The 144,179-nt window shown below is 40.5% G+C and overlaps 3 protein-coding genes across 11 annotated transcripts; all 3 read left to right on the top strand.

Moving 5' to 3' along the window:
• Window positions 1-27,658: 27,658 nt before the first annotated feature.
• EXOC1L (exocyst complex component 1 like) lies at window positions 27,659-43,726 on the top strand (the record flags this gene model as incomplete). Its single annotated transcript, XM_081959171.1, has 3 exons — window positions 27,659-27,779; window positions 40,488-40,618; window positions 43,285-43,726. The coding sequence occupies 3 exons, from the start codon at window positions 27,659-27,661 to the stop codon at window positions 43,549-43,551; spliced, it is 519 nt and encodes a 172-aa protein (XP_081815297.1). The 3' UTR covers window positions 43,552-43,726.
• Window positions 43,727-50,400: 6,674 nt separating this feature from the next.
• EXOC1 (exocyst complex component 1) lies at window positions 50,401-95,381 on the top strand. Of its 5 annotated transcripts, XR_014175882.1 has the most exons (21): window positions 50,401-50,537; window positions 52,581-52,714; window positions 53,597-53,727; window positions 54,819-54,978; window positions 60,069-60,256; window positions 60,965-61,192; window positions 64,655-64,787; window positions 67,545-67,654; window positions 70,010-70,063; window positions 71,952-72,101; window positions 74,101-74,206; window positions 78,703-78,747; window positions 82,011-82,174; window positions 83,286-83,396; window positions 83,489-83,565; window positions 85,914-86,142; window positions 86,998-87,181; window positions 88,573-88,772; window positions 92,042-92,236; window positions 93,658-94,058; window positions 94,169-95,381. XR_014175882.1 is itself a non-coding variant. In XM_081959443.1 (20 exons), the coding sequence occupies exons 2-20, from the start codon at window positions 52,591-52,593 to the stop codon at window positions 93,808-93,810; spliced, it is 2,742 nt and encodes a 913-aa protein (XP_081815569.1). In that variant the 5' UTR covers window positions 50,401-50,537; window positions 52,581-52,590; the 3' UTR covers window positions 93,811-95,381. The 5 variants fall into 5 exon arrangements, 4 of the variants coding, with proteins under 4 accessions (XP_081815569.1, XP_081815571.1, XP_081815570.1 ...); XM_081959443.1 differs by having other exon boundaries at window positions 93,658-95,381; XM_081959445.1 differs by lacking the exon at window positions 70,010-70,063 and having other exon boundaries at window positions 93,658-95,381.
• A 3,288-nt stretch (window positions 95,382-98,669) lies between these two features.
• Window positions 98,670-139,479, top strand: CEP135 (centrosomal protein 135). 5 transcript variants are annotated; one of them, XM_081960147.1, is made up of 27 exons: window positions 98,671-98,992; window positions 100,613-100,737; window positions 101,052-101,242; window positions 103,526-103,693; window positions 105,663-105,804; window positions 106,713-106,797; window positions 107,925-108,053; window positions 109,434-109,649; window positions 113,023-113,088; window positions 114,807-114,957; window positions 116,002-116,195; window positions 119,059-119,202; window positions 120,787-120,930; window positions 121,505-121,582; window positions 121,879-122,030; window positions 123,090-123,205; window positions 124,559-124,713; window positions 127,221-127,276; window positions 128,353-128,521; window positions 131,836-131,946; window positions 133,578-133,763; window positions 134,089-134,298; window positions 134,526-134,728; window positions 135,653-135,757; window positions 137,557-137,697; window positions 138,768-138,854; window positions 139,312-139,479. In XM_081960147.1, the coding sequence occupies exons 2-26, from the start codon at window positions 100,625-100,627 to the stop codon at window positions 138,814-138,816; spliced, it is 3,474 nt and encodes a 1,157-aa protein (XP_081816273.1). In that variant the 5' UTR covers window positions 98,671-98,992; window positions 100,613-100,624; the 3' UTR covers window positions 138,817-138,854; window positions 139,312-139,479. The 5 variants fall into 5 exon arrangements, with proteins under 5 accessions (XP_081816276.1, XP_081816273.1, XP_081816272.1 ...); XM_081960146.1 differs by lacking the exon at window positions 139,312-139,479 and having other exon boundaries at window positions 138,768-139,310; XM_081960149.1 differs by lacking the exon at window positions 139,312-139,479 and having other exon boundaries at window positions 138,074-139,310.
• The last annotated feature ends 4,700 nt before the right edge of the window (window positions 139,480-144,179 follow it).

Here is a 144,179-nt window from a genome sequence, read left to right as displayed (position 1 = left end):
ACACTTAAGTGGTTATAAGCACTCATGTCAAGCCAGCCTGAAGCCCTCTGCTCAAGTAAATTTTTTCTAAGCACAAAGTTGTAATAAAAGTGCCACCAGCTTCATGTCTTTGGGGGAAAACAATGGATGTTTGATATCATTAAATTAGATTTATTTATTTTAAAAAAAATATTTATGCTTTTAGGCCAAAAATGAAGGCAAAGTTCTGTATTTATAGTCAGAAAAAGACAATATGGAATTGTTCTTGCTGTGTCCCAAAATTCATTATCCATGACATCCACGTTGCTTCTTGCATGCAATCTGGAGGATTTTCTGCAGATGATTTATTAATTTGCATATAGAACCTTATCAGGTACATTTAGTCTCCTTGATTTTTAGAGGACATTAAGTACACATGCAAAGGACTTTACTTTTCAGCAATACAGTGGACAATGCCTGGAATGCATTACTATTACCTATGGTTTCTTCCTTAAACCCCCAAAACTTTAACCTTAGACTGTCTACTGTTGACCTCACCCCAATCCTAAGAGGTCTGTAAGGGGCGTGCATAAGCGCACTAAAGTGCCTACCATCCCTGTCCTAAAAAAACCATTTATTTGCATCCATTTCATGTATTCATAATCTTGTACATACTTATATCTATTATCTCATACATGCTTGACAAAACAAATAAATAAAATAAAATAAAAAGCCATAAAGAATGCATAGATATGTTAAAGGCATCTCTTTTTGGCATCCTTCTGCAGATATTTTTCTTGCTTTTGACTGGATACAACGCAGGAAATCTTAGCAAAATAATTGCTCTGGTATTTATTTATTTATATTCAGGCATTATTACAATAATATTTAGAAGGGTTTTTCCTTTATTAAGTGGAAAATCATATTTATTGCAATTTTAGAAATGGCATAATCTGACACAAAATATTCATGAACTTCATTGCTTTGCCATAAAGAGCTGTGGTGGCGCAGTGGTTAGAATAGAGTATTGCAGGCTAAGTCTGCTGACTACCGACTGCCAGCAGGTCAGGAGTTCGAGTCTCACTGGCTCAAGGTTGACTCAGCAATCCATCTTTCCGAGGTGAGTAAAATGAGCACCCAGATTGTTGGGGGTAATAGGCTGACTCTGTAAACCGCTTAGTGTTGTGGCCCGCAAGCGCCCAGCAGAGCTGGCAGCAGATTCGGACAATGAGGAGATTGGGGAGGAAGATGGGCCAGTCCTGGAGTCTGGGGAAGATTCTGATGTGGGCTCTGTGTCGGAGACAGAGATGGGGCCAAGGCCATCTGACAGTTATCAGTTGCCTTCAGAGTCAGACATCAGTGAGGCAAGTGAACAGCTGGAGCCTGCTCCCAGTGTACGCATGCGCAGAGCTGCCAGGAGAAGGGAACAGTTAAGGAACAGGGGTCGACTTGGGAGTAAGGCCACAGGTGGACGATGAATGGCCCCTCAGGGAAATAAAAGAGGAGCGAAAGGGGAGTGGAGTTTGCAGGAGACAATGAGTTCATTTAATTGGTTCGTGAGTCTCCGGGACTCCTTGCCTGTCAGCTCTCCAAGCCAGATAAAGTTGGTGACTGTAAATCCTCCCTTGAAAGACTTTGCTGGATGTGAATGAGCAGAATTCACAGTAAATTAAAAAAGGGTTTTTTGTCAGGACAAGGAGTTGCTTCATGGTCTTGGGAAGCCTCGGTCAGAACACTTAAGAGAGGGCTGTACAACACAGTGAAGTGGTATATAAGTGCTATTGCTATTGCCATATATCTGAATTCAGCAAGGTCACTTCCATCTGTTCAAATATATTTCAGCACAGCTTCTTTAAGAACAACACCATGTCCAACAACACCGTGTCCATTTCTAGCATTAATCAAGAGGATCCATCTTTGGAAAGAATATATTTCCGTACATTTATAAATCATTGCTAAAATAATCCTGAAGCATTTTGAAAAAAATCCATTTAAAAACAGTAAAGGCCAAATTCTTTAAAAAAGTGCTTGAATTCATTTATTTTTTAAAGGGTCTACGAAGCACCAGATGACTCGGCCAAGAGATACATCTGTGGATTATGCAAACTGCAAGCAAAACTTGACACCATAGCTAAAGAAATCTCCTCTAATTTTTGTCCTCATCTTGAAAATGTTCCCTCTACTAAATGAAGGTCTGTTGGAAACTTTATAGACAAGCTGTAAAGTGCCAGCTAGGAAAAAACAATACACAATACTTTAATGAGCTGTATACATTATCTTTCAAAGTAACAGCCATCTATACTGTTGTATTTTTCTTAGTCACCAAAGGTCTAGAAGATCTCCATTAGAAGGCGGCTGCTGAATCGTGGAATACCAAAGTAATATTATGGTAGCTTTCATCTGTCAATATTTTATTGTATTGGGGCAGGTCATTTCTAAAGAACGATAAATATTTAATTGCAAAAAATTTCAGCTTTCTTGAAAAACGTTCACCTTCTGACCTAGCTTTCTGATGAGAGCTTATGGAGTGGATCTCATCTGCTGTCCAATAGTATCACCCAGGCTTCTTACTTACTTTTGATAGATGAAAGCTTGGCACAGCTTCTGTTGTGCATTGCTGGGCAAGCTGTGAAAGGCTCTGCTTGTCTTCAAACACAACTGCATCTGCAGGGGGCAGGGGGCGAACGTATTTTACAAGCAATACGGTTATTGAAGGCAAGGCACTATCAATACATCACTGTGCACATTTTCAGAATCTTAATGTTCTAAAGTCATTTTAGCTTTATGAGTTCATTTTAGCTTTATGGTACTAAGCCAGGGGTGTCAAGCTCGATTTCATTGAGGGCCGCATCAGAATTGTGTTGTACCTCAGGGGGCCAGAGTGTGTGGCCAGGGGGTGCCTGGCCAGCTCGATGGCACTCATTTCGGGGGCACCTGTGGTGGCTCAGGGCAGGGCTGGGGGCGGGGGGGAATCCTCCTGCAGTCCTCTGCCAGCAAAAATGGAGCTCAGGACATCCGTGGACAATGTTGAGCCACCTCTTTTCTTCCTCAGTGCATGGCAAATGGAGAGGTGTGTATTTTCACTTTTAAATAATCTATGGTATGCACGCACACGCGCAGCCCTTGCATGAGTGACAGGTCAGTGAGCACATACAAATTGAGCTTTGTACATGCATTCCATCCGCCACTCACGCAGCCCAATTCCGAACAGGCCACTGCCTGATAGCGGGCTGCGGCCTGGGGATTGGGGACCCCGCCATAAAACTTCCCAGATCCCTGGGAAGGACTCGATAGGTGGATAAAAATGCCAAATCCAGTCTGAATATGTGGCTGACTGTGTGATGAACCATAATTAAACTTGCATGCCATCCAACTCTCAGGGAATCTGGGCAGAAACTTAGTATTTACTGTCAGATTTCATCCAATATCAGGGAAAGTACCAGGTTTTTTGTTTTTTGACAAGGAAACAGAATTTATACGGAACAGTAAAGGAAATGAGTTTATGTTTTGTACTGCCAAATTGCTCTTCCAGAATATTTCCACATGAACAATGGGAAAAAGAGGGAACAAGATTAACTTCCAAAAAAGTCACCATCATCATTCAAACTCTTATATTTTTTTCATATCTATCTGCCAAAACTCCTTATTATCTCCACTTTAATTTATAAATTAACTTCTAAAGCTTCATTTCCCATTTCCCATTTTGAAGTTAGCTAATCTTCCATTCCACATATAACATCTGTGGCCTTTCTGGTTCTTGCTTCTCTCAAAAGCAGCATTCCTAGCTGCCAATTGTCTCTTTTGCACCCAGGAGATTGTATCATGAAAAAGTGCAGGTAGTCCTTGACTTACAACCACCATTGAGCCCAAAATTTCGGTTACATGAGACATTTGTTAAGTGAGTTTAGACGTTTTACCAACTTTCTTGCCACATTCGCTTGTTAAGTGAATTACTGCAGTTCATAAGTTAAAGGTAAAGTTTCCCTTCGCACATATGTGCTAGTCGTTCCTGACTCTAGGGGCTGTTCTCATCCCCTTTTCAAAGCCGAAGAGCCAGCGCTGTCCGAAGATGTCTCCATGGTCATGTGGCCGGCATGACTAAACGCCAAAGGCGCACGGAACGCTGTTACCTTCCCACCAAAGGTGGTTCCTATTTTTCTACTTGCATTTTTTACGTGCTTTCAAACTGCTAGGTTGGCAGAAGCTGGGACAAGTAACGGGAGCTCGCTAGGGATTCGAACCGCCGAACTGCCAACCTTTCTGATTGACAAGCTCAGCGTCTTAGCCACTGAGCCATCACGTCCCTTAATGTCTACTTTATGTCCTTTTAAATTGTCATCTCTTTTCTCAGACTGTCTAAGAGGAAGTCTGTTTTAATGGAGTAGCAAGCACTCTGTGACATATCCCAAATGACACATTCAATTCAAGGAACAATGTTTAATAGAATTATTGTTGTAGGATAACAAGCTGACACTGTGTTCTGTTCATAAAACTGCCTCTGCATTGCTCCAATATAACTTGAGTGAGCTTTCTAAGGTAACTGTTCCTAATCTGTCGCCCACTGCCGACCTGTCTGATTGACAAGCTTAGCATCTTAGCCACTGCGTTCCTTATCTATAAATTATAATTAATAATAAAAAACACAAGAGAACTGAACTGGGATAATTCAAAGTCTCCAAAAAGCAGAACTAGCAGAAATCAGACATAATCTCCACCACCAGTCACAATCCAGATGTGTTTTGATTGGAATTCCCAGAATTCCTTGTGTCTAATAAAATATTCTAGTTTGACTGAAGGCAGAGAATTACAGCTTTTGCAAATTATGACACAACTATGACGCGCAATTATGATGCAGCAACTTAGGGAAAGTTTGTCATAATGCAACTAAAGCAATATTTTTTAACAAATTAAAGCCCTAATTCATCTTACAATACAATACAATACAATACAATACAATAGCAGAGTTGGAAGGGACCTTGGAGGTCTTCTAGTCCAACCCCCTGCCTAGGCAGGAAACCCTATACCGTTTCAGACAAATGGCTATCCAACATCTTCTTAAAGACTTCCAATGTTGGGGCATTCACAACTTCTGGAGGCAAGATGTTCCACTGATTAATTGTTCTAACTGTCAGGAAATTTCTCCTCACTTCTAAGTTGCTTCTCTCCTTGATTAGTTTCCACCCATTGCTTCTTGTTCTACCCTCAGGTGCCTTGGAGAACAGGTTGATTCCCTCTTCTTTGTGGCAACCCCTGAGATAATGGAAGACTGCTATCATGTCTCTCCTAGTCCTTCTTTCTATTAAACTAAACATACCCAGTTCCTGCAACCATTCTTGATATGTTTTAGTCTCCAGTCCCCTAATCTTATTATAAATCAGGGAAACATATTTTTTCTTGAGTCCCTAGCACAGGTGTCGGCAACCTTAAACACTCAAAGAGCCACAAAGAACCTAACCGGATACCCTCAGACCAATTCTGGAACCGACCGAAGCCCGGCTCCCCTACCATAGATTCTCCTCCTAGCATGGTATCCTTTTTCCTCTGCCAACTGGAAGTCCGGTTCCCCGCACCATAGAGTCTCCTCCTAGCACGGTGTCCTTTTTCCTCTACCTAGCCTAACTGAAAGCCCAATCAATTGTGGAGCTGACCGGAAAACCCACCCCTTGCCATAGAGTCTCCTCCTGGTGTGCTGTGTCGTTCCCCCCCCCCCAACCAGAAGCTCCTCTCACAATTGTGGCGCCAACCATCAATAGGGAGCTGCAGAAGAGGAATGAAAGAGCCACATGAGGCTCTGGAGCCACTGGTTGCTGACCCCTACCCTAACGCATACAGAATCTCAAGATATGTGAGTTAAGGGAATAGATATGAAAAAAGACTTCAGGTCAGTGATGGCTAACCTTTTTGTAATCACATGCTGAAAGCGCATGTGTGCCCACACCCATAAGGCAATGTGCCATAGGTTCACCATTATGGCTATAGGTTCTTTTTTCAGAAGCTTTTATAGAAAGAGACTTCTAATTTGATATTTGCGGTTTTTATTGTAAAGGAACTCCCAATCGGGAATCTTTCTTTAAAATGATTTCCGTGGACAAATTACCAATGGAAAAATCCAAATAATTACATTAGCAAGGCCGATTATTAGTTGATGGATAGTTTTACTTTGCTAATATTGTCACTGTTTCAAGAAATAATGATTTATAAATCACATTTATCGAGTCAAACAAATCTCTGGCGTAGATTTTTATATAAACAGACCATAGCTTGTCGGTTAATGCCTCAATATGTAAGGTTACATTTCATAATATAATGTTAACAGATAAAACGCTTGTCAATATTTATCAGCTTTACAGAAAAGCTTTTATATTGAAACACTTAAATAAAAAATCTATGAGATCTAAAAGCCTGTCTATTATACAGAGAGTTAACAAAATGTGTCTTTATATAGTAGCACATGAAAGTAATTACACAGCATATTAAAACTACAAAAGCTGGGTTTTGTTGGATAGTATCCCAAATGCCAGAGGATTTCCTAATTTCACCTCCTTCCAAAATCAGAGACGGGGTTCTCTAAAGTCAAATATCCCCTCTTATTTCTCTGTCAAATGGAAAATTATAAGCATTTCTCTTATATAGTATGTGACTTACAAGTTGCAGGTAACACAGCATATACTGTGTATGTATGTATGTATGTATGTATGTATGTATGTATGTATGTGTGTGTGTGTGTATATATATATATATATATATATATATATATATGTACATACATACATACATATATATGTATGTATGTGTGTGTGTGTGTATATATATATATATATATATATATATATATATATATATATATATATATATATATATATTAGCTGGATACCCGTTCTTCGCTATGAAACTATGTGATCGGGCTTGATAAATTTATGATCGGGCTTGATAAATTAACACTTAAAGCTTGAAAATTAATGAGTAGTTAAAAAAGGCACTGTATTATTCCGTTAGAGATGGTAAGATAAGTTTCTGTTACAGATTAAGACATTATTGTAAGTCTAACAACAATAAAATAAATGAGTTTGAGCCCTTTAATCCCACCAGCACCCAGTTGCAACTGGCAGTTGGAACAGAGTTCCTTTCAGGTGGGGAGGGAGAGTAGAATGTCTAACTCCTTAGCATCAGAGTGTGTTAATATAATACTGTATAAGAAATACTAATGATCTGATGGCCATTTCGACAAATCCTTTCTTATCGAGCACCTAGAAGCCAAGTGAAATATATGCGCCAAATGTCAAATTTGTAGGCTTGACAGTTCTGGAGAATTCATGATGAAGTGAGTGGCATTTTCCTTTTATATATATACATAGATTTCTTGGATCTATGCATAGAAATAAAGGTAAAAGAACTAAAAAATACTCTCACATCTATTACCATAATTCTATACCATTATTTATAAAAGTTTGTAACAACAGACTCTCGTTAGTGAAATCAATCCAGAATTATCATTACAAAGGTCAAATTATTTACATGCAGCTTACTGTGAAGAAATAATATTGCTTGGCTATTAAAAAAAAACCTCTCTTTTCCTCTTGGAAGAAGGGATCAATTTGCCACAACTAAAAGATAAAAATATCAGCATAGATGTCATTGGAAGTACATGATGTTTCATTTAATAAATGAGTAGTATGATTCAACAGTTACATACAATAATGGCTACAACCTTTTAGGACTCCTGGGAAATGTATCAAACAGAACATTAAAAGTTAGTTAAATGACTGAATTCAAATATTTGTATAAGCAACAATTGTCCCTGTGAAGGTCCCAAGAGTTGCCCCATACATTTTTTTTTCATATTATTGTGTTCAAAATTATCAATCAAATAATTGTTCTTAGTTAATTCATAGCTATCTCTTACCTGCAAAATGTCCTTCGGTGTTCTTTCATTTGGACATATACGTAACAGATGCATAAGTCTTTCAAAAGGTTTATTTTGCTACATAAAGAAAATGTAAACATTATTCGGGATATTTACAGTAACTAAACAGTTCCCCTAGTGACATAGGAGTACAAACAACACAAAAGTATGCATTGCAGCCACAGCTAGTTTCAGGTGTTTATCTTGGTTTGACTATATTCAAGAAATAAACAATGACATACTATAGGGCCATGATGAGCCCTCGCTGGGGGAACGCAAGTGTCGCCCCAGCGCGAAGCAGCGGCAATGTGGTGAGAGGCTTCCCTTCTCCATTCCCTCTATCTTGAATTTATGGACCTTTCAGCATTTTTTTTAAAAAAAGTTAAACTTTCGGATTTCTGCTAGAGGTGCGGCTAGAGGGAGGGGGATTTCCCCCCTCCCTTGGACAAGCGGCTTGAGAAGATTTTGCTTTCGCCCTCAGGGGAAGGAGGAGGGGGGAGAGCCAACTAATGATGCCTCACCCTCATAAAAGTGACTTTCATTGGACTTAGCTCCAGAACTTATGGGTGAACTGAGGACTTTCTGAACTTTTAAAATTTTATTATGCCTCTGAGCCCAAAGCTGGCAGGGCAAGATGGCACACTTCCGTTGTCTTCATGAACTGTGAAACCTGACTCCACCTTTAAAATTCAGGCTTCCGGTCTTTGTCTCCGAGTCACCCAGAGGAATCTCTTGTGGATTGTTCTTTTCTGAACTCTTTGGGGAAAAAACTTTCATCTATTGCTAGACTGACTAAAGAAGTCCCCATCTGTTTGGATCCTCTGCCTTCTGGATTCGCCTGCCTGCTCTACTTCTCCAGCTGCCCAGTCTCTACTTTGACTGATTTCCTTGCTTTAAAAACCATGTCTCCAAAAAGACCACCTCCTGGAAAGCCTGGATTTGCTACTTCTGCCCCAACGTCTGCAACGTCTAGCCCAGCTACACAGTCAAAGATAACAGAACTGATGCAACCCAAGACTACAGAGATAGACTTTCAACAAATGCTTCAACAAATTCTACAGGGCCAGGAGGAAATTAAGAAACAGTTAAGGGAAATGAAAGATGAAATTAAACAGAACCAAGCCCAAATCTTCAAGAACTCACAGAGACTGGACCTTGTGGAGGGTGGGGTGGCGGAGGCGAGGGGGGGGGGTAGAGGCTTTACAGAAGGGGAACAAAGAACTTGACATCCAACAAATGAAAATAGAGTTTGAGAGAATGTCCTTTTATCTTAGATTTCAAAATGTAATAGAAGCAGATGGGGAAAACATAAGGGACATTATGACTAATATTTTAGCTGAATACATACACAAAGATAAACAGCAGATGGAATGGGAGATAGACCTAGCCTATAGAGTGAATTCAGCATATGCCAGAACACATAATGTACCCAGGGAGGTTCACATTAAATTCCTTAGGAAAACCACAAGAGATGAAATTCTGGGTGTACAAAGGGGGCAAACATTGACATACTGTGACAGGGAGATAACCATTCTAAAGCAGATTCCCAAAAAAATTAGGGAAAAAAGGAAAAGCTATTCGCAATTGGCGAATAAATTATACCAGAAGGGGGTGTGGTTTAGATGGTTGATGCCTGAAGGTATGCTGATATTCTGGGAGGAGACAAGAATCAGAATTAATACACCCAGAGGCACAGGCCTTTATGGAAAAAAATAAAGCCAACCTAGAAAAAACAGAAGACACTACAACGGTCATACAGGACACGGGAGGGGCCGGAGCTCTGCCAGCGGGGGGTGAAGGGTCAACACCAAGAAAGCTCAGATCACAAAAATAAATAAGAAAATCACAATGTTATAAACAGACCGAAAGTAAAAATGAATATATAACTAGACTATATATTATAATCATATAAATTGATTGAAAATTATCCTTTCTAGAATTAATATGCTGACTTTTTATGATCATGTATTAAGATTTGATATTTTGATGTAACCTAGGAGTTTGGAGGGAGGGGGCGTCTGCCACACTTGCAACTGCCAAAATTTGTAATTCCACCTACCCTTTTCCACATAAATGTTTTTAAAAAAACCAATAAAACTTTTCGAAAAAAGAAAAAAGAAAAAAAAAAGTGTCGCCCCAGCTCAGATCCACCCTGCACATTCATGAGCCTCCCGCTGGCCAGCTGGTTTTCGGGTCTCTGCTACGCATGCGTTGGGGCATACAGGAGATGCACGCATGCACATGGGGCGGGCACACATGCATGATGGGCGCACATGTACGGGGCAGGGGGAGCTCAGGGGTTCACATGTGCGTGCACAGGGGAAAGGGCACACACGAGGGGGTTGCATTTGCAGAGGGCGCAAGGGGGAGGGGTCGCGCGCCCATTGCATTATGGGTGCGTGTGCTTTTTCAGCACACAACAACAAAAAGCTTAGCCATCACTGCTATAGGGCCATAGAATCAGAAAGCTGGAAGGATCCTTAAGAGATCTTCTAGTCCAACCCCCTGCTCAAGACTGGGGACCTTACTGCACCCCAGACAAATGGCTGTCTAATATTTGCTTGAAAATCTCCAGTGATGGAGCACCCACAACTCTTAAGAGGCAAGCTTTTCCACTGATTAATCATTCTTAGCATCAGGAAATTCTGTCTTATTTTCAGGTTGAATTGCCCTCTGACAAGTTTCCACCCATTGCTTCTTGCTTTGCTCTCAGTGCTTTGGAAAATAAATCAATACTCTCTTTCCTGTGACAGCCCTTCAATACCAGAAGACAGCTAATGTCACCCCCTAATCCTTCTCTTCGTTAGGCTCAACATACATCGTTCCCTTAGCTGTTCATCCTATGGTTTAGCTCCCAGACCCATTGTCATCTTTGTTACTCTTCCTTACATTCTTCTATCTAGGGCCTCAGCATGTTTTTTATGTCATGATAACCAGAATTGGACACTGTATTCCAAAGGTATGTGTTTGTGTATTTTTTTATATTTGTACTGGGTGTGGGCACACAGTAATTTCAACAGGTTTGTTTTATTTTTAAAGTAAAACATATATCATTGAAACATCCATAGAGTAAAACTTTAGTCTGTTGTCCAGTGGACGTGATTTTCCAAGTAGATGAAAACATTGTTGCAATAAAACAACAACAACAAATGGTTTTGCCTATGTTTTAATGGTTAGGAATCTATATCAACAAGACTTCAAAAAAAATGGTACCAAAAGCATTCTCATAGCAAATCTGATTTTGCTATGACTTTAAGCTTATAGGATTATGTACTACAATTATGAATGCTTATAGTATTTAATTTACATCCTTTAAATGAGCTTCTCAACCCTTACTTTTGTATTTTTTAATTATAGTGTTTATATAAATACATATTTTGATTAACATATGATATTGAGGCGTTAACAAGGTATAGTCAAAAAGATCAAGATAGCCAACACGTTTATCTACTACCTATCACATATTTGAACAGCCATCTCTCTCACAAAGGGACTCTAGGTAGAGTTATGCCATTGTGTATCAGCAGGTTTTCAAGTGCTACACAACTACTTTTTTCCTATGTATAAGATTGAACTTAAATGTAGGTGCATTGCTTTTGTTGACATTATAATTTTGGTCACAATATCAGCATTATTCTGTACAAATCGATTTAAATTGAACATGCTGAATTTCATTTAACAACATGTATATATATATATTTTCTACTTCTACCTTTTTCCATTTCTGACTCTCTCAAGAGACATTCCCAAGAGTCAGAAAATGTTTTGGAACTGTGTATTGTTACTTTATGGGGAGCTATACTTAGAGATCACTTTTACAGGAAAGTGCTCTCCACTATCTGGAAATGGGCCACAATTAGTTTATTAGAAGCACATCCAATTTCAAAGCTTCATTCTGACCACTATGTTGCCAATGAAAGATAGGGTGTGCTTAATGTTTTCCTCTAATGTACTTATCAACTTCTGGATTAGAATCAAAATAATCAAGAAATGTTGAACTATTAGACTGAATAATGAGGTATACATTTAATTGTTTAGGAAAAGCGACATTTATTTATTATTTATATTTCATAACCACCCACCTTCCTCAAATACATTTTATTTTTATTTGTGTACACTGAGAGCATATGCACCAAAAACAAATTCCTTGTGTGTCCAATCACACTTGGCCAATAACAAACTCTATTCTATTCTATTCTATTCTATTCTATTCTATCAATACATTATTTTTAATATATTAAAAACATTATTAAAAATAATGTATTGATAGAATAGAATCACTATCAAGCAATAAGATAAAATTATATATATATGTGTGTGTGTGTGTGTGTGTGTTGTATTTGTGCAAATACAACACAAATATAAATACAAATATATGTGTTGTATTTGTGCAAATACAACACAAATATAAATAAAAATAAAAAAATAAAAAGGCAACATTAAAAATAAAAATATGGTTTTCTGAAGAATAAAGGGAGACTAGTATAGATCTATTTCGAGCTAATTCAAATCCCAGTAAGGGTATGGCTAGCTGATGAGAGCTAATTAGCTCAAAATAGATCTATACTAGTCTCCCTTTATTTATTTATCAGTACAAATACAACACAAATATAAAAAGGCAACATTAAAAATAAAAATATGGTTTTCTGCCTGCATGGTCTTCTGTGATAAGCCGAAGGACAGAAAGAGGGAGTAGTGACCTTCCTCCCATATTTAGTCATACCAGTCTAGTCTCCCTTTATTTATTTATCAGTACAAATACAACACACACACACACACACACACACATATATATATATTGTTTTATCTTATCACTTGATAGTGATTAATATAATCCTTTTTGGATGGTATGTTTTGCTTTTCCAAAAACATGACTGTTCCAAATGTTTGCTTGTTTATTAAATGTGCATCTCCCCATCTCAAACGCATGACTAGGGTCCTAACTATTATAAACAAATTAAAAACAGTAAGTTGAAACTATGCATAACAAAACATCTGGGCAACAACACATAGGAGACATCCACAGGCCAAAGCAGCTGAGAAATGGGCCAGAGGAATATAAGATATGTTCACCACCTTGAAGTATTTATAAAAAATAAGTATGGGTAAAAGCAATTAAAAATATATTAAAAATATGAATGTTCCGCGTAGGCGGCTTTTGTTCTGTTGCCCAAATTGATGTACAATGCATTAAGGTGACAACTGGAATATATTTCAACATTCCTATGCCAATATTTCATACTTCCTATGAAAATCATATTTGTATATCTTCAGATAAAGAGGTTGAATCTATATCCCACAGTCTATTAAAATCTCTATTTTATAGAAAATGATGATTAAAATTTATAAACTCAATTATTGCAAAGTTTAATTTCCATCATAGTGAGAAAATCATTCTTTTCCTTTTAAGGGATTAATTTTTAAACGTTCCAGGGTGGGGGCTAAATTTTTGTCTGTAGCTTTAGCCCATTACAATCAATTGGTACCTTCCCTCACAGCTTTGATGGGCTTTGCTTTTATATACATTACACACGATTGTTTAAATTTGCTGAATGGATTTTAATGTACGTTGGTTTGATCTTGGACTAGAAATTAATAAATAATAAAAGTGGAAAACATTAAAAATACTCACAACTTTTTCTTTAGAATAATCCCTGATATTGAACAAAAGATCACCTCTGATATTCATCTGGATTTGCAGCTCCAATATTGCCCATTGCACAAGTGGACTTTGTTCAATATATCTGTAGAAGAAAAAAGGGAACTTTAGACAATGAAATACAGAATATATAAAATCTTTCTTATATATTTTTTCAACACATCATGGTTGCAAAAGCAAAAGCATATTAATGTCAATGCTCTCTTGCTTGTTTCCTTCAGCTACCTGAAGCGTTCCCAACTTTTTGTAGCTTTGCAGTTGCCAAAAAAGCCAACACAGTTCTAGGCTGCATTAACAGAGGGACAGAATCAAGATCACGTGAAGTGTTAATACCACTTTATAAGGCCTTGGTAAGGCCACACTTGGAATTCTGCATCCAGTTTTGGTTGCCACGATGTAAAAAAGATGTGGAGACTCTAGAAAGAGTGCAGAGAAGGGCAACAAAGATGATTAGGGGACTGGAAGCTAAAATATATAAAGAACGGTTGCTGGAATTGAGTATGTCCAGTTTAATGAAAAGAAGGACTAGGGGTGAAATGATAGCAGTGTTGCAATATTTCAGGGTTGCCGCAAAGAAGAGGGAGTCAAGCTATTCTCCAAAGCATCTGGAGACAGGACAAGAAGCAATGGATGGAAATTAATCAAGGAGAGAAGCAACCTAGAATGAAGAAGAAATGTCCTGACAGCAAGAACAATTAATCTAGACTTGCCTCCAGAAGTTGTGAATGCTCCAACATTCACAGGTTTTAAAGTTTTTAAGAAGAGAGTGGAGAACCATTTGTCTGAAATAGTATATGGTTTCCTGCCTAAACAAGGGGGTGGACTAGAAGACCTCCATTGTCCCTTCCAACTATACTATACTATCCCACTCTACTCTATATTTTACTATTCTATTCTGTTCCATTCCATTCCCATTCTATTCTATTCTCCTCTGTTCTATCCTATCCTATCCTACTCTACTCTATATTTTACTATTCTATTCCATTCCATTCCCATTCCCTATTGTATTCTATTCTATCCTATCCTACTCTATATTTTACTATTCTATTCCATTCCATTTCCATTCCCTATTGTATTCTATTCTATCCTATCCTACTCTATATTTTACTATTCTATTCCATTCCATTTCCATTCAGATTCTATTCTATTCTCTGTTCTATCCTATCCTACTGTACTCTATATTTTACTATTCTATTCCATTCCATTCCTATTCCCTATTGTATTCTATCCTATCCTATCCTACTCTATATTTTACTATTCCATTCCCATTCAGATTCTATTCTATTCTATTCTCCTCTGTTCTATCCTATCCTATCTTACTCTACTCTATATTTTACTATTCTATTCCATTCCCATTCCTCTCTTCTCTTCCCTGCCATACCATGCCATCTGGGAGACCTTGGGCCATTCGTTCTCTGCCAACCATAGTCTGGTCTAGTCCCAAATTGGGCGGCCGAACTCTTTCCGACCTTTACCCACCGGTGATCGCTACAACTCTCCCTCTATGGGGCGTCATGGGGCGTCAAAGCATCCTTCAGCTCCAGGCTCCAGCCCTTTAAAGCAGCCCCGGGATTCTCTCCAGCTCCCGGGGGCTTCCCTCCCGTTTCCCCGCGGCCGCCCTGTTAGATATTAGCATATATCGGGATAAGTCTTCCCTCAGGTCCGCTCCTACAGCGGGAAACAGGTATTCCTCTGATTGGTCAATGGGCGTGCCTCATCCCTATAAAAGGGGAACCCTCCGACCACAGAGTAAGCTGGATCACTACTATCACTAATAAAGAGCTATTAAGTCACTTCGTGTCCGCAGTCTGTCTCTCGTTACCCAGATCTAACATTGGCGACGAGGATGGGATTGAGAGTCAGATAGGACGAAGAACGCTACTCCAGAATCTCCGGATTTGATCCAGCCCAGGAATTCGGCAGCAATTCCGACAGCCATCTCAGATCACCGCAGCGCGGCAAATTCAAACTGAGAAGATGGCGATGCATGCTCCCCCCGCTCCTTTCGACCCAGAAAACGACGAATGGGAAGCTTTCATGATTCGTTTCGAGTGTTTCCTCGAAGCAAACGAATACACGGGGATCACCGATGCGAGGAAGAAAAACATCTTCCTCGGCTACTGCGGAAAGGAAGTCTTCAATACGGCCAGAGACCTCACTGCGCCTACTCCAATACAGGCAGTATCGTGGACGACGTTGCAACAAACTCTGCAAACTCATTACGCGCCAAAACCTTCCCGCCATGTCTGCCGCAAGGAATTCAACATGAGGACTCAGAAGGCGGGAGAATCAATCAATCAATATGTTGCAGCCCTACGAAAAGCAGCAGCTCACTGCGAATACAGAGATTTGGAAGAGCACATCTTAGAGCGGCTCATCTGTGGGGTAAGAGACATTTCGTTGCAAAAGAAGATGTTGGCAAACCCGAATTTAACCCTACAGGCAGCGTTAAACGAAGCAAGAGCGTCAGAATCAGCGGAGAAATCAGCGGTGACCATACAACGAGGGGCCAGCGCATACCAGCCAGCACCGAGACAAACCAGAGTTCACTATGAGGACACAAGCCCCGACTACGAGGATCCCGAGTTCGAGGACAGTCACCTAATGCAGAGCAGTCACTTGAGGCCTGGGGGGAGACCCGGATCCCGTTTGCCGCCCTGCGCAAGCTGCGGAGGGAATCACCCCAGGTCTACTTGCAGGTTCAGGAACGTTGTTTGTTCGCACTGCAACAAACTTGGGCACATCGCACGAGTGTGCCGGAGCGGAGTCCCTGCCTCACGGCAGCCACCCATGTACCGCCAACAGAAGCCCAACCCAGGGGCTTGGCGGAACCAAAAAGGGCGCCCAGAGAGAAATCCACAAGTGTTTACCCAGAGAGAAAATTTCCAAAGAGCTGAACGAGCGTATTCCCAGAGAGATTACTCACAAGAAAGTGAGCGAGCGTATCCCCAGAGAGAACACACACAAAGAGCTGAAAGAGCGTTCTATCAAGACGCTCAACGAGAGTATTTTCAGGATGTTGACGGTGAGATAGAGTTGACCCAGAGAGAGGAGTTGCGAACGTATCTCACCACAATACATCAGGTCCGCCCTAAGCGGCCAAAAAGGCTGAGAGTCACAGTCCTCTTGGAGGGCTCACCCTGCGAGCTAGAAGTTGACACAGGATCAACCCTGACGATCATTTCATGGGCATCCATGAAGCAGGCTATCCCTAGCCTCAGAAAGAGCCAACTACACGCCCCAGACGTCCTGCTACGAGACTACCAGGGGAACCAAGTCCCCATCGTGGGCCAAGGCACATTCCACATCCGTTTCAAGGACATCGAAGCCCAGCTGCCCGTGACCATCGCCAGCGCGCCATTGCAGAACCTTCTGGGGCTTGATTGGTTTGAAGCCCTGGGGTTAGAAGTCACCGGGATCAACGCCGTAAGAAACAGCAGCGCTGAACAGATTTTTAAGGAATTCGAGGATGTGTTCAGCCCCGGTCTTGGTAAGTATGTGGGTAAACCAATATCATTCAATTTAGACCCTAAAGTGGCGCCAATCCGACTTAAACCAAGACGAGTGCCTTTTGCACTCCGCCCTAAAATAGACAAAGAGATAGATAAGTTAGTGGAGCAAGGAATCCTTGAGCCGGTAGATCACGCGCGCTGGGAAACGCCCATCGTGACCCCAGTCAAGCCAGACGGATCAGTCCGTTTGTGCGCAGACTATAAATGCACAATTAATGTCGCGCTACAACAGAGCGCATATCCGGTGCCCGTAGTACAGCACCTATTGCACTCATTGGGGCCAGGAAAAGTTTTCGCTAAATTAGATATGGCACAAGCTTACCAGCAACTGCCAGTAGATAGCGCCACAGCGGAGGCCCAGACTATAGTGACGCACAGAGGAGCGTTTAAATGCAACCGGCTACAATTCGGCGTAAGTATTGCTCCAGGATTGTTCCAGAGCGTCATGGAACGACTGTTGCAAGGGATACCGGGAGTCGTCCCATATTTTGACGATATCTTGGTGTCCGCTGCAAACGAGGAGCAACTAAACAAAAGAGTCAGATCGGTTTTGGCCAGAATCAGAGAGAAGGGTCTCCGCCTGAAAAAAGAAAAATGCCAAATTAACGTGCCTAGCGTAGAATTCCTGGGTTATAGAATTGATGGTCAGGGAATTCACCCCACTGAAAAGAAAATTAAGGCGATCCAGGACGCCCCCACACCACGAAATCAAACCGAGTTGCAGGCCTTCCTCGGATTACTTAATTTCTACAGCGTTTTTCTGAGACAGAAGGCGACCGTTGCTGAGCCACTACACCGTCTACTCCAGAGGAACGCACCATGGAGATGGGGACGAGCAGAAGCTGCAGCATTCGCCGGGGTAAAGCGCCTGCTCACCACTGACTCACTACTTGTACAATACAGTCAGACCCTCCCGCTGGTATTGACCTGCGACGCATCGCCGTTCGGGGTTGGAGCAGTCCTCAGCCACAGGATGCCCGACGGGATAGAAGCACCCATTGCTTTCTACTCCAGAACTCTTTCATCGGCCGAAAGGAACTACAGCCAAATGGACAGAGAAGCATTGGCTGCCGTTGCAGGTGTGAAACGTTTCCATGAATACCTCTACGGCCGCGATTTTGAACTCATTACTGATCACAAACCGCTGTTAGGACTTTTGGCGGGGAATCGCCCCACTCCGGTCTCCCTTTCTCCACGTATGACCAGGTGGACTGTTTTCCTGGCTGCGTACTCTTACAAGTTAATTCATCGACCGGGCTCCACTCTAGGGCACGCAGATGCGCTCAGCCGTTGCCCATTACCAGACATTTTGCCAGACCCCACTCCAGAAGTACCGGTATTGCTCATTGACTGTTTGGATTCGGGACCGGTTTCTTCTTACGACGTTGCAAGGTTCTCCTCGAAGGACAATTTAATAAAACAAGTGCAAACTTGGGTATGGAGGGGGTGGCCAAAGGGAAATGTGGGCCCGGAATTCAAAATGTTTTGGTCTAAACGGGACGAACTCTCCGTGTTACAGGGATGTTTGTTGTGGGGGGATCGAGTTGTTATTCCTTTTGCGCTACGAAAAAAGGTATTGAATGCTTTACATATGGGGCATCCGGGGATCGTGAGAATGAAAGCGTTAGCGAGAAGTTATGTGTGGTGGCCCAATATGGACAAAGAAATAGAGGAGTGGGTGGCCACTTGCGATCCATGCCAGGAGTCGAGACCAGCACCCCCGGAAGCGCCCGCCACAGAATGGGAGAAACCCAAGGCACCCTGGTCACGCATTCATATTGATTTTGCAGGGCCATTCCAGGGTCAAACCTTCCTCATAGTTGTAGATGCTTATTCTAAATGGTTGGATGTAGTCCTAATGACATCAACCACGGCAGAGGCAGTTATAAAGGTTCTTAGGCGGCTTTTCGCCACCCATGGTCTACCAGATCTGTTAGTATCGGACAACGGGCCCCAATTCACGGCCATGCAGTTCGAAACATTTTTAGCAGGGTTGGGAATCAGACACGCCCTCATCGCGCCATTCCATCCAGCGTCCAATGGTCAGGCAGAAAGAATGGTGCGGTTCGCGAAAGAGGCCCTCGCCAGGATGGGCCCGGGGGATTGGCAAACACGCATTGACCATTACCTCCTCATTCAACACATTACCCCGAGCGCAACGACGGGTAGAAGCCCCGCTGAACTACTAATGGGTCGCCGCCTACGATCTCACCTGGACAGGCTCCACCCGAATTATTCTACCTCGGCTCCCCCAGACTCTACAAGTAAGGTCAGATCTTTTAGAGAAGGAGACACTGTTTATGCTCAAAATTACACAGGGGGGACATTGTGGATACCGGCAAGGGTCATTGGCATCATGGGCCCTCGATCGTATTTGTTAGAGCTTGAAGATGGGCGGAATTGGAGAAGGCACATCGATCAGCTTCGAGGTCGCCTAGCACACTCCAACTTAAGGGATGAGGGCGAAAGTTTCCTGTCCACAGAAAGACAACCGCAGGGAAATTTCATCCCAGGAAACGACGACACCGGCGAGCTAAGCGGGGGACAGGACATCACGCACGCAGCGGAGCAACCCCCCGTCATCACAGCCGCTGAGCAAACCCCCGTCATCGCAGCCGAACAAGATACCAGGGAAAAGAGCATCGAAAACGCAAGACCTCCAGAAACAGAAAAAGCACCCGATCCTGCAACTACTTCAAACCAACAGGAAACCAATCCTGCAAGTACTTCAACACAACCTGAACTCCGACGTTCCTCCCGAGCAAGACAAACACCCACCTACCTAAAGGACTATGTCACCTACCGCAACGTCCCATCTAGGAGGGGAGGGGTGTTAGATATTAGCATATATCGGGATAAGTCTTCCCTCAGGTCCGCTCCTACAGCGGGAAACAGGTATTCCTCTGATTGGTCAATGGGCGTGCCTCATCCCTATAAAAGGGGAACCCTCCGACCACAGAGTAAGCTGGATCACTACTATCACTAATAAAGAGCTATTAAGTCACTTCGTGTCCGCAGTCTGTCTCTCGTTACCCAGATCTAACACGCCCCAAGAAATGAGCCGCGGCGTCCTCGTTTTACCTTTTCCCGCGCAAAACCAGGCCGCAGAGATGCGCGACGGCGACGGCCGCTCGGCGGAACCGGCAACGGCCCGGCGACGCGGCTTGAGCCTGGCCCTGCGAGAGGGAAGGGGTCGAGGCCGAGAGAAGAAGCGGGCCGACGACGGTCCCCGAGGCGTCCATACCCGACCTTCGGCTGTGGCTCGGAGCTGCCCCCGGGCAGGTAGCTTCATGCCCGGATGGAAAAAAAGGGAAGGCGAGGGAGTTGCTTCCTTCTTTCACTTCTCGGCGGGAACCGCAAACAAACGCTCAAAGACGGGCATTCAAGCGGGGCTTGTCGCTTTTACTCCCCATGGAAACTTGGTGGCTCGTCTGAAGAAGAGCTGGGTGGAGGTGTTGCATCGGTTGGATTCCTGCTTGTCAAGTTGGCCCTGGCTGGGATAAGGCTGGATGGGTGCAGGGCTGAGCTGGAGGTCAAGATGGACTCGGCTCCTCGATTTGATAGTCACAGGTTGGCTAGAGATTGGAGTTGGTGGTGAGACCAGCACAAGATTCTTCTCCTCCATCTTAGAATAACAGAGTTGGAAGGGACCTTGGAGGTCTTCTAGTCCAACCCCCTGCTTAGGCAGGAAACCCTGCACCATTTCAGACAAATGGTTATCCAACATATTAAAAACAACCAGTGTTGGAGCATTCACAACTTCTGGAGGTAAGTTTGTCCACTGATTAATTGCTCTAATTGTCAGGAAATTTCTCCTTGGTTCTAAGTTGCTTCTCTCCTTGATTAGTTTCCACCCATTGCTTCTTGTCCTACCCTCAGGGGCTTTGGAGAATAGCTTGACTCCCTCTTCTTTGTGGCAACTCCTGAGATATTGGAAGACTGCTATTATGTCTCCCCTAGTCCTTCTTTTTATTAAACTAGACATACCCAGTTCCTGCAACCATTCTTCATATGTTTTAGCCTCCAGTTCCCTAATCATCTTTGTTGCTCTTCTCTGCACTCTTTCTACAGTCTCCACATCTTCCTTACACTGTGGCAACCAAAACTGAATGCAAGTGTGGCCTTACCAAGGCCTTATAAAGTGGTATCAACACTTCACATGATCTTGATTCTATCCCTCTGTTTATGTAGCCTAGAACTGTGTTGTGTTTTTTGCCAGCTGCTTGCTGCACACGGCTATTTAAATGATTGTCCACTAGGACTCCAAGATCCCTCTCACAGTTACTATTATTGAGCAAGGTACCACATCTGTCAACCTTGTCTGGAAAGGTCCTCTGGTATGATCAGAATAAGCACATCTGCAAGAAAACAACCAAACTCAGAGAGCACCAAGGACCCCTCATTAATAGAGGGATTATTAAGCTGCATTAGTAGAGGGATAGAATCAAGATCATGTGAAGTTCTAGTATTGCTTTACAAAGCCTTAAGTTAGGCCACGCTTGGAATACTGCATCCAGTTCTGGTCAGCGCAATATAAAAAAGATGTTGAGACTCTGCAAAGAGTGCAGAGAAGAGCAACAAGAATGATGAAAGGCCTGGAGGCTAAAACATACGAAGAACAGTTACAGGAATTAGGTATGTCTTGTCTAGTGAAGAGAAGGACTTGGGGAGACATGGTAGCAGTGTTCCAGTGTTTGAGGGGCTCCTTCAAAGACGTGGTGGTGGTGGTTGTCAAACTACTTTTCCAAAGCACCAAACGGCAAGATGAGAGGAAATGGATGGAAAGCAACCAAGAAGAAAATCAAATCTCAAACAAAGGAGAACTTTCCTAATGGTGAGAGCAATCAGCCAATGAAACAGCTTGCCTTTAGAAGTAGTGGGTGCTCCATCAGTGGAGGTTTCAAAAAGACTGGACAACAGCATCTCCTGCTCAAGCAGAGGTTTGGACTAGAAGACCTCCAGGGTCCTTTCAACTCTATTGTTTTTTATGTATGATCTTCTTTTCAACCCTGAGCTACAAATATTCTCCTTTATTGATGACCAGAAAGTCAATATGGCAGCCTTGGGGTGCAATTGAAGCTCTACTTAGGGGGTCCCTGTTTTGTGTGTCCTAATGGCAAAGGAAATACATGGTCTGTGTTGTTACTGTGTAACACGTCAGAAAACCCAACGGAGCTTTGATTGCACCATTGTGGCTGCCATCTTGACCTTACCCTACACCAGTGCTTCTCAATTATTTTCTGTCATGCCCCCCCTAGGAAGAAGAAAACATTTCGCCCCCCCCCCCCCCCCGCGCGACTGTAAATAGTATCATTTGTCTATAAAATTGTTATAAGTACACCTCTGCATAACATAGCACACCGGTCTTTCCTCGTCTCCCACCGTAGTCACATGCTTTCTTTCCTCTTTCCCTCTTACTTGTCTATCCTTCCTTCCACCCTCCCTTCCTCCTTCCCTTCCTTCCTGCCTCCCTTCCAGTTCCCTCCTTCCTCTTTCCCCCTGCCTGCCTGCCTTCTTTCCCTCCTGCTTATCTATGCTTCCTTCCTTCCTTGCACCTCCCTCCCTTCTGCCTGCCTGCCTTCTTTCCTCTTTCCCTATCCTCCTATCCTTCCTTTCTCCCTCCCTCCTTCCCTGCCTCCCTTCCAGTTCCCTCCTTCCTCTTTCCTCCTGCCTGCCTGCCTTCTTTCCCTCCTGCTTATCTATGCTTCCTTCCTTGCACCTCCCTCCCTTCTGCCTGCCTGCCTTCTTTCCTCTTTCCCTATCCTCCTATCCTTCCTTTCTCCCTCCCTCCTTCCGCCTCCCTTCCAGTTCCCTCCTTCCTCTTTCCTCCTGCCTGCCTGCCTTCTTTCCCTCCTGCTTATCTATGCTTCCTTCCTTGCACCTCCCTCCCTTCTGCCTGCCTGCCTTCTTTCCTCTTTCCCTATCCTCCTATCCTTCCTTTCTCCCTCCCTCCTTCCCTGCCTCCCTTCCAGTTCCCTCCTTCCTCTTTCCTCCTGCCTGCCTGCCTTCTTTCCCTCCTGCTTATCTATGCTTCCTTCCTTGCACCTCCCTCCCTTCTGCCTGCCTGCCTTCTTTCCTCTTTCCCTATCCTCCTATCCTTCCTTTCTCCCTCCCTCCTTCCCTGCCTCCCTTCCAGTTCCCTCCTTCCTCTTTCCTCCTGCCTGCCTGCCTTCTTTCCCTCCTGCTTATCTATGCATCCTTCCTTGCACCTCCCTCCCTTCTGCCTGCCTGCCTTCTTTCCTCTTTCCCTATCCTCCTATCCTTCCTTTCTCCCTCCCTCCTTCCCTGCCTCCCTTCCAGTTCCCTCCTTCCTCTTTCCTCCTGCCTGCCTGCCTTCTTTCCCTCCTGCTTATCTATGCTTCCTTCCTTCCTTGCACCTCCCTCCCTTCTGCCTGCCTGCCTTCTTTCCTCTTTCCCTATCCTCCTACCCTTCCTTTCTCCCTCCCTCCTTCCCTGCCTCCCTTCCAGTTCCCTCCTTCCTCTTTCCTCCTGCCTGCCTGCCTTCTTTCCCTCCTGCTTATCTATGCTTCCTTCCTTGCACCTCCCTCCCTTCTGCCTGCCTGCCTTCTTTCCTCTTTCCCTATCCTCCTATCCTTCCTTTCTCCCTCCCTCCTTCCCTGCCTCCCTTCCAGTTCCCTCCTTCCTCTTTCCTCCTGCCTGCCTGCCTTCTTTCCCTCCTGCTTATCTATGCTTCCTTCCTTCCTTGCACCTCCCTCCCTTCTGCCTGCCTGCCTTCTTTCCTCTTTCCCTATCCTCCTATCCTTCCTTTCTCCCTCCCTCCTTCCCTGCCTCCCTTCCAGTTCCATTCTTCCCTCCTTCCTTCTGCCTCCTTCCTGCCTGCTTGCCTTCTTTCCTCTTTCCCTCCGGCGTGTCTGCTTTTCTTTCCTTCCTTCCACCTCCCTTCTGCCCTTCTTCCCTCCCTCCCTGCCAGCAGCTCCTCCAGCATCCCAGCTGGAAGCAGCAGCACAACAGTCGCCGTTACCAGGGGCGAAGGGGTGGCGGTGGCAAGATCGGGCGACCGCCGCCCCTTTGTCCCTTCCCCAACAGCGGCTGTTGCGGTGGAGCTTCCAGACGGAATGCTGGCGGGAGAGCTGCTGGCGGGGAGGCGAGCTACGCGGTGGCGAAGACGGGCGGTCCCATGCTTCCCTCCCTCCCACCCCCGCCCGAGCAGGCTTCTTGCACAGCTCCAGCCCGCGGCTCCAATGAAAATCCACAGTCCGAAGTGCTGCCACTTCCAGGCGGGATATATTATGCCTCGCCCACGCCTTCGCCGCCGTTGCACCCAGATGGAAAGGGAGCCTTCGCGCCCCCCTTTACGGAGCCTCGCGCCCCCCCAGGGGGGCGCGCCCCACTATTTGAGAACCGCTGCCCTACACACATATCTGAACTTGCCCAGGAGAAAGAAAAGAGGAAAAACTCTCTTAAGCCTAGATAGCTCTAAAAAGAGTAGTATTTAATTTTTTAAAAAAAAATGTCCAGTGTGCAGCTCGGAGAATGTTCTACTGTACTAGTTTTCCTGCCCTTTGCAGTGGGTTAGATTATGTCATCATTGTGGTCCCTTGAACTCTTTCATTCCATGAATCTTATTTTGGAGGAATCACTGAAAACTGAATGCAGATTTCTACCATTTTGAGGGGAACCGATCTCAAATAGACGTGCCAGAGTTAAAGAACATGAGTTTGAACTCCCACCAAAACCCATCCCTGTCTACATGCATGATATGGCCCGTGCTGTTTTTGTTGTTCTCCTCTCCCAGAACCAGAGGTGGTATTCAGCAGGTTCTGACCCGTTCTGGAGAACCGATAGCGGAAATTTTGAGTAGTTCAGAGAACCAGTAAATACCACCTCTGGCTGGCCCCGCCCCCATCTATTCTCCCAGCTAATCGGGAGGGAGTGGGGATTTTACAATATCCTTCCCCTGCCACACCCACCAAGCCACACCCACCAAGCCATGCCACGTCTACCAAGCTATGCCCACAGAACTAATAGTTAAAAATTTTGAATCCCACCACTGCCCAGAACAATGTTATTTTCCCCACAATATTCATTTTAATAAAATTAGTTGGTTTTCCTCCATTAAGTGGAACATTATGTATAATTTACAAACCTCCTTTGAACGTTGAAGTTTAATTGGTTTAGGGAAGCACCTTCATTGAGGGTGTGATAAAATAAGCATGCAAAAGTGAGACAAAAACAAAAAAAGCACATTCAGGTATTCTTTTTTTTTTAATATTGTTGCTGGAGATGAATTTCCAGTGCTGTGCAAAAGAATCTTGACAGAGTTTGTCTGTTTCAATTTTGCCTAATAGTTGAGGGTTGACAATCAAGCACCGTCAATTATAGGTAGTCCGTGACTTATGACCACAATTGAGCTCAAAATATTTCTGTTGCTAATCGAGACAGTTGTTAAGTGAACTTTGCCTGCATTTTATGACTTTCCTTGCCACAGCTGTTAAGTGAATCACTGCAGCTGTTAAGTTAGTAACACGGTTAAGGGAATCTGGCTTGCCCATTGATTTTGTTTGTCAAAAGGGACCCCACATGACCCCAGGGCAGTTGTGGGTTCCGGCCGGTACGACCTGGTATGGCCGCACAGGTAGTAGCCAGGAACACTGTACTGGTACAGTGGCTTGTTTGGCCCACCTGCCCGCCCGCATTCCATAACTGTTTATAACATGACTGGCCAATTGTGCATGCACGCACAGCATGTGGCGCCTGCACAGCTTCCGCCGAGCAGCTGGGTATCACAGAGGCAGTGGTGTGCACATTCGTACGCCGCGCATGTGCACAACTAGGACTTCCGGCCCCACGCGCAGCATACCGGTAGCAATGGGGACTGGAACCCACCACTACCCCAGGGTACTGCAACCATCATAAATATGAGTCTGTGGTCAAGTATCTGAATTTTGATCACGTGTGCATGGGAATGTTGCAATGGTTGTAAGTGTGAAAAACGGTTATAAGTCACTTTTTAGTGCCGTGGAACTTTGAACGGCCACTAAATGAACTTTTGTAAATTGAGGAGTACCAGTAATCCAATTATCTGGGTTCACCTAACAAGCTGAATTCAAAACGTAACTGTACAGCCTATGCACAGTTCTCGCAACGAAATTGTGATTGATCAATTTTAGATGGTACATGTATGTGTGAATTTGGGATTAGGAATTCAAAGGTAGCCAGAGAATCTTGTTTTTAATCCAAAGGTGTTTTTTTAATTGCCAATTATCTCCTGTAACAATATTTTAATAAGCTAACTAAACTGCATTTAATATGATTATGGTATGTTTATTCTGTACTGGCTATTTGGAATTCCAAGCTTGGCTGTAAAGCTGTGAATTCTTATCAGGAAATAGCATCTATTGAATTGATTGAGAGTTATTCCCATACAGATATAGATAAGACTGCGGTTACACTACGTTTAAATGGAAAATGTAACAGATTTACTTACGGTTTGTATTTTACTGACTTACATCCATATGGCACCAAAAAATACAAAGTTGATTTAAACATCAGTTGTAAAAAGAGGTTTTAATGGCGTTATTCTACTCATTGTCTTTGAAAGATGAGGTGAATATAAAAAAAAAAAACAGTTAACGAGCACCAAAATGAATTAATTATATTAATAATGGATATTCAATGATATTAATGACTTATTAAATATCAACAAGGTATGTGGATTCTTTTTCTAGTTCTTTTTCCCCCAAGCATTGGGTAGCTGTGTAGTTTGCTAGTCTAATACTTTCTGATCCTTTTTTTTTCTTTTCACCCTCCTAAAAAAGGGGGTGAATTGTTTTATATAAGAACAGTTTACAAATAAATCAAGTAGAGAAATAACGAGGGCTGCGTAGAATAAATAAAGACATCATAAACTCTTTGCAGAGGGATGAGCACTGCATTCTAGATAGTTGAAGGAGATGAACGATCAGAATTGGAAAGTATTTATATTACTGACATATTAATTACTGTGATGAAGTACTAGCAAGGAAGGGGTGATTTCCCACGGTACTATAACCTGGTTGACAGAGATTTTTCCTGCGTCCTAAGAGTGGAGACTTAGATATAATATCAAAGCTTTTTTTTCTGAACCGATTGGAAGGTTTGGCTGCCTTTCCTTTCCCTCTGAAACGATGCACGTACACTTGTGGGAAAAGTTAAGTGTTCAGGAAAAGCGGCAGCTCTGCAGATGAGGGCGTGTGAGGAGATGTAACTTCTGCTCCTGTCTCTCGCCAACAATCTTAACTCTAAATGGAAATTCATCTCAATCAATACCTCCAGGCAGCTATGGGATAACGGAAACAAAACGTTGTTAGCGCGAATGGGGCTCTTGTGTTACTTTGGTTAACAATGCTTCTGCTGCCCCATAATAGCCAGGGGGCTGCTAAATCCCATAGGAGCGGATATTTATTCCCATCAACAAACTATGGCAGAGCAGAGGATCTTTGGAGGTACTGGACACTGAATGCTACTGCTGCTTCTCTAGCTAGCAAGCTGGACAACTGGAACCTGGTGGCTTGATGGTTTGGTGGCAGAATTGACTTTCTAAGCTCTGGAGCAATCAATCCACATCATAGAAGAAGCGAAAGGAGTGGAAACAGAACATCCTTAATTGGGACACAAATCCAGGCAATGTCATCCCTGTTGAAGGAGGATCTCAACAAGAAGCTATTCAGAACTCTAGGGCAAAATTTGTACGGGTTCATTGAAATTGAGTGTTCGGGCCAGGATCGGTTTTATCTCTGTGCTTCAGGTAAATGGGGTTGGGACATAAGGAAACTTAACTATCTCTAATTGTTTTTTATCCATTCGTTATAGTATAAGAGTATTTTCCTGATTCAAAATTGATTCTAGCCATTAACTAACTTGGTGTTCTCAGAAAAAAATACTATTCTATTAGCCTCAGTTCTTTTATCTGCTAGAGAGGAAATATACTGCTATATAAATATATATTGTTATTGCATAATTGCTGCAAGTGAGATGCTTTAAATATACTTGATATTTTGAATGTACTAAAGTAGTTAAGTATTATAAGCTGACAGGATCTACATCTGATAGCTGTATTTATAAGGATTTTCAATAAATGTCATAACAGTCTAAAATAAGACAGAAAAACCTTAATGCGTGTACTTAGAATTAAGATGTATTGAAATCAATATAGTTTCCTTCAAAGTAACTGACTGGTATTAGGCTTTTAAGGTGTTCAGGATTAAAAGGCTAATCAACTGCACAAGCATGGATTTTAAATATTAATAATCTAAATTCATCGTACAATCACTTTTATAGTATTAGACAGTACCCTTCTCCCGAAAATTCAATGTGATTCACTTTTTTGATAAATGTTTTAGATGTCTAGTCGGTAAATTCTTACTGCTAAGGTGGTGGATTAAAGATACTTGCTTGAGAAATTGAATTTCCTCAAATGCTAACTGAAATAGTAAACATCCTTGTGTGAAAGTAATTCACATTTAAGTAATTTTAGATCAATATATTTAGGATTGAACTGTCTGTTTTATTAACTTCCTACCTGAAAAGGACCGCATTGATTATTTTTGAATTAGAAGAAATGTTATTTTCCCATAGAAAGCAGCAGACTAAATCTTTCTAAAGAGAAACAGTGAAAATATAAATTATATGTTAGTAAAACACATTTGATATATGGCTTTAAAAGTGGTTAGTTCGGACATTTTTATTTATATTATGTAATAACCCTTTCCTCTTATTTTTGCTTCTTATATAAATAAGACTATAAGTTGTTATTTTGACATTAATATTTTAGAGCCCAATAACTTATGCAAGTCACTTTTTATTTTGCAAATCTAATTATCACTCATTGACCCATTTTTATAATTAAGCGAAGTATTACTGATCAGCAGTATGTCCATCTCTATAAAATATCTGATACTATCGTAGAAAAAATATCTTAGCCAAAAAACCTCTGCATGTTTGTTTAGAGTACTCCATTGTTTTGACTTAATGATTTTTCCTTTTCGTGATATGTTATCACTATTTTAAAATAAGTGCTTTGTAAGTCCTAAGCTGTATGCAATATTGATTTCACTGAATAACATATTAAGTAAAGATTAATAAGAAGAGACACTGATTGTAACTTTTTACGTTGCTAAATATTTCTTAATGCAGGATATGCAAAGAATGTAGATACAGAAGGATGACTTTTTCCCCCTGAACTATTGAAGGAGCTCCTATAATATCACTAAGAGTACTATATCCAAAGCAGCAAGAGAGGATTGGTGCAGAATTTGGGCTTGGAATGTTAGAAAGGATAAGACAAAATGTAACTTCACATCTGTCCGTGTGCGTGTGTGTGTGTGTGTGTGTTCCAGCATAACTCTGGAACTCCTCAAACAATTTCAGTCAAACTTGGTACACAGATGACTTACTCTCTGGAAACAAATACTATGGGGGTTTGACACCCCTAACACCTCTCGGGGGTGGGGTGTTCTGCTAAGATGCAGCCTGTTGTGCCTTAAAATGGCTTCTACTGTACTGCAGTAAAATGGCTTCTACTGTACAGTGCAGTGGAGTTGCCATGGTAACGGCTTCACAGTACTCCACAAGGGGGCTCCTTCTGGTAAGAGGGAAAATCCAACATTAGAAATTACGTTCGGTCCGTACATTTTTCCCTTATAAATAAATACCCGGGTAACACTGGGTTATCGGTTAGTTATATCTAATGAAGTAAAGGACAGAATCAGATAAATGGATACTTTTTTTAAAAAATGGAAAGAAATTATGCCATGCTATCTGTAGTTAAAAACCTGACAGGAAGTTGTTATCAATTCTGAGGAAAGTCATGCATAAAAAATAAGAAACTTCCTCAAGATAACGCACAAACACACACACACACACACAAACTTGTATGCATCTATTTTATTATTTATTTATTTATTTTATTAAATTTATAGACCGCCCCCTCTCCCCGAAGGGACTCGGGGCGGTGTACAGACAGAAGCTAAAATACCGTATACATAATAAAATACCGTATACATCTATGTGTGAATGATTTCTTAAACTGAATATTGCTTCATTTCTTTGGTGTGAACCCCTTTGGGACACACATGCATTGTCAAGATATCCATTGGAAAAAGAATATCTGTCCCATCCTGAGCTCCCTCCTGCAGGCGTCCCTTTTGTTTTGTGCATCCAAGCAGATTTGCCATTGGAAATAAAATCTGAGCAAATATTGGGGAAAAATCATTCTAAAACTCAGAATCTGTTTTGCTCACTGAAATCTATTTTAGCATTCACTCCCTGTGCTTCTCACCTCATTCCCTTTAACTTCAGAAGGAGACCGGTTCCAATCAATCGGATTGATCATTGAATTGCTCAGTAATTTTCTATGTAAATTTCCACAAACTAATTTTGAAAGAAATCTAAGCGATTGCTAAATTACACTAAAATCTAGATTTTCCCTCCCATTCCCTTGTATCTGATTCTCGAAGATTGCTTGGCGAGTCCCCGCAGTTTTCTTGGAAGCGTTTTACACAAATGATTTGCCATTGCCTTCTTTTTAGGACTGAAAAGAAAGTGATTGGCCCAAGGTCACCTAGCTGATTTTGTGCCTAAGGCAGGATTAGAACTCTCAGTCTCACTGTTTCTAACCTGATGCATTAGTCACTACATCAGACTGGTTCTCAATGAGGAGCTGTTCACGTATCAAAAGGATTTATGGTTTTATTTTTTTTAAAGAAAAGTCTTTCGTGCTACTTTTGAAAGTAGGAGACTAAAGTAATTAAAATTGCCCTAGGCATGTTCTGACCTTTGCTTCGGTATAATGATGTTAAATGACAGTTATAGCTTTATTTACTTGAAAGTAGATAAATAGTAAAGAAAAATAAAAACACCCTTAAGTCAAGCTTGACTTTTGCTTTCTGCATCCAAGAATTTTTTTTGGCAATGTCACAGCAAGAGGGTTGTCATTGCCTTAGACGGGAATGGATGTTGTTATTGTTTTGGTTTTGATTCCCCAGTCTATCCTACAGCTTTAGAATTTCTATATGATTTCCCCAAACAAATTCTAGCCACAGTTACCCTTAGTTAGATTCTGAAATAAACCAAGGTTAGCTATGTGCTGTCTATCACTGAGATGAATATTGCTGAGGATCTCTTATTGTTTAAGAAAGTATGTAGGGACTTTTTGTATGCCACCAATCTAAAACCATGAAGAACTGCCAATTAGTTCAGTTGATATTCCGATGCACCAAAGGATCTGAATCAGGATAAGATCATTTTTTATATTCTTACTAGCTGATAACCCGGTGTTGCCCGGGCATTTATTTATCCTAATTATGTATTAGGTTGGAGCCCCCTTGTGGAGTAGTGTGAAGCCATTACCATGGCAACACCACTGTGCTGTACAGTAAACGCCATCTTAAGGCACAACAGGCTGTATCCTAACACTATCACACTTATGCACACTATCACTGTCAAAAGTACTGTGATTTGACACTATAGATATAATTCATTCCTTTTCGTTTCAGTGGACCAGGCATTCCAGGGTTATGCTGGAACACACACACACATACAAACACACACACCTACACACCGAGAGGTGTTGGGGATGTCTTACTCCCACAGAATTTGTTTTCAAAGAGTAAGTCATCTGTGTACCAAGTTTGGTTGAAATTGCTTGAGGCCTTCCAGAGTTATGCTGGAACATACACAAACACACAGTGCCCCATCTAGGATTATTTTGTATAATACAGATGGACATATAATTTTGCTAAATAAATAAACACAGTGTGCTAAAATAGAGAGATTTCTACCTTGGTGGTGGAAATTGTGTAAAACCTTCAGTCTTTACTTTTTACTTTTACTTTTATTCATATTTATAGACTGCCCCCTCTCCCAAAAGGGACTCGGGGCGGTGTACAGTCAATACATAAAAGATACATAGATAGATCAATACTTAGATATTTAAATACATAAATAGTTAGATACTTAGACGGAGGAGGTTAAAAGAACTGTACATTAAAGTAAAGTATTTAAAATACAATCTTTAAAAAACCCCTTAAAAATACCCCAAAGAGTTAAATTTAAAATGGTTCCCCAAAAATACCAATTAAAATACATCTGCCAGGAGGTAAAAGCTATGGGTGTGCCAGGCCAGCTAATCGAAACAGGTGAGTCTTTAGTTTTTGTCGGAAGGAGCGGAAGTCGGTGGTGGTTCTAATGTCGGGGGGAGGTCATTCCAGAGGGTTGGGCCCATCACAGAGAAGGCCCTACTCCTAGGTGTCGCCCGTTGGCATTGCCTGGTGGACGGCACCAGGAGAAGTCCCTCCCTGTGAGAGCGAATTGGTCGCAGGGATGTGTGCGGCAGGATGCGATCCCGCAGATAGCTAGGTCCTGTGCCATGGAGTGCTTTGAAGATGGTAATCAATACCTTGAAACGCACCCGAAAAGCCACAGGCAGCCAGTGCAGCTCGCGCAGGAGAGGTGTTACATGGGAGTACCTAGTACTCCCCATGATGGCCCGCGCGGCTGCGTTCTGGACTAGCTGTAGTCCTCGGGCGCGTCCCAAGGGAAGCCCCATGTAGAGAGCATTGCAGTAGTCCAGGCGAGACGTCACCAGCGCATGAGTGACCGTGCGTAGGGCATCCCGGTCCAGTAGGGGGCGCAATTGGCGCACCAGGCGAACTATCACCAGTGGTTCTCAACCTGTGGGTCGGGACCCCTTTGGGAGTCGAACGACCCTTTTACAGGGGTCGCCTAAGACCATTGGAAAACATATATTTTCAATGGGCTTAGGAACTGAGACACCAATTTTATGGTTGGGGGTCACCACAACATGAGGAACTGTATTAAAGGGTTGCGGCATTGGGAAGGTTGAGAACCACTGCTCTATACAGATCGTGATATATTATATAATATTATCTTTGTTTCTTTACGAGAGTTTAGGGGAAGATATATTGTATATCCCATTTGAATAGACCATATAGATTTGCATGCATGGGTGTTTGTGCTTCTGCACTACTTACACAGAGTCTCAGAAACACTGCACATTCAGATTGTACATTTGTAGGTTATATTCAGATTGTTTGATATGCAAGGATCTCATGCTACTTCAATTGTAATTGACTGGATACCTTACACCCCCCTGTTCTTTAAAGTAAAGTGCAAAATATATGTAAAAATCAGTAAGAAATAAATCACAATTGTTTGTCAGGAACTGTAAGCTAACTTAATTCAAACACCATTCAACATTCTATGTGGAACACTTTATAACATACTGTACATGTCATCAAGATCTGCTGGAAAGGCTAGGTTTTAATTATGTTTTTAAATCCATGTAAAATTGGAATCAGATATCTCAAGAGGAATGCTGCTTCAAAGAAAGACAAGAGTGCAAATTTCTAGTTTCTGAGAAGGCAATGCTGTAGGAATCTTGATGCCAAGCCATAGAGGTTTTATAGATCAGTACCTATCTATTCATAGGTACTACATTGTTCCTATAATGTGGGGTCCAAGGGCTCTGGGTCAGATTTGGGGGATGTTCTTTTAATTGTAATTAGCCAGCCAGAGTCAGATGCTGAGGGAAGTGACATATAAACTGATTGCCTCCTTTTAAGGAAATGTACCTGTGAGAAAAAAAAATCTGCTTTTAATTACCTCCAAATTTGAGGTCATGAGATATGTTGTTCCTTTATTCTTATACAGCATTTTTTATCTGTCATAAGGCAGTCATCAATCAATCAATCAATCAATCAATCAGAATAGAGCTGGAAGGGACCTTGGAGGTCTTCTAGTCCAGCCCTCTGCTCAAGCAGGATATCTTCATTAAGTCTTGACTGGTTCAAGTAAGCTTTGTTGAATAAATAATAGTGGCTGAGTTCAAGTCATTATTTAATATAATATATGCAACTAGATAGTAAAAAATAATGTAGCAAGTACATTGTTAAAATACAATAACACCATTCCCCTAAGAATGCATTCATGTAATCAATGTATAAAAGATGTATTGTTATTAACAGAGTTGCATGAACCAAAAAAAAATCACCCCAATTGAAATTAAGAATAACAAATGCCAACTTTTATGTTTGGAGATCTTTTCTATGAACTGTTCTCTTGAATTTCTTGACTACCTCGGACTTCTGAGAAGTTATAACAAAAATTCGAAGACCTCTCAAAATATTGTTCATATTTTTTTGGTTATAATTCCAATGAATTGGAATAAGTAGCAGAATTTCAGGGATACCTAGCAAAACCTCCTCCAGACAGTTCATCCTTGAAAAGGAACTCAGTGCTAAGTCACTTATAAAATTTGGAAGCAACTTCTTGTCATGGAGTTTCAAGTTGCAAAAGTGACTGCAGTTTGCGGTGTGTGTGTGTGTGTGTGTGTGCAAATCCAGAAAATTACATCCCTGCGACCAATCCACTCTCACAGAGAGGGACTCCTCCGGGTGCCGTCCACTAGGCAGTGCCAGAGGGCGGCGCCCAGGAGTAGGGCCTTCTCTGTGATGGGCCCAGCCCTCTGGAACGACCTCCCCCCAGATATTAGGACAACGACTGATCTCCGCTCCTTCCGCACGAAACTCAAGACCCACCTGTTCCAACTAGCCGGCCTGGCTTAATTAGAACTCTCTAACCTCCCTGGCAATTTTAAACTGTAAATTTAAATCTTTTGGGTATTTTAACTGTTTTAATTGTTGTAGTTTTACTGTTATTTATCTTAACTTTGTGGCTTTTATTTCTATTTGAATTGTTAAATGTTGATGTATTTACCTCCTCCTTGCCACACGCCTATATATTTGATTGTACATCGCCCCGAGTCCCTTCGCGGAGAGGGCGCAACTGATAAATCGAATAAAATAAATAAATAAATAAATAAATTATGATACAAGCATAAACACTTGCATATATCTGGTAAACATTTGAAATCATTAAATTTGATTCCAACTTAAATTAACTGCATTTATAACCTTTAGTGAAATCAGACAAAAAGCCCCCCCTCCCCCACCTTAATATATTTTGTGGTTGAAACAATAATCTGAAAAATACGAAGAAGGGGCTAGGAAAACATTGCCATCTGGATCTAGTAAAGTTCTGTAAATGAGGCAAGGCAGTTACGTATAAAAATCATATTGGAGCTTAATTAAGTCATGTGCTAGCTCAGTATTGATTTTAACAGGAACTAAGTAGAGCTAATGTAATCTGGATCTAATCCAAGGCTATTATTTGTAGGAACACCACCAGTTTTTAAAAGTCATAAAGTCACTTTTAAAATTACTTGGATGAAGGTTTTGTTAGATTGGGTAAAGGAAAGGCACACTCAGGCTTAGGCAACAACAGCTCTTTATTGTAACAGAACAACTATGTCCAATCCAGCGAAGGTTCAGTCTGACAGCAGCCCTTTTATAGGGAGCTGTCAGACCCTTCGACCAATGAGATTGAATCTCTGTTCCCGCCGGAACAGAGGACCTTGATGGCAACCATTATGACAGTTGCTAATATCTAACACCCCTCCCCTCTTAGATGGAATCAACCAACTTGTGACGTAGTCACGCAGGTAGGCGGGCTTTTTGGTGGCTCTGCCAGACCTGCGCAGTTCAGTTGGAGGGTGTTCTTCGGACAGGTCGGATGGACCTGTTGGCTCTGCAGCTTCGCCTGGTGAAAACTCCGGGAACCTTTCACAGGCCGCAGCTGGAGCTTCTAGAGCCGGTTCGCTCGGAGCTCGCTGCGGGCCTGCAACACAAGTAGATGAGTATCCTGGTGTCTTTGGGTTTGAGTTGGCTGTGGAAGGAGTGACTTGGTGCTCCTTTTGGGTAGGGCTTTGGCTAACTCGTGCAGAAGTTACCTCTGGCTGCCTAAGAGTGGAGTTGGGGAGGCGGCCATGGAGTTAGTCAACGTGCCTTCTCCAATTCCGACCGTCCTCGAGCTCTACGAGATAAGAGCGAGGCCCGGTGATGCCTATCACTGTGGCAGGAATCCACAGAGTTCCCCCGGCGTAGTTGTGAGCATAAACTGAACCCCCTAAGCTAAAATTCTGAATTTTTGCTTGTTGAGTCTGGGGGCGATGAGGCAGAATAGTTTGGGTGTAGCCGGTCTAAGTGGGACCTTAGCCGGCGACCCATGAGAAGCTCGGAAGGGCTTCTCCCTGTGGTAGCGCTTGGTGTGATATGTTGAATTGGGAGAAAATGATAATAAATAATAATAATAATAAATTTGAATTTATTAGCCGCTCCCTTTCCAGGCAGGACTCGGGGCGGCGTACACTAGGACATATATAAACATACATATATACAAAGACATACATGCACGGAGGAGGTAATAGATTACAACATTTAGACAATTAAAACCATTAACATACCCCAATAATAAAAACCCAATATACAATAAAAATTTAAAATTTAAAAAAGACAGTCAGGAGGAATATGAAAAATTACGGTTGAGCCAGGCCAGATAATTGAAAGAGGTGGGTCTTCAACTGTACACGGAAGGAGCGGAGATCGGAAATAATCCTGATGTCACGGGGGAGGTCATTCCACAGGGCTGGGCCCATCACAGAGAAGGCTCTGCTCCTGGGTGTCGCCCCCCGACACTGTTTGGCGGACGGCACCCGGAGAAGTCCCTCTCTCTGTGAGCGAATTGGTCGTAGGGATGTGTGGGGCAGGATGCGATCCTGCATGTAACTAGGTCCTGTGCCATGAAGCGCTTTAAAGATCATAATCAAAACCTTGAAACGCACTCGGTAGACCACAGGAAGCCAGTGCAGCTCGCGCAGGAGAGGTGTTACAGGGGAGTATCTAGTCCTCCCCATAATCACCCGCGCGGCCGCGTTCTGGACCAACTGTAGTCTCCGAGTGCATCTCAAGGGAAGCCCCATGTAGAGAGCATTGCAGTAGTCCAGGCGAGACGTCACTAGCGCATGGGTGACTGTGCGTAGGGCATCCCGGTCCAATAAGGGGCGCAATTGGCGCATCAGGCGGACCTGATGGAACGCCCCCCTTGCCACGGCTGTTACATGGTCATCCATGGACAGCCGGGCATCTAGGAGGACGCCCAAATTGCGCACCTGTTCCATGGGGGCTAGTTGCACGCCCCCAATGGCCAGAGATGGAAACACCTGGTTGAACCGGGGGGCCGGAAGCCACAGCCACTCCGTCTTGGAAGGGTTGAGTTTTAGTCGGTTGCCATCCATCCAGACCCGTACGGCCTCCAAACACCGGGACATCATTTCGACGGCCTCATTGGGGTGGTTCGGGGTGGAAATGTATAGCTGAGTATCATCAGCATACAGATGATATCCCACCCCAAAACCACGGATGATCTCGCCCAGCGGTTTCATGTATGTGTTGAACAGGAGAGGCGAGAGCACCGATCCCTGTGGCACTCCACATGTGAGTGACCTCCGGGTCGAACTCTGCTCCCCTGCCAACACACGTTGCGTCCGGTCAGAGAGGTAGGAGCCAAACCACCGTAAGACGGTGCCCCTGACTCCCAGCCCCTCTAGCCGGTGCAACAAGATACCATGGTCGATGGTATCGAACACCGCCGAGAGATCTAATAGGACCAGGATAGAGGAACAACCCCTATCTCTGGCCCTCCAGAGATCATCAACCAATGCGACCAAGGCCGTCTCCGTGCTGTGCCCGGGTCGGAAGCCGGACTGGCGCGGGTCTAGATAATCATTTTCCTCCAGGTGACGTGGGAACTGCTGTACCACCACACTCTCTACAACCTTCGCTAAAAAAGGAATTCCGCTGGCATATGGCGTCGTGGAAACAGCAAAATGATCTGGCATGGTCTCCTCTGCAGCTTGCGCAAAGCGGGAAACGTGGTTTGAATTTGCGTGGTGGCTTGGTGCGGACACTGCGCATTCGGCAGCTGTCATCTTCGCTTTCTGAGCCCTCAGCCTCCATAGCCTCGTGATATACACGTGCGCTCTTTCACGCACCTTGTGGAGTGCTTTGGCGCTGCAGGGTTTCTATAGACTTAACGGCAGATTTGGATGCCCTGGCTTCGTCCAAGGCAATTTGTAGAGTGAGATTAGACTTGGCAAGTAATCTCCTCTGTAAATTAATGTCCCGCACACCGCATATGATGCGGTCAAGTATAAGTTCGTCTAGGTCTCTGAACTCACAGTACCCTGCGACCTTTCTTAGCGCTGCAATGTACTCATTGATTGATTCACCTTCCTTTTGATAGCAAATATTAAATTCATGCCGGCGGACGTGCTTAGACGGCTTGGGAGTGTAGTGTGTCCTCAGCGCCTGTTGGAGCACTGACCAAGCGACCGATTGGTGTGGCGTTGGCTCAGATAGATCTTTGGCTGTTTCAAACACTTCCCGTCCACAGTAAGCCAGGAACATGTTCTTCTTGCGGCCTTCAGAAAGGCCCATGAGGTTGTTGGCTTAGAGGAAGCAGTCAAAGTTCAGCATATACGATTCCCAGTGCTCAGTGACTGGGTCTTATGGAGTCGATGGGGCGTGCATGGCCATTTTGTGTTCTGAGGGCGTTTTGAGTTAGCCACTCAAAAATGGCTGCTCGAAGCCGCACTGAACTCCGGGTTGGATTTACTTGCTGGATTGCTATGCTCTTTTTGGTTTGCCTAGTTGCCTTCCAATCCCACCTTCGTTGCCACTGTTTGATTGGGTAAAGGAAACGCAGACTCAGGCTTAGGCAACAACAGCTCTTTATTGTAACAGAACAACTATGTACAATCCAGCGAAGATTCAGTCTGACAGCAGCCGTTTTATAGGGAGCTGTCAGAACCTTCGACCAATGAGATTGAATCTCTGTTCCCGCCGGAACAGAGGATCTTGGTGGAAATCATTATGACAGTTGCTAATATCTAACAGGTTTATTTGGCAAACAATATGGAGATGGTTTGCTATGACCTCCCTCTGCAAGGCTCTTGCACTTTCAGATCCTAGTGTATCCCAGAGGCTGAGTTGACTTAAGGGCAACGTGTAAAAAACCAAAATAAAGCTTATACTTCCCAGTAAGGCTTTGGTTTATTTTCTTCCAAATATTCAAATGAAAACACTTCGGATCTGAGACATGTATCAGTTCTCCATATAAGTAAAATATGAGTAATTAGAAAGTTTAGGGCTAGTGATTTGGCCTTTTCCTTATATTAGGAGTGTCAAACTCAAGGCCCGGGGCCAGATCCAACCTGCAGGGTACTTAGATCTCACCCACAGGGCTACCCTGGAAAAGAACCGGCCTGTGGTGCCTCTGCCAGCGAAAATGGAGCTCGGGAGGGCCGCAGACGGTCCTCCTGAGCTCCATTTTCGCTGGCAGAGGGTTGCAGGAGTCCATCACAGCTAAAAACGGAGCTTGGGAGCTCATTTTCGCTGGCAGAGCGCTTGGGCCACCACAGGCGCCCCCGCCAGAGTGACATCGAGCTGGCCACACCTACCCTGGCCACGCCCACCTTGACCATTGAGGTCAAACGCAACCTTGATGCTCCCCTCAATGAAATAGAGTTTGACACCCCTGCCTTACATTATATTTTGCCCATTGCTGTCATAGTTTTCATGAATAATACTAAAAATATTTTTAAATGATTTCAGTAATACAATGATTTTATATTTCTTATTAGCTCTTTTTAATATTTTTAATCATCACTAAAAGTTTCAACTAAACTTTACCAATTCTCACTATATTTATTGTGTTTAAATTTTTAAACTTGTAATTTTAGTTGTATTGGTATCATGATTTATAGTTTGCACTAACTATTTAAAAATAGCTAATTTGTATACATATGGGCTACACTTTTATTTCATTGAGATGTTATCCTATATTTCAAAACTTTGTCTTGCTGGTCAGTGAAGATGACTTTAGGTTGCTTATTTCTTTAAAATCATGTCTTCACTGATCTACACTTAAAGTTTTCAGAGTAATTTGTAATTATTTTTTTTTAAAAACCCTTCTATATTCCAATAGATTTCCAACCTAAAAGACACAACACAAAAGTAAAATTGGGCATTAACGTCATAAATTCTTTAACTGTTTAGTTTAGTTTAGCGTAGTTTAGTGGCAATACATTAGTTTAGCGGCAATACATTAGATGCAATGAGGTCTACTTATATTTAAAATAAAAAACAAATTGTACAAACATTGACCCATCAGTAAATTGTTGAAACCAAGAATTTGGTGTTATGATTTCAGTCGTAGATTGGAAATAATTCCAATTTATTTCAAAGTAAATATGCTTCAAATCTAATTTTAAATTGCCCTTTTAAGTTTAAATATGGACAGTTTGTATATTTTATTTAAATATGTACATTTTGATATCGTAGCTATACCTTCATTAATTACGTTTAATTAGTTTAAATGGCATGAGTGCTAAAAGTAACTGTAATTGCTGAATCTTAGAAATGCTGGGCCTAACTCACCAAATGCTACCAGAAGGCATTTTTTTTCCTTAATAAATATTTTATTTTTGTATTCTGTATGAAAATGTACTGTGCACGTAAACCAATTGTTCATCCTGCAGTGTCAAAAGGTAAAGAAGTGCAAATATCTGTGGTAAAACACTACAGAATTGGCCTTGATGAGAACTATGAAATATCTGAAAAATGGCTTCTAGATGATTTGGAGATGATAGATGGAAAAGAGGCAGATACTGTAAGTACTGCATTTTATTATAAGGCACATATTCTGTTGTTGATGATATAATAGCTAGGATGTAAACGTCTGTGGAGATTCTCAGTCATCCAGGTCATAGTTGTCTCAAAGATGCTTTTTCAAAAGACAACTGGACTGTTTTTTCCTTGAGGAAACATTTTGCTTCTCATTGCAGAAGCTTCATCAGTTGGGGTAGGATGGTGGGAGTGATGGAAGGATTAGTTCTGACAGGATTGCGGGGGAGGTTGGAAGGATCATATTTCTCTGCAGTCATCTGGTCGTTAGTGCTCTCCCTGAGAGCTCTTTAGGCCACTTGAGGGTTTATCTGTCCCCTCAGGATGATCTCTATCAGAGTTCAAATGGGGGAGGAAAGTTTTTGGAACTGCTGAAAGGACATCTTGTAGTCATGAGATAGGGGGTGTCTTCTCCCTCTCCCTCTGTTGAGAGAGGGCTGCTCGATGTTAACATAAATGGCCTCTTTCATCCCCCCCCCTTTCAAACCAATGTTCCAAAAGCGGTCATTTAGGTTAAGATCTAGCACTCCAGGGTCAACAGAGGGGGAGGGAGAAGATATCAACTATCTCCCGCCTACAGGGGGGGCTGCTACAGTTTTGCCCGGGTTTGGGAGAACCCATAGCTAACGTTATGGCCGGTTCGGAGAACCTCCAAATCCCACCACTGGCTGGCCCTACCCATCCAACCTGCCCCTCCCACCCTGCTCTGCCCAGGAGTCTCCACACAGCCCGTTTTGGATGTGAGGTAAGTGCAGGGCCCACGTGGAGACTTGGGAATGGGAGAAAATGGCTTCCTGGAAGTTCTGGAAGGCTGAAACCAGGCCCGTTTTGCCCTTCCAGAGGCTCGAGGAAGGCCTCCAGAGCCTGGGGAAGGCGAAAATGCCCCCCCCCCCCCGTGGTGCAGGAGAACAACTAGGCCACACCCAACATGGCCACGCCCACCCAGTAACCGGGCAAAAAATCAGTTAGAGAAATTTTTGAAGCCACCCCTGCCTGCCTACAAGGAAGTCCTTTTGGCAGTTCCAAGAAGATTTTGCCCCTATTTGAAGTCAGGATACTAGGAAGTACAGGGTTATTCCATCCAAGCAAGGTAATTGAATCATTAACTGTGAATATAGCAATTGCAAATTACTGTTATTGTTGCAAAATGAAAAAGAGAAAATGAATGTGAATAGGCATGAATGTGCCTATTTTGACACTATATCTTCAGCATCCCTGAAGTGAGCCTTTACTCATGTTGTCTTTGCCACATCCTTGATTGATTGTTAATTGTTGCTCTATTTGAAGCTATCCTGGGAAAACTTCCAAAACATTCGTAGTTAGACGGCGTGCCTTACTAAAAAATCTCATTAATTGGCAGCTGGTTTCCAACCACAATTGATCTGATATTCTAATCATCTCTCTTGCCGCCTTCCTTATTTTGTATGTGGATAAGAGCTCTTTTTGTCCGTACACTGCTTGTCAGAAGTACAAAGCAAATCTTTCTCTCTCTCTTTTTTTTTTTTGGCCAGGTCTTAGAAGGGCAGTGGTTCTCTATCGTACATTTTACAGATAGTCCTTGATTTACAATCATTCATTTCGTGACTGAAGTTTCAATGGTGCTGGAAAAAAGTAACAAGACCATGTTTCACCTTAGCAATCAGCATAGTCATGTGATCAAAATTTGGATGCTTGGCAATTGGCATGTATTTATGATCGTTGCAGCGTCCAAGTCATGTGATCTGATTTTGTGACCTGACTGTTCTGACCTAGACTTCTCCAAAAAGCACGAGTCAGAGTCCTGGCCCTGACAAAACTCCTTTTATTAAACGAATGTGAATTCCTCTCATTCACATTCAGCAAAGGCCTGGTAACCAGTCTTTCAAAGGTGGAGTTATGACCACAGACCTCATCTAGCTGGGAAAGCTGCCATATAAATATTTTCCAAACACAGTGCTGTGCAAGGAAAGCCTTGGCACAGAGTCTCTGAGATTCATGGACAGATCTTCACACTCCTGTAGCAAACTAACGAATGATTGAATGAATTGTTTCCTGCAATACCCACTCCCCTTTCACTCCTCTTTTATTTCCTATGGGAGTGGCCAATCACTGTCCACCTGTCCCTTTACTCCCAAGTTGATCCTTATTTCTTAGCTGTTCTTTTCTTCTGGCAGCCCTGTGCATGCACACACTGGGAACAGGCTCTAGCTGTTCCTCTGCCTCACTGCTGTCTAGCTCCGAAGGCTTGGCTCCACCTCTGCCTCTGATGCAGAGCCCTCATCTGAGCCTTCCCCAGCCTCCAGGACTGCCCCACGTTCCTCCCCAACCTCCTCACTGTCTGACTCTGCTGCCAGCTCCGCTGTCCGCTGTCAGGCCACAACACTGACAACCAAAGTCAATGGGAAAGCAAGGACTCACTTAACAACTATGTTACTAACTTAATAACTGCAGTGATTTACTTAACAACAGTGGCAAGAAAGGTTGTAAAAACTCCCTTAATAACTTTCTTAGCAATGGAAATGTTGGGTCCAATTATGACTGTAAGTCAAGGACTACTGCTATTGATTTATAGATGCTACTTTACATCTGCATGTTATTTTAAACTCTACGTTAGCTTGAATCTTCTTTCTGAGCAGAAAGGAAGCAAATAAAACAGTTTTTTTTTCCTTTTAGGATAATCCATGGTTTGATATGCATTTCAAGCAAGTTTACACTTGGGAAGCTTACAGCTGTGCATCTAAATACACCTTTGCAAGAATATTAAACAAGTTGAATGAGATGTACCTGCAAAAGGATCTGAAGATTGTGAACTTTGATTTTACCTACATTAACGACACAGCACTCTGGTCATCAAATAATGGGGATTGCTTAGTACTTATGAGAATCTGCTTTTATGCATTCAATCTTGTGTGCCTATCTCTGTGTCCCCTGCCAGGTTGACTGTTGTAGCTACAGTTGTAGATTTGAATACGGCTACCAAAAAGCTAGATATTCAGTACTATATCAGGGTTTCAATTTTCATAACATTTTTAGCCAATTCAGTCTTGATAATAGGTTTAAGTGCCAATTTCCCAAAACCAATGTTTTTCAGCATGTTCATGTTAACTGTAAACTCCACTGAACTTATCTGGCTTGCTTCTCAGCAGCCATTTATATATTTCGGCTGCAAAGCTACACAACACTCCGATTTGTATTACTTTTATGTATTATTTTCCTAACTTTCCAATAGAAGCCGCAAAGACTTGCACACGGTATATAAATCCTCTGTAACTATGCATGCAGTGAATTTCTGTGGAGTTTAGTTGCCTTTTTGCAATGATTTTCTGTGGACTTTTGAATAAAAACATTTCTGCTGCCTTTGGTCCAATGATTCTGCAGCAAGTTGATGCCAAAATGCATAGTGATGCATTTTATATGCATAGTGAAGTCATGAAACGAATTGTGGCCTTGCAACAGAGGTAGTATTCAGCCGGTTCTGACTGGTTCTGGCGAAGCGGTAGCAGAAATTTTGATTAGTTCAGAGAACCAGCAAATACCATCTCTGGCTGGCCCCGCCTCCATCTATTCGCTGCCTCCTGAGTCCCAGGTCTTCTTTTGTTTTACACTATCCTTCCCCCAGGAGTAGGAAGGGAATGGAGATTTTACAGTATCCTTCCCCCAAGATTGGGGAGAGAATGGGGTTTTTGCAGTATCCTTCCCCTGCCATGCCCACCAGGCTACACCCACCAAGCGACGCCCACAGAACCGGTAGTAAAAAAATTTGAATCTCACCACTGCCTTACATACTTGTATCCCAGCTTCTGGTGTAAGCAAGGAACCCACACTATTTGCATCATGAAGTCGTGGCACGCATTTCATCACCCTCAATGACTCATGTTTTGGTCTCTGAAAGAACCAAAATATAATGCATATGTATACCCCAGTTTGGGAGAACTAGCTTACACAAGCTTGCATAATTTCTGACCTACCAGACTGAACTTTGTTCTTCGTTATTCACTAAGGATGAACATTTTTGTGTGTGCCCCATCTGATGCTGCAGACTATTAGGTTTGGCTTGGTTGAAAACCCCAAACTTTGGCTGTTGAATTGTGTTCAGATTCCATGTTATCAGCTTTATATACTTCCATTATTAAAAAAAATGTGAGTGCTAAACTTTGGCTGTGCAAATGGTTTCTCTCCGTTCGCATTTCAACTAGCCAGAATACAGCTTACCAATCCTAACATAATGACATGTAAGTGTGTTATGTTATTGTGCGAAACTTTTTTCTACAGCGAAACTCATCAATGACTATTCACATTGATTGCATGCATGCTGTGTTGTATGGAGCCACCAAATCTGTTTCTTATTATCTCAAATTAGGAAATTACTCTAAAGTCTGATAAAGGATTTGACTTCAAGATTTAGATAAACAGAATTTTTAAAATAAATTCTATTAAAAGAACATTAAAACTAACATAAGCTATTACAGAATAAATAAAACAGAAAAAGACAAAAGACAGTGCAGAAAGATAAAAAATAGAAAGGACTTCCGATTTCCTTTGCAGCAAATATAAATATGCTTACAAACTTATCTCTTACTCTAGATTTACCCAAAAAATGTTTTTCTATTATATTTTTTCTAATCATCAAAACAACTCATGTGCATTCCCCGCCCTCCCGTTTTCAGGCAAAAAGTCAATTTAGCCACTGCACATTCCGTCAACTTCACTCATCATTCCTCGATTGTGTTGAACTTTTCCACTTTGGAATAGGAGTAATCTCACTGCAGTCATATACTAAAAAAAAGCTTCATGGTAGTTGCCTGTCCATTTAATCCTAAAAGAAGTTGTCTTTGGTCTTCAAAATCTGAATTATTTTATTCATCAATTCTTTTTTATCTTTTTCATCATATATTTTGTTAACATCTTTGTCTTCCGTTTGTTAATCTTGAAGCCTTCCAGTGCCCCAAATTCTTTTAATTTACTCATTAAAGTTCAATTCCCTTTAAAGCATGGGGGTCAAACTTGATCGCCTCATGTGATGTAGCGTGACGTTTTCACCTTTGCCGAGCTGGGGTGGGTGTGCCCTGTGCATGATGCATACGGCTTGCAGGCCGCCAGTTTGACACCCCTGCAAAAGTGTCTTCCAAAAAAAAAAAAGTCATCAAGTAAACAGAAGATTCTCAGTGCTGAATTATTTACTTGAATATTTATTACTTGTATGATCCCTGTTCACAAAAAGTTACATCACAATATATTCATTACTGGAATATATTTTAGCAGAGTCACATCAATATCTTTGGAATGTATCCATTTGTCAAAGCAGGACAAAAATCAGTTTTTTAAAAAAAATGTATATAGAGATCTTCAAAATCTAACATCCAAATCTCAAAACATGAGGCAAATAGTTAACACACTCAATATTTAAAAGACAAGAAAATGTAGTGATAGTTGTAAGAGAACTTTAAGACTTTTTGGAAACGAAATCAATTAGCCAACTATAAATGCTCACCATTTAATTTTATGTAATGGTTATTTTATATATATATTTTGTACTGAAAATTACGTGGCTCTATACTTGTTAACTTTCAACTGTTTCTCCATTGCTTTGGTCTTTATACGTTTACAGTGTATATTGTAAAATATAATGGATATGGAATTGGATAATAAATTTAAATTGTTGTGATGTTACACTTGTTTTCATATTCAAGGCTCAAAAATTCAAATACCTTTTAACAAAATATATGAAAACACATTTTGAAAAAAATATATTTAAGTGAGAGAGAGAGATTTCTGTTAATCTTTTCTGTGATGCCCGTCATTTAGCTAGAACTGATCATATACTTAAGTTATGCTGTTTGCTGCCATGATGCGGTTTCAGAATGAGTTGAAAAACCATTGAAAAGAGATTACTATATTAGTTTTGCCACATTTGTATCAACTCTGTTCGTTTTGATTTAAATATTTCTTAACTGATCTGCATTCTTGCACACTAACGCAGTGTAGGCAAGTACACAATACACAGTCAAATAAAAAGACCTAAGCTTCATTTCCACAAAACCAAAGCACACATTTAGACAAAATAAATCTTGCAGGATAAGGCAATGAGGGCGGAGACTGCTTTGGTTAATTGCTGCCTATGATCTAATTTAATTAAGAGTTGGAGAAAGAGGTGCTTGCTCTGAATTAATGAGTGCAAATCTAATTTTGATCCCGGGGGTTGTCCAGCACCACTTTAATTGATGCTCCATTCACCTATCAAATCAAAAGTTTCCTTCCTTTTCTAGGAATGCATCATTGTAGAATTGTGTTTTCAGTCTTGGCAACTTTAAGACGTGTGACTTCAATATCCGCTGGCTGGGGAATTCTGGGAGTTGAAGTCACACCTTACAATTGCCCTGGTTGAGAAATACTGCTCTACACTGCAATGCCAACGTACTTTCTTCCTCAAAGTGGAGTAGAGGTACATTGGTACAAAAATCCTACGTTGGTGTACGCTGCCATCACAACCTTGGCAACAAAGCCAGTATGTGCTATTGCTGTACATTACATTACATTCATACATAAAATGTACATAGTATTTGAATAACCTTCGTATCAATATTGATTCCTGATGACTGAACAAATTCCTGGAGTTTTCTTGGCATGATCTTTTGAAGTGCTTTTCCTTTGCCTCCTTCCTAGGAGAGAGAGAGACTGACCCAAGTCACCCAGCTGGCTTTGTGGCTAAGGCGGAATTAGAACTCATAGTATAACAGAGTAACAGAATAACCAAGTTGGAAGGGACCTTGGAGGTCTTCTAGTTCAACCTCCTGTCAGGCAGGAAACCCTACACCACTTCAGACAAATGGTTATCCAACATCTTCTTAAAACTTCCAGTGTTGGAACATTCACAACTTCTGGAGGCAAGTTGTGACACTGATTAATTGTGCTAACTGTCAGGAAGTTTCTCCTTAGTTCTAGGTTGCTTCTCTCTTTGATTAGTTTCCATCCCTTGTTTCTTATTCTTTGGTGCTTTGGAGAATAGATTGACTCCCTCTGTTTTGTAGCAACTGCTTAGATATTGGAACATTGCTATCAGGTCACCCTTAGTCCTTCTTTTCATTAAACTAGACATACCCAATTCCTCCAATCGTTCTTCATATGTTTTGGCCTCCAGCCCCCTAATCATCTTTGCTGCCCATCTTCCAGTTCCTTGCCTGTTACCTTAACCAGTACACCAAATTTGCTCTGATGCACTCCTGTAGCTCATTTTTAAAATTCCTGAGGCTGATACATTTTTTGTCCATTCTTCCCATAAATCAATGTTTTTCAAACCTGACAACTTTTAAGATGTGCAAACATCTTAACATCCTAAAATTCTAGAAATCCTGCTAGCCGGGCATTCAAGCCATTAGCAGCATGGTGGCTGGAAATTCTGGGAGTTGAAGTTCCCAGATCTGAAAATCGCCAAATTTGAAAAACACTAAAATAAAATTCTCAGGGTTTACACTTTAGTGACATTTGAAAACCTCTTAAGCAGTGGCGAGACTGAGAAATTGCAAGCCCTGTCTTATAACCACGGGTAAGAAGGAACCAATATGCCATATTGCCAATCTAGCAGAGGTGGGGAACTAACAGCCGTTTAATAACTTGTAGACTTCAACTCCCAGAATTCCTGAGCCAGTCATGTTGGCTCAGGAATTCTGGGAATTTAGGATAGAAGAGAGCTGGAAAGGACATTGGAGGTCTTCTAGTCCAACCTCCTGATCAAGCAGGAGAACCTATACTATTTTAGATAAGTGACTGTCTACACTCTTCCTAAAAACCTCCAGTGATGCAGCATCCACAACGTCCGGTGATAAGTTGTTCCACTGGTTAATTGTCCTCACTGACAGGAAGTTTCTCTTTAATTCCAGGTTGCTTCTCTTTTTGATTAGTTTCCAGCCATTATTTCTTATCCTGCCCTCTGGTGCTTTGTAGAATAATTTGACCCCTCCTCTTTATAGCAGCCCCTAAAATACTGCAATATTGCTATCATGTCATCCCTGATTCTTCTTTTCTTTGTCTTGCAATTTAATTTTGTGTACCATTTTAAAATTGTCTTGCAACTTAATTTTGTCTAACAATTTGTCTTGAAATTTAATTAGAATAACTTGCACCACTTAAATTCTTGAGGGCTTCGTTCAAATTTTGGCCCTCAAGTGTCCAGAAATAGCACCAAACAGTAGCAAGGAGGAGAAACAGCCAACAATTTATGCAGCTAGGGCCAGGTAAGGGTTGCTTAAATCAATAGGCCACTTTTGAGATGGGAGGACTTCAATTCCTAGAATTCCCCAACCAGCAGGAATTCTGGGAGCTGAAGTCCACCAGTCAAAACAGGCGTGCTGCAGAATGCTGGGAGTTAGAAATCCACCCACTTTAAAAGTAGCTGAGTTTAAGAAAGCCTTATTTAGTAGTCCAGCAGCCTATCTTCCTCACAGCCCACTGACCGCCCAAGGAAGCTCACGGGTCTCCCAGCAGGCAGCCTTTGTGTGGGAAGCCCCACCACCATCAAGGCTAAGAGTCCTTCCTCCCCACCATCACCATGAAGCCTTTTCAGAAACAAAATAGAATAACAGAATGTAATAGAATGACAGAAGGGACCTTGGAGGTCTTCTAGTCCAACCTCCTGCACAGGTAGAAAACTCTACGCCACTTCAGACAAATGGTTATCCAACATCATCTTAAAATTTCCAGTGTTGGAGCATTTACAACTTCTGGAGGCAAGTTGTTCCACTGATTAATTGTTCTAACTGTCAGGAAATTTCTCCTTAGTTCTAAGTTGCTTCTCACCTTGATTACTTTCCACCCATTGCTTCTTGTCCTGCCTTCAGGTTCCTTGGAGAATAGCTTCACTCCCTCTTGTTTATGGCAGCCCTTGAGATATTGGAATACTGCTATCATGTCTCCCCTAGTCCTTCTTTTCACTAAACTAAACATACCCAGTTCCTGCAACCATTCTTCATGTTTTAGCCTCGTCTTCTAATCATCTTCCTTGCTCTTCTCTGCACTCTTTTTAGAATCTCCACATCTTTTTTATATTGTGGTGACCAAAACTGAATGCAGTATTCCAAGTGTGGCCTTACCAAGGCTTTATAAAGTGGTATTAACACTTCACGTCATCTTGATTCTATCCAGGGCCGGATTTAGATGAAAAGAGGCCCTAGGCTATTCCACTTATAGGGCCCTTTGACCTCCCATTTTTAAGTTTGTAAATTACATGAGAGATAATAAAATACATCATTACTGTGATATATATCAATATATTAAATGAAACATGTTGTAATTGGTACTAACCTTTATAAAAAATGTGGCACGGATAAATAAAAGGCCCCTCTTGATCTTGAGGCCCTAGGCTGAAGCCTAGTTAGCCTATAGGAAAATCCGGTCCTGATTCTATCCCTCTGTTTATGTAGCCTAGAACTGTGGAATGGAATGGAATAGAATAGGAAAGGAATGGAATAGAATATGAAATGAATAGAATAGGAAATTAATAGAGAATAGAATAGAATAGAATTCTTTATTGGCCAAGTGTTATTGGACACATAAGGAATTTGTCTTTGGTGCATTATGTGTATTTATGCTCCTTTTTATCCCTTATTGAAGTGCACAAGTCATAAAAGGGCTGTGGTTCGCCACTCCAAAGGAATCAGAAGAGAGCACATAGGATAGCAAGAGAGCAATGGGGGGGGGGGGGGGTAAAGGGGGAGTGGAGAGAGAAGGACTCGAAGCTGACGCCTAGTAACGCGCCTCTCTACCCTTCCCCCTCTCGCTGTCAAAGCCTCTTCCGGAACGCTTCCACGTCTGTCACGTGACCGAAGCCGGAAGTTCGGCCGGGATGGAGAAGGCGGGACTTTAGAGCCTGGGAGGGGACCGAGCTTCCCGGGAGCGGCGGAGGCTGCAAGGGAGACCCGTCCGGGCGCCGGGTAAGAAAGGGAGACGGCGGGGAAGGTCGTTCGGTAACGCGCTGCTTCCGCCGTCGTTTTTCTCTCTTCTTCCTGTAAGAACGGCCGGATCAGGAGCCTTTAAAACTCCGGCCGGCCGCTGGATGGAGCACGAATCCTCTTATCAATGGGAAAAACCGCTTGCTGTTTGCTGCCCTCCGGTGGTTGTCCGGAGTTTTGCACCCCGGGTCTTGCGTCCCTGGGCTTCGCTTTGCAGGGTCCTCCTTTCCCTGGGCTACTGTCAATGACTTGCTGGCTTTCTCCGTCTTTCGCCTAGTGTTTCCCAACCTTGTCAACTTGAAGATATCTGGACTTCAACTCCCAGAATTCCCCAGCCAGCATTCGCTGACTGGGGAATTCTGGGAGTTGAAGTCCAGACATCTTCAAGTTGAACAAGGTTGGGAAACACTCCCTTCCTTGCCTGTAATTCTTCATTGAAAGGGACGAGAAAGGAAAAGGGGTCCTTGTTGTTGGTTTTCCCCCCAAAAAGTGGAATGTAAATCGTGACTCAGTTTCCAGGGGGAAGCGGTAGTGACAAATAGGGTACAAATTGATAACATTGACAGCGCCTGTGATTAAACTTGGATTGATGGATTGTCCAGAGTGGCTGTGGGATCTGACCAGCATATAAATTTAATGGATGATGATGATGATTAATTGACCCATTTTGGGATTCTGACTATGTATCCAAAAATAAACTGACCAGATGAATTGAATTCACACAATAAAAGCCTTCTCCAGAGTGGACCCAATCAGGCTTCCCATATTATGCAAATGCTGCTGCGATTTTAATTTATTTAATTTATTTTTATGAAATTTGTATGTCACACATCTCCCCTACAAGGTGATTCAGCTACATCTTTTATTGTCCAAGTGGAGCACTTTAACTACATTGTTTCCTAAGTATACATTGGTATCAAAGGTTTATCTCCTCCTCCTCTTGTATTAAACTTATATGCTGTTTCAGTCTCTATGAATAATTCCTTGCAAAATCATTCCTTATTTCAAGATTTTATGCCCGAAGTAACTCATACAATGTCAGGAGATATTTATGTGTTCCCAGACACCCCCTTTGGTGAAACTTGTCTCTTTCTGTCCTAGCTGGCTTTAAAAAGATTTTTAATTTCAAAACAAAATTGGAAGTTGGCATATACTACATAAAGCCTGTAAAGTAAATGTGATGTAAAGCATCAGTCTGTAATTCCTTATTTATTTGCAAGGGTGTTTTGGACTCCAGAAAATTCCCAGTAACTAAGTAGATAACATAGAGCATTTCATGTACATTTGAGTAAATTGATGTTTTGTGATGTGCCATTCTCTCTATGACAGCTCTTTTGCAATAGGCAAGTTGCTTCTGGCAGCTACGGTATTTTATGGCTGTGCCCATCAGGCTCAAAACAATTGCCTGCCCCTGCTTTTTGGGCCCATTAAATGGAAATGCTGTATGACTGTGTGATTCTTGTTTTAGAATCTTCATATGCATTTTGTACTTTCCATTTTTGTTCAGATATAGCAACATTTCATACTTTAAATGCTTACATAACTCTTTAGTAACTCTTTAGTAACTCTTTAGTAACTTAGGGATTAATTTAGTTCTGATTGTTCCGTGAAGTGGCCTGGGATTCATATAGAGTACCACTTTTGTGATATGTGTAAGTTTAATATGTCACATTTACTACTGCAATGATGTTAAATGTGTTTTGATTCATTGATAAATGAATCATTGCCTAAATACTATCAAAATACCATTATGAGCTAGTGTGGAAATAAACAACAATTTTTTTACGCAAGCTTTTGTTTAAAATACATTTTATCTCAAAAAATAAATATGAAAAAAATTGTGTTATCCATTTAGTAGGACAGATCCTTTATATATCTGAATAGCACAATGCAAATTTGTGAGTTATTTCTGTAGGCCCACCACATGTATTATATAATGGTTTACGGGCTACACTTGTTACAAAGCTAGAGGAACTAGGAATGATTCTGATGAGGCATGCAATACCTTTACCCTTTTTCTTACAGCTTGGAGAAAATGACGGCCATCAAGCATGCCTTACAGAGGGATATTTTCACTCCAAATGATGAGCGTTTACTGAGCATTGTTAACGTTTGCAAAGCGGGGAAAAAAAAGAGAAACTGTTTCTTATGTGCTACAGGTATGTAGATTTTAAATAATAGATAAAATTTGTCTTTAGTTCATTGGATTGTGATGTATGCTAGGATAACTTAATTTAGGAATAATGTTTTGTTTGTTACCAGCTACACCCCATGTGTGATATAGATGATTATATACCATGTTCATTGGTAACACTAAATAAAACAGAACAGCTTGAATTTTCTTTTAGAAGAAGCCATTGTACATTGCTACATATTACCCAAAAAGGTTTTGCTATAAAGCTTTAGATCTTATGATCAATGACTGAAAGATATCTAAGGGGAAGTTTCCAAAAGCTGGGATATTTGTCTTTATTAATGATAGAAAGCATCTTGTATATAAAAAAACTGAATGAGCAATTCATAGCTGAATTCACAAACATGCGATGAAAATAATGTTTAGAGGCCAATTATATGTTGTGAATCCTCACTCCCAGTTTTACTGGCATGGAGGCGATTTACTGATTATCTGCCACCAACTTATCGACTCTTAGTTTGCTCCCATTCCAGAGAAAACTCTCAACCGTTTTGTAGTTAGAGGTTTTACATTATTTATTTCTGCACGTTTTGGGGTTAAAACACTCTGGTGGTCCACATTGGCCATCTAGTTTGTTCTCATTGTTACTTTTGAATGGATGATTATGAAATACTTGTTAACCTGAGGATGTTTCAGAGAGCCTCTTGCTTGATTTAATCCTCAGAGTAATTTTTTCTGCCTTGTCCATTATGAATGACTTTGTACACATTCTGGAAGCTTTACTTTTCCTTTAAAGCAACTTGGGGAAAGTATGTGTTTAAATGCTGATTTTGCTCCCCCCCCCCAATATATTTGTGGGGAAATGTGTATTTTCTTAAGAGCATAACCAGCTATTGTCTTTAAACAGTGACAACTGAACGCCCAGTGCAGGTGAAGGTGATCAAGGTGAAAAAATCTGATAAAGGTGATTTCTACAAGAGGCAGATTGCATGGGAGCTTCGGGATCTTACTGTTGTTGACGCCAAGGATGCCATCAAAGTATGTCTGAAATACAACGTTCCATTGTACAAAGCATAAGTAGACTTTTCACCTGAATATATTGTTATGCTTTTATCATTTCATCGTAGAGCCCTGGTGGCACAGTGGTTAGAATGTATATTGCAGGCAGGCTCTGCCCACAGCCAGGAGTTCGATCCTGGCCAGCTCAAAGTTGACTCAGCCTTCCATCTTTCCAAGGTTGGGTTGGACTAGATAACCTACAAGGTCACTTCCAACTCTGCTAATCTGTTAAAAGGTTGATAAAATGAGGACCCAGATTCTTGGGGGCAATATGAAGCGGTATGTTGCTATTTGATGATCATTAGAAATCAGGGTTACTGTTTTGCATACTTACCTGGGAATGTGTCCAAGTGAACTTGGTAATATTTACTTATATGGACCAGGCTGCATCCTTAATTTCTAGAGAAATCTACGCGCTAGGTCAGAGATGGTGAACCTATGGCATGTGTGCCGGTATGCGAGCCGTCGCCCCAACTATGCTCCACCGAGCATGCATGCGTGCCTCCCACCGGCCAGCTGATTATCTGGTGTTTCAGCACGTGTTGTTTAATCAAAATGGAGTTAAAACACTATACAAGCCATCGAGAATATAACTATATACATCCAACAGGAGCAGGAAATGCCTCACAGGAACAGATAGAGGTAAATCCTAGAGAGGCAGGAAATACATCACTGAACAATGGAGATGAATGCTAGAGAGGAATAAAGCTGCATACAAGGCAGACATAACACCTTTAACAGTGTAGGCATGCATGGGGGCAGGGGGATAATGCCCCCCCCGTGCTAGGCCCAAAATGGGGTGCAGAGAGATCGCGCATGCATGTGTGTGTTTGGGGGGGTCACATGCACAGGGGGCGGGGGGTCGTGCGTATTGTATTATGGGTGTGGGCACACATGCGCTGACATGTGTACGCATGCTTTTGGCACATGACAAAACGGTTAGCCACATCACTTCTCTAGGTGCACTTTTGCTCTATAGCCTGGCCTATGTCATCTTTAAATTTGTCTGCAAATGTGTTGCTTAAGAAGAGTGTATGATAGTTGTCATTTGTGTCATTTCTGTTTTTCAGGAAAGCTCTGAGTTTGATCTGCATTTTGACAAAGTATACAAATGGGTTGCTAGCAGCATAGCAGAAAAGAATATTTTTATTTCGTGTATTTGGAAACTCAATCAGCGGTATATAAGAAAGAAGATTGACTTCATCAATGTTAGTTCTCAGCTTCTGGAAGGTAAAGATTTCAGCTGAATCCTTGCTATGCTGTTTCTAAATTTAGTATTGTAATTAGAAAATTCATATTGTCGCTCTTATTTTTCTTATCTCTAATATAAGTAGCTTTTTTGACTTTCAAGTGTCGTTCAACTTGACTCTGATCCTGTATTCAGAACGTGAAATAATTTCAGTGGAGGTTTACATTCTTTGTCACTTTCATAATATTCAAACTTTATTCATTTGGTATAATAAATAGATTTCTGAATTAGAATCTATGAAAGTTAATTCCCCAAAACTACCTAGTCTCAGCCTGATCCAACTTCAATCTTAACCAAATCTTTGCTATTCCAGTTCACTTATATCAGGGAATGAACCTTTGCTACTTTTACATAACACATCTTCCCCTTAATTATGACTTTTATGTGAATCTATGCATGTAACTTTAGACCATAAAATTATATATGAAACCTTTTTTCTTGTGTATTCTATTGGAGGGAAATCCTACCTATATGCAGTATGAGTTGTATCATTTATGTCTTGGGAATTTGGTTATGATGCCACTTATGTAAGATCTAAGTCAGGGGTGTCCAAACTTGGCAACTTTAAGACTTGTGGACTTCAACTTTCAGAATTCCCCAGCCAGCTCTGCTGGCTGGGGAATTCTGAGAGTTGAAGTCCACAAGTCTTAAAGTTGCCAAGTTTGGACACCCCTGATCTAAGTCAAACGCCATGGTGTAGACCTGTTCGGCTAGTAGGTTTGGGAGATTTTTAGCAAATTAAATACCGCACTTAAAACAACTTATCAGATCTGCTTTGTAATACACCCAGGTTGTCAGGCTTAACCTGTTTCCTCTCACAATAACTGAACACAATTTTGTTGTCGTGAGGGTAGTCTTAATTACTAAACATCTAAGCTGGTGTAATCTTAAACTTCATAACAATTCATATGATCACCCAGGAGTCACAACATAGCTGCAAAGAAACGTGCTTTGTAGTTTGTTTTAAAGTTTTTCTAAGTTTTCAAAAAGTTTGTAACAGATGACAAATTGTTGCCATTTTTATGAAAGGAAAAAATTGTGTTGGTTGACTGCTTAGCTAATATTCTTTGCTTCTTCTCCTCTGCTTTTCTCACACTTTCACTTCTCCAGAGCTACCTAAAGTCGCCGAAGGTGCGTAACACCTTTTCCTCCTGTATTTTTTTTTCTGTGTAACTTCACTCAGTTGCTTTTGCTCTGAAATTGTGTGCAACGCTTCATTAAGCAGATATTTCGTTCAGGTTTTTGTCGGAAACCTGCAAATACAGATAAAAATATTAGTCAGATTTTTTAAACAACGAGCAGTTGAATGGAATTTAAATACGAAGACAGAGTGCCAAACTCAATAACTTAAATGCTTTTTGATGAGAGTTTTCAGAATCTGCCCTTTCAGTACAATTTAGTTCAACATTGAATTGACTTTTTGAGTAAGTTAAGACTAAGCTTTTGGTGGAAAGTTTGGTTAAGAAGTAAATAAGTATTTGATTCTTTGTTCATCCAAAGTCGCTTGAAACTCAATATTTTGCTCAGAATCTCTAAACAGACCACTTTAATCATTATTGGTGCTAAAAGCATCATAAATGATTTGTTTGTATGTCTTAAATATATTCTACCCGCACATCCTACACTTAAGTTACTATATTAAACCAGAGCACACAAAATTGGAAATAAATTTTTTTGAACTGACTTGAGTTTACTTTTGACTAGAATTGCCTAGAATGGAACACACACACAGGGAAGGGGGAATGAAAACTAGTATGGTATATTATTGATTAAAATTGAAAAACATAGAGACCCTGGTTCTCGTTTTTCCTTAGACATGGGTGATTTTGGGGGGCTAGACATCCAAGCCTAGATGTAATAAAAAGACCAGCATGGTAGATTGTGATCCATAACATTTAGCTATGAGTAGAGTAGAGAATTTTAGGAACATTTTGAGATTCAGATGGTTCTCTTTTGGGCTATTTTCATTGAGTCAAAGCAGCTAGTCAGTTTGGACTAGCTTTTGCAAATTCAACATTATACACATTTTTGTTAATTTTGCTGAAGAAACTGATGTATTCTTGGCATTCATTTTTGAATATGAAACTCTGTTTTAGTTTACTGAACTTAGTGGTTCTGGATTACTTTATCTGTTTTGCCTTCGGAAATGGCCACTAAAATGAGGAACACTTTAATTGGATCTTGAGATCATGTCATATTCCACATGTATTTATGCAATTATGCTTCTAATGTTAGGAAAAAAGCTTTATACTGAAGTCTATTCCTGGTGAAGCTAATCATGGAATCATCCAAATACATACTCAATTTGTTGACTTGTTGCCAATGTGGTATTTGCATGTAGTATATCAACGTTCCCCAGTCTTTCCAGCTTTATGGTCCAAATGGAGTAGTTATTTGTTTTGTAGTGGTCTCCAGTGTTTTTTCACAATCCCTTAAATAAAAGTTATTATAAATAGCTCTTTCCATAGATAAGCTCAGAAATTAGCTAACATATATTCTACAATCAGATGTGATGTAATGAACTTAAAATGTCACTGACATATATTTCCTAGCAGTGTTTTTTTTAACTCTGGGAAACAAGAGAAATATTAGAAATTGTGCTTTAGTAATATCCAGAGTGCCACGGGTTTCTCAGCCATTTACTTAAATAAATGAGCTGAAAGCCATCCTACAAGTTCTAATATACAGGTTCAACTAGGCTTAGCCTAGCTCACCTCTTTAAAATTGAGCAAGATATAATTGCAGAACAGTGTGATTGCTTGCTAAAATAACAAGTCTCGTGGAAGTCTCATTTGCATACATGGTAAAATTCTAAGGACAACACTGACAGAAAGGCCTCAATTTACAAGTAATTAAGCCTGAAATGTCATTCATCACTTGTGACAACCATTTTTGTAGTGGTTGTTAAGCGAACCCATTGTTCGCCATGGGTTGGTTTTTACTGTAAACTGGAAGTAAACATCAGTTTCCAGCAACACTGTCATAAATTGTAACCATGGGGCACCGCAAACAGCCGTAAACACGAGCTGATCTTCAAAATGTGGTCAGGTGACGACGGGGTGGCGAGTGGGGTTGAGACAGATGTTGGAACTTTGAATCTGGGTCATAAATTCCTGTTTCAGAGTCTTATCTTTGGATGGTCTCTGAGCGATCGGTTGTAAGTCAAGGGCTAGAGGCAAGGCAGTGGTGGGTTGCAGGCAGTACCCCACCATGGGTGTACCGGTGCCTGTCCGGAGCACCAGGTACTGTTCTGGTACGGTGCTCCGGAAGGCCCACCTGCCCGCCCGTCGTCCTTACCTGTATTTGAACTTTTTGGCGCTTTCGCGCACGGCGCATATGGCTGGACGCATGCTCACTCTGCACACGTTCATGTGGTGGACACTGGGCCTCATTGCACCATATCTTGGTTGCAGCGGGATCCGAAATCCACCACTAGGGCAAAGGGACAGACAGTGCAATGAGAAAGAAAAGCAACAGTGATACATGAGAAATACCTTTAGTAAATGAAAGCTAGAAAAGTTACATTTGAACCCTTCCGAGTCTTTCCTAAAAGGGGCAGCGTGAAAAGTGGGACAACAAATGCAAACTTGGAGAGGCAGTAAATCTGGAACAGGGCTTTTCAAACTTTAAGAAGTGTGGATTTCAACTCCCAGAATTCCCCAGTCAGCATTTCCCCCAGTAGGCATTCTCAGGAATGACCCTCCCTAGTTCTCACAAAGATGTTACACAAACAGTAGCAGATCTGTGTGCAACTCTTCCACCCCTTTATTTTTGGGAGAACTAATGAGGGTCAAGCTGAAAGATTTTTCCCTAAAGAGACTGATGTATACACTATGTTTCAGAGCGTGGGATTAAAAAGTATACTTTAAATGGATAATTAATCCATGCGCCTTAAAAATGACTCATAACTATAAGTAATTATGAAGCTAGATTTGACCTAGTGTCTGAAAGATTGTTGCTAAATCAGGATATATCAGTGATGGAGAACCTTTCTGATACCGAGTGCCCAAACTGGAATGCCCGTGCATGCTTGCGCATGTGTGTGCGCCGGAGTGCCAGAAACACGACTAGCTGGCTGGTGCGCATGTGCGTGCTGGCCAGCTTGTCTTTGGGTTTCCGGTACATGCATGCGTGCGGGCCAGCTGTTCTTCACATGCGCCAGAGCATCAGAAACCCAAAGGCTGGCTGGCTGGCGCATGTATGTCTGTCTTTTGGCCTTTTTCAGGCCGTTTTTCGGACCTTTTTCGGGCTGTTTTCTGGCGCTCCAGCACCCGCAAAGACCACTGGCTGGAAAACCAGAACAGCAACTGGCAACGGCACATGTGCCCACAGAGAGGGCTCTGCATGCCACCTCTGGTACGCGTGCGATAGGTTCGCCATCACAGGGATATATCAAGAAGAAGCAGGAATAATAAGGCATGATTATTGGCCTAATTTTTCCTCAATATTAAATTTAAACAAAAAACAGGATAGGTTCCAAAATTAGCTATTATGCTTCCTTAATTATGAGAAGTATGAATTTATGAGCTATATTTTAATAACGTGCAGATTAAAATAACTGTCTGAAAGAAGGCGCTGCAGAGAAATGTTATTTTATTATTGTCACTGAATGTTGCTGCGCATCCTTGTTATTGCTTTTTTTATTGTTTCTAGTATAAATGGTTTCCACCATTACCACTCTAAATTTTGATACTGTTATCAACTGAAGGAAATATCACAGATTTTTCTAAGTTTTCATTGTCGATAATATCTATCTTTCTCTTGTTGAAACAAGAGGAATAGATATTTTTTGCAATTTGGTTAAAAATCGTAGAGCATTGTAAAATTTCAATTTATTAATAGCTCTAACAGATTTAGAACATAGGTGAAATTTAAGCAGAATATCTTTATGCTACATGATGTTGGATTAAAGAACTTATTTAGTGTGTTTGACTTACAGTGAAGCTTATATTACATGAGTATTTCTTTTTGTTTAAAAGAGAATTAGAATTATCCAGAATGATTATGATGGCCAGTGCAGCTGTATCCATTTTTCATAAATCATGACCTCCTCTTTTACCTTCCTCTTTAGAATCTGTTCCCAGTGGTGAAAATCAGAATGTGGCAGGAACAGATGAAGAGGCAGTGGATGAATATCAAGAATTAAACGCTAGAGAAGAGCAAGATATTGAAATAATGATGGAAGGCTGTGAATATGCTATCTCTAATGCAGAAGCTTTTGCAGATAAGTTGTCTAGAGAGCTACAAGTTCTTGATGGGGTAAGGCTCTTCTTTTGTACCAATGATATGGGGGTTATTACTTTAGTATTTCACTCTGCTTAACAATGAATTCCCACAACACTCTCAATAATTTACTAATAATGTTTTACTATTCTTCTTCTCTTCCTTCCTAGTATCTATCTCTCCCCACTTATGACTATAACCATGTTGCTTGTATCTTTCAATTTATATTGTTTTTGTTTCCTAGTATGACTTGATAGCTTATTAGTAACCTTGACTATTACTAAGTGTTGTATCTTTTTATTCTTGATGAATGTATTTTATTCTCTTACATACACTGAGAGCATATGCACCAAAGACAAATTCCTTGTGTGTCCAATCACACTTGACCAAGAAAGAATTCTATTCTATTCTTTTGCATTGTCTTTTAAGCCAGGGGTCTCCAACCTTGGCAACTTTAAGACTTGTGAACTTCAACTCCCAGAATTCCTCAGCCAGCTTTGCTAAATTTTACTAAGCTGGCTATGGAATTCTGGGAGTTGAAGTCCACAAGTCTTAAAGTTGCCAAGGTTGGAGACCCCTGGTTTAAGCTACCTTGAGTCACTGTGAGCGAGTAGGTGGCAATATCAAAATTTCCAAATAAAGAAATAAAATCGAAGTCCAGCTGCCAATAGTTGCCGTTGCAGTTGCCTTTTGTCTTTAATTCCAGTTTGACGATTGGTTAATTTTTGCTGCTTGCTTTTATAGGCAAACATCCAGTCAATTATGGCCTCTGAGAAACAGGTGAACATTTTGATGAAATTGCTGGATGAGGCCCTAAAAGAGGTGGACCAAATTGAATTGAAGCTGAGCAGTTACGAAGACATGCTCCGGAGCGTAAAAGAACAAATGGATCAGATTTCAGAAAGCAACCATCTAATTCATCTTAGCAACACAAACAATCTGAAACTGCTGTCAGAGATAGAGTTCCTTGTTGTAAGCATTTAAATATTCTTAATTCCACGTGTCATCCATACAAAATATTTGGAGTGGTGCAGTTTTAAGGATTATGGGTTTGCTTGTTCATCAGAATCAAAACATAAAGCTACTACAGGTAGTGCTTGACTTATCACAGTTCACTTAGTGACCTTTCCAAGTTACAACGGCGCTGAAAAAAGTGACTTATGACCCTTCTTCCCACTTACGGTCGTTGCAGTATCCCCATGGTCACATGATTTACATCCAGATGCTTGACAACTGATTCAACTGATTCATAATAGTTACAGTGTCCTGGAGTCATGTGATCAGGGGGTGGGCTGCTACGGGTTCGCCCGGGTTTGGGAGAACCTGTAGCTAACCTTAGGCCGGTTCGGAGAACCTCCAAATCCCACCCCTGGCTGGCCCCTCTCCTCCCTTCCCCCCCACTCCTCCCATCCGACCCCTCCCTTCCCAGAAGTCTCCATGTGACCGGTTTTGGATGCGAGGTAAGTGCAGGGCCCGTGCAGAGGCTCGGGGGGGGGGGGGAACCTGGCCTCTGGAGCCCGGGGAAGGCAGTTTTCGCCCTCCCAGAGCCTCAAGGAAAGCCTGCGGAGCCTGGGGAAGGCGACAATGCCCCCCTTCCCGTCGTGGTGCAGGAGGCTGACTAGGCGACGCCCACCATGGCCACGCCCACCCAGCAACCGGGCAGAGAACCCGTTGCTGAAATTTTTGAAGCCCACCCCTGCAATATGATCCCCTTTTGCGACCTTCTGACAAGCAAAGTCAAGGGGGAAGCCAGATTCACTTAGCAACTGTGATACAAATTTGACCACTACAGTGGTCCACTTAACAAATGTGGCCAGAAAAGGGGCAAAACTCACTTAACAAACTTCTCCCTTCGCAACAGAAATTTTGGGCTCGGTTGTGGTCAGAAGTTAAGGAGTACCTGTGATCTAAAGATGCCACAATAGTGTTTATTAGATTTGTTCCCGCCATGTCAGCCTTTTCTGATTTGAAAATCTTTTTTGAGCTTTGGCTGTATTTTTCAGATGTCATGATAAGCCGAGGGGAGGTAAAATACAGAACAGCACATTTTTAATGTTTAAACCAGGGGTGTCCAAACTTGGGAACTTTAAGGCTTGTGGACTTCAACTCCTGGCTGGGGAATTCTGGGAGTTGAAGTCTACAAGTCTTAAAGTTCCCAAGTTTGGACACCCCTGGTTTAAACCAAAGCTCAAATTAACTTTTATTATTTTGGCAGAGATTTGTTCTCCAAGCCTATTTCAATTCAGTTTCTGAATGTTTCATTACCAGGCTAGGTAACATCATCATGCTGCTGTTATATAGTCTGGTAACAAAATGTTCAGAAACTAAATTGAAACAAGCTTGGAGAACAAATCACTGCCAAAATATAAAACCCGAGCGACAAGTATTTTCTATTATTTCTAACTTTTATTATATAACAAGTTGTAAATAGATTTGTTAAAGAGTATGGTAGAGTAACTGCATATGGTTTCTGATAACTGTTAATTTATAATTCATCTGTTCACTGTCAGTCCTTGCTTTTCGGGGCACAAAATGCATATTAATAGAAAGAGGCTTCTAGAGAGGTGAGGCTTGAGTTTCCATCAGAATTCTCCTTCCACTCACATTTCCCAGCCTTCTCTTTCTACAAGTTCCCTTCCCCACCAATGGGCAGCAGATTCGAATAGTGAGGAGGTTGGGGAGGAACATGGGCCAGTCCTGGAGTCTGGGGAAGGCTCTTACGAGTGCTCTGCATCAGAGGCAGAGATGGGGCCAGGGCCGTCTGACAGTTATCGGCTGCCTTCGGAGTCAGGTATCCGTGAGGCACACGAACAGCTGAAGCCTGTTCTTAGTGTGTGCATGCGCAGAGTTGCCAGATGAAGGGAACAGCTAAGGAGCAAGGGTCGACTTGGGAGTAAGGTGGATGGTGAATGGCCCCTCCCAGAGGAAATAAAAGAGGAGCGAAAGGGGAGGGGAGTTTGCAGGAGACAATTAGTTCATTCCTGAATTCTTGCCAAGTATTGCTGCGTCTGAAAGATATTGGCCTGGCCACTCTCCAAGCCTGATAAAGGTCGGGAATTGTGAACTATCTTGAAAGACTGTGGGAGAGGAAAGACTTTGCTGGAGAGGAATTCACTGTAAATTAAATAAAAGGGGTTTATTGGGATGAAGACTTGGCTTCATGCTGCTGGGGAAGCCTAAGTCAGAACAGGAGTGTTCTAAAATACCCTTTTACTTCTACAAGAGTAAAAGACAATTTCAGAAGAACTAGATCAGTATATCAAAGGGTTTGGACAGCCCAGTCCACCTATAATTAAGATATAAGAACTAATATGTATATAAATCTGAGCGGCGCAGTGGCTTAGAGGTGAAGATGCTCGCCTTCTACTTGGAAGGTTAAGAGTTCAATCCTAGGCAGCAATAGGTGCTTATTTGAGAGCAAAGAGAAAAATATTGTGAACTCTGCGTAGATGTCAGAAAGAGCATCCGGCCAGAAAAATGCTCAGCTCCATTCAGTCGCCCTGACGCCACCCTAAAGCAAGGCAATTCACAGTCATAAAAAGAAGAAAATGCAGAATATATACATATATTTTAAAAAGGTGAAAAACAGATAAACTGCAGTATTAGGTAGAGTGAGATAAACTATGCATGCATTAAAAATTAGCTGATGCGATGATGTAGTAGAGCTACCTTGACAGGCAAATCCATTTGTTTGTTTGTTGTATCCTGCCTTTATTATTTTTATAAAAAGAACTCAAGGCAGCAAACATATCCAACGTACCACTTCCTCCTATTTTCTCCTCAACAACAACCCTGTGAGGTGAATTGGGCTGAGAGACTGACCGGCCCAAGGTCAACCAGCTGCCTTTCAAGTTAAGGTGGAACTTGAGCTCACATTCTCCCATTTTCTACCCTGGTGCCTTAACCACGAGACCAGATTGGCTCTCTTAATATGTCTTCACAAATCCTTGAGATTCTTTTGGTAAAATTTGGGAGACCAGTTGTAATTCAGGAGAATATCTGGAAGGAGATAGTTTGAGGCAGTGATGGGTTTCGGCTCCCGTTGCAACCGGTACGCTGCAACAAGAGCCGAGCGTGCACCACGGGGACGCGCGCTGCACACGCATGGGCAACTACCGCCCGCAATGCTCCAGCTGCTCCGCGGAGCATCGCAAAGGCACCATACGCTGCTCCTGCATGCGCAGATGGCCCGTTTCTTTCAAATACAGATAAGGAAAAAGGGCGGGCGGGCTCTGGTACGGTGGCTGCTGCTTCCGACAGGCACCGGTACGCGGGTAATGGGGCGTACCACCTGCAACCCACCACTGGTTTGAGGAACCGTGATTGAAATGGTCTTACTAAAACATGTGGCAAAAAGAATAATTGGGCTTGTTTTTATAACTAAGAAAAGTTGTAAAGTTTGGGCTTGAGAGTTGGGCTCCCCTCTTGTTGCAGAACCACATGGACTTGGCCAAAGGTCACATCAAGGCCCTCCAGGAAGGAGACCTCTCCTCTTCCCGCGGCATTGAGGCCTGCACAAATGCAGCAGATGCACTTTTGCAATGCATGAATGTAGCTCTTCAGCCAGGTAGGCATTAAAAAAGACAACGGCAACAGCTGTGTATATTGTGACCAGATCCTCTGATTGAAATGCCTTGCTTTCTTTTAAGTTCTCAAAAAAACAACAACTAGAATCAGATCAATCTTTGTTATAGTTATACCAAATAAAGTAAAGAAAAAAAGGCTTAAAGATGGAACTATAAGTGACAGTCAGTATAATTTTTGTTTGAACTACAATAAATGTTAAGGATAAAAGGTTTCACTTAAATATGAGTGATTTGGGTTAGAAAAAGGTAAGTTTGTCCTCAATTTATTATTTTAGGAATAAGCCATATTTAGCCTATTATAATAGTCAGGGAGGTTCAGTTGCTTTTGTGTCTTATTTTATGTGGAATCAGGCAGAACCTGACTATGTTATATGTGGCCTCTGGATTAGTGTCTGATAGCAGAAGTTCTGCATATTTTACAGAGAAAGGAAGATCATCTTGACCACAATATGTAGGATCCATTGCCTAGGCTAGGGGTGGGGAACTATGGCTCCTTGATGACCTGTGGACTTCAACTCCCAGAATTCCTGAGCCAGCATGGCTCAGGAATTCTGGGAGTTGAAGTCCACAGGTCATCAAGGGGCCATAGTTCCCCGACTCTGACCTAGGCACAAGGGGTTGAAGCATTTTTAAAATCCAGAGCAAGATAACATTTGCAGGTGACTCGGGGAGGTATTTGCTTAATTCATGAGGTGGGGCAGCACAATCAGATTTGCCAGATTCTGTTACTATTGCCACTCTTGCAAGTATTGGCAAGTATTCTTAGAACATAGAATAATAGGGTTCTTGGAGTTCTTCTCCAAACCCCTGCTCAAGCAGGAGGCCCTATACAATTTTGGACACATGGCTGTCCAGTCTGTTCTTAAAAACTTCCAGGGACGGAGCACCCTTGACTTCTGGAGGAAAGCCATTCCACTGATTAGTTGTTCTCACTGTCAGTCTTTCTGTGGAGTTGGTTTCCTGGTCCTGTCTGGTCTACTAGAAAGGCTGATATATACCGTATTTTTCGGAGTATAAGACGCATCTTTTTCCCACAAAAAAAGAGGCTGAACAACTGGGCACGTCTTATACAACGAATACAGCATTTTTTGCCTCCTGAAAGCCCGCCCCCTTCACAAAATGGCCGTGCAGAGCCCGTAGAAGGCTTTCAAAGAGCTCCTGGGGGCTGGGGAAGGCAGAAATGAGTGAAAAATGGACCTTATTTTGCTCAATTTTGCCCCCAGGAGTACTCTATAAGCCTCCTAAACGCTATGTGTACAATTTATTTTGACAAAAAACGGGCCGTTTTTTGCTCGTTTGGGGGGGCACCCCCCAGAAGCACTCTGCAAGCCCCCTAAAGGCTATTCTTGTCTTTCTTTTTTTTGAAAAAAAAACAGGCCTTTTCCACAAAAAAATGGGCTGTGTTGGAGAGGTTTGCAGAGTAAAAAACTTTTTTTTTTTAATTCGCCTGTTGAAAACCTTGGTGCATCTTATACTCCGGTGCATTTTATACTCCGAAAAATACGGTATATGGTTTGGCCCTTGAAGACCAGTAGGCCTTTTCTGTCTTAGCGCTGGTCCTCTAGATCAGTGTTTTCCAACCTTGGCCACTTGAAGATGTCCGGACTTCAACTCCCAGAATTCCCCAGCCAGCGAATGCTGGCTGGGGAATTCTGGGAATTGAAGTCCGGACATCTTCAAGTGGCCAAGGTTGAGAAACACTGCTCTAGATCACCATTCCTCCAACACTAGGTTGGCCCTGACTCTGCTGGTCTTTCACCAAGTACTGAAGACTTGGATGTCCTCCAGAAAATGGGGATGGGATATTAAAGGGCCATGTGAGATGTTACCATAGTCAAATGCTTATTGTGTTTGTGTTGTGGCCTGCCAGCGGCCAGCAGAGCTGGCAGCAGATTCAGACAGTGAGGAGGTTGGGGAGGAAGATGGGCCAGTCCTGGAATCTGGGGAAGGCTCTGATGAGGGCTCTGTGTCAGAGGCAGAGAGGGGGCCAGGGCCGTATGCTGGTTATCAACTGCCTTCAGAGTCAGACATCAGTGAGACAGACGAACAGTTGGAGCCTGTTCCCAGTGTGCGCATGCGCAGAGTTGCCAGGCGAAGGGAACAGCTAAAGAACAGGGGTCGACTTGGGAGTAAGGCCACAGGTGGATGATGAATAGCCCCTCCCAGAGGAAATAAAAGAGGAGTGGAGTTTGCAGGAGACTATTAGTTCGCTTAATTGGTTCGAGATTCTCCGAGACTCCTTGCCAAGTTCTGCAGATATCGGCCTGGCAGCTCTCCAAGCCAGATAAGGTCTGTGACTGTAACTCCTCCCTTGAAAGACTTTGCTGGATGTGAATGAGCAGAAGTCACAGTAAATTTTATAAAAGGGTTTTTTGTCGGAACAAGGAGTTTGCTTCCTGCTCTTGGGAAGCTTAGGTCAGAACAGTTTGTTCTCAGTGACCTTTGGAGGTTTTCATGATTTTTCATATATTGTTAGCCACCTAGGATTGTATCTGCAATTTGTATGAGTGGCCATATATAAATCGAGGAAATTGGATTGTAAAACCAATAATATTATTCAGAAGGAGGAGTAATTAAAGTTCTGCAGTTTCCCTGTAGACTTGCCAATAGAGGAGACCAATAGATACTACTTGTCCTGAACTATTTTATTTATTTATCACATCTTGAAATAGCTCGTCTCCCTCGCAGAAGGACACACCTGTAATGGTTCAAAACCTCTTTCCATCTTCTGATTTTAGGACATGAATTGCTTCATGCGGTTAATCAACAGCAGCAGCGATTTAGTGACCTGCGTGAGCTGTTTGCCCGAAGACTAGCCAGCCACCTCAACAATGTCTTCGTTCAACAGGTGCTGCTTTTCTCTTTTCTCACTTTGTAGTTGGTTTATCACTTCCGTTTTCAGAGTTTCCAAGAAAGTCTGTCCTGGTAAAAGCTGTTTTTTAACCATCTTCTTGCACGCTTCTCCATAACGAAATTTGAAATAGAAAACAAAATGGAATTAATCATTCCAGTTGCCAGAGTACCCTTTATGTAAAATCAATTGATTTGCAGTGTGCATCTATACCAGGGGTCAGCAACCTGTGGCTCTGGAGCCACATGTGGCTCTTTCATCCCTCTGCTGTGGCTCCCTGTCACCGGTTGGCTCAACAATTGATAGAGCTTTCGGTTAGGACAGGTAGAGGAAAAAGGATGCCGTGCTAGGAGGAGACTCTATGGTGGGGGAACCGGACTTCCGGTCTGCTTCAGAATTGAACGGGAGCCTTCCAGTTAGTACCTTCATGGCTCTTTGAGTGTTTAAGGTTGCCGATCCCTAATCTAAATGAACAGACATTGCCTGGTTTTTTTAAAAAATGCGGGAAATCTAGCATCCAATTCTTAAAAAAAAAAAATACAGAAATTGGCATTAATTCAGGCAGCTTTATAAACATACTGGAAATTTGGCAACGGTTAACAAGAAAATAATGGAATCTCTTTTGTAGCAAAAATGTTTTATAATTATATCATATGGAAAAAAATGTATTAATTGTGAGGCTTTGATAGAATCAAGGTGGGTGTTGAGTCAAACCCAAGAAGACACTTTATTGTACAATAGCATTAAGGTTGACTAGAATAGCGTTTATCTTATGCATTTTGCTCCACGATAGTAAAATGTTCTGTAAAGGTAGTGATTAGTATAGTCACATGGAATGATATATTGCCATCTAAAAGAGATTTACTTTGGAGGTATGTCTAGCATTCTAGAATAAATGAGAAAATAAACAATCCACAGTATGAATAGAATAGAATAACTTCATTGTCACTTTGAATGTACCCTAATTGGCATACATGAACATGAAATTTCATTGTATTAAAAGGCTATATCCATGGCCCAAATATCTGAGCCAGTGTTCTTCAATCGTGATTGCTTTAAGATGTGTGGACTTTGATTTCCCAAATTCTCCAGCCAGCATGTGAAGGTTGAGAAACACTCTTCAAAGAGCTGGACCAAACCAAAAAACATAACATTCCAATTGTGAATATCCTTTCCAGATTCAGCCTTGTAGGGTAGAGCTCCCCAAACCCCAGGCCCAATACTGGCACCAGTCCGCGGCATGCCAGAAATAGGGCCGCGCAAACAAGAAAGGCCACATCCACGAGATGTAAGGCAGCACACGAAGCCACGCCCCCTCTGGTCCACGGAAAACCACTCTCCAAGGAACTGGTCCCTGGTGACCAAAATGTTGGGAGCCGCTGTTGTAGGACACAACGCATAGTATTACTAGCAACTCAGTTCCAAATTTGTCTTTTCCATTTGACTTTCCAGATTTTTCCTTAGTTTGGCATTTAGAATACTTAGTAAAGGAAACCGATGGAAATCATATTGTGATGATGCAAAAATGTAAAACAATACCCTATTTTTTAAAGAGAAACTACTTTCCTGGATTATTTATATACATTATTCTGATGGTTAAAGAGATGCTTCTGTTTGTTAACAGAAATGTGTGTCATTACAAATAATATACATATCTATATATATAAAAGTGAAATACCACTCAAGCATCATCATGGAATCTCCAGAACCATAAAGCCTACAAACTTGAAATTTGGCTCGTATGTTCCTCTTGGCTTTTAGGTGCTCACTAAGAAAGGATTTTTCGAAATGGCCATCAGATCATTAGTATTTCTTATAGTATTATTAACATGCTCTGATGCTAAGGAGTTAGAAGTTCTACTCCTCCTCCTCACCTGAAAAGAAATCCCCTCCAACTGCCACTTGGGCATGGGCATGGCCAGCCCGTGACTCATCTGGCCTGCGGGCTGGGAGTTTAGATATTCTACTCCCCCTCCCCACCTGAAAAACGCTCTGAAGTTAAGGAGTTAGACTGAGGGAGAGAAGGGGATAGGAGAGGATCAATGGGGCAAGCCTGAGGGAGAGAAGGGGAGAGGAGAGGCCGATCGTAACTACTCATTTATTTTCAAGCTGGTAAGTGTTGATTTATCAAGCCCGATCACATAGTTTCTTAGCGGAGCATATGCATTCAGCTAGTATAGATATACAAGTGAGTTTATAGTGATCTTCAGATGGCCCTGCAATTGTACAATTCATTCCAAAGCAATTCATCCTAAAGTGTTACATTCACCATTCAAGCTCTGTGATGGGTTGTTTGGGCAAATCTATTCAGTTCTCTCTGTTTTTTTATCCCTGTATTTTATCTCCAAATAGTTTATTGAACTGGAGAAGGGTCTCAGTAACAGGTCCTACTATCTTTCAGTTTCTGTGAGTATAGAGTTTGAATCAGGCTGCTTGAATTCTACTTGGCCTCTTTTTAAAACAAGCTTGCTAAGCCTAACTATTTCTTGCAGTGTTGCCTCTCTAAAATAGAAAAATTCGGCTTATGAGTTGAAGAATAAGTCTTTGTGACCGCTACGTCTTCTTTAAATCTTTCACATTTTGAGCACCTGGTAAAGAAGTATATCTTAGATGAGAAGATATTGAATTTAAATGGACCACAATTAATATATATGGTTAATATGAAATGTATTTAAAGTGCATCAAAGTGTGTTGTTTGAGAATTACACATGGATGCACTAGTTTATTAGCTCTATCATAATGGATCATTTCCATTTCCAAAGGCACATTTTCTCCCATTAGATAATTCTTCCCAATTACTAAATTATATATAGGGTCCTTCTTATCCCAACTCTAGAAGCTGGTTTGTGCTTGGTTCTCATTGACTCCTTTCAGCCTTTTGTCCAATTGAGGATTTTTTTAAAAAAAATTCATTTGTTTTCTTGCAAATCATGGGTTTCCCCCAAAGCCTTCCATGTTGCGAATAGATTATTCAGTTTTGACTGCATAAGAACCCACTCTGGGGAAATAGGTTTGCTAGAGCAAATGTGGACAAATATTTTGGCAAAAAGGAATATGGAAATTTTGAAAGCATGTTGCCGAGGCTCCCATTAAAGTGACTGTTGTGATAATACTGGTAGTAACTAGTAACTCCTTGGAGACCCAGTTTGGTCTGGTGGCAAAGTCACTAAGCTAGAAAGCAGGAAATCTGTCAATCTATAGGTAAATATGTAGATTAACTGACTATCCTAGTAAATATAAATTCTACATATCCAGTGTTGGGTCAATCAAATTTCTATTCACGTTTATCAAGCCCAGGATACAGTGATAATGGTTTTTTAATTTTTATCGAGCAAAAGTGAAGAAGTTGGATCACATTGATAAGGTCTTATTTTTTCCCCTGTAGAAAAATATTTGGTCAACGGTGTAGGCTTACATGTACATGATTGGTGTCCGTTAACTAGCACTGCCTTTGTGTTAACATCTTGTCTGGAGTTGCCTGTCAAACACTTACACGGGTAGTCCTCGACTTACAACAGTTCATTTAGTGACCGTTTCAAAGTTACAATGATGCTGGAAAAAAAAGGACCTATGACCGATTTTCACCCTTACGACCATTGCAGCATCCCTATAGTCACATGATCCAAATTCAGCTGCTCGGCAACTGGTTCATATTTATGACGGTTGCAGCATCCCAGGGTCATGTGATTCCCCCTTTAGCGGCCTTCTGACAAGCAAAGTCAGTGGGGAAACCAGCTTCCCTTAACAACCACGTTAAGTGGTTTATTTAATTGTGGCAAGAAAGGTCATAAAACGGGGCAAAACTCCCTTAACAAATGTCTCATTCGGCAACATCCATTTTGGGCTCAGTTGTTGTCGTAAACCGAGGACTACCTGTAATGAATTTTACTTAAAAATTGTCCTTGACAAGATTGAAGAGTATGAGTCAAGGCAAAGATTGCACATAAAGGTTAATTTCTGCCTCACAGATATTTGAAACCCTTGTATATTTGTATATATTGATATTAATCAATCCAATCATAAGGGCCACCTTGAACTTTTCAGTAGAAGGAGCAACTCCTGATAAGAAGGATGCCTTGTGCTTAATCTGTAATCCAGTGTTTATTTTGTCCTTTATGTTGTTTCTGAACGTTACAGTCGTCATTGCTTTTCACAGAACAGCAGGTAGGCCTAACTAACCAATGGCAAACACGGCCTCTTTTTCTCTATGATTAAATGGCAGTCTGTCTGGCTTGGCAGATTTACCGCTAGAATTCATTCAAGCATCTTCCTTCTGTTGCTTCCTTCCACAAAGGGCCACGACCAGAGCTCCACTCTTGCTCAGCACTCCGCTGAGCTGACCTTGCCAAATCATCACCCTTTTCACCGAGACCTGCTCCGGTATGCCAAACTGATGGAGTGGTTAAAGAACACAGATTATGGGAAATACGAAGGGCTGACGAAGGTAAGCCGCTCAAAAGGGCGAAATCAAGATACGGAATAAGGCACTCTTGCAAAACACATCTTTCACATCTGCAACCTCTCGATCAGCGGTCCAGATCACTGGCTGGGGAGGGGAAGAGGGGAACCAGGCCACGTGAGCGGTGGGCGGCTGCATGCATGCACGTGCAGCTCGACTTGCACGACTCGGGCTGTGCATGCATACACGTATGTATTCACATGTGGGCCGGCCTGTCTCTTGCAAGAGTCAAGCTGTTGTACACTGATCCGCCGCTCACACAGCCCAGTTGCAAATAAGTAGTAGCGGGCTGCAGCCCAGTAGTAGCGGGCTGCAGCCCAGAGGTTGGGAGACCCCTGCTCTAGATCACAATGTCAGATTATTTCCCAGAATGTGCCAGCGCTTGAATTTGGGGAAAGCTACTTCTCCTTTACAAGGTCTTTTTACGATTGTATATTAAGAGAAAACATTTTTTTTCTCCTTATGGTGCCTGCAGTTTTTCTTGGCCATTCTTGTTCTTCTTTTGCATAAAAGTACTTTTTATTAAAGAGAAACACAGTAACAATAAAAACCAAAATCAGAAAATGAGATGAAAAATAGAAACTCCAAATGCAAAAAGAAGGAAAAGTAGAAAAAAAAAGAGAGAAAAGAAATGGGGGGGGGAGGAGGCGGGCGGAGAATACTTAAAGAAGCAAAGCAAATCAATTCAGGTGAATGCCAGGAATTATTAGTTCCAGTCTCCACTAAATAGCCCGGTTGTTCCGATTTGCTTTATCTCAAGATGTATTATTTGATCAATCTGATTTTATTTCCCTGCTCAAAGGGAAGTACTGTTCTATAGTCTGCATACTATAGAACTCTGTAGTATTAGTTCTAATACTGTGCAATAGTATTGATTCCAGCCCTTTTTAGATACTTTAAAACAGTGGTCCCCAACTTTTTTGGCACCAGTTTCATGGAAGACAATTTTTCCACAGACCGTGGAGTGGGTGGGGCAATGCTTTCGATTTATCTCGCTTGCCCACTGCTCTCTTACAGCTATGCCACCCGGTTCGTAACAGGCCACGGTTTGGGGACCCCCGCTTTAGAATAACTATATTTTTCCTTTTATCTTAGTTAATTGTGATCTGAATAAAGATTGATTTGATTTAAGAAGCAGCAGTACACGCAAGTTAATATTTTCCCCATAATCTATGAAATTACATATGTACATCACATGCAATTGCATGGAGGACATAAGCATCTTCCGATATCAACTCTCTTTTTATCTTTTCCCGGCCGTTTTACTAGGTTTCATGTTGTATTTCAATTGCTTTGGCTGGTGGCTTGTCTTTGCTAGGCACCAGACAAGAACCAAATGCTTCTTTCTACTTGTTTTTAAGTATGCTTAACGTTTCTATCTGCATATCTGCAAGAAATTAGAGATGGTAAGTTCAGAAAGAAGCAAAAAATTGGGGTTTGTGCATAATAGACTATTTAGGGATTTCACATTAGCGATCTTTTGCCTTTTGGTACGCGGCCAATATTGTTGTAAAATTAAACATATGTGAAGGTTTTGCAATACGGCACTGGACTGGTGCAAGAATTTGACATTGGTAAACTGGTGACTATTGGCTAGACTACCTAAGCCAGGGGTGTCCAAACTTGGGAACTTTAAGACTTGTGGACTTCAACTCTCAGAATTCCCCAGCCAGCTATGCTGGCTGGGGAATTCTGGGAGTTGAAGTCCACAAGTCTTAAAGTTCCCAAGTTTGGACACCCCTGACCTAAGCAATTAGTGAAAATTGGATAAAATTAGTAAAAAAAAAATCCCCTAGACTTATTGATTTATAGACTGAAGATAAATGAAATAAGCTCTTTTCTTTATTCTGTCTTGTTCTAATAACTTTACCACTGTTCACATGCTAATTTGCACAAAATGATCTTAAATGTCTGGACATAAAAACAGATGAAATTGTTTGTATTCTCTCTCGGAGACAACTGTGTCTGCTTTTTTTTTTTAAAGAACTACATGGATTATTTATCACGTTTGTATGATAGAGAAATAAAGGACTTCTTTGAAGTGGCCAAGATTAAAATGACAGGCGCAGCTAAGGAAGGAAAGAAGTTTGGTAAGTTTTTTAAAAAAAAAAAAAGCGCCGAAGAACCTTCTTCTTTTTTTTTTTTTGCAGTTAATCACTCAGAATGTAGCAGAAATACAAAATTATTTCAAACACCTTAAAAATATATCTCTGCTAGATGTAACTAAATATCATAATGCAATTATGCTTCGGATAAGCCTCAGCCCCGTGCATTAAAAAGGGAGGCTAATAAAAAAAAAAAACCACTATAAAGTAATCTTCTGCAACGCGTTCAACAGAAATGAAATAGAATTGTTGACATCTTGCAAGGCTTTCGTAAAATTTTGTTAGAGCTTGGGAGGAGGTTCAGAGTTGTCCTGTAAATTAGATAATAACCCCTGGGCTGGAAAGATTTATTACGCTAAACCCTGTTCCTTGCTTGACAGGCGGAGTAGCAGTGACCTCTGTTTAGCTATTGTTGGTGCTACCTGATTTATTGTAGATGAGATTCTGAGAACTTTTTTTTTTTTGTAAAAAGTTTTGTTTTATTTTTCCCTTTCAAATTCATTCTTAGATATACATTCTTATAACTGCTATTTGACATTTGTCAATTCATCATAGTCTCTGTATTCATTTTTACACACACCCACATGTATATAATACCGTTATATGGGTCATTTTCTTGCTACCCCATGTCTCCTCCTTGTTTTGCAACATCTTTCTCCTTCCATCTTCTTAACTTCCCTTTTCTACCTTCTTCCTTCCTCCTCTCCTTCCTTCTTTCTTCTTCCCCTCTCTTTCCCCTCTCCTCCTCTCTTTCTTACCTCTCTCCTACTCTTAATTCCCCATCCTTACTTTCTCTGCTTTACTCTTTCTTCTTTTCCCTCCTCATCCCCTCTCTTTTCTGTTGTTGCCCTTGCTTATTTACTTTCTCTGATGGGTTCTTAGGGTGACGTTTCAGCCATCCCAACTTTATCTTTTCATACCAATAGTTTTCTCTGTTTACATTTTATTTCTAATATTAGTTCGACTTATGGGAACTTTTCACACTGTGATCCCAGTGACGACAGAAAGTCCAGAGATTCCAACAAGGTCTGATTTTTCTTAGGTGCTATTGATGGATCCTAGAAATGGATTCTTCTAAATATCTCAGTTATGGAGTGTACACAGGCATGCATATACATGCACATTTCTTTCCAGCCATATATACAGGTAGTTCTAGATTTACAACAGCTTTCTTAGTGACTGTTCAAAGTTACCCGTTTTTCACACTTTACGACCATTGTAGCATTCCCATAATCACCCGATCAAAATTCAGGCAGTTGGCCACTGACTCATATGTACGAGTCCCAGAGTCACGCCATCCCCTCTTGTGACCTTCTGACAAGCAAAGTCAAGGGGGAAACCAGATTCACTTAATGCAGGGGTGTCCAAACTTGAGAACTTTAAGACTTGTGGACTTCAACTCCCAGAATTCCCCAGCCAGCATAGCTGGCTGGGGAATTCTGAGAGTTGAAGTCCACAAGTCTTAAAGTTCCCAAGTTTGGACACCCCTGACTTAACAACTATGTTACTAACTTAACAACTGCAGCAATTCACTTAATGACAGTGGCAAGAAAATCGTAAAATGGGGCAAAATGCTGTTAACAAACATCTCACCTTAGCAACAGAGGTTTGGGGTTCAATTGTGGTCGTAAGTTGAGGACTACCCATTTACCACTACTTTTCGGGTGGGAAGAAAATATATACTTCTAGCAGCTTTTTTTTTTTAATCAGCAAGACTGTTTTTTGTTTTTAATGAAAAGCAAGTAGTGGTATAGGGGGAAAGCAAAAAAAATACATATAATTCAATTTCTGTGGGTAAGCAAATCTTTTCTAGATATGCAGTTTGAGTTAGGTTGGATCCAAAATCATGCCTTCCTTCAAGAATAGAAATTTGATGTAGCCACCCAGAGCCTGTGCAATTAAGAAAAATATAAATATTACTATGTGCAGCTAAATTCTTATAATGCATTTGCTCCATTTTTAAATGCTTGTACGTCCTCACCCTTAATGTTTTTGGTTTAAAAAGTCAGTATTTGATTACATTGTTTTAAATTTTATATTTACAAATGTGGAATTAGCTGAAATATGTTTTTAATTTGTTTTGTTTGCTTTTGATGGAAAAATCCAGCAATAGAAATTGGCAGATTATGAGACACTGTATAGTTTCTCCTGTTTGAGCAAGGGGCTGGACTAGAAGACCTCCAAGGTCCCTTCCAGCTCTATTCTATTCTATTTCCAAGTTTAGCGTTATATAATGTGCTGAAGATACCTTATTTGGCTGTCTACTCTCAAAAAAAAAAAACTCTAAATATTAAGTTCATTATGTTCTTATATTAGCTGGTTTTAACAAACGTTTTCCTTCCTGTGATATATCAAAATAGGTATAGTCATGGGTACCCGCAGCAATGGGTCAAGCTGTGTCGTGCGCAACATGATATCATTGCACACATGACACAAATTTTATATTTGTGTAGGCGTGCATGCTTACTTGGAAGTAAATCCAAGTGAATTTATGAGCCTTCCTGTACAGGATTCCACTGAATTTTATTTCTTGTGGGCACTTTCTGAAATATACCATCGATCATCTTATCAGCTGGTGCTAGTCGAGAGTGTGATTTCCAGTTTTATTTCCAGTATTTTAAGTAACGTTGTCTCTGATTTTGTATTTGCAGTCGCAATGTTTGTTCCCTCCATCTGTGCTCAAACCCAGCCACGCTTGCATTACAGCAAAACGGATAGAAAACAACCCTGTGCTACACACAAAAAAAACCTTATTACTGCCTGTCTAAGTTGTAAAAATGAGGCTATTTGTATGGTTTGGTACAAGGACACACCTTATCGATGACTCACACTTTATAAAGATTTGCTAAGCCTTTCACAGCTTTCCTTGGTGAGCCTCAGGGACCTTTGAGGATGAATTCTCAGGAAAACGACAATTTGACATTGCTATGTAAAGTAGCGTTTCTCTCTTGGCTCACAATTTGGGGTTGTCCCATTATCGTTGGGACAAGCCTAACAATGCAAGCGTGAAGGTGGCCTGTTAGGCACTAGGGCAGTGTTGGCGAACTTTTTTGGCACCGAATGCTGAAACTTCGGCCACTCGTGCCATAGGTTCGCCATCATGGCGCTAGAGTCTAGACTAGTGTTTCTCAACCTTGGCGACTTTAAGTCTTGTGGACTTCAACTCCCGCTGGCTGGGGGATTCTGGGAGTTGAAGTCTACAGGACTTAAAGTCGCCAAGGTTGAGAAACACCGGTCTAGAAGATGTCCAAGGAAAGTGGGTTTCTTCATACAGCCCAAAGAAACTACATCCGCACCTCTTGCCATGCTGCAGAGAAAGTTGGGGTCAACTTCTGGATCAGGGTGAAAAAAAAGAAAGCTACAATTTGACTCCTGGTGACTATAGAACAGGGGTGTCCAAACTTGGCAACTTTAAGACTTGTGGACTTCAACTCCCAGAATTCCCCAGCCAGCTGGCTGGGGAATTCTGGGAGTTGAAGTCCACAAGTCTTAAAGTTGCCAAGTTTGGACACCCCTGCTATAGAATGCACATCCATGTACTTTGGTTTGCAGCAGTGTAGAAAAAGGTATACAGATTGTCCTTGACGTACAGCCATGTCTTTAGCAGTGATTCAAAGTTGCCACGACATTGACAAAAAGTGTATTTATGACTGGTCCTCGCCCTTACAACCGTCGCAGCAACCGCAGCATTCCAAGCTCACGTGAGTGCCATTTGCGGTCTTTTCAGCTGGCTTCGGAGAAGCAACTCATTCGGGGAGTCCCGATTTGCTTCAAGACCACACGGCTTACATAGCAACTCGGGCCAACAAGGTTATGAAATTGGGCATGACTCACTTAACAACTGCCTTGCTCAGCAGCTGAAATCTTCATCCCAATCTGTGGTTGTAAGTCAAGGACCACCTCTTTAATCCCTGTTAATAAAATGGCCTGCGATCCAAAGATGTGTTCCAGGATCTAATGTGATCATTGTAAAACGGGGGTCTCCAATCTTGGCAACTAAGCCTGGAGGACTTTAACTCCCAGAATTCCCCAGCCAACAAAGATGAATTGAAGTCCGCCAGGCTTAAAGTTGTAAAAAAAGTCCTATCACACACTTTGTCCAGTTCAGCTCTTGTGGCTATATTGGGCTGCCAGATTCTTTGAGCAAGATCTAATTTCTTTTATAACTCATGCGCACCTGATGTGCACCATCTTGCATTCAGGATTCACCACCATTTGTGTTCATTGTTTCCCCTCTGGATAAAAAAAATGGGAAAAATCATGGAGAGACTACTTAACACATGTTTCCCGCCTATTGAAATTAGATTCCACCTTAGTGTCTTCCCAGCTATATATGTTTGCCACTTGTAGTTACTGGCTTCTTATAGTTCTCTGCATGTTTCTTTCCAGCTAGTGCTTAACTTGCATCTCGTGCATGATTTGTGCCAAATGCATTTTTAACTTGTCTTTGTCTTTGATGCTTGCAACCTAATTCATCCCAGCCACCCTGCCTCGAAAAGAAAGTGCTGTCAAACAGGAAACAGAGAGTGAGTATCACCAGAACTTTAAGTGGTTATTGCCAGTGCATTTTATGTTTTGGTTAAAAAAAAGGGGGGACACGGTGGCTCAATGGCTAAGACGCTGAGCTTGTCGATGAGAAGGATCAGCAGTTCAGCGGGTCGAATCCCTAGCGCCGCATAACGGAGTAAGCTCCCGTTACTTGTCCCAGCTTCTGCCAACCTAGCAGTTCGAAAGCACGTAAAAAGAATGCAAGTAGAAAAATAGGAACCACCTTTGGTGGGAAGGTAACAGCGTTCCGTGCGCTTTTGGCGTTTAGTCATGCCGGCCACATGACCACGGAGACGTCTTTGGACAGCGCTGGCTCTTCGGCTTTGAAATGGAGATGGGCACCGCCCCCTAGAGTCGGGAACGACTAGCACGTATATGCGAGGGGGATCTTTATCTTTACCTAAATTTTAAAAACTAAAAAATTATCATGGCAAAACCTGTCAGATGCGGTGCTTTTGCACTGATCTGAGGTACAAGAAAAGCAAGCGTTCATTCAGGGAAGCAGGGGGAAAAAAACCTTGAATGCTGGAGTGGGATTTGAGTCATGGGCCAAATGAAACGTGTTTTACGATTTATGTTAAAATCAGGAAGATCGTGCCTTCCTCATATTTCTTGGAATATGAGAAAAGCATTTCCAAAGTGCAGGATGCTGACCCTGCGAAGGAATCCATGAGGATTCCCAGGGGCACGTAAGGACAGCTGCAAGCCCAGTGCAAGGAACTGAAAATGGTTAAATAATGCTAGCATGGAATTCTTCTGCTTCCCATCATCCTTATTCATTATGGGAATGCCATTTTGTGCATACAAAGTCTGACTCGGGGAGAACTTTCTCCCATGCATTGTCCCCCTACACTTCAATTTTAACTTGCAGCAAATGTGAACATACTGATATGTATGCCTCTATATTTGTCTTTTCAATTAGCTGTCGGCGGTTAATTTTGAGAAACATGGTCCCCAGAGAGTGCTACCTGACTCTTCCCGCTTACATTCTTGTGGCGCCAAGTAAATTCTTTCAGACGTTAACACTTTGTTAGTCCGAGATCTATGACACGATTGGTATTCAGTGGCATTGCCATCTGCATGGGCATCAAGTCATCTATAATTTCCCCCCCCCCCATGCATTTTTTGCTGAGAACTATTGTGCTGCTCTTCGAATGTGGGTTGTTGTGGCAACACACATCAGGTTTCATGGCTTGGGGCTATTGTGGACCAGCATTTCATGAGACCTGGGGTACTCTGGGTTGAGCATTACCTGACCACTATAGCGCAGGCAGTTGTTTCAACTCACACGTTTGTTTTCCTTAATTCCAACCCCTTAATGCTGTAACGTAAAGCACTTTTCTAGGGACATGGTGACTCAGTGGCTAAGATGCTGAGCTTGTCGATCAGAAGGTGGGAAGTTCAGTGGTTCGAATTCCTAGCGCCACGTAATGGAGTGAGCTCCCGTTACTTGTCCCAGCTTCTGCCAACCTAGCAGTTTGAAAGCACGTAAAAAATGCAAGTAGAAAAATAGGAACCACCTTTGGTGGGAAGGTAACAGCGTTCCGTGCGCCTTCGGCGTTTAGTCATGCCGGCCACACGACCACGGAGACGTCTTTGGACAGCGCTGGTTCTTCAGCTTTGAAACGGAGATGAGCACCGCCCCCTAGAGTCGGGAAGGACTAGCACATATGTCCGAGGGGAACCTTTACCTTTACTTTTAAAGCACTTTTGACTATGCAAAGGATGATCTCCAAGGGCTTGAGATTTCCCACCCAGTGTCCTCTTGCACTTCCTACCCCCTTTCAAATGTTGGGGTACTCAATAACTGTTTATCAGTTTAAGAATGAGCCTTCTCAAATGAAGACGAATATACGTGTCCCAGGATCCAATCTGGGTCGGTCACCGGGACCAGAGCTTTTGAATTCAGAAGTTCTCTAACTAGAGCAGGGGTGTCCAAACTTGGCAACTTTAAGACTTGTGGACTTCAACTCCCAGAATTGCTCTGCTGGCTGGGGAATTCTGGGAGTTGAAGTCCACAAGTCTTAAAGTTGCCAAGTTTGGACACCCCTGAACTAGAGAGAAGTTCCCTGAAGATGGGACTCCAGCACGAGCCCAAAAGCTCAGAAGACAAAACTTCTGGTCCCAGTGACCGACCCAGATTGGATCCTGAAATAAGCTTTCTTTCTCCAGCACACTTGCAAAGAGGTATTTAGAAGACATTAAATTAACCACTGTTCAGGTAGTGATGAATCATAATGACCAGAAACAAGCCAGTTTCATAAAGGATGTTTGGAGATTAGCTTCTTTGCCCTGATTGTAGTTATGATTAACAGCAGTGTAGGGTGAATAAAGAATAACAATGAGTCATGTCAAATGTGACTCCAAATCCCATCCCATTTGCCAGTGCCAGTCTGGGCTGATGTGATTAATGCCCAAAAACAATGAAAGAGAAACAAGACAGCTAAAAATGCCTGTTACACCGTTCCAAACAATGATTTGTCTAAAATTAAAGCAGAGGATTGCATTCTGCTCAAAACTGCTGGGGGGATGGAATGAGACATCTCCTCATAATTTAGAATTTCATTTGCCCATTTTAGGGGGATGAAGGATATAAGGGTTGGAAGCAGGAAATATGGGGTGATGGAAACACACACTCCTGGAACTTTTTTTTTTTAAAGCAAGGGAGCAACACAAAATTGGGAGTCGAGATATTTTGATTCATCTGTAAGAATTTCAGAATTCTCATTTCTTTCCAGTTGAAATGAAATCCTGTATAATCAAACCGCAGTAAACAACTAAAAGCTGGAAGAATGGGTGGGATGGGAGATGTTTCTACTTAAAGCCCCCCCCTCCCCCTAAGAATAAGGAGACTGTCTCTAATTTTTTCAGGAGTTGGTTGCTTCTACTTTCTTCCCAAGAAAATAGTAATGTGTTGCTTTTGTTCCGCTTTGCTTCTAGAAGATGCTCCTTTGTGAATTGTTCCTGGCCTTTTCTGTCTGCCCTTACTTGTGCTCTTTCCTGGATTACTAGTGGCCTTAGGTCCTAGTTCCTGTATTGGCTGATCCTAAATGTCTCGTTAAGTGTGCATTTCTGAATCAGTTTACTATTTGTCTTCGGTGAATCAATGGGGCAACGCCAGAACAGTTGGGTTTGTTCTGTAGGGAATGCCCTCATAATATGCAGGTAGATGAAGAGCTTGTTTTTAACGTATGATGCCTATGAGGTTGCAACTACTCATCTGGTTTGTATTACATCATAGGCCTTCACGGAAGCTCTGGGAAATTGACCGGCTCAACATCTAGCTTGAACAAACTCTCCGTTCAGAGTTCAGGAAGCCGTAGATCTCAATCGTCCTCCTTGCTAGATATGGGAAACATGTCCGCTTCCGACCTTGATGTAGCAGATAGGACTAAGTTTGATAAGGTAATGCAATGATTCTGGGTATAATTGCACACCAGCTATTGCGCCTCCCAAAATACTAAAAATATTTCGAGCAATTTCAACCACACTCGGTACACAGATGACTTACTCTCTGAAGACAAATACTAACATCCTTGGGGTGTGTTTTCTGTTAAGATGCAGCCTGTTGTGCCTTTAAATGGCTTCTCCTGTACTGCCGTAAAATGGCTTCTACTATACAGTGCAGTGGGAGTTGCCATGGTAACGGCTTCACAGTACTCCACAACGGGGCTCCCTCTGGTAAGGGGGAAAATCCAACATTAGAAATTACGTTTGGTCCGGACATTTTCCCCCTATAAATAAATAAATACCCAGGCAATGCCGGGTTATCGGCTAGTTAACAAATATAAATGCAACTGCAACCTTCTTGTTTCACATGAATCAAGTATTCCAAGCTCTTTCCCACATCTGGGGCCAAAGATCTTCAGGCTGTAATTCTTCATATTGTTCCTCAGAAGTTGATGTCAATGGGAAAAGGATATCCGGTGGGCCTGCAATGATTGGCAGAAATTCCTCTGCTGCCTTTTCAACACGCAGAGAACCCATATGGCAGCAGTTTCTGCATTATCAAGATAGAAAAAGAGGTTATGAGTAGGCTAGAAGTTGATCTCCTAATTTTTTTTGCCTTTTAATGACCCCGTAATCACTTGCGGAGTGGAAGCGGGGCAACTGAATGGAGCTGACTGTTTACGGGCCGGACGCCCTTCCTGTCACCAATGCAGAGTTCGCAGCTGATATTTTACTCATTGTGCCCAGAGAGAGAAATATCTGCCGCTACCTAGAATCAAACTCACAGCCTCCTGATTGTGAGGCGAGAGCTCCACCTCTAGGCCATTGCACTGCTCAAGTTGATCTCCTAATATTAGCTTTTAATATTTTAAGCACCTTTTCCAAATCTGGCAGAGCTATTTTCTGAGCTATTTCTGCTTTTTTCCTTCTTCCTCTAATAGCGTCTTATGACCGCAGGTACAGTCAATTGAAAACACTTCCATTGCTCTTAAATGGAACATAATGGCAGTAAGAGATGTCTATATGTGTGTTTGTGTGTGCTAAATATCTGTTTTGATCCTCATAGATTTTTGAACAGGTCTTGAGTGAATTAGAGCCTCTTTGTCTGGCAGAGCAAGACTTCATTAGTAAATTCTTCAAACTTCAACAGCATCTCAGCATTCCTGGAACACCGGTGGTAGGACTCTCTCAATTTGGAAATTATTGACTCAGAACTAAATGGCTGTAACCTTAGCCTGATTTCCATCCAAATTTTCATTTATTTTCCAGAGTGATACCGAGGAGACTGATGGAGGAACTTTAACAAGACCACACAATATTGGTGGGCTGCAATCAGCATATTCAGAGTATGTTTCCAATTAGCAGAGGGATCTTGTGAACATGAAACACTCTTTGTGTCTTGAATACATTGTGAATCTTTGTTGCTGAAGACGTTAGCCGCGTATAAATCACATCAATAAACATGCTTGCTCCCGTGGCAATGAACAATTCAAAATGAAAATCACAGAAAATTGTGTTTAGTGTGGCCTTAAGCGTAACGTATTTTATTTGCACCAGGCTGCTGATAAAAAAATGGAAATGGCAGGATTTTGTAGAGAACATTGGACTTCATGGTGAAACGTTTGAAAAATTATTTGAAATTTAATAATGAAGATATGATCGTCAGCAAATGGCAGCTAGTGGATGACTGTCTGGGTCCAGAAAATAAAGCAGATTGGACATGGTTTGTACTAGGACTCTAGGTCAGGGTGAGGAATTTAAAATGTGCTGGAAAAGGGCAGGTTTTAGAACATTTCCTAATGATGCCCAGAAAAATTGCGTGAATCTGCTATGAAGTCTCCAGGAGTTGAGCTTGACTTGACTCAAAAAAGCTTTGTGCTTAATAATAATAATATGCTAAATTTTGTGAATTAGGCAAGTTATTTTTTATCACAGAAGTGTTGACACTGAATGAATGAAGCTCAGATTCCTGACCAGACTTGCTTAGCTTGAACAGAATGGGTAAATGACCAACTTTGCTGCAGGATCAGAGGGTGATGGCTATTTGAGGTCTTAGGAATTTAGAATGGGGTAAAAGTAATAACATAACAGTCAAAATGTTTTCATTCTCCTGCTTCAACCAGGGTTTGGACTAGATAGAAGGCCTAGAACAGTGATGGCTAACCTTTTTGTCCTCGTGTGCCAAAAGCGCGCGCGTGTGTGCAACAGTGCACGTGTGCATAGCCACACCCATAATGCAATGCTCACACGACACCCCCCCTTGGGCCCCCTCCCCTCACGCATGCACGCGTGACATCCCCATGCGTTCTGTTTTGAGCCTAGCAGGCCTCCCTGAAGCCTCCTGAAATAAAAAATGGATCGTGGGGGGTACAGTGCCCCCCTGCCCCTCCCAAATGTGCATGCCGCCCCCATGCATGCGCGTCTGCTTCAGGCGTGGCAGAGACACGAAAATCAGCTGGCGTGCGGGAGGCGTGCGCGTATGAGTAGTGAAGCTGAGCTTGGCGACAGCTCGCGTGCCCGCAGAGGGCTCCCCATGCCACTTGTGGCACATGTGCCATAGGTTTGCTACCGTGGTGGGTTTAAAATTTTTTTAGAACCTCTTCTGTCGGTATGGCCCGCTTTGTGGGAGTGGCTTTCCGGACATGTGACTGGGTGGGAGTGGCTTGCTGGCCATGTGACTGGGTGGGCGTGGCCAACTTGTAAAAGGTGGTGAAACTCACTTAACAATGCTCTTGCTTAGCAACCAAAATGTTGGCTCAGGAACTCTGGCATTTGAAGCATGCAAGTCTTAAAGCTGTCAAGTTACAAGACCCTTGCACCCCTAACCCTTTAGAAAAAAAACCCCACGGGTATTCAAACTTGATCGCTTTAAGACTTGTGGACTTTAACTCCCAGAATTCCTCCTCTCGCTCTTCATCTTGATGATGTGCGGACAGGTGGGGGAGGGAGCTGGAACTGGTTCTAAATGGCACTGTAGATTTGTGGAACTTCTTCTATAGAAGAGGTTAGAATTGGAAGGAACCCAGCCCTGGCTTGCTATCACGGACCTAGAAGGTCCCTTCCAATTCTGTTAATCTGTTAAATCTGTTAAAAGAGAGGGTCAAGTTTTACACACAGCAAATGATAGTTATGCAAAAGCTCCTAATCCTGGTGGGTAAAAGGCATTGCTGTAAAATCAAAAACAACTCAGTTGGATAGATAAATAGGTACCTTCAGCTTTTTGTGAACTAGATGAAGCTTTTAAACTCACAAATGTGTTGAAATAAAGCCATATTCTACTTCTGGTCTTCTTTATCTCCCAAGATGCTAGGCTGCAGGGAAGGAACAAATGACAGCTCCTGTAGTCTCAATCATCTCCAGAGTATTAAAAAAAAAGCTGGGAACAACTTGAAGCTAGTCATATATCTGCTTGACGCCCCACTAAGATGATAGTAGTGTTTCATTAATGTCTTTCCAACTTGGCACTGACTGGGGAACTCCAATAATTGAAGTCCACACGTATTAAAACTGCTCAGTTGGAAAAATACTGATTAGCATCAGTATTGAGTTCCTCATGAGGCTCTGTGAATGGACGATGACTTAGAAAATTAAAAATAATCAAACAATGTCCTTAAAATATATGTCAAATCTCAGCCTTTGCCTAATACTTATAAGTATTATTAATATTTGTAATACTCTGTGCCATCTGTTGCAGGAATCACATGATCCGGCAAATGATGATAAAGATATTTCGCTGTGTTGAGCCAGAACTGAATAACCTCATTGCTCTGGGGGACAAGATTGACAGCTTTAATTCCCTCTATATGCTGGTGAAAATGAGTCACCACGTGTGGACAGCACAGAATGTTGATCCAACCTCCTTCCTTAGCACAACTCTTGGAAATGTTTTAGTAACCGTCAAACGAAACTTTGATAAATGCATTGTAAGTTTTAAGCACTTTGATGATGATTAGGTGATTTGTGGTGGGTTGCATGCAGTTTGGATTCAGGATAAAATCCAAGATTCAGTGAGATCGTAAAATGGGATGGCCTGTGTTGTGCTTTGGTATTGCCATTTGTTGTTGTTAGTTGCGAAGTCGTATCCGACCCACCGCGACCCCTTGGACAACGTTCCTCCAGGCCTTCCTGTCCTCTACCATCCTCTGGAGACCATTTAAGCTCACACCGACTGCTTCGGTGATTCCATCCAGCCACCTCATTCTCTGTCTTCCGCTTCTTCTTTTGCCCTCAATCTTTCCCAGCATGAGGCTCTTCTCCAGGGAGTCCTTCCTTCTCATTAGGTGGCCAAAGTATTTGAGTTTCCTCTTCAGGATCTGGCCTTCTAAAGAGCAGTCAGGGTTGATCTCCTCTAGGACTGACCGGTTTGATCGCCTTGCAGTCCAAGGGACTCGCAGGAGTCTTCTCCAGCACCAGAGTTCAAGGGCCTCAATTACCATAGCGTGTAACAGTATTGTATAAATATTTAGCCCTTTAAATGGAGCCCCTTCCCCTCCATTTAATGTGGATGAGAAGTCGAAGAAAGACGAAACCTGTAGAATGAATACACAATCACACATGGGCCCAATCTAATCTTGTGCATTCATATTTCGGTGTAGCAAATGCAGGGGAATACTAACATGCCTTGACAATCTTATTTCCCCCGAATGTAACTAAATTCCCTTTGTTTTATCGTTAGATCAGAGATACCCTTATTTATCAGAGATCAGTTACCTGCATGGAAATAAACGTTTTAAGTTTAAAAACATGGCTAATCTTTTTTTTTTTTTATATCATTTTAGAGTAATCAGATAAAGCAGATGGAAGATGTAAAGATATCCAAGAAGAGCAAAGTTGGAATTCTTCCTTTTGTTGCTGAATTTGAAGAGTTTGCAGCCTTGGCTGAATCTATATTCAGAAATGCTGAACGCAGAGGAGATCTAGATAAAGCTTACCTGAAACTTATTCACGGGGTTTTTGCTAATGGTAAATTCTCTTTTTCTGAAAGTCAGTGATCTGCTATGTCATAAATAGGATCTCATTTTGTTGAAGAATTGGACTAATATTGCTGAATCTTGTTAGGCATTATTGCACTACAAGTCACTTCCAAATCATTTTTGTCACTTGAGAGTTTGTATCAGTGGTGGGATTCAATTTTTTTTACTACTGGTTCTGTGGGCGTTGCTTGGTGGGCATGGCAGGGGAAGGATACTACAAAATCTCCATTCCCATCCCACTCCAGGGGAAGGTTACTGCAAAATCCCCATTCCCTCCGATCAGCTGGGACTGGGGAGGCAGAGAATAGATGGGGGCAGGGCCAGTCAGAGGTGGTATTTACCGGTTCTCTGAACTACTCAAAATTTCTGCTATCGGTTCTCCAGAACTGGCCAGGATCTGCTGAATACCACCTCTGGTATTTCACCTATCAATCATGCATGAAGTGTTTTACTATTTCATCCCATTTCTTGCAACTCTGTTGGCAATTCCCAGATTCTGATTTAGAGGTACTTACCTTTTAGGGACAGTCAATAAGCAAAACTAAGACATAATATATATGTACGCCGCCCCGAGTCCCTTCGTGGAGAGGGAGCGGCTAACAAGTCAAATAAATAAATAAATAAATAATCTAGCTGAATCTGGGGAATTTCAAGGAATTATGATTTGGGCATGCCCACTGAATGTGTGGAACTCTTAAGTTATAAACGTAGTTTGCTTGATTTTGACTTTACATGCTGTTCAGGCCAAACCCTGACCCATCGCGTAGTAAGTTAGTTGATTCTCACCAGTTATAGTTTAACAAAGCATGAGTGGTGGCCTACAGGTGGAACTCTCGCTTCACAATCTGTGAGTTTGATCCTAGGTAGAGGCAGAATTTTTCTCTCTGGGCATGATGAAAATATATCTGCTGAATATAACTCCGCATTGGTGACAGGAAGGGCATCCGGCCAGTAAACACTCAGCTCCATTCAATTGCCCAGACTCCACCCCGGCAAGGGATTATAGGGTCATTAAAAGTCGATAATAGTTAAACAAAGCATGGGCTAGTGTGAAGAGACGGAAGAGTCTCTTCTGATTCAGATAATGTAATGATGATAACAATGAGAGACAGAACTGATTTTAGTACATTAAAATAATAATATAATGTTACTTTCTCTCTTACTAGTTTTCTTTCACTGTCATCTTCTTTCTGTTTTATAACTACTAGTTAAGACCTTTTTAATTTGTTGTCCGCTGTCCTTTACAGTGAACTCTTTGCTTGTATTTTCAAATGTATCACAATAATCTTCTGACTTTAGAAAGTAAGCATAGTTACCATTGCTCTTTGATATTTCACAGTGGTTATGTCTAAATGGGATGTGTTCTTTTTATTTCTGTAGTTGAGAAAGTAGCCAATGAAAGCCAAAAGACTCCTCGGGATGTTGTTATGATGGAGAACTTTCACCATATTTTTGCAACGCTCTCTCGTTTGAAGATCTCCTGTCTAGAGGCTGAAAAAAAGGAAGGCAAACAGCAATACACAGATTACTTGCAGTCATATGTGATCTACTCTTTGGGACAGCCACTTGAGAAATTAAATGTAAGAATTTTTTTTAAATTCTTTAATTCCAAAAATACATATATTTATAAAATACAGATATAGTTTTCTCTCCTTCATTAAATACTCATTTTTCAAATCATTCTGATAATGTGAAACTAATTTCTAAGAGCAGGTTTCTTAGAGTGGGAAGAAGTGATAAAGTATTCCTTCTGAATAACTCTAAATCAGTGATGGCTAACCTTTTCCAGACCGAATGCCCAAAGCTTAGGCCCAAACCCCCAAAATGCAATGCCTGCGTACCCCCGGTGCATGGCCCCCGCACATGCCCTGTCTCCGCACATGCCTGAAACCCCCCTACATGCACCCCCATACATGTGCATGTGACCCCCTTGCACTTGCCCCACCCAGTGCGCATGCACGGCAGAGACCCAAAGACCAGCTGGCCTGTGGGAGGCACATGTGCATCAGTGGTGGGTTTCAAAATTTTTTACTACCTATTATGTGGGCATGTCCTATTTTGTGGGTGTGGCTTAGCGGTCATGTGACTGGGTGGGCGAGTCCAACTTGATGTCACTCACCAGGAGATGTCATGGATTGGGTAAAATGTGGTGAAGCTCACTTAACAACGCTCTTGCTTAGCAACCAAAATTTTGGGCTCAATTGTAGTCATAAGTCAAGGATTACCTCTGCCTTCCTCTGCATGGCAGCCTTGCCCTAGTACACTCCCTCTCCTTTCTGGCAATTTTCCTCTCTGTTAGAGACACCAAAATAATCCAGACAATGTAAGGCTTCCTGCTGCAGCAGGCGGTTGGACTAGATGACCTCTGAGTAGCCGCCTAGCCCTAAATTGCTGTGTTGTTTTTCTTTTCTTTCTTTCTTTCTTTCTTTCTTTCTTTCTTTCTTTCTTTCTTTCTTTCTTCTTTCTCTTTCCTTCCTTCCTTCCTTCCTTCCTTCCTTACTTACTTACTCCCTCCCTCCCTCCCTCCCTCCCTTCTTTCTTTCTTTCTTTCTTTCTTTCTCCCTCCCTTCCCTCTGTGGGAAGCAACAAACCCCCATCCTCCCCAAAATAAAATATTGCTCCCAGAAAGGCTCATTCCACATGCCTGCCAGATAGATAATGAGATAATGAGCCTATAGAAAGTTTGGCTCCCTTCACAAGCAGGGAATGATCCAAACCCTTTTAGAAACACAAAGCCCATATTGCACAAACCCCAAAAGTTCAAAAACATAGAACCGTATAAGAATCCTACCTTTTATCCAGTTTGTTGTTCAGTTGACCCAGAAACAGATTGCTGAATGTCACTTTGCAAACTTCCTTTTTCAATTTAAAGCAGGTTGGAATTTAAAGTTTGCAGCATTAAGACTTGTGGACTTCAACTCCCAGAATTCCACAGCCAGGCATGCTCAGTTCCGATTTAAAGCAATAACATTTTTTTCTACTTTGGTGAATCCCAGTTTAAAAATGAGATTCCTTCTTTCTTTCTTTTTCTTTCTTTTTTTTTTCTTCCTCCCCTTCCTTCCTCCCTCTTACCCCCCCCCCCCGCCTCTCTTTTAGTTTTTGAAACTTCTTTTCCCTTGCCTGAACTGTTAGGGAAAAAGGGCTTAAAAAAAAGCTTCTAACAGAGGTTCGGGGGCATGGCCAAGCCACCATTGCTACCGGTCCAGTCTGGTATACCAGATTTTCACTACCTCTTCTGGCGTACTGGATAGGACCGAGAGGAACCCACCTCTAACACGCATGCACAGCTGAACTGAGGTGATGGCCCGCATGCCATCAGAGAGGGCGTTGCATGCTACCTCTGGCACGTGTGCCAATTTGTTAAGTTGTGGCATATTAACTATATCTGGTTTTTTTTAAATGTAATTTTAAATTAAGTTTCTCTGCAATTTAAAGCCAATCAAATTTACTTTCTGAAGTAGGGCTCCCACTCTCTATTCAAAGGTAAAATAAAGTCAATGCCAGAAACAGAAAGCAAACCTCTACTTTAATGTTATGACAGTATTGGTTTCCTTTTGGATACTGAAGACGAAATAACTTCTGCATTTGTGAATGTGAGCTTTATGGAACAAATTTGCATCATATGTGTGGTCCTATGATATTGGCTCTTTTTGAGAACTAATATATTTCTTGCTTGGATGAAACTGCAGCAAATCTAGCTTTTTATTATTAAAAAAGAAACAGAAATCAAACCTCTATAGAATTTATGAGCACTGTAACTTCCTTCCCAATTTACAAAAGTTTCCGCCTATCTTTTAAGCTTCAGATCTTTCCTGGGAAAGTATAGCTAGACATCTTTTCAGCTTCACCTTATAGAAATTGATTGGATTGGACCTAGGTATTGGAAATACCTAAGTAAATATACTTTAGGCATTTAGGAAATATAAAATGTACTTTATTACATGGAGCGTAATGACGGAATTTTTGTTACTGGAGAATCTGTGGAAGCTCAGGACAGAGGAGTGAATTTTTACTCCTAGTTCTGGACACTAGAGGTGGCATGGTGGCTCAGTGAGTAAGATGCTGGGCTTATTGGCTGGAAAGCCAACAGCCCAGGTTCGAGATCCAAGTGTCATGTGGTGGGGTGAGTTCCCATCCTCTCCCCAGCTTCTGCCAACCTAGCAGTTTGAAAGCATGCAAATACAAATAGAGAAATAGGTACCACTTTTGTGAGAAGGTAACAGCACTCTGGGATGTCATGCTGGCCACATATGTGCAGAAATGTCTTCTGACAGCACTGGCTCTAGGGCCTTGTAACAGAGATGAGCACCCGCCCCCTAGAATGGGCAATGATTAGAGGAGTAAAATCCACAGGAGACTCCTCTGGATACTACAGGTAGTCCTCAACTTATGACCACAATTGAGCCCAAAATTTATGCTTGCTAAGTGAGAAATTTCCTAAGTGAGTTTTGCCCCATTTTACGACTTTTCTTGCCACATCTGTTAAGTGGATCAGTGAAGTTATTAAATGAGTAACACAGTTGTTAAGCGAATCCGGTTTCCCCCATTGACTTTCCTTGGCAGAAGGTCGCAAAAGGCGATCCCATGACCCCGGGACACTGCAACCGTCATAAATCTGAGTCAGCTGCCAAGTGTCCGAATCATGTGACCGTGAGGACCCTGCCGCGGGCCTAAGTGGTGAAAAATGGTCTCGTTTTTCAGTGCCGCTTTAAGTTCGAACGGCCACTAAGCGAACGGTTGTAAGTTGAGGTTGGAAGATGCAGGTGAATGGTCTTGCAACCGTTTTGGGAGCGTTGGGGCATGGAAGCGGGGTCAACGCGGGAGTGATCTGAATTGCATCTCGTTGCAGCACTTCTTCGAGGGTGTTGAAGCCCGTGTGTCTCAAGGTGTGCGAGAAGAGGAAGTGAGCTACCAGCTGGCCTTCAGTAAACAAGAGCTAAGAAAGGTTATTAAGGAGTATCCTGGCAAAGAAGTCAAAAAGGGATTGGACAATCTTTATAGGAAGGTGGACAAACATCTGTGTGAAGAGGAAAACCTACTTCAGGTAATGTAAGAAGGCAGGCTAAAAGAAGGAAACCTATCATGGTTTCCATAATTCGTCTTTTAATCCGAACAGTGTATCACAAGAATGAACTTTGAATTATGCTAGTTTGGCTTAGTACATAGTATGCAGTGATAAGACTTGTGTCAGGCCTGGAAACCATCTTTTGCATTGAGCCTTCAGGCCTGCCACACTTAATGCTGTGGGAAAATGGGAGAGGGGATTGTACGTATGTAGTATGGGAGCTATATATAGTCTAAATAACATTCCTTTCTCAGAGAGTCAAGGACATTTTGCCCTGCACCTGGAGTGGGGGGACTGGGAGGCATCTCCAGTTGGGATGGGGTCTGGTTGGGCCATGGGATGGACATGTGGGTGCTGGGCAGGGACTTGAACTTTCTTTTGGGTGGAGAAAACCTGGAAACTTTCAGATTCGGGTTTTCCCAGATGTGCCAATATGACATCTCTAATTAATTTCAAGGTGTTGATTATCATCTTTAAAGCGCTCCATGGCACAGGACCTAGGTACTTGCGGGATCGTATCCTGCCCCATACATCCCTTCGGCCGATCCGCTCTCACAGAGAGGGACTTCTCCGGGTGCCGTCCACGAGGCAGTGCAAGCGGGCGACGCCCAGGAGTAGGGCCTTCTCTGTGATGGGCCCGACCCTCTGGAATGACCTCCCTCCTGACATCAGAACAACTACCGATCTCCGCTCCTTCCGTAAGAAGCTTAAAACCCACCTGTTTAGTTTAGCTGGCCTGGCCTAATCCCAGTTTAGTCCCTCAATCCTGCACTTTTAAATTTTTAGGGGTTGGTTTTAAGTGATTTTTAATTTTTACCATCCTGTACAGCTTTAAGGTTTAATTTGATTTTAAGTGTATTTATTCTTTGTATATGGTTTTTAATGTGGTGCCTGTACACCGCCCCGAGTCCCTTCGGGGAGAGGGGGCGGTCTATAAATCAAATAAAATTGAAATTGAATTGAATTGAATTGAAATGGAACTTTGAGGAAACTCAAGCCTCGGAGTCTTCTTTCGTTGGGGGTGTTACTTGGAACCCTGACAATTTGAATAAATAGTAGTACAACACATTATTTTTAGCATGCTGAGGAGGAGAACTATTCTTCTTTCTACATGAATAGTTTATGCTGAGATAAATGTTTGTAGGAAGGACTGTGAGGTCATGTAAGTCTGTTATCATTTAAGTCACGCAACTCAGACATAGGTTAGCATCTGAGTGGAAACTCACTGATGCCTCAGGCATTAGTGCATGAAATTAAATTCACGTCCCCCAGGTACTTCTGGAATATAACACTGAAAATATTTTATGTGATTTCACCTGTGGAAGTTTTGACTGGAGCTTTTCATTTATTTATTAAAGCTTCCTTTTTATTAAAGATTCTCTTTTCTCCCCCTTTGGTAGGTGGTGTGGCATTCCATGCAAGACGAATTCATACGGCAATACAAGCATTTTGAAGGCTTAATAGCACGTTGCTACCCTGGTTCTGGAATTACTATGGAATTTACTATTCAGGATATTTTAGATTACTTCTCCAGTATCGCACAGTCACATTGAAATTTGCCGGGCGCAAAGGAAGTGAAGTTGTTGGAAAGCATCGTTGATTTTGGAAGTCATCATTTTGAGGAATGGACAAATGTTCTTAATTATCTTCATACATATCAGCAGGCCAGCTTTCCTCAATCTAACTGCTGTCATATATAAAATTGGATTACAGCTCTGAGAATTCACAGCTGGGTTGTTCTTGGCCCTGCTGGCTAAGAATTCTGAGAATTCTAGTCCACTCAGTTGGAAAGTTGGCCTAGGTCAGGGGTGTCCAAACTTGGGAACTTTAAGACTTGTGGCTGGCTGGGGAATTCTGGGAGTTGAAGTCCACAAGTCTTAAAGTTCCCAAGTTTGGACACCCCTGGCCTAGGTGGAAGTACTGCCTTATTGCTGGATAAAGTGTGTTGAACTACATACATTTTCACATGTAAGTGGCATGTCAAATGTATATTTATTATACTAAGTTCATCTGCTTTCCTAATCCTTTACTTTTAGAAATTAATGTATAGATATTATATCAAAATCCGGTGTATTTCTTTCCATTGAAAGTGCATGTTAATATATAGATTAATAATGGCTGAGTTTCTGAGAATTTACAAGTTTATGTAATTGCAGTTCTTTTGATTTGAAGTATATAAAAAAGCTCTTTACAAAGAAAGTATTTATTTCCTGAGGGAGATTATTAGTGGTGCCCCAGAATGGCACAAAGGAAAAAAAATGCTTTATTTCTCCAGAAGAAGCAGCCAGTGATTGTACATGAAGTAATGTTCGGTGCATTGATTGAGGTTTCCCTGGCAATTCTGAATTTTTTAGTTTTAAGCATCATAATTGTAAACCTGTTTGAATGGCTGTAATTAGAAACAAAAATGCAAGATAACTACTCTTCTGTGAAAGGACTGTTGAAACTCAAAATGTCTTTTTTAGGTTACGTCCTAGTATTGTAATCTTTAACTCACGTGACACAGAATGCACTTGCCAATGTATTTATCTAGCTCAGTTTCTTCCTCACTGCACTGTTTTCGCTCAAGCTACTTTATACATCTTCAGTAGATGAGGATTCCACATGCTGTGGAAATTATGTTTTCTCACCTACTGGTTTTATAATTATTACTGGTGGAAATGGCCTGGAAACGGGACTACCTCTTTGCAGAACTTCTTTCTATTTAGTAGCAAAAAAAGGAAATTGTAGAAATGTTTGACTTGTTCCTTCCCACAAAGCTGTTTTGTCACCATGCTCCTTTACAACAAGCATATAAAAAAAGCAAACTAAGCTATCATGTGATGGTAACAGTTGTCACGCTATTTGACCACACTACAAACACAAACGATAAAGTGTACTTTGCTTTCGAAGAGCCCATATGCCACTGCCCCCCCCCCCAGGAACTCAATATGTACTTTTCTCATTCTTAGGCCTAAGAACCATTTGTTTATATTTTATTTTAGTTGTGTAACTTCAGTTTGTTGGTCCTCAGACCATTCTGTATCCAGGCAAATGTCAAATACTTGTACAGCCTTTCCTGATTCAAGTGAAAAGGAGAAAGTGTGTTGGAGAATGAAATGTGAATAAATGTTTATCATACCGATGACACTGTATCTATTTGTCCTGCCTTTACAAAACTGTTGATATATTTAATATGCTAAATAGCACATGTTGTAATGCCATTAAAGTATCATAAAAAGCAATTGCATTTGCCCCCCCAAAAAAACCAACAACAACCCCCCAGTTTTCATTAAACTGATGTAGAATGATAGGGGATTCTCATATTTATTTTTAATAAGTGCAATGCAATATTGGTAATGAATAGAAACAAAGGAGAATCTTAAGAAATTTCATTTCCTTGATACTTCAGCTTGGGAATCAAAAGAAGCAATAATGTGTCAGTCAGCTTAAAAAGACAATTTCTTACATGATTGGGAAGATCCTGATACCCATCAAGAAATTCTGTTATATCTAACTATCCAGAATCTTGGCACTTGCCAAACTTTAAAGTGTCACATTTGTCAAATATGCTTTACGTATCTTTTTCAAAAAAGGTTAGCCTACTGGAACGGAGTAGGCACACTCCTCAAACACTAATGATCCTGATTTTCAATATTTCAGAGGAGAGTCTGAATCAAATAAATCCCAGATGGCTTCTGTTCTGGATTCTGCATAGGTACCCCTGAAGCATTCTTAGGAAATTAGTAACAATCACAATTGGGTCTGCTCTATTGCAAGGATAGATGGTTGATTCAATGGGAATCTAGAGACTGGCCATGTTGTCAAAAAGATACCCTCAAATTTCTACCTGTACCTGAAAAGTCAAGAAGGCAGCACACAAGGGAGGTGGGGTTTTTTTAATGTAGAACTACCTGCTCATCAGTCAAGATTTACAAAATAATTTTGATTTTAGATGCACTTGGAATTCTGGGTGCCTATGTTTTCTATTATGACATGTACTGAAGCCAAGATTTCAGGCCAAATAATATTCCAGGTGTCAAGTGTGCACAGTGTGACTACTATTTTGAGACAACCCAGGAGCAAAATACATACAGAGGTTTTGTTATTTAAAACAGTGGTTTATATACAAGGCATACTATCTATCTATATATCTATATCTATATATGTGTTGTATTTGTGCTGATAAATAAATAAAGGAGACTAGTATAGATCTATTTCAAGCTATTTAGCTCTCATCAGCTAGCCATACCCTTACTGGGATTTGAACCTGGCTAGCTGATGAGAGCTAAATAGCTTGAAATAGATCTATACTAGTCTCCCTTTATTTATTTATTTAGCACAAATACAACAAAAATATAAAAAGGCAACATTAAAAATAAAAATATGGTTTTCTGCCTGCATGGTCTTCTGTAATGAGCCGAAGGACAGAAAGGGGTAGTAGTGAGCTCCCTCCCATATTTGGGCATACCAGGGGTTGTAACACAAATACATATCTATATATCTATATCTATCTATCATCTATCATCATCTATCATCTATCTATCTATCATTATCTATCTATCTATCTATCTATCTATCTATCTATCTATCTATCTATCTATCTATCTATCTATCTACCTACCTACCTACCTACCTACCTACCTACCTACCTACCTACCTACCTACCTACATACATACATACATACACATACTAGGCAAAACCAGGAAATCAATCAATCTTCAACTATAACACAGAAGCACACACTGAGAGAGACGCCCTCACATGGCCTCCCTTATAATAGACAGCTTCTTAAAGTGTCATAAACCCTGCTGACTCATTCTCATTTCCTCATCTCGGTTTACAGCCTTACAGCAGCTGGTCAGCTATTAAATCATCATTACCTTAACACCAGGCTTGCTCACTGGCTCAGTCCATGGTGTGGATCTGGACACAAAACTGAATGGTAAAGTGACTTCCTCACTTTTTTTGCCTGGGAAAGGTGATGGCCTCGTGCCCACTTTCATCTCAACTCTGAAACTGAAAACATGTCTGCCCTCCGATCCCTGGACTATGAGCAGTGTTACTGTGAGAGCATCTGATGGAGTTTTTTCCTTCCCTGAGCTCCGAAGTGATTGTCCGAATCCACATCATTGATGAAAAATGACAACACTCCTTTCTTCCTTTATCCCCTCCAGGACAACGCATCCCCGGGCAATGAGCTGGTTCCCAAATCAGCCAAGGCCAGCTACCTGGTCACCAAGGTGGTTGCAGTGCATGAAGATTCTGGACAAAACTCTTGGGTTTCCCATGAACTGCTGAAGGCCATGGACCCTTTTCAGCATAGGAGCGCAGAATGGGGAAGTGAAAATCAGGCGAGCCCTGAATGAGCAAGACTGAATGATACTAGTCAGACACAACGCTTCCTCTACAGAACAGCACTGAATTGCTTAATGTTTTCAAAGGTAACGAGAGGTCTGGTCATTACATGATCAGATGAAGAGAAATGGCTAACAGAAACAAAAACAACACCCCACCTCTATGGTTCTTTTCATATCCTTGGTGATAAAATCCACTTGTCATATTCTGGTTCCCTTTAATGCTGCGTGAAATTTAACAGGAGACAGTGAACCAATTAGAAAAGTTAAGGAATGAATGAATGCATCATCTACCCTTGGATACGTAGATTTATATGCAAAGAACATTTAGATGCAAATAACATTTCCTAGGCAAGAAATAATGTTGTTGCTTGTATTCTTATGCTTTATTTTCATATTGTTTCCTGATTGCTTATTTGTACCCTGTGACTATCATTAAGTGTTGTACCTTGTGATACGATGAATGTATCTTATCTTTTCATGCACACTGAGAGCATATGCGCCAAAGACAAATTCCTTGTGTGTCCACTAAAGAATTCTATTCTAGTCTATTCTATTCAAACGCTTCAAATAAATCATGATTATTATTTTTAAAAAATCCAGCTGTGCCAGTAATCCAATAGAGTCGAAGACCAAAAGCCTTGTATTCCTTCCAATGAAAAAGGTCCCAATTCCCACACAAAGGTGCTTTTTCAAGAGGCAACTGGGCTTTCTGGTTTTTTGTTCGAAGATGTTTTGCTTCTTGTCCAAGAAGCTGCTTCTTCAGCTCTGTCAAAGCATGATCATTTTAAAGTGCATAGCTAAATGTCTGTGGAGGTCATGGTTTTCCCAAAGGTGCTTTTTCAAGAGGCAACTGGGCTTTGTGGTTTTTCTTTGTGAAGACATTTCGCTTCTCATCCAAGAAGCTTGGAAAACGCCTCTTGAAAAAAGCACCTTAGCTGACTGAGAAGCTCCATAGACATGCGCCATTCCTACCAAACTCCAGTAGGGGCCGCTGTGCGGACGCGGGCCTCTTCCCTAGTCTGTTGCTTTCCAACGCTTGCGCTCCGCTGGTTGCTGGGGTGACCCGAAGAGGAAGTCGCCCATCCTCCGCGCGCCATTTTCAAACGGCTCCTTTGGTCCGTCCGCTGGCTTGGCGGAGGCGGCGGCGGAGGAGGAAAGGGGCAGCAGCTCGACTCAAGGCCGGTCATACCTCCGAGACTTGATGAGGCGCGAGGCGCGGGAGACAGCAGCGAAGGCCCTCCCGCTTCCGAACGAGGCCGCGCGGGCCCCGTTTCCATGACGACGTAGATGACGGCGGAAAGATGACGTCGCCCGGCTGGGAGTAGCGCCCGAAGGGGGGCGTCAAGCCAAGCGAGTTAGGCCTTGAGAGCGGGGCGCCTGGGGAGGCCCCAGCAGGTTCGTGCGGTTGTGCCCAGCGCCCCCAGGGACCCTCCCCAGCCAAATAGGCTGCCAGGTGTTTCAAACCTTGTTAACCCTCCCCTCCAGGACGTCCCTTTAACCTCCTTATCCAGTCCTCATGCCTTTCATCTCCCCTCTTCCTTTCTACCTTGACCCCCTTCTCTTCTATATTAATCCCTTTATTGCATAATGTGCTTTCCAATAACTTTGGGCAGGTAATTTCTAGAAGCAGCCTGGGCGCTCAGGATGGCAAATGCCTTGCTTGGGCAATGTTATCTATTCACTCTGGTCCTTAATCCAAGCCAGAAAGGACATGCCTCCTATTTTCCCTTGCAAGAGCCGAATAGCATTTGAACTTCTGCTTTTGTCAAATGGCTTCTTTTCTTTTTAGTAACTAGCATGAAAAAGATGCTTTTTCAGAAGGCAACTGGACTTTCTGGTTTTACTTTTTCTTTGAAGACGTTTTCGCTTCTCATCCAAGAAGCTGCTTCAGAAGTTTCTTGGATGAGAAGCGAAACGTCTTCAAAGAAGTTTCTTGGATGAGAAGCGAAATGTCTTTAAAGAAGCTTCTTGATTGAGAAGCGAAACGCCTTCAGAAACTTCTTGGATGGGAAGCAAAACGTCTTCAAAGAAGCCTGGATAAGAAGCGAAACATCTTCAAATAAGCTTCTTGATTGAGAAGCGAAACACTTTCAGAAACTTCTTAGATGAGAAGTGAATGGTCTTCAGAAGCTTCTTGGATGAGAAGCGAAACATCTTTAAAAAAAAGGAAAACCAGAAAGCCCAGTTGCCTCTTGAAAAAGCACCTTTGGGACAACTATGACTGTGATGATTGAGAATCTCCATAGACCAGCGTTTCTCAACCTTGGCCACTTTAAATGGCGTGGACTTCAACTCTCAGAATTCCCCAGGCAGCACAGCTGGTTTGGAATTCTGGGAATTGAAGTCCACACTGTTCAGAGTGGTCAAAGTTGAGAAACACTGCCATAGACATTTAGACTTTGGGATGAACTAATATGAATCTCTTCTGTAAGTCAAGGTTTATTTGTAGTGGTTAAGGTGCTGGCCTAGAAACCAGGAGACTGCAAGTTCTAGACCTCCTTTAGCCATGAAAGCTGTTGGATGACTTTCAGCCAGTTGCTTTCTCTGAACCCAACTGAACTCACAGGATTGTTGTCGGAAAATAGTAGGTAGAGGCATGTTCACGCCTTGAGTTATGTATAATAAACGATAACAGAATGATGATATTGTTGCTAATAATACAGTAAGATATCAGTATTATCTATTGAATGCATGTTGTCTTTTTATGTACACTGAGAGCATATACACCAAAGACAAATTCCAAGTGTGTCCAATCACACTTAGCCATAAAGAATTCTATTCTATTACTATAGCCAGGTGTGACTGTCGTTTTATTTTATCTGGGTTCTGTTTGGATCCACACGTTCTCCTGTTGACTTCATTTACTTATTTGAATCGCCAGAGTACCATTCCCATCTCTGCAATGAGTTCACTCAGTGCTGGCAAGCATGTGATTTGGTCCTATGTGAGTGCATGGTAATTTGTATAGGTTTAATTATTTATTCGTCCCCTTTTTGAACCCATTTTTCTGTTTAGAGAATCTTCACAATGACTACAGTGGTAGAGCGGAAGTTTGTTAATTTAAGGAAACGATTGGATCAGTTGGGATATCGACAACCACTGGGAGTAGAAAGTTTGCCTTTGGTGGAAAAACTTTTCAGGTATTAAAAAGGGAATGGAAAAAAATACTTGGATCAGTGCAATTCTTTACGGAAAAGGACCCAATTTAGCAACATGAAATATTCCCTTTTGCAGGAAGGATGTAAGATTTTTCTTGTGCATCTTTTTTAGAGCTAAATTAATATGAATCTATTGTTTTGCATGCATATTGAGAAAGAAAATGTTAAAATTGATTAGTAATCAAAATACATGGTTATTATTTATTATGTTTATTATGATGATTCAATAAAATACGGGAAATTATAAATACAGTTTCAATATTCCATATTTTGATTATTTGTTTTATTAATTTTAGTGACCTTGTTCATACAACTGAGAGCCTCCGGAGTACGAAGTTATCTGCTGGAAAAATTGAAAAAGAATGCAGTAACTTTGATGTTGTTCTGGAACCTTATCGAGAAGAAAATGCTAGGCTCATACGTGAAAATAATGAATTGCACTTAGAAGTTCTGAAATTGAAAGAGCAATTGGAAGAACAGGTCAAAGGTAATACAATTTTTTTAAAAAATATCTACCTTAGATTTTGCAGTTTGTCTTTGCTATCTGTTTTTAACTAAGTATTGTCCCTAAATCTGCAAATTTTCTATCTTGATGCTATACCTAAGGGTTTTGTTAAAGATAAATAACATCTCTATTCCCCTCTTCTATATCTTCGAGCTCAAAGGAGAAACAGCAGTACCACACTTACTTTTTCAATTTTCAATTAATTTGGGAAGAAGATGAAAGTAGAGGCTAAATTCTGGTTATACAATTATGTTTTATTTAAAAGATCAGGAAACCACTGAATTTTTTGTGTGCAAGCAGAGTCAGACCAGGAATCTGGAAACAGTTTTTAAGAAACTACTTTTGAGCTAAACATTAATCGGGTATCTGTAAATACAGGTAGTCCTCATTTACCAACAATAATTGGACCGAAACTCCATTGCTGACTGATCTCATATGTCACGATGTTATGTGACTGGCGAATTATGATGGCCATTCTAGCAATTTAAGTTGCTGCTGTTAAGCAAGCAACTTGCAGGTAGTCGCCTCTCCATTTGCTGGCTTCCTCATTGATTTTGCCTGTTGAAAGCTGGCAGTGAAGTTTTCGTGTGGTGATTATGTAACCATGGGATGCTGCAATATTATTGCGAGCCAGTCACCAAGCTGAACGTTGACACTTCAAATGGTGGCTAAACGGATGGAAGTTAAACAAGACAGCCATAGAAACAATTCTATGGTTTTAAGTTGACATTCACTTGATTTGATCCGGCTTTATGATCTTCTTTGTGGTTGGTTGTAAAGCAAACTCCTGGGCATTAAGCGAATGCTATGGTTATTAAGAGCGTTCCATGTTTTGACTGGAAGCTGGAAGTAAATGTTGTTTTCTGGCAAAAAAAAAAAAAAGGCATAAATTGTACTCATGTGACTGTGGAGCATTGCAAACAACCATAAATGTGAGCTGGTTGCCAAGTGTCCAAAATGCAATCAGAAGGGGAGGCGATGTCAGAACTTTGAAACCAAGTCGTAAGTCCCTTTTGAGGGGTCTGTCATAACTTCTAATGGGTACTAAGTTGAGGAATACCTGCCATTAAACCATTGATAATGCCAGTGATTTAATTCTTGCTTAACAATGTTGGCATCATAATGCATGCAATATTTTTGGAGTCCTAGCATGTACACTTAATCCCTGATACACTTAATCACAATCATTCTATGAGAGGCTCATTGAATGACTGCTGTAGTAGTCTGGTCTGCTAAAATGATTGCAGCAGGTCGTGCAATATTCCTTTGCTTTTCTCTATATCAGGGGTGTCCAAACTTGGGAACTTTAAGACTTGTGGACTTCAACTCCCAGAATTCCCCAGCCAGCATGGCTGGCTGAGGAATTCTGGAAGTTGAAGTCCACAAGTCTTAAAGTTCCCAAGTTTGGACACCCCTGCTCTATATTGTCTACAGCAGTGGCCCCCAACCTTTTGGGCACCGGGTTCTGTGGAGAGAGGTTTTTCAATGGACAGGAGGGGGCGTGGTTTTGCATGCTGCCTGCATTCCATGCATGCGCCTTCGCTTGTTTGCATGAACCAAGCAGTTTCTGGCATGCTGTGGCCCAATGCTGGTCCACAGACCTGGTCTACAGCTCTGTGAAAGTTCTCTACTTTTCCTTCCTTTCTTTCTCACCAAGTGGGCTGTTTCAAATGCATTCTTATTCCTTAACAGTGCTGCTCCACTGCCTTTCTTGGAAATAAAGATGCATGCGACATTTTGTTGTTCAATATGCTACCTTCCTATGCATTTTTTATTTTTAAAAAAATTCAGATGGAACAAAGAATTTGGTGGTTATAAAGGGTGATGACTGTATACATGAGCTCTGTCAGCATACTGTTGCCTATGATTATGATCAATAATCATAAATATGTTAATGTAATAATTTTGAGGGCGCCGCTGCTGCTTTCTGTTATGTCCAATTCTTGGTGATTCTGTCAACCAGCTCTCTCTCTCTCTCTCTCTCTCTCTCTCTCTCTCTCTCTCTCTCTCTCTCGCTCTCTCTCTCTCTCTCTCTCTCTCTCTCTTGCTCTCTTTCTCTCCTAAACATTTTCTGATCTTGCATGGCTTCTTTCAGTTGTTCAGTGCTCTGCCTGGTGTTGGCTTTGATCATGCCCAGATGCCATGTTTTTTTGGCAGCTTTATAATAATTCTAGGTACAAGAAAATAGTTTTGGAAGCGTTTCTTACTGTTAGCCTTGTGCAGTTAAAACAGAAGCATGGAATCCAATTGTTTTCCTCCTTACAGATTTGAAAGCTACTTTGAGGAAATTTGAACATGAGAATTCAGATATGAAATTTTTGAATAATCAGTATATACATAAAATGAGGTCATTGGAAAAAGAAAACAAAGCCAAGACTGACAAAATTCAACAGCTTCAAGAGAAAAATCTACAAGCTGTGGTACAGACGCCAGGTACAGTGACAACCTATGTGCTCATCCTCCTGGTCTGATGATTCTTTTATTGGACTGTAATTCTGTGCACTATTGACATAACTTTAGCTTACTTCTGGATCCTTTAGTTCTAGAAACAAGGTGTCAGTTTAAGCACTTAATCCTGAAGAGCATGGGCAAAACAATAAATGAGTATTTCAATGGACTCTTGCACTGTTTTTCTAAAAACTTCAGTAGATTTCCTATGTAGGCTTCAAAGAAGGTGTAAACTTTCTTTATTCTCGGAATACCAGATACAAATTCTGTCTTCCTGTTTTTATGCTTCAATTCTCAGTTTTACTGTTTAAAACCTATTTTAGTGACGCATAGTTACTAATTTGCTTGAAAATGTCAGGGAATAACCTCTAACCTATTTTGGTGGATCTCAAAAATACCAAGCATGGTTGGGACTGATTAGTACTTGGATGAGAGTATCAGGAAATCCCAGGGTAATAGATTTATCACTGGTTGTTTAGCAATCATTTGAGATTACAATGGAACACCCCCACCCCAAAAAAGGCTATTTACAACCTGTTTTCAAAGTTATAACTGATGTAGGATCCCCCTGGCCAGGAACATAAAATTTGTGATTATTTGCCCTTACAACTGACCAAAGGGATGCTGCAGTGCACTCCAACTTATCTTCCATATCCTGCCCCACCGATGTCCACAGGCCTTGGATCTGCTTCCTGCTCCCCCAATTGGGTCCCCTGCACACCTTGGACCTGCTTCCCATCACACCGGATTTCAAATCCTCCTTCCCAACTCTCATCACTGATCACACACTTACCATTGGAAGAGCTCTGGAGCTTGCAGTGGGAAGGAAAGCAGACTGCCCTTCGGTTGTCTCTAGGTCGCGTGACTCCATCCAGGAAGCAAGTGCCATTTTCGGAGTGGCTGCAGTGAGCACAATTGGCAGTCGAGTAGGACGAGAGTTTGGGGTGAAATGCGAAGCAGGCCCAAGACCATGGGGACTAGGGACGGTGGTGTAAAAAGAGGTTCAAGTCATGCACAGACCCTTAAGGGAGGGAATCAGAAACCAGGATGCTTCAGAGGATGGGGAAGACTTTGTCAGGCCTTGGGCAGTTAGGCCTTGATTTTCACTGGGCTTTCTAGAGCCTGCGCCACCCCTGTGGCAGTGGTGCAATTCAGCTGGTTCTATCCAGTTTGGGCAAACCAGTAGCGGTGGCAGCGAGAGGCTCTGCCCACCTGCCTAGATCTCATCACGTTCTGTTTTTGACGCTCTACGCATGCTTGGAAGGTCCTGCACATGCGTGGAGGTGGTGCATGCACCTCACATTTGTGAACCGGTAGCGAAGATAAATTTATTTCACCCCTGTCCTGTGGCCTCTGGTCTGCACGATGCACAAAAACTCTATTGCAGCATGAAAAGTAGGGGCAAAATGCGAGTCTTTGGGAGGGGGTGATTTAGGGGGTGAAGTGGTGCCTTACGTCTTGTACTTAAAATTCTCCCAAGTTTGGGATATTTAAATGGTGAAATGATGCCTTAACCACTAGCAAGGTTTAAGATACTCACTTTACTCTTTAAAATCATCCTTCATCACCACCCATGATGAATCAAAAGCAGGGCTTCATCCATCTGAAAAAGTACAGAAAAGAACTCTGATGTCTACAAAACAGGTCCTGGGAGACGCATCAAGACTGCAGTTTGTTTTGTCACTATTTTATGTATTTGTATGTCCTCGGTGTTTCTTAATCGTGCATAATTTTTTATTGCAACGCAAAGATTATTTATGTTACAGATTTTTAATTAGCACATGAATAAATGTATTATCTACTGTTCACATAATCACAAAAAGATCTTATTTAAAGTGTTGCTGATAAATAGTTTTACTTCAAAAATATGAAACCCTATAATTTCCACTTTATATATGAATTATGTATGAAAAGACATGACCAGAGTTCTAGTAAAACTCATTTATCTTTGAAGGTGGTAAGAAACGAAGTATTCCATTTCGACGTCAGCGTATGCAAATAGATCAGCCAGTTCCGCCTTCAGGGATTGGCACCTATCCAGTTCCTCAACCAAATGACCCATATGTTGCAGATCTTCTTCAAGTGGCTGACAACAGGTGATTAAACTTTAGCAATATTTCAAGGGCCATTTCAATCATTAGGAATATTAGGGGTGGATGGGGTCAGGGGTGGGGCTTCAACAATTTCAGCAACGGGTTCTCTGCCCAGTTGCTGGGTCGGTGTGGCCTAGTTGGCCTCTTGCACCACGGCGGGTGGGGGGATTTTCACCTCCCACGGACTCCGGAGGCCTTTTGGAAGGTCTGTTTCTCCCCCTCCCTGATCCTGGGCACAGGCCCTGCACTTACCTCGCATCCAAAATGGGCCGCGTGGAGACTCCTAGGAGGGGCCAGCCAGGGGTGGGATTTGGAGGTTCTCCAAATCGGCCATAATGTTTGTTATGGGTTGTTGCGAACCTGTAGCAGCCCACCCCTGGATGGTGTGTGCGTGCAGTTTTAGAAGAAATGCACAGTTAATACATATTTATTTATATTACCCTATCCTTGACTGAGAAACTGAACATTTCCTCAGAGATATTTATTTACTTATCAGTTATGTAGATTAGATTTGAAGAGTATAGTGGAGATCTTATAATAGCTCATCTGCTTGTTTTCCCTCCTTTTATATAGGAGATCTAAAAGTGATATATTTTCTTTCATACTTGGAGGTCTTGTTTAAGAGAAAGGGGGATTTGGATTTTGTGAAACCATGTTTTTCTCAATCTTCTACCAATTCATTTTTTTTCTCCTGGGTAATCTTTGGCCATAAATTATGGAAACTTCTCATACTATAATATACAAACATGACAGTGCAAGCCCATATCTTAATTGTGAATCTCCTTACCAAGGAAGGATGTCTACAAAATTTCTAAGGAAACCTTTTTTTCATAAATGTATTTAAAACTGGAAGTTTGTCTGTATGACAGAGGCAAGATGAAGGTGGTTTATGTACATATTGAATGTTTCAGAATTCATGAGCTGCAGATTGAAGTAGATGACTTGCAGGAAAAACTAGAGATAGCTGAACGTGAAATGAAAAATTACAGCAAACAGGTATATTAAGCTCGTTATAGTTTTGCCTATATATTTGCTAATTTAATCTATAGTTTCTGTAATATTGAAGAAGTGAGTATTTTATTATTATTGTCCCATCTCTATATATACATATATCTAGAGCTATAGTATACATACATACATACATACATACATACATACATACATACATACATACATACATACGTATCTACACATATTGCATACACCACCAACTCATGATGGCGAACATATCTAATACCTCTGCCTCCTACAGTATTTTCCCACAACCACCCTAAGAGGTGGTTTGGGTTGAAAGAGATTGACTCGCCCTAAGTCACACAGCTAGCTTTCGTGCTTAGGAGATGCCAAAATTCACAGTCTCCAAGTTTATAGGCCACTGAATTTCATCTCTTAATAGAGATGTGCAATCCATTCAGAAATCATTGTATGCACAGAGCATCCAGTTGCTCATGGTTTGTGTCCAGATTAAAATATTCCCATTTCTATGTCTGAACTGAAATACACAATTCCTGGACAGAAAGGGCAAGAGAGTTGGAGGGACAGCAGGAAAATGAAATATTGGCTACAATTAGGGGAGATATGGAAATAAAAGAGTCATGTCGCTGGGAAGGATGGGATGGGATGGCAAATATCCTTGGGTTCATGTGCACCATATTCAACTTCTTTCCTAACCTTCCACAGTCCTTATTAAAAAAAATGCTGTACTTGAGGTCAAGGACATTGGCAGCAGCAAAGGAGAGGCAGAGAGAAGGAAAACCCTGGGAAATGAGTGTGGGTGAATTGGTTGGTTAGCTACTACTGCCAGTGTTCTTGGCTTCAGGCTCAATGGTTAGAATATATTATTGCAGGCTAACTCTGGGGACTGTCAACTTCAATCCACACCAGGCTCAAGGTTGACTCAGCCTTCCATCCTTCTGAGGTCGTTAAAACAAGGACCCAGATTTTTTTTGGCTGGGGGGGGGGGATATGCTGAGTCTGTAAACCACTTAGAGTGGGCTGTAAAGCACTATTAAGTGGTGTATGTCTAAGTGCTATTGCTATTCAAGCAGTGCATGGATGGTTATATCACAGGGAACGATGTACAACACTGACGGTATTAATGCAGTTATTTTTTTTCTTTGAAGGTTGAGCTCCGAGACAATGAGATTGAACGTTTAGGACTCGCACTAGATGGCGGTCGTTCTCATGATGTAATATCTCTGGAAGCCAAAAGCAGAAGTAATGAAAAAATTATTGATCACTTGAATTTGCAGGTAACACTGTTGACTGTCTTTCAGCGTCTACATCTAAAGCAGCGGTCACCAGCTGGTGGTTCACGAGAAAATGTTGGTGGTCTGCAGAAAAACTATTTGCATGTTTTATATTGCGCAAAATCAGAGGTCCTCAAACTACGGCCCCTGGGCTGGATACGTACAATGAGGGTTTGTGTCATTGCAGAGAGTCTCTCCCTTCGTGGTCTTTTTGTGTGGGTCAGAGGGGGGAAGAAATTCCGACTTGGGGTCTGCTTCAAACTCCTGTTGCGGGGCTTTGGGCGAAGGCTGGAGGGAAATGCTCCTGGTGGCGAAGAGCTAGAGGGCCTTGTTCCAATGGGATTGTATCATGGCCTGAAACTGGCTGACCATCTTAGCCTGCTGAGCCTCCAGGTACCGGTGCCTGGCCTTGCACTCCCGCAGGTCTTCCCTCTGCTTGGAAAGCCTATGCCCAGCGTTCTCAGCGAGGTGCTTCTGCTGAGCCTCCTACTTGGTCAGATCCAATTTGAACTGAGCAGTTTTGCCAACTCTTTCTTGTGCTGGCTGCTTACCTACAACAACTGCTTCCTGTTGGGGTCCTAAGGAGACAGGGTGGGAAGGCAAGGAGTGGCTGGGAGGGGAGGGGCAAGTAGAGGCCGGCAAGTGCCTCTCGACGTGAGTGACATCAAATTGGCCACGCTCACCCAGTCACATGGCCACCTAGTCATGCCCATCCAGCCTTTCATTAGGCAGATCATATTAGTGGTCCGTGAGATTTAAAATTATGAATTTAGTAGTCCCTGAGGTCCAAAATGTTGGTGACCTCTGATCTTAACATAACCTAAAACTTTAAAATATGGATCCTCTTAACGTTAGCCAAAATACAGTGAAATTTCCATTTTCTACACCTTGATTAAATGGATTTCCCATGCAAATGGGTAAAATGCTCAAGTGCCATTTGGCATAATGATAGCATTACATAAACGATGCAAAAGGCCAGGTGTCAATTTATGTAATTGTGCCTGATAATGGCATCTTCATACAAATGAATAACAGACCATTAGTCCATTCAAATGAGATTTCACTTTAATTATTGTCATTTCCTGAAGAACTACTTTTGGTATCTTGGCTTGATGAATGTATGCAGATTGTAATTAAGGTTATCTTAATTATGTTTTTATGCCTTTCCAGTTTTCTTTTGAAATGTCTGGGGGTCTAATATATAACCTATGCAATTATGTATAAGTTAGGAGAGTTTTTTTTTAATCATTCACAGATTTAATGTATTAATTTGTATTCTAAGGGCAGAAAGTACTGTGTTTGTTCATTAGGGAAGATCCTTGAAGGAATGTCTAAATTTTGTTGAGGTGAATTTAACTGGATACATGGTGTCAATATTTATAGGTAGAATTTCTACAGCAAACAAACAAAGACCTTGAAAAGCGCATAGAAGATCTTTTGGATAGCAGGCAAAATATGACCAGTGAGGTGGCTCATTTAAGCAACAAAAATGAAGAACTGTGTCAAGAATTGACTGAAATTGATCACTTGGCCCAACAGTTGGAGAGGCATAAAGAAATTGTGCTTGAAACTGCAGATAAAGAAATTGGAGAGGCTAAGGTAAGAAAATTTCGGGAATTACTAGAACATCAAAAATATGTTCCAGTTCCTTGAGAAAATGTTCCACTGTTCGTTTTCTTTCACAATTCATTTTTTGTTTTAAATCTTACATACTATATGACGTTCTATGCTGAAGAAGTTTTCTTATATTTTTACTAATTAAATGAAATCAATGATGCTAGCTTTAATGGTTTTGTGCAGTTGTTCTGCATACATGACTAAGAACTTTTTATATTTTGCTGTTGATTAGAATGTATATAACATCTTTCTAGATTTGATAAGTGGAAAAGCTCTGAAGTTAGCCAAAAAACTAATTGAGAGTTTCTTAAAATCTGGAATAGGATTAGCATTTCATAAAGCTACATACCGATTACTTCATAGAACTGTGGGAATATGCAACCAAAAGAAAGCAACAAGCCTTTAGTATGCAACTGGCCCAGTGGCCCAGCATTCAGTTAAGGCAGGGGTGTCCAAACTTGGGAACTTTAAGACTTGTGGACTTCAACTCTCAGAATTCCCCAGCCAGCCATGCTGGCTGGGGAATTCTGGGAGTTGAAGTCCACAAGTCTTAAAGTTCCCAAGTTTGGACACTCCTGAGTTAAGGTCATAGAGCTTAGGTTTTCAATTTGCAGTTAGGACTTTTCAGGGAAGCATTGAGCAGTGGAGAAAAGCAGTACAGGAAGAGAGAGCTTGTTTAGTCAGTCTTTCTGTTCTGGGGTGGGCAGGAGCATATCATGGGATAGCTATTAGCTGACTGTAATGATGAATACGTGAACAAGAGACAAAGATGCTGCACAGGTTATAAATCTAGGCATGGATTGCACTTTTTCATCACTGCCGTAAGTGGTAACACTTGCTGTCCGAGGCAGTTGCTAAATAAGGAATACCTACACAACCATCAAAATTCTTTTGGAACATTTTATTAAAATAATATTGAACATGAAGCAGCACTTGAATGGGGAAGATTACCATGGATGTCAGGATAGACTGGGAAACTGGGGGGAAAATATCCTGGGAGAAGGCAGAGATAAGCCGCTTCCAAAATGTTGCCCAGAAAACTGCATTCAATCTCAACTTGAGGTCATGTTTTACTTCTTATAGGAATAATATTCACTGCAGAGAGTCATACTTTTATGTGTATATTTTGAAATATCCATATACACGCAATTCCTTTTTCACCCGTATGATCGGTTTGTGATTTCCTCAATCTTGAGTTCTCTGCCGCAGACCTGGGAGTTTCCGTGCAGCAACTTAGCTGTTCTACTGGACAGGGAGATCTGATTTTCCTGGGATCTGTTGGAACCACTCTCCCAGCTTCCTGAGTGTCCTACCACCACTAAGAACACTTTGGCCTTTTCTTTCCACATCCTCTCTAGTTCTTCCTTCAGGCGCTGGTACTTCTCCAGCTTCTTGTACTCCTTCTAATCAATATTCCTGTCACTTGGAACTGCTACATCTATAGCCACTGCTGTGTTTTGTCTACTATCACTTTGTCTGTTTGATTGGCAAGTATCTGTTTGCTTGCCTGGATCTGGAAGTCCCACAGGATCTTAGCCATGTTATTTTTAGCAATCTTCTATGGAATCTTTTATCTGGACTTTGGAAGGTCTGGACCATACATGGTATAGATAGAATCATAGGGCTGGAAGGGACCATGGAGGCCTTCTACTCCAACCCCCTGCTAATGGCAAGAGTCCTTATACCATCCCAGACAAATAAATGCCCAATATTTTCTGGAAAACCTCCGGTGATGGAAGATCCACAATCCTGGAAGGCAAGCTCTTCTATTGGTTAATTGTTCTCACTGACAGAAAGTTTTCCTTCGTTCCAGACAGGATCTCTCTTTAATGAGCTTCCACCCGTTGTTTTTTGTCCTGCCCTCAGGTGCTTTGGAGAATACCTTGACACCCTCATCTCTGTGACTGCCTCTCAAGTACTGGAAGACAGCTGTCATGTCACCCCAATCTTTCTCTTTGTTAGACTAGACACACCTAGTTCCCTTAACTGTTCATTGTACAGTTTAGTTTCCAGATTTACCATCTTTGTAGCTCTTCTCTGCACACTTTCTGAGGTCTCAGCATCTTTTTTGCACTGTGGCACCAGAATTGGACACACTATTTCAAGTGTGGCCTCACTATATACAGTACATACAGAGGCATTGTTGCTTCTCTTGATCTTCATGCTATCCCTCTGTTGATGCAGCAGCCAAGGACTAAATTAGCTGTTTTGGAAGCTGCAATACACTGCTGGCTCAGACTTAAGTGGTGGTCCACTGGGACACCTAGATTCCTATCACGGTTACTATTGTTGAGCCAGGTACTGCCTATTCTATACCTGTGTGCATTTGTTTCTCCCGGCCTAAGTGCAAGACTTTGCTTTTCTCACGACTGAAAGGCCTCTTATTGGATAGGGCCCATTCCAGGTACTTGGTGGTGCCGTTCAGTATATGCTTTTCCTGCCTGCATCTTACATTCTGCCCCTGTGTTGGATGGTCTCTGAGGCCTCTCTGCAGGGTCAGCACTTTGGGTCCTGTGCTATTTTTACGGATCTGGTGCTTAGTTCCTATTCTTGTGCGTCTATGATCAGTGCCTCAGTGCTGTCCAGCTCTCTCTAGCCATTAATAAGCTTTTCCAATGTCCGCCACCTCAGCTATCTGTTGTACATCTCATGCAGGGTCTTGCCTTGCATGGCACTTCCTCTGCTTGATCTTCCTTCTATGTCAGCTGCCACCTCAGGCATTCTCTCAGCAGCTCATTTTTGGGTGCCAGTTTATTGATGTAAATCAGGAGGCTCTGGATTGTTTCCCAGAGAATGACTTTGACATTCACCTGACTCTTTTCAGTTCTGTAAAGTAGTCTAATTATTCCATATTGCAGATGAAATTTTGAAATTAGTTGAGACCAGCTAGGGAATGCAGATAGAATTCAATTTAAACCTGATTTCCTGATTTATTGCCGTAATATTTATCTTATTTTACTTCAACAGCTGGTTTCTCAAGATATAAAACTCCATCATATATTCCAGATAGTTTGGTATTTTTCCCTCCCTCCCTTCAATTTTAAACTGTTCACAATTATGTAGGAACCAATCGGCTTACTTACAGTTGTTTCCATATTAGGTTTTTTTAATCCCAGAACTAATGCATAATAAAATAAAATCAGAAAAACCAGGAAAAAAACCATTCAAATCTTATTTTAAAAATATAGCAACTACGCATGTGCAGGAGATAACAATAATAATTTGGTGACTGATATTAATTACAGTGACTGCCCTAATACCCATGCAACAATTTATATAGATTTTTTTTTACTTCTCAAGTTTTATAAAAGTTTCACTTAAAAAAATAATATTTACATATATTTTATGTAAACAGAAAGAAATTAAAAAAAAACACAGTGAAATACAAGATCGCGAGGAGACCATAGCAAGACTGAAGTTAGTAAGTAACATGCCTATTGATCTGAGTTTAACTTAATAAACTATATATATATATTATATATATATATATATATATATATATATATATATATATATATATATATGTTTGAATTTAATGCATGTTTGCTGAAGACAATTATTAATAGAGTAAGAAAGAAAATCAACAATATATTTCTAAAAATTCTGCTTTTTTATATTGATAATATTGTAGTAGATTTTTATTAGTAAGTTTTATAAGTCCAATATAAATATTTTAAATATCCATCCTACTGAAGATTGCCTATAATTTGATTTGATTTGTATATCTGGTTTTTCACTGAGGACAAAAATTGGCATATTGTTATTTGCATTTTTTTTAAAGTAGTAACAGATGAGATAATAAAAGAGAAATGATAATGCTGTGCTAGAGTAAGGTTCTTCACTCTTCTCAATCCTAGAATTAAAAGTTCTGTTACGAGTCTCCATTTGGATGGGGTTGCATTTTCTCTGAAAAATCCTTTGCAACCCTGTTTGACTCCTGGATCCATTTTGTCACTTGAGTTGTCATCTGGCTAGCTGCACTCTGTTGTGTCTTACTGCATAATGAGCCTGTCCATCAAGACTTCTGGTGCAGAATATGGGCTTTATAACAAAGTTATTGTTATATTTGCTCGACTAAATAGCACCAATTCTCAAAGAACTGCACTGGGAGGGCAGTTGTTACCAACTGCATCTCGTTAGCCCATTTAAATGCTTTGATTGTTTAAGATTGCAGTACTTGAGGTCTATACCTGTATATCTATATGCTCTGCAGTGCAGGAGCTCTTCCTTGTTTCATGACTGGCATGAGTGCATTATTTGGGAATGTCGGAGAGCACTTAGGTCGCCTTTTCCCAGAGACTAGGCAAGTCCTAACTATACCTATCCCTTTGCATAAGGTAAAGAAGGTAAAGAAATTGGTTTTTTTTGCTTACGTGAGATTTAGCTCAGCCTTGCTTTGATCTCTTAATCACTTTTCTATTAATAATCTTTATTTGTCATGGTATATTTTAACTATTATGTTTTTATTTTATTTGTCTTTACTGTTTTATCTTGTTTTTATAGATGGTTTTCCACCATGAGATCTTCTGGGTATTTGATAGGCTATAAATAATATAAATTGACTAATTGCCAGCTTATAAATAATACATCCATAAAATAAATTGTATTTAACTCAAATTCACTGAAATACAATGAATGCTTGGTGCATCTAACTTGAATATAGGTAGTCCACGACTTACAGCAGTTCATTTAGTGACCATTCAAAGTTACAACAGCACTGAAAAAAGTAACTTATGACCATTTTTCACCCTTATGACTGTTGTCGTGTCCCCAAGTGATCAAGTGATTTACATTCGGATGTTTGACAACTAGTTCATATTTATGACGGTTGCAATGTCCCAGGATCATGTGATCCTTTTTTGTGACGATCTGATAAGGGAAGTCAATGGGGAAGATTCACTTAACAACTGTGTTACTAACAACTGGACTAATTCACTTAGCAAGAAAAGTCGTAAAACGGGGCAAAACTCATTTAACAAATGTCTCATATAACAACATAAATTCTAGGCTCAATCATGATCATAATTCAAGGATTATCTGTATATGGAAACATTATACAATTAAAAAATTATTTTTTTTAAAAAATGTACTTTTATTGTAGCCACAATTGTAAGTTTTGTAATATTTATGTCACATTAGGAGTTATCTTCCTATCGCAGAGAAAAAGAAAAATTGAGTGAAGAACTCTTTGGAAAATCAGAGGAAAAACAAAATCTTGAGATACTGTTAAGCCAGACTCAAGCAGAAAACCACAGATTGTCCAAAAAAGTTGAAAACCTTGAAATTATAAGTAAGTATTTTCATTCTCACAGGCTGTTAGAGATGGATTTTCAGTCCCAAATGAAATCTTAGAAGGGGGGGGAGAATCTAAGGAAGGGGAGTCAGGACCTTTTACATAATTCATTGCTGAATTGTTTATTAAATATTTAATTCTTTCAGATTCTAGTTCCTTTCCTGGGGAGAGCAGAGTCCTTTACACAACTTGTTAGTGTTGTGTAAAGTGTAGTGTTATTTTGCAAATTTAAATATTTGGTTACTGTATATTAAAATAATATAATCATTGTATTCTACAACTGACAAATATTAAATAAACTCTAACCCTACCCCTTGTCCTAATCGTAACCCTAAACAGAGAAACAGAATGATTCAGGACAGACAGAAATGCAGGGTGTGTGATTTCAAACTTCCTGCCAGTTTCCCCATTGAGTTTACTTGTAGAAAAACTGTCAGGGGTTATCACAAATCTTCCTTTCCTTTCCCTTCCCTTCCCCTCTTTCATTAGAAATAGAAAATTTTTGAAAGTGTTTTTCTTTATCATGTTCATAACAAATGCTTTAGCTCAGGAGTGTCAAACTTGATTTCATTGAGGGCCGCATCAGGGTTGTGTTTAACCTCGGGGAGTATGGCCAGGATGGGCATGGCCAGCATGACATCACTCGTTGACAGGGGCAGTTGTGTTGGCCCGAGCACTCTGCCAGCAAAAATGGACTCCTGGGCCCCGTTTTAGGCTAAAACGGCCTCCTGCAGCCCTCTGCCAGTATAAAAATGCAGCTCGCTCCCCCCAGCATTATTTTTGCTGGCAGAGGGCTGCAGGAGGCTATCGTGACTGAAAATGGAGCCTGGGACAGCTGTGCGCAGCCCTCCTGAGCTCCGTTTTCACTGGCAGAGGCACCACAGGCCAGCCCTTTACTGTTTCCAGCACAACCCCGTGGCCCAGATCTAAACACCCTGCAAGCCGGATCCAGACCCCCGGCCTTGAGTTTGACACCCTTGCTTTAGGTGAAGATTTCTTGTGCATGGAAATTTCATCTTTGCTAATTGTGGTCTGTTGCAGATCGTGAACTTGTCATAGAGCTAGAGAGAATGAGGCTGGAGGGTGGCATAGCGCTTGGAGACAAGTCACCTTCTCGCCTAGATGCATTTGTAAAGACCATAGAAGAAGACAGGGACTATTATAAGCGAGAACTAGAGTGCCTCCAAAAGATATTTAAAAGAAAATCTAGCCCGTTACTCAAATCTCCAGAAAAGGTAAGGCTTACTGTGCTTAATATATCATACTTCAATGCAATGTTCCCTCTAATTTTTTTTCAGTGTGTGCGGAAAAATATAGTGTTTGAGCGGCACATTTTCATCCCTGAGCACCTGATTTTTTTTTAGCCATAATTGCCATCAGAGCAGATGTTGGGGAGGGGGGCAAGGAGGAAAAGGGTCCCCTCCCTCTCCCTCAGATCCCCAGGAAGGAAGGAAGGAAGGGAAGGGAGGGGGAGGGAAAGGAAAGGAAATGGGAAAGAAGAAAAGGAAAGGAAAAAGGAAAGGAAATGGAAAAGAAGGAAAGGAAAAAGGAAAGGAAAGGAGAAATGAAAGGAAAAAAATGAAAAGCAAAGGAAGATAGAAGGACAGAAAGGGAAAAAGAAAGAGTGGAATGGTACTGCTCAAAAGTCCAGTCTCAAGATCCCGTGGACCCCTTTGGCTCAGACAGTCCAATTCCACGCTGGTTCCCTCTCTCCCCAAGCGAAGGGATCGCAGAAAGATTGCCCAGTCCAGAACGGGGCTTCAGATGATGCAATGCCTTAGAAACCCCGGATATGCATAGAAAAGCAGGCTACAACCAGCGAATCACGTTTTCCCAGGAACCAATGAAGCCCCATAGGACCAATGGGAATTCTCCATTCTGCAACGTCATCGGTCTCCGGGCAGAATCTTCCTTGATTTCACCAATCATGGAAAAGAGAGTTCGGTGCAGACAGAGAGAAGGGAGGGAGGGGGGATATTTTCACTCACATTTTAAGATATTAAAAAACACTGCGCGCAGTTTAAAACTTGTGTGCGGCGTTTCCTTGTTATCTGCGCAGCCGCGCAGGCGCGCAGCTTAGAGGGAACAATGCTTCAATGGTATCACATAAAGTCCAATTACTCATCAAATTATCTTTTCAATTCTTAGCTTTATAAAGCATGGTCTCAGCCATCAGATATGGGTCAGATAATTCCTTTTGTAGCAGACTGATTTATTTACTAGGAGGAGGGCTGCTTTCATAAATTGGCAGTGAGTGTGCTGAGTTTCATTTCTTGGCTCATTTCTTTTAGAGGTCTCTTCCTCCTATGTACTCACCTGCATTTAACTTCTTGTCATTCCTGACTAAGAAGTCAAATAGGAGATCCAGATCATAGCTGCCTATTTACTTCACAAACAGCTTTCAACAGCCAATAAAGTGAAAAGATTATGGTAGAAATGATGTAGTCAGACAGCATCCTCAACTATTTACATTTATAATGAAATAATAATAATAATAATAATAATAATAATAATAATAATAATAATAATAATGCGCTCTTTAATAAGGGGAAAAACTAGTTTTCCCCAGTTAACATTAAATATGAGGCAATGTAACATTGTTAGTATCAAAATATTAGCATGCTTTGATCCCCAGCTTCATTGGATTCAGCGATCTATTTCAGCTACAGGTAGCCCTTGACTTATAACGGTTTGTTTAGTGATCGTTCGAACTTACAAGGGCACTGAAAAAAATGTCTGATAACTGTTTTTCACCCTTACGACCGTGCAGAATCCCCATAGTCACGTGATCAAAAATCAGGCCCTTTGCAACTGATTCATATTTACATCATTGTCTGTGACCTTCTGGACAAGCAAAGTCAATGGGGAAGCCAGATTCACTTAACCATGTAACCATGCCGTAAAATGGGGCAAAACTCACTTAACAGATACCTCATCAGCAACAGAAATGTTGGGCTCAATTATGGTCATAAGTCAAGGAGTTCCTGTAAATTTGTTAGACATTATTTGTAGCTCTATATTTACCTATTTTTCTTGACATTTTTAATGACATTCTTAAAAGTTTTTAGTAAAAGTAAAATAGAAAGTGCTACTGTGTTGAATTTATGTTTTACTGACAAAGAAATGAAGGGAGACTAGTATAGATAGATCTATTTCAAGCTATAGCTCTCATCAGCCAGCCATACCTTTCTGGGATTCGAACCCAGGCTACTTGTTTATTAGGTACATGCATTAAGCTTAGCCAGGGATGGCTAACCTTCTTGGTGCTGTGTGTCGAAAGTGCATGCGCACACCTGCACATCCATAATGCAATGCATGTGCTCCCCCCTTCCCCCTCCCACGTGACCCTGCCGCATACACGTGCAGCTGGTCGGTGGGAGGCAAGTGCCCATGCGCAGCGGAACTGAGCTGAGGCAATGCCTTGCGTGCCCACCGAGAGGGATCTACATGCCACTTGTGGGAGGCGTGCCATCACATCTCTAAGCCATGGTTTAAAATGCTACTATTTCCTCAAAGCAATTTTATTATAGAAAAACATTTATCATTTGTAAAGACATCTAATAATTTTCCTATAGTTAACAAATATAGACGAACATCAAGTCTGTGTATTTTTCTCCTCCCTCTAACACGGCCACAGGAGAAGATGGAAACTCTTAGCTTAATTGCAATTTGCATTTGAATCTGGGCAGCAAATGATTAGAAACTGACTTGTTTTGACTAACCATAATAAATATGTTAATAGGATGTTTCATGGCCCTACTTGTGCAGGTGAGACGGATCTGTGGGCTGAAGGTTCAGAATATATTCAACAGAGTTTTAGTGCTATATTTGAATGTTGAGGTCTTGGCTAGATAGCTGACATAAAATCAGAATTTTCCAGTTCTCGGCAATGTTAACAGTATAATCCAGGGCCAATTTTGTATGATTCTTTGCTACATAAACCATGATTTTTAAAGCATGGCATGGTTATTGTTTTTGGACTGTAATCCTGTCATTAGTAATATGTATTTTACTAACCTGTGTAGTAATATGGGTGAATACATATGTAGATGTATAAAGCATATTCTCACTTTTTACTTTTTTCCCTTTATTTTGCAGAGTGAAGACCTTAGGCTAGTTACACGCGAGAGAGATGAGCTACAGTCTATGCTAGACAGATTTGAAAAGCATATGATAGAAATTCAGTCTAATGTCAAACTATTAACTGTAGAAAAAGACAAATTAAGTGTCCTTTATGAACAGGTAAATGAATATAACCTTGATCCAGAGCAATATATAACAATGAAAATCTGCCAATGAAAGTCCCATCAGAAAGAAGCTAGATGTATTGAACTATTGCAAACTCCGGTTTAGAATGAGAAAAGAAGAATGTGAATGCAGAACAAAATACTTGTATAGAAAGTGGAGAATGATTTATCCTATGACTCATATTTTGCTATCTGTGAAAGTAGTTACAACCTGAGATTCCACCCAACATAATTTCATGTATTGCAGTTTGTGAATGCATGAGCATAAGTATATGCATAAAAACACATATACTTATTATGTATCTCTTTAAAAGTCTAGTAATTACTCTGCAGAGCGTATAATAATTACTTTGTGTGAGCTGCCCAGAGCTATTGAGAGTCAGGTGGCATATAACTTTAATAAATTATTATTTCCTGGGCTAGTGCAATTAGACATTTGAGGTTTATTGGAAGCCTGTTGAGTTTTGATGCTAAGTCTCATGGATATTTAATATTATTAATAATATTCAATATTAATGCTAATGCACATTAATATGTATCAAAGTTACTATATTTATATTAATATCAACTCATATTAATAGATAGATAGATAGATAGATAGATAGATAGATGATAGATAGATAGATAGATAGATAGATAGATAGATAGATAGATAGATCAAACTATAACGTGTAATATTATTTAATATTTCATTTTAATTTTTTCCATGAAGGAAAAAAATACTTTAAACATAGGTAGAAAGACAAAATTTGGAATAGTTACTTTAAAATAATTATTTAGTAATGTTACACTTAGGAATAAGATTTTCCTGGTTTGTAATATATTTGAAGGTATATTTAGCTAATTTGGTCGTCCAGTTTATTTTTAAAGAATATGTAGCATATATGTCTCTGTAAATTTTTCAAGTTAAAATGTCAAAATTATTTTCAGTAATATTCCAAAATTGTGGAAATGGAGAGTTTTTCAAGTGTATTGGTTCTATCTTATATGGGGAATACTTAAGAAATTTATATTGAGAAATTGGAAAGTACTATTTCAATTATCAAAGATTGAACCCACTTTAGATAGAAGAGGCTACATTTCCTAATGAAAAAAATAATACACCTGACTTTCGGAGACACTTTGCAATATTTTACATATATATATGTAAAACATGTCAATGTTTTAATATTTTTAGTTTTTCTAATTAATTTTTTATTTTTGTTCAGTTTAGTATTATACATTTCACTAGTAGTAACAGTGGGTGTTGTTTTCTTTTAATTTATCATTGTATGCTTTCCTTTTGGTGCTTTCCTTTTAAAAATTGCAATACAATTATAATGTATTTAATAACTGCTTCAAAAATTAGAGAGCCAGTTTGGTCTAATGGTTAAGGTACCAGAGTTGGAATCAGGACACTGAGTTCTAATCCTGCTTCAGGCACGAACGCTGGCTAGGTGACTTTGGGCCAGACAACCTATCTCAACTCACATGGTTGTTGTGGGAAAAATAGGAAGAGGAAACAGGATAAGCTCACACCTTGAGTTCTTTATTCAAATTAATAATTGTAGGGTAAAAAAAATTGTTTTTGTATTTTTAGTCACAGAATGAATTAAACCATCTACGGAGAGAGAGAAAAACCTCTTTTCTAACAAAGAATCACGCAGAAGAAGAGAGAATGAATGCATTGGCTGATTTCAGAAGAGCAGCATCAGAGAAAGAAGGACTAAGGGAGCAATTAAAGGTCAGTTTTTAATATTTTCTGTAGCTTTCAGTAATGAATTAATTTTTGTCCAGTTTTTTATTTAAAGTGGCTATCTCCAGGGCCTGTAACACTTCAGACTATTACTGATAACACCATAAGGATTTCAAAAAGTGCATTTTGGATTTTCTTTCATAATCACTCTATTAAGAGTATTTCTAAAACTAGTAATGAACAGTAATGTTAATTTAGCATAAATTCTCAAAATGGCAAAAAAAATGTTGTAATTTTGGTTTGGGGCTTTGTTAAATATTAGGCAACATTGGAAAAAGAAATCTACAGCTGATTTGCAGTAATTGATTGTTGATATACAGTACATTGTTTGTCAACATTTGAGTTGAGAATTAATATGCAGAGTGAGATAAGTGGCATACAAATCAAATAAACATTTATTATAGATATTTATATATTTATTAAACAAAATAGATGCCATTTTCCTTCTGGCATGCATTTACTGTTGGGTCATTTCATTGTAAAGAAATTTAGGGTAATTGGGGATATTTTAATATTATTAATGAAAAGGCTCACTACTGATCTGCCTACTTTCTTTTGTTAGATCCTGCAAGAAGAATATGATTTAGATAAATTAAAATTGGAACAGGAAGTATCAAGATTGGGAAGCACTGTTAAAAGGGTAAGTATTTTGCCCAAACATTCTGATTGGATTTGGAGCTATAACTTTTTATGTAGTCATTATTTCATGATTATTTGTAAAGAAAAAGGGAAAATATCATAGGGGCCACATATAATGGAATATGTAATAATTCTTGTTACTACAAGGCAATTTACCTTACTGTAGATTTCACTGCCATTGATCCTTACTATCGTTTTAGTGGAAGATATTGTGAAAGGGTGCTTTATCTTGGGGTTATTAAAATAACGTTAGGTTTAAAAATGTCACATAGGTTTGGAATTTATTTTGCTCTACAGTTGGAAACAGAACGTCTTGATCAAGTATCTACAGTGTCATTGTTAAAAGACAAAATAAGCTCCTTGGAAGATGAACTAAACATGAAGACTCATCAGCTCTTAAATACATCTGAAGATTCTGCACAGTGTAAGACAGAAATGAGTTCACTAAAGTAAGCTCAGCTGTGCATTTTATAACTAGTAAATGCATATTTGTAATTTGTGTCATTCTATGATGCTGTGGCTTCAGTGATATGGCCCTAAAAAAGAAGTCTCCGGTTTGCATTTGCCTGATAATCAAACTGGAAGTAATAATATGACTAATCTGATAATTGAGTAGTAAGAAAAATCTATGCTGAATTTATTTAGAAAAAGTTTATATTAATTTACACACATGGCATGGAATGGAATATAGAATAGAAATAGAAATAATAAGGAATGGAATAGAATAGAATTTCATTGAATTGAATTTTTTATTGGCCAAGTGTGATTGGACAAGCAAGGAATTTGTCTCCAGTGTATAACTCACAGTGTACATACAATAATAAGTAATAATAAGTAATAGTTCATACTCATAGTTACAATCCTTTATCATTAGTTAAAAAACAATTGATAAATCATAAGAAAACAATAGGAGAAGGAAGTAGGAAAGATGAGAAGATGGGAAAAGATGAGAGAAGATTAGAAATGAGACAATGCTAGATATTAATATTAATCCAGTGATTAATATCACAGATATTTCTTATTACATGTGAGTTCCTAGATAGTGATAGGCAGAAATTTTAGAGTTTATATGCCCAGATATGCAGGGATTAATATTAAGTGGCAGGGCAAGCTAGTGTATATAAACAGGCAGCAAATCCCACATTCACTCACACTGATGATGTTACCTAGTTGGTAACAGTCCTTGGTCTCCACAAAATTCCTATTTCGTTGGAAAGTTGGGGGTGGGTGTATTTCTTAAAAGGAATGCCATTTAGTTTCAATATGTAATTATGTCTGGTGACATCCATACTTATAGAAATTAAAAGGACAATTTTGGACCTTCATTAAGAAAACTGGATTTTTAATTCTTGAAAATCTAAACTAAAAGTTATAGCACTGATTGGTCTTTTACTCAATCTAACTCACTATTTCTTTATAAATTATAAATACCAACTGAAGATACAGTAAAAATGGATTCATATCCTGTCCCCAATATTGTATTTAACTTAACTATCTTGATTTTACAGACTATTAAATGAACAGATTCAGAAATCCCTAGATGAGCTACAGCATCAACTAACTCTTAAAGGAAATGAACTTCAATCAGCTCAAGAGGAGATTGAGATATTAGAGGACAAAATAGGTGAATGAGACTGTACTGTATTATTAAGAAAAAACGTACAAATAATCTAGTTCAGTTCTGTACAAAATCATTCACAGTCAGGTTTTTAACAGGAGTAAACATAATATAAATAAGATAAATAATAAATGTCCAGTTCAAACTTGAGGCTGAATACTTAGCATTCAGGCTGAATTTATTCTAGTTGCTGGCCTTTCTTTCTCTACAGGTATTTTTTAAACTTTGTTATTCAAATTAATTAACAGTAAAAATATACATGCAAACATTATTAATGAAAAATGATTCAAAATTAAATATAAAAAGCCTCTGTATAAACAACTACAAATTGTGAACATATTCCTTGAATGTCATTTTTGCCCCTTTATCAGAAAAAATATTCAAATGCTGACATCCAAAATACTCAAAAGGAATTATAGGCACTAATTGTGTTTTTATGTTTGAATAAAAGGATAGGATAAAAGTTATTGGAGTTCTTATATCAAACAAAAAGCTAGAATACAACATGAAATATTGTTTCTTTTTTTTAAAATTTAAATATTGTTTCTCATACACGTCAAAATTATTGATTTGACTGAGGACATCAAGTCTAGTTTGCTCCAATTCATGCAATAATTGTGTGGAATACCATACTCATGTATGAATGAAATAAAATCAGGAATAGAAATTTGCCCTTTCTACAAAATATAATCTGCGTTGCATACATTGGTTTGCTCTGCCCTCTGCTCTAATTCCATTAGCATTTTCAGAAATTCTAATTATGTGCATTACAGATTCTAAAGCTTAATTAAGGAAAAAGCAAAAAAAATATCATTTGTTTCACTACCTCAAAATCAAAGAGAGAGCATGCCATTAATAATTATACAATGTAGATTACAAGTTACTGAAATATAATGATGTATGTTTGTTGCTTTTCTAGATTTTGGGGCTTCCCATTTGTATAATCTATGTTTATTATGTTTTTATAATCTCTTTCTATATAGATTATTTTTTTAAAAATCTACATTTTCTTGGTATTTTTATTTTACATTGCCCAGAGTGATCATAGAGCTGACACATTTATACATACATACATACGTACATACATACATAATTCTCTGTCAGATATTTATAAACTTCACCAGGATTTTAACTTACCAAGGTTACATAGCTGATTTGAAATGAGCAACAACAGAAGTTTTGTAAAAAGCAATACACTTTTAAGTTAAATTGGGATGACTGTTCTTCCCTCAATCATTTGTTGAGTGTAACAAAGAATTTACCAACAACAATCTCATAATTCGGAACAGAGGAACCCAGAACAAATACACCAATATTGGTGTGTTTACAGGGCTTACTAACGTTTTTTGCTCTTTTCAGATACACTCCAAACTAAGAGCGCATCACAAAATGAGTCTGTTATTCTGCTCAGAAGTACCGTTAATGCCTTGGATAAGGAAAAAGACAGCCTTCAGGAAAGTATAGATGAAAAAACTGAAAAAATTGCATATCTAGAAGACAATTTATCAAACAAGGTATTTATGCAAAATAGGAAATGGATTATCAGAACCATTTTATCTTCATTTTTTTGTATCAAGGGAAGAATGTTATTTGCTAGATATGCAACTAAGGAAGAATTTGGGATATTTAAAGTAAAATGATTAATAACTAGAATGGCAAAGGGATTGTTTCTACAGCAAATTCATGGTTTATATAGAAAACAACTGTTCCTCGTGTATGATTCCCTTCAAATATGGCAGTTTTATTGCAATGTAGAAACATCTTATTGAATGGGCCATTTCTTTCCAAAAGACAGGCATTTTGCAAATTAGACTTTAGCTGCCCTTTCTCCTAGGGCAGCAGTCCTCAGTCTTTCTGGCTTGGCAGCCTGGCAGAGGTAGGTAGGTAGAGGGAATGGTTCCGTGCACGCGGCAGGTATGTGCTTGAGCACACATAGCTCCCGCAAATGGAGCTGCACACATGCACGCTTGCCTGCCACTTGTGCGGCCTGGTTCCAAATAGGCCACTGCCTGGGGGTTGGGGACCCCTGTCCTAAGAGAGTAATTTGTTTTCAGTTGCATTTTTGCTTAACTCAAAAAGGCTTACAGGCCCTTTTCACTTTGTTTTCCTATAACTCTTTTTCTGTTGATTTCTCTCTCTTTCTTTTAACAACCTTTAAAAAAAATGTTAAGAAGGATTACAGAAAAAGAGGAACAAGACAACCATCTAATCTGAGAAAGCTAGCCCCAACGTGTTATGTGGGACTCTTAAAAACTTACCGTATTTTTCAGAGCATAAGACGCACCAAGATTTGAAAGAGACAAATTAAAAAAAAGTTTTTGCACTCTGAGACCTCCCCAAAATGGCCCTTTTTTGTGAAAATGGGCCTGGTTTTTGTCAAAAAAAGGGCATGCATAGCCTTTAGGAGGCTTAGAGAGTGCTCCTGGGGGTTGGGGGGCAAAAACGAGCAAAAAAGGCCTCTTTTTCACTCATTTCTGTCCTCCCCAGCCCCCAGCAGCACTCTGGAAACCTCCTAAAGACTATGCAAGGCCATTTTTGCAAAAGAGGCGGGGTTTCGGGAGGTCAAAAATGCTGTATTCAGTGTATAAGATGCACCCAGATTTTCACCCTCTTTTTTGAGGGAAAAAGGTGTGTCTTATACTCTGAAAAATACGGTAGTTGTATTTGCCTGATAAAGAAAAGCATGCACGACATAAGTTTGCTTTGTAGCCTTATATCACTACAATGGCTGATGCAGAGATAAGGTGCTGGTTACTAGATGGCATCTGATCTCAGCTTTGGTGCTGGAACCACCCGATATAGCAATAAAATTGTATCAAGCAGAATTCAGCAATTACCCACTTTGAGGATGAATGGGTGTTCCCAGCTCTCAGTAAAAGGATAGTCTTTATGGAAGGCTAATAGAAATTCGTCTCTTCCATTCTTCCCATGGAGCAAAGATATTCTCCCAACCCACATCCCCATCCACACAAACAGCCAGATAGTTATATTATATAGCAGGGGTTGCCAAGCCTCAGACTGTGGCCCTCTGCCAGGCTGCAGCTTATTTGGAACCGGTCCACGGAAATGGTGGACAAGTGAGTGTGTGGTTGGCATGCAACTGCATTTGTGAAAGCGTGGTGGGCATGTGCAAAACCATCCTCTCACCTCACCCCACTGTTGCCACCGCAGGCTGCGCCAATCCGCCAATCTGGAAAGGTTGGGAGAACTCTGTTATATAGAATATTTTAAGCTCTGTGTAGAGGTTCTAAGTAGCAGAGAACCCTCCATACTTTCATGGGAAAATACGGACACAAAACATGAAAAAGTTAGCCAAGAATTATCATGTCCTCCCAGATGTAGATACATAGTAGTTTTGCCCAATTGATATTATGCCTTGCTTCCTAGCTTGAAGGTAGTGAGAGATAACATATAACAAGTCATTAGATGTAAATTACCTTTGGTAACAAGAACTTATTTAAAAATAATATAAAAAAGGCATTCTACTAGCCTCCCTTTCCCCCCCTCTTCCATTCTCCCCCAGCTACTTGCCAAATGTTTTACTGTGAACTTTATTCATTTTTCTTGGATCATTGTAATTATGATTATTATTAATACATGCTTCTATAAACTCAAAAGATTTGAAGACATAATTTGGCTTCTGCCGTTTGTTAGAAAATAGGTGAAAATTAAAAATTAAACAAGCAAAAAAATATTTGAAAGACAATAATTATATGTAGTAAATGTTTAGGAGTATTACAATTAACAACTTTGCCACTTACATTGCCTGTAAAATCATGAATTAAATTGCTTATAAGTGGGTGGCAGAGAACTATAAATATATATTAAAGTTGTATTAGTATGTCTATATAATGCTATGAGTAAGTGTCATGTGCTTGTTGCAGGAGCTTTGAAATAAATATTTGATTAGGATAGAGAGAGGATGGTTTGTCAAATTACTTATTTTCATTAATGCTATGTTAGATTTAAAATTACAGGAAAAGAAAATACACAACTTGCATAATTCCATCTCTTTAAACAGGAAAAAACTATCTTCAGCTTACAAAAAACAGTTGCTCAGTTGGAATTGTCTTTAGCGTAAGTAATAAAATTATAACTTTTGGTTATTCTGAAATTGATTTTAAAATCAAAGTCAGGGGTAATTTTAATAAGATTATAAAATTAACTGAGCTACTGCATACTTCGTGAGGTAAAATAGAAGAAAGAAAAAAATGAAATGTGTAGTTTAGCTAATTTTATTTTAGACAATTGTGTTATATATCAGGGAAGCTATTAAATGTAATGCTTATTTAAGATAAGACGATGAGGACCCAAAATACTTTATACTATATCCTTTTTTTAAAATGTCTGGTCACCTTCTGAAACAATTATACTTTCTTTATTCAAACCACTTTAATAATCATTCACTTTAATCTCACTGAAGATATAACATTTCACTGTAAAGCTATTTCCTAGCTTTTCTGAATTGTTTTCTAATTCTGCTAAACCGCTATTAATTTAGTATGGTATCTAAATCTAATTAATTTCTGAAAACTTTAATTAAAATATTCACTTTCAGACTTTTTCAAATGAAAATTAACAGTTTTAAAAATAATGGCAAGGTATGGGAGGTATTCTTGAGAGTGTCAATTTTTCTCTTGTCAAAAGATCTGAAAAGAAAATATCCTTTTTACTTGCCCCTTGTGCTACTGGGTAGTTCTAGGGAATATGCACTACCTCTCTTCAGGTTCCAGAAAGTGCTTCAGAGTTTCATGGGTAGGATAGCTAGAAGCAACAATGACTCATTTTAATTGGGAAGTACCCTGTGCTTTCTTGACTATGAACCAAAGCTAGCTTATTTTACAAAGTCGGTTAAAATTAATAAAGACATCATATCTGTCTTCTACCAATGCTGCCATTTGTACCATAGTGGAAGAAATTAAGGTATAATTTTACAAATGCTTGGCGATTTAGTTGTTCTAAAGAAGCAAGACAGATCCATATTCAGTTATACAAACGGCTCTGTACTTGTTGGTAATATGCAAACTGTCTTTAGTACTATTCAGTACAAAGATAAATTTTAGTTAATTGCTATAATTTTTAAATTATGGCCATCATGTATATACTGTATTGCAAAAAGATGAATTAAGATTTTCTAAATCCCACATTTTTAGCCAATTAAAGGATGCCTTAAATGGGAAAGACCGTGAACTTGCCAGTCTCCACCGCCAGTTTGATGCGGTACACTCAGAGCTTGGAGAAACCGTCAGAGTGAAAGAAATGGCTCTGAAGGAAAACAGAAGATTACAGGATGATCTAGCCACAATGACTAAAGAAAACCAGGTATGAAATAATTCATATAGTGCACATTGTGATTGATTTTGTACCAGTAAATATTATATGTACAAAGGATATGATGTACCTCTTCAAAATCATCATTGTAACCAAAACAATGTCAACATTGTTTTTTAAGTAAAATAAAATATAGGTAGTCCTCCCTTGATGATAATTGAGATTGACAATTCCATTGCTAAGTGATGTCATAAAATGTGACGTCATGTGACCACACCAACCTATGAGGGCAATTGTGGCCGTCTCAGTTGCTGTGATTAGGCTATTCCTGTGTGATCGCGTCATCATCATTTGCTACTTTGCACCAGCTTCCCCATTGATTTTGCTTGTTGGAAGCCGGCAGGGAAGGTCGCAAATGGCGATCACGTGACTGTGATACACTGCTGTGTTATAATTGCAAGCTGGTTGCCACGTGTCTGAATCAAGATCAGATCGCAACACCTACAACTAGGAAGATTGTCATAAGTCCCTTGTGTTCAGCACGCTTGTAACAACTGGATGCTTGCTATGGTTGTTCAACTACAACTATCTGTATAATATTTTGGAGCGTGAAGAGTTTTTGTAAGCATTTTACTTTGTTCGTATTCCTGTTTCTTTTCGTTATAGATTCCAATATCATGCTCTCTAATAGAACTATACATTAATATCCCAGGCTACCTTCCTAAAAAACGGTATTTTGCTTGTAGGTTTTCTAAATTTTATGAGTTTGTAAAGCCTATATAATAGTGATGGCGAACCTTTTCAGCACCAAGTGCCCAAACTGGAACATGAGCATGCGCTCACCGGAACCCCCAAAACTCAAAGATCAGCATGCACAACAGCCAGCTGGTCTTCCAGTTTACGGGACTCCAACACGCACAAAGATCAGCTGGCCAGTGCACATGCGCACACTGAAAACCAGAAGAGCAGCTGGCGATGGTGCGTGTGCCCACAGAGGGGGCTCTGCGTGCCACCACTGGCAACACGTGCCATAGTTTCGACATCACGGCTATATAAGCTACTTACAGCTTGAGTGCCAGATATTTAAAAGGGTGCATTTAGAAACAATCTTGTGATTTGATTATGAATTATCAAATAAATCACACCAATTGGGAATTGTGTGTGTTTGTAATAATAGTCCATTAAAAAAAAAGGTTTTCCTAATGTTTAATAGCAAACTTGAAGATTAAATGGTTTTTTTTTTTTTAAAGAAAGATTCTTCATATTTTCACCTAGCAGTCATGGACTGTGTATCTAGTGATGATCAGATATTTAGTTCTTTCACAATAAAGAAGAATAGAGACTAGTATAGACAATTCTCATGGTCACGTGATCACATTTTGGGCCCTTGGAAACTGGCTTGTATTTACAATCATTTGCAGCATCTTGTGGTCACTTGACCACAGTTTTCAGCATTTTTTTTTGCTAGTTTCTGATGTTTACTTATGGTTTCCAGCAAAAAACAACACCCATTGAGTTTAATGGATTCAGTAAATGACTGCAGTGTTCACTTATCACAGCCATCATTTAACAACCACAAAGAAGCTTGCAAAAGCAAGAACAATCCTATAATGGCCCACTTAACAATCACCTTGACTTAAGACTATAATTCTGGGCTCAATTACCATCATAAATCAAGGACTATCTCCTTACAACTCATATCAAGTGGCTGTAGTGAATTCCTGTTCCTTCCTCGCCTTTCGCTTCTGACCATTTTTTTACTAGCATTCCAGCTTGAACATGTATTTCTTGGTTAGCTAACTGTGATAGCTAGACTGGAAATTCTTCTTTACAGTTATTTTTTTTCCAATGGTTTTCAACTGAATATTGATCAAATGACAATATTTTATCCTATCATAATTAAAACATCAGAGACTCATAGTTATTGTTCTTTGTATTTACTGGTAAAGATAAATCCATTATGGCTACATATTTCACATTTTTTTCCAGAAAAAGTTCTCTAATGGCCTGCTTGTATGTATATCCCATTTAAGCTCAATCCCTCCAAGACTGAGTGGCTGTGGTTTCCGTCATCCCGATTTGTGCATCTTGTTCCATCTTTGACGATAGGGGGAGAAATTTTAGCTCCCTCAGAGAAGGCCCGCAATCTGGGAGTCCTCCTGGATACGCGGCTTAGTTTAGAAGAACACCTGATGGCTGTGACCAGGGGGGCCTTTTACCAGGTTCGCCTGGTATGTCAGTTCCACCCCTTCCTGGATCGGGATGCTCTGTGCACAGTCACTCATGCTCTCGTCCTTTCTCGCCTGGACTACTGCAACGCTCTCTACATGGGGCTGCCCTTGAAGAGCACCCGGAGGCTTCAGCTGGTCCAGAATGCGGCCGCGCGGGTTATCTTGGGGGTACCTAGTTACTCCCATGTTACACCCTTTTTAGGCGGCCTGCACTGGTTGCCGGTTGTTTTCCGGGTGCGATTCAAGGTATTAATTATGACCTTTAAAGCGCTCCATGGCTTAGGCCCAGGGTATCTGCGAGACCACCTACTGCCACCAGTAGCCTCCCACCGTCCAGTACGATCCCACAGAGTTGGCCTCTTCAGGGTGCCGTCGGCCAGACAGTGTCGGCTGGTGACCCCCAGGGGGAGAGCCTTCTCTGTGGGAGCGCCTTCCCTCTGGAATGAGCTGCCCCCGGAGCTTCGCATAATCCCCGACCTCTGGTCCTTCCGACGCGCCCTAAAAAGTTGGCTTTTCCAGCAAGCCAGTCTGGCCTGTTAATGTTAATTTTATCTCATTTTTAAAAATGTTATTGTCCTATTAATTGGGTTTGTTTTTTGGATATGTATCTAATTTCTTTTTAACTTTCATGATGTGTGTTTTTTAATGTTGTACGCCGCCCTGAGTCATTTGGGAGAAGGGCGGCATATAAATCCAATAAAACTCAAATTCAAATTTATGGGTTTTTTTAATGGTGTGGTAACTGTTCTAGTTTAATCTTGAGTACTACAAACATTGAATAATTATATTATTTGAAATATTTAATTAGGTATCAATTACATTTTTTGAAGTGCCAAGTGCTAATACCAATATGGGCATTGCCAGTGCCAAGTGTCAATGCCAAAATAGGCATTGTTCCAAATCTTCCATAAGTAAAATTACTTACCCATAGGTTGGAAATCACAAGACTGAACGCTGCTTTTTTAAAAAATATCTGAATATGAGGAACTAATAACAAAGAGAAACGCTGTTACAAGCTGTCTCTCTGTAGTTCAGTTTTGATATGGAAGAGATCATATTTAATTGTACTGCTTTGTCATCAGGTGGTTTATTTATTTTGTGAATTATATGTCTAACAGTATGTAATATAAACAGATAATCTCATCTGAATTGGAAGCAACTTTACATGAAAAAGAAGAACTGAAAGTTAGAGTTCATAATTATATTACTGAAGTCTCCAGATATGAAAGTTTAATGACCTTAAAGGTGAGCAATATTATGAAAATATTATTATTTAATAAATCAATTTTGATTTTGAGTTTTCAAGCCATTATTGGCCACTGCAAGACTCCTGGCCACTACATGGAAAAGTCCATGCAGTTTCCTTGGCAACATTTTTGGAAGTGTTTTACCATTGCTTCCTTCATATGGCTGAGAGAGAGTGACTGGCCCAACGTCACCCATGGCTTCATGTCGAAAGTAGGACTAGAGTTATGGCCTCCCGGTTTCTAGCCTAGTGCCTTTAACTACTGTATAAAATCAAACATAAAATATATCTTATTTAAATGTTATAAGTAAGCTGAAGTAAAGTAACCAAGTTAGTACACAAAGAAAAATTCTTCAATCTATTCTTTAAGAGAAAAGAGTAACAATGAGGGAACTTTCCTTTCTTAGCCCTATAACATTTAAGCTACATTTCACCAAGTTCTACCATTTCTATGAAAGTTAGGAAGGGTATTATTTAGAATTATCATTAGATTTAAAACAAATTGGGAGTTTGTCACAAATGTACAACTCTGATTGAGTCATTGATACACACATAAAGGTAGATATATCTAGACATATCTAGATGTCTAGATTTGTTGTATTTAAAACCTTCAGTATGTGAATAGTGTACATACATACAGATGATGATGATGATGTTATCCATTCAGTTGTGTCCGACCCTTGGTGATTCTATGAGCCAGATTTCTCCATATCTTCTGATCTTGCTCTTCTTTGAGTGGTTCTCTGCTCTGGCTGGTGTCAGCTTTGATGGTGTCCAGTTACCATGTTATTTGGTGGCCTGGTTTCCTTTTACCATGAGCTCTTCCAAACGTAATTGCTTTGTCAGTGAATTTCCCCACAAGACATGGCCAAAATAAATGAGACACTGTTTTGTGATTTGTGCCTTCCAGTGACATCTCTGGTATTATGAGCTCCAGTACTTGCTTGTTAGTCATCTCTGCTGGATAGACAAGAGCCTTCTCTAGCACAGACAAGTCAATTTTCTTCCTGTCTTGCTTTTTTTAGCTCCAACTTTCACAACCATAGGGAAACACAAAGATTTGACTAACCTACATTTGATTGCCAGGCTGATCTCCTTGCTTTTTTATACGTACACCTAGACAACATTAAAAAATCCAAATTATTTATTGTAAAATCAGTATAGAAAATTGATACAAGGTATTACATTTTACACGTAATGATCAATGGATATCATATCTGCCTCAAATCTTTTAAAGTGTTACGTGTAACAGTATAATCATTTAATCTTGAAGTTATCTTGAAGTTATGACCGTGAGGACAATTAATCAGTGGAACAGAAGTTGCCTCCAGAAGTTGTGAATGCCCCAACACTGGAAGTCTTTAAGAAGATGTTGGATAGCCATCTGTCTGAAACGGTATAGGGTTTCCTGCCTAGGCAGGGGGTTGGACTAGAAGACCTCCAAGGTCCCTTCCAACTCTACTATTGTATTGTATTGTATTGTATTATTGTATTATCTCATATAGAAAATAATGCATATTCAGGTTTCTTCAGTGGAACAAGTTTCTAAACAGAAGAGAGGCCAAATAGTAGCTGAGACTTTTATTTCAGTGATTTATTGCTCAGTGGATATATTTTCTCTTAATACTAGGAAAGAGAAAATAAAGAATTATTGGAGAAGTTCCAGATGCTTCACAACCAAGCCGAAGAATGGGAAGTAAAGGTCCATCAAGCTGAGGGACAAAACAGCTCTGTACGGTTAGAGCTCCTTTCAATTGATACTGAGCGAAGACACCTTAGAGAAAGAGTAGAATTATTGGAAAAAGAAATTCAAGAGGTAATTATAAAATTACAGCTTCCTAGATCATTTTATTGTGCTTTTCTTAATCAAATGCCTTGACATTAATTAGAAATTTGTACAAGGAGCAGATGGCATTAATCATCTGTATGGTCTCAAGGGGAAAACTAATTCCAGATTTATGCCTGCTCTTGCCCACTACTTGTTAAGTCTTGCAAATAGTTGTAAATGTATTTTGGAACAAAAAAAAAATACTTCAAGTTGATATGGATTGTTTGTTTTGTTTCCGAATAACTGAGTGCAAATGGGAAAATATAATAGAAGTCCGTGCTTGTAAAAAGAGCTACTTTTGTCTTTCACGCAGCACATCATTGCACATCAAACGTATGAGTCGCAAATTTCTTCAATGGCAAAAAATATGGCCAAGCTGGAAGAAATTCTCAGGCGTGAAAAAGAAGAAAAATCTTCAATGAATCACGATGTGGCCGCTGTTAGAGACTTATGTGTCAAACTGGAATCTAGCAAAGATCTGCTCTCGCGTCAATTAACATCCAAATCTCTGGAATTTGAGAGGGTAAAAGAGAAAAATTGTAGCATGTTGACGGTAAAATAAATAGATATATACTCTAAAGTTAAAAAAAAAAAATCTTCAAGCCACTGTGGCTTGAAAAGCTTCCCTGGGAGAGATGGGAGAAGAAGCAGCTGGAATACGGAAGGGCTTAATGGAGAGGAGGACAGAAACTGTGGGCTAACTTAGCTACTGTGAGGTTATTTATTAAATCAATTCTTTTTATGCTCTAGATTGTGTCCGAATTTGAAAATTCAAAGTCAGAAACAGAGCTGTTAAAGAAGCAACTGTCAAGTGAACGAGTTACAATACAAAACCTGGAAACCCTCTTGTCTACCAGCAGAGACAACGATTTTCAGAACCATTTGATAACCCATGAAAAAGATTCAGAGATACAATTGCTCAAAGACAAGTTAACGCTCTCGGAGAGTAAATTGTATGTTGAAAAGTATAAAATGACCTGTTTTACAATATTTTTCTTTCAGCTGTTTGTAATTTAGGGCAAAAATGTCTCCATTCTTGATGATGATGATGATGATGATGATGATGATGATGATGATGATGATGATGATAACAATAATAATAATATTTTTACATAACGAAATCCAGATTTTCTAATTAGTATTGTGAGAAGGGTTTTGTAAGAAACAACAGGCTTCAAAAATTTCTCCTGGAATAGCAATTTTCCTAACTTGCATTGAAAGATTAAATTACTCATTTTTGGTTTATGTGTTTCTTTCAGGAAAGTATGGTTAATTTCTTACCTTGCATGTGCCCTTTATAAGATATAAAGTATAATATGCTAAAGGCAACATACGTCAATCTGTATTCTTCAGGCTGCAATGGTGAAAAACAATTTCAATCAGTGTTTTTGAAATTTAGAACTTGACAATGTGTGAACTTCAACTCCCAGAATTCTTTAGTCAGGATAACTTGTGAATTCTGGGAGCAGAAGTCCACACAACTTAAAGTTGCCAAGTTTGAAAAACACTGTTTTAGATTATTACAATTGTCACTACAAATACATGTAGTACTGCCTATTCATATGCAAGTATCTCGTTCATTATGGTCCCTTGGAAATGCAAAGATTGCAATACCAAAGAAATTCTGTCAGCAATATGTCAAATGGATGCATTGTTTTAAGTTTCAGGTGAATGCATTTCCAAATATACACATTTTAAGTAGACTGTTTTGTTGGTTTCTTTATTTTAAGAACTTTTTGTATGTGCATGCACAAATATGGGTATATTTTCTTAATTTCTAGGTCTCTATCTGTTTGCAGCTATTTTTAAAGCTTTGGTACAATGCCATTTCTGAATGTCTAATAGATATTTTTCTCTTTGTTTTACAATATTTTTAGAACAAGTCTTACTAGAGAAGTTTCTATACTGCGAAATAAACTTGCACAGCTGCAGACTGATTATGATATTGTGAAAAGACAGCTGACAACAGAGCAATTTGAACGGTATGTGAAATAGCTTTATTAAAAAAGCAACCGTTCTGAGTCCCATTTAAGGAGGAAATCAGAAAAGCATGCTTTATAGGGTGGCACAAAAAATTATTAAAACTAGTTTAATAATTCATTTTCAGTACTGTTTCTTAGTTATGCAATCTATTTCTAACTCTTCTTTTCATGCTGTTGTGGTTTACAACATAAAAAGCCAAAAAGGGGGCATATTCAAAATGGGTTACATTAAAAAATACCATTTAAAATAAACTAATGTCTAACAATAAATACCACAAGACCTTTCAGTTAAGCATCTGTTTTTTTAAAAAGCTGTGATCAATTATTTGTTGCTTAGATTGAACAAGGCTTCCTCCCAGTAACCAAATAGTTTGTCAGGGTAAATAGCATCAGAAAACCAACAATTTGCTGCTTTCTGCAAGTAGCTGATTAACAGGCTGGCAGGAGTGCACTTTTAGGGCTATCTGCTGAGGATCGTTCTTAGATTTACTGCAAGTAATGATGCTTGTTGCTTCCTTCTCCCTTCATTTAGTATTTTTCAGGTTCATAAAGAAGGAGAAAGACAGGGGCATTTAAGGCATTTAGGCACATCCCCCCAGCCCAGCAATGAATATAGGAAAGCTAAAGTTTACCAGCTTTCTGCTTACAACGCCTTTATACCAATCCTGTTTTCCTAGCCAGGAGGGAAAAAAAAATCACTTCACTTTGAAATCAGATCTATCCTAGAAGTTGATGGAGTTGGCTGAAATGGCAACATTGACTACTTTGATTTAAAAAATGAACATAAGTACTTTGGTTTCCACATGGAAACTTTGTGCTTGATGTGGAAAAGAATGAAAATTTGACTTTGGGTTTTACCAATTAGACTGATAGATCTTTATAGAAATGGCTTGTGCATATTATTATGAAAAAGCAAAAAGTTGTGATTTGATCTTAATGCCTTATTTTAGTGTAACAGTCAGAAGTCAATGCTTCTTTTTCTTATCTTTCCTCATTTCTCCTTTCCTTTTCTCCCCCCACTGCTTTTTTATTTACTCTGCATTTTGTATTTTATAATTCAATTAAAAATGTTGACTGGAAATCAGGTTTTCCTTACTAAGCTCTCTTCAACTAATATCTGTACCACCTAAAATGTACAGGTGGTTCTCAAATTATGACTACAGTTAAGTCCAAAATTTCCATTACTAAGCAAGACAGTTGTTAAGTGCACTTTGTCTCATTTTACAACCTTTCTTGACACAGCTGTTAAGTGAATCACTGCATTTGTTAAGTTAGCAACACAAATGTTAAGTGGCTGTGGCTTCCCCCTTGACTTTGCTGGTCAGAAGGTCGCAAAAGGTGATCACATGACCCAACGACACTGCATCATCGTAAATATGAACCAGTTGCCAAGCTTCCGAATTTTGATCACATGACCATTGAGATGCTGCAATGGTCGTAAGTGTGAAAAGTTGTCATTTGTTTCAGAGCTGTTGTAACTTCAAACTGTCACTGAACAGGCGGCCCACTGGCCAAATGTGGTACATACAGGCCATGCCCACCCCAGCTCCGTGAAGGGGAAAACTCACAAAGCGTCATGTGACAGCAATGTGATACCGCGAGTTTGACATCCATGATCTAGAGTTACTGGAAAGCAAATTCTGACTGTAAACAAAATTCTTAACAGCTAGCAAAGAGAATATTTTTTTAAAAAGTGATTCCAATTTATTGTGTAGAAAAATGGTGAATCATTTTCTGCATAAGAAAATACAGTATTTGGAAGTGCAACTTGAGTTCAGTTATAATTTTCTACTTGGTAGGGAACGGGCCATTCAAGAGATGCGAAGGCTTGGCTACTCCACCACTACTTTTCCTATTTCATCACCACTTAGCTCAACTTTGAGATCCCCATCACATTCTCCAGAGAGGGCATTTTCAGTAACAACAGAACGAACAGAAAAGTAAGTAATTAAATCAGTAGCTTAGTCCTTTGGTTTTAGGCATATGCTTAATTTACATAATATTTCAAAATGAAAGGTGACCTTCGATCTGTATTTTGGGTTTTCCCCCAGAGACAATGTACTTGTAGAAAGTTAAGCTCTGAATTTTATAGTTACCATTTTTAATGTGGGAGAGATGAGGGCAGGTAGATAATTAATACCTACCTGGTGCTTTTGTATAATTAAAATCATGTATGGCTATTTTGAAGATACTTCTAATCTGACATGTTCTAATTTGAGGCACATAGTATACATTCTAAAAAACACAATATTCTAAGATTATTAATTCTTAATCGGCATGTTTTCAATATAATCATTCCATTTTCTTTCTTCTTAGAAATGTGGGCTTCAAGGATTAATCAGTTACTTTTAAAGCAGAACAATAATGGGATGTTTCCATGTTTGGACTCACTGTCAGCGTTGACATGAATTCTACCTCTAAAATGTTAAATCATTAACACTAGGACTATTGAAACAACAACAAGCTGTGTGGGAGCACTTAGTGTGTAAATCAAAGTTCGCAACAGTCTGCTATCACACATAGGCTAGGTTGGTTTTTAATAATTGTGATAGGTTTGCTCTGCAGATTAAGACTAAACATCTGAATTGGAGGTCATAGTGTGGTTTGTTACTCTTATTTCTTCTTTCAAGGTTATTTATTTTCAGTTAGATCAGCTACAGTCTGTAGTTGCTATTGACTGCAAAGCAGATAAATATAGAAGAAGAAAAGTCCTTTAATCATGACTTAATATCTATTATTCAGGTTGTTTTCTTACCAGTAATTTTATAAAATGTGTGTATGTATGTATAAATAAATTATGAAAAGTTTAATTTAATAATGTCCTTTAAACTGAGTAAAAATGTTACATCATTAGTTAAAAGGTGTCTTTTAAATGTTATCTCTAAAATGAAGTATCTCTGCATTTTAAAAATGGTTTTATATTAAAAAGCAAATTTATATACATTAAATTATGATAGTATAAATAATGTTAATATCATGTCATTTAGCAATGTTTTTCCTTTCTTTAAAGTTCTGAAATAAAGTTTGAGGAATTGGTACACCTGAGTTCCAGCTTTTAAGGACAAAATGAGGCAGTTTAAAATACAAAACTAATTAGGTAAGAATGAACTTTATTGCAAGGAAACTAATCATGTTGTAGTTTTTGTCACAATGTAGTAACAAGTTGTCAGATACAGCACATTCCTTAATTGACAAAGCTTTGTACCATCTTGATATTATCCTCAACAAGCAATCTGCACCGAGCACAAAAACATGTAACTCCAGAACTAGTTTGGGCATAATTTGAGTATGTTTCTGGATATTTTATTAAAAGAAGACAATTTTAATTATTGAAGAAAATCCATGGATTAAAGTAGGAGGAATATTCTTGGGCATAAATAAGCCATCTGTATAACCAAAAGTACATGGAATTTTGGATTGGGGTGTATATGCCATAATAATAGCTGTCTTTAAAGCATTACTTTTGGATTGTGTTGTTACTAATGTACTTGATATCACTAAAGAAGACGATACTAATGATATTATGATTAAATAAAGCAATTTCCATTTTCAAGGAATAGTTGCAGATTGATTTATATCCTTGGAAGAAAAAAATATTTTCCGGTTCTCCTTATAGACACTGGCAAGAAGAACAGAAAAGGCTATTCAACTGAGAGCGACAACTCAATTCTTAAATGTAGTGAAAGCTTATTATAATAAAGTATATACATAAACTGGAACAATGGTCTCGGTAGAAGAATTCAAACATACAGTTTTGAGTACTGATTGATAATTCACATGGTATCATTTTGACATCCCTCCTGTTCTTAAAACTTTAAAAAAAAGGGATCATTACTGTTTTTAATATGCCATACAAATTATAGGCCAAACTGTCCATCCAGGCCCGTATTAAAGCCTTATGTGTCAGATGTTTCTAGTTAAATGTCCTTGGCCTTGTTCATCAAAATAATTAAGCGTTTTCTCTCTCTAAAAAAAAGGATTACCTACCTCCTACTGTATAATGTGGGAATGACTTTGGGAGACAGGACAATGAGATAAAACCAAGGTCAAATAAAAGACAACTTAGGCCAAGACAAGTGTTAATACCACTTTATAATGCCTTGGTAAGGCCACACTTGGAATGCTGCATCCAGCTTTGGTTGCCACGGTGTAAAAAAGAAAGAGTGCAGAGAACAGCAGCAAAGATTATTAGGGGACTGGAGGCTAAAACACATGAAGAACGGTTGCAGGAACTGGGTATGTCTAGTTTAATAGAAAGAAGGACTAGGGGAAATATTGTATAATAGCAGTCTTCCAATATCTCAGGGGTTGCCACAAAGAAGAGGGAGTCAAACTATTCTCCAAAGCACCTGAAGTCAGGACAAGAAGCAATGGGTGGAAACTAATCAAGGAGAGAAGCAATTTAGAACAGGAGAAATTTCCTGACAGAACAATTAATCAATGGAACAGCTTGCCTCCAGAAGTTGTAAATGCTCCAACACTGGAAGGTTTTAAGATGATGTTGAATAACCACTTGTCTGAAGTGGTGTAGGGTTTCCTGTCTAGGCAGGGGTTGGACTAGAAGACCTCCAAGGTCCCTTCCTACTCTTGTTATTCTATTCTAAGAATGTGGGTGGGGCAATAGGCTCAGAAGAGACCCTGGTTTGCTCTGCAAGTGGGATGGGAGAAGAGAGAGAAAAACACTTTCAGCCTTGCAAGATTCTGTTAATGTAACCTTTCAAATGAGGTGGCTTTCAGCAGGTTCGGACCAGTTCTGGAGAACCGGTAGCGGAAATTTTGAGTAGTTTGGAGAACCAGTAAATACCACCTCTGACTGGCCCCGCCCTCATCTATTCTCTGCCTCCCAAATCCCAGCTAATTGGGAGGGAATGGAGATTTTACAGTATCCTTCCCCTGTCATGCCAACTAAGCCACGCCCACAGAATCGGTAGTAAAAAAAAATTGAATCCCACCACTGATTCAGGCCCTTGGAATTTGATGGTTAGATAAGTTTTAATTGTTGATATTCTTTTTTGACTCTGTGCCACCTCTTATCTTTCAAGGAATGACATGTTTAAGCGCATTAGCAGTAGCCACTGATTGGATTGACTGAGGGAGTTTACCAGCAATTCTTTGAAGACTCCTTAGAATAATAGAGTTGGAAGGGACCTTGGAGGTCTTCTAGTCCAACCCTCTCCTTGAGCAGGAAACCTTATGCCAGTTCAGATAAATGATTGTCCATACCATTTCAGATCTGTAGTGGTATTTCCTTCTAAAATACCATTCCTGAATGGCAGGCACAACTGCTGTGCCACTTTAAACTCTGCCCGAGTCTGGTCTGTGGTTTCAGAAGTCATGTGAAAGGAAGATTGTTGAAATAAATTGCAAGTTCTGTGGGAAGGCAAGGTCACATACCAGGTGAAGCCTGACAGAAGGGCTTCCATGGTGTTCTGGAAATTTGGACAAATTGAACTCCCACGCTGTGAGTATTTCTGTCTGACCAAATCCAGCAGATGAGGAAGTATTTAAGAAAAGAAAATAATTTCATGTTCTAAATTGCTGATTTATCTGGAGCTCAGTGAAAATCCTGAGTATTGCTGTCACTAAGATAAAGGAGTATGGAAGACTGGATCCTTTCTTTGGAAAAGCTTCCCTTCAAAAGACCTTATAGAAGACAGAATGACCTGGCAATATAAGTTCAGTATAGTCACGTTTATATATTATGACTATAGTCACTGATAAATATATCATGCATTGAAGTGTCAGGGCTTTGTATAGCCTAGATATAATGCTTCTGTTAAATGTTGGGAGTTCTTCTGTAGAGTGGAGGCTGAAACTTCTTGGTTGAGAAGGCAGGTGGACTGGTAGTAGGAATGCAAAGGACATCTTTGGACTTGGGTAGATCCATCTGAAGCCAGTAAACATGAGTCTGCTGACAAAATTCTGTCATACATAATGGAAAATGGGACCTCATTTTTCCCCCCTGGCAATTATCCCCACTTTGCATTGTTTATATAACCAAGAAATTCTCATTTGCTTGAGCCATGATGAAAGATAACCAGAATGCTACTGTACATTGTGACTTAGTTGCTGAAGAAGAAGAAGAAAAAATGTTTTTGAAGATTTGGGAGAGTTAGACAACAGAATGGATTTGATATGTGGCTTTGCCTTCACACACAAGACAACAAGCAAGGCAGCTGGCATTAATGAAATCAGTTTTACATCTTGATTTTCTTTGTACTTTTCCATTACTTTATTAATGTGGATTAAAACTGTTGTGTGAGCCCTAATGAATCATGTGGAGTGATATTTCTGAATGTCATTATAAAAGGAAGTTTGAGAGTATAGTGCCCTTTAAAAGATGCCAACCACAGTTGTGAGAAAGGCAACTATTCCCATCGTCTCCCAATTCTCAAAACCTGCCAGGATCTGTTGCCTTGCAGTTTCTTGGCAAAGAGCAGCTGTTTGGAGCACATGTGGTTGACCTCCCACCTTCTCCTTATCTGGAAAAACTTCAAATAACCTGTCTACCCACTGGCTCTTCCTTCTTTGCTATGATTGTCAGCTTTGCTTTTCACAGAGCCATCTTTAATTTGCCATTTCTTCTTACTAAGAAGAACATCTATATGTTAACTATTGAGGTACTATAGTTAGTTTTAAATATTTAATTAACTTTCACATTATGTGCTACGCTGGACTACTGAGCTTCCTCTGTTTTATATGTGCCATGATTCTATCCATAATTGTGCCTTGTGGTTCTATTTGGAATACATTCAGTTTAATTTGTTTTGTACATTTGTATCAACATCATATCTGTCTTATATCTTCAAAGATAATTTTGTCAAAATCTTCTCTTATGCAAAGCTCCCACCTTAGACAAACCCATAATATTCTAGAATTAGTACAAATAACAAGCTTACTTTTTGGAAAATAAGAGATTGTGCAGAAAATATTTTCCCAATTGATTATTGTTTTCTTTCATGGTGAATTCATTTTCTCAGAACTATTTCGCATAGGCAGAAATTTTACTTCTCTCCATATTGTATCTCATTTTCTCAGATCTCCATGGCTTTACCTAAATTGTAAAATAATTTTTAATGAGATTATTTTAACCCATTTAAAATGTGGTAGTTTTTCCTGTAGACTGTTTCCCACTGACACTACTTCCAAAATACCAGAGAGCCCATTCCCACAAGTTATCTTTGATTCAGAAGCTAGTAAAACTGCCCAGCATTGCCGTGCAAGCTCACTACAAAGTAGTGGAATTGACTCCCCCAAATGCCTCTTTAGAGTACAAGTGTTTGATACCAAACACTAGGAACGGATTTATGCTAATCTCAAAGGTGTCTATGGAGATTCTCAGTCATGCAGGTCATGGGATAATCCTAAAGGTGCTTTTTTTTCAAAAGGCAGCTGGACTTTGTTTTTCCTGGAAGATGTTTTGCTTCTCATCCAAGAAACTTCTTCGGTTCTGACTGAATGGTGGAGGATGTAAGGATTTATATTCTTTGCAGACCACCACCATTCAGTCAGAATTGAAGAAGTTTCTTGGGTGAGAAGCAAAAATGTCTTCTAGGAAAAACAAAATCCAGTTGCCTTTTGGGGGAAAAAAACACCTTTGGGACATCCCCGACCTGGATGACTGAGAATCTCCATAGACAGATCTATGCTCATCTTTAAACTCCAGAGGGAGCAGAAGGTACAGTGGGAAAACCCTTGGGGAATACTGCAACCTAATTTAGGATGCTAGGGAATACTTCTATTAAAGTCAGGTCACTTTGGGAGGGAAGACACCGCCTGTTCCTACCAGGCTCTGATCTTCATAGGGCCTTAAGTAGTGAAGCCCCCTTTCACCCAAACTGTATATCAGATATTAATACAATTGAGCGAGTCCAGAGGTATTTCACGAGAAGAATCCTCCACTCCTCTGCTCTCAATACCTTATGCCACTAGGCTTGAAATTTTGGCCTTGGACAACCTGGAACTACGCTGCCTATGGTCTGACCTAAGCATAGTACACAAAATTATCTGCTACAATGTCCTACCTGTCAATGACTACTTCAGGTTCAACCTCAATAATACACGATACAAACTCAAGGTTAACCTCTCCAAGCTCCATTGCGGAAAATACAACTTCAGCAACAGTGGTCAATGCCTGGACTGCTCTACCTAACTCCATTGTTACATCCTCTAACCTCACAGCTTCAACCTCAAACTGTCTAGCATGGACCTCACCCCATTCCTAAGAGCTCCGTAAAGGGGGTGTGCATAAGCCCACCAGCGTGCCTGCCTACCTACCGTCCCCGTTCTGCTGTCCCCATTTCCTGTGTTCATGTCCATCTTTATACTTATACCTGTTATCTCATACATGTTTGACAAACTAAATAAAATATATGAATGGATGAATGAATGAATGAACGAACGTAAGGAAGTCAATGAGGAT

The sequence above is a fragment of the Natrix helvetica genome, assembly GCF_964273705.1.
Source record: "Natrix helvetica genome assembly, chromosome: 7".
NCBI lineage: Eukaryota > Metazoa > Chordata > Lepidosauria > Squamata > Natricidae > Natrix > Natrix helvetica.
The sequence above is the reverse complement of the archived record's forward strand: the minus strand, read 5'-3'. Positions and strand labels throughout refer to the sequence as shown.

What these genes read in the sequence shown, in the direction of transcription:
- EXOC1 (XM_081959443.1), top strand. Translation starts at nt 52,591, where the DNA reads ATGACGGCCATCAAGCATGCCTTACAGAGGGATATTTTCACTCCAAAT. An exon ending in AGCTACAAGTTCTTGATGGG is followed by an intron (nt 60,257 to 60,964) that starts GTAAGGCTCTTC and finishes TTGCTTTTATAG; the next exon opens with GCAAACATCCAGTCAATTAT. An exon ending in ATAGGACTAAGTTTGATAAG is followed by an intron (nt 82,175 to 83,285) that starts GTAATGCAATGA and finishes TGATCCTCATAG; the next exon opens with ATTTTTGAACAGGTCTTGAG.
- CEP135 (XM_081960147.1), top strand. Translation starts at nt 100,625, where the DNA reads ATGACTACAGTGGTAGAGCGGAAGTTTGTTAATTTAAGGAAACGATTG. An exon ending in AGCTGTGGTACAGACGCCAG is followed by an intron (nt 103,694 to 105,662) that starts GTACAGTGACAA and finishes TTATCTTTGAAG; the next exon opens with GTGGTAAGAAACGAAGTATT. An exon ending in TGAAAAATTACAGCAAACAG is followed by an intron (nt 106,798 to 107,924) that starts GTATATTAAGCT and finishes TTTTCTTTGAAG; the next exon opens with GTTGAGCTCCGAGACAATGA.